A 144179-nucleotide genomic window follows, 5' to 3' on the forward strand; every position below is an offset into this window, starting at 1 on the left:
ATTTGTGCTCTTCTTTCTAGACTCAAATCAAGGCTTTGGAAATTCTCCTCCAACTAATAACTCCACTAATAACTACCATGAAAGTGAGCGAAGTGTTCCATTGTCTTCAGAATGTTCCCAGCCTAAAGGGGAATTCTTATTAGAAGGATGACCAATTGTCCCAGTTTGCCTGGGACTGGGTTGTAGGAAAAAGGTGTCAAGGGATGGGGGATTTTTTTTTTAAAGATTTTTATTATTCATTCAACAGAGAGATAGAGAGCACAAGTAGGCAGAGAGGCAGGCAGAGGGAGAGGGGGAAGCCGGCTCCCCACGGAGCAGAGAGCCTGATGCGAGGTTCGATCCCAGGGTCCTGGGATCGTGACCTGAGCCGAAGGCAGAGGCCCAACCCACTGAGCCACCCAGGCACCCTGGGATGTGGGATTTTTGATGCTAAAACCACAGAAGTCAAGGGAAAACAGGACAAGTTGGTAATCTCAGGACAGCAGCCACTTAAGAATAAAAAGGAGGAGTACCTGAGTGGCTCAGTCAGTTAAGCATCTGATTCTTGATTTTGGCTCAGGTCACAAGATTGAGCCTTGCATTGGCCTCCATGGTGGGCGTGGAGCCTGGTTAAGATTCTTTCTCTCCTTCTTCCTCTTCCTTTCCTCCGCAGCCACACCCCTTCCCTTGCCCAGCTCACTGGCACTCTCTCTCTCTTAAAAAAAAAAAAAAAGAAAAAGAATAAGAAGGAAAGAGAGCCAGTAGGAGTTGGGAGGAGGCAAGATGCAGGAGGTGAGGGAAACAGGGAAGTGGTGGAAGAGATCTTATGAATCCCTTCCTTTCAAACTTTAAAGCTTATCACACATTCCAGGCTTTGAAAAACAAGAAAGGAGAATGGAGACAATCAACTTTTGGTCTTTTGCCTTTAAAATGTATATGTGAAAAGTATCACCAAACCGTAAGAGACTCTTAAGCATAGACTCTTAAGCATAGACTCTCCAGCATAGGGTTGCTGGAAGGGAGAAGGGTGGTGGGATGGGGTCATTGGGTGATGGACATTAAGGAGGGCACGTGATATAGTGAGCACTGGGTGTTCTATAAGACCGATAAATCACTGAACTTCACCTCTGAAGCCAATTATACATTATACGTTAATTGGATTTAAGTAAAATAAATAAATTTTTTCCAATCAAGAAATGGGCAGAGGAAATGAACAGACATTTCTGCAAAGAAGACATCCAGATGGCCAACAGACACATGAAAAAGTGCTCCACATCACTCGGCATCAGGGAAATACAAATCAAAACCACAATGAGATACCATCTCACACCAGTCAGAATGACTAAAATTAACAAGTCAGGAAATGACAGATGCTGGTGAGGATGCGGAGAAAGGGGAACCCTCCTACACTGTTGGTGGGAATGCAAGCTGGTGCAACCACTCTGGAAAACAGCATGGAGGTTCCTCAAAATGTTGAAAATAGAGATACCGCCAGCAACTTCACTACTGGGTATTTACCCTAAAGATACGAATGTAGTGATCCGAAGGGGCACGTGCACCCGAATGTTTATAGCAGCAATGTCCACAATAGCCAAAATGTGGAAAGAACCTAGATGTCCATCAACAGATGAATGGATAAAGAAGATGTGGTGTGTATTTGTGTGTGTGTGTGTGTATATATATATATATATATATATATATATATATATGTAATGGAATACTATGCAACCATCAAAAGAAGTGAAATCTTGCCATTTGCAATGACGTGAGTAGAACTAGAGGGTATTATGATTAGTGAAATAAGTCAATCAGAGAAAGACAATTATCATATGATCTCCCTGATATGAGGACGTTGAGAGGCAATGTGGTGGGTTGGGGGGTAGGAAAGGAATAAATGAAACAAGATAGGATCGGGAAGGAGACAAACCATAAGAGATTCTTTTTTTTTTTTTTTTAAGATTTTTATTTATTTATTTGACAGACAGAGATGACAAGTAGGCAGAGAGGCAGGCAGAGAGAGAAGGAAGCAGGCTCCCCGCTGAGCAGAGAGCCCGATGTGGGGCTCGATCCCAGAACCCCGGGATCATGACCTGAGCCGAAGGCAGAGGCCTTAACCCACTGAGCCACCCAGGTGCCCCACCATAAGAGATTCTTAATGTCACAAAACAAACTGAGGGTGGCGGGGGTGATGGGGATAGGGAGAGGGTGGTTGAGTTATGGACATTGGGGAAGGTATGTGCTATGGTGAGTGCTGTGAAGTGTGTAAGCCTGGTGATTCACAGAACTGTACCCCCGGGGCTAATAATACATTATATATTAATAAAAAAATGAAAAAATATAAATTTTTAAAAAGTATCACTGTTAATAGAAGCAATGTCTACTGAATTGTCACTACCCCTTAGGCACCTTGGAGGCACTTGTTGAGAGCTCCATCTTGAAAACTGTCCTGGGAACTTAACCCCATTCATTCGTTCATCTATGCATTCCACAGATAATCCCCAAGATCCAGGAAGCACATGAGTGCCATCCATCAGGAGGAGCACTGGTGAGGACCCAGTGTCCCCCCAGAGCTCTATATCAATGCCTCCCCGCATGGCTTCGTGGTAATAGCTGAGGGCTCGACTGGGCAGGGCATCTTGGTAGACTTTCAGAGCAGCCTTTGGGATACAATAGCCAGCAGAACCTTGGTGTATACAAATATAGCTTGGGACCACAAGTAGTCTGAGATACCCGGGAATGAAAATAGCCAACTACAGCTCGTCCCCAGCCTGAAGGCCACTGTGAGATGGGAGAAGCAAACCGTTCTTCAGCTCAGCCCCACAGCTTCGTTTCTTGTCATTCCATCCACCGACCCCAGTGAACTACACGTGGCTCCTTGTTCTTGCCTGCTTGTCTTTGGCTTCTAGGCCCTTCCCCAGCTTGTTATGTCAGCTTGCGTCATCCTTCCCAGGGCAACCCCTGTGGCCACCCCCATTAAGCAGCATGTTGTAGACTTGCCCCAGGGCCTCATCTTCACCATCGCCTCCTCCTACAAACCTGCCCGAGCCCTTTCCTCTGAGTTTGTAGCATTTACTACACGGTATTGACATTATTTACTTAAGTTAGGTGTCTTCATCACTAGACTGTGAGCTTGCTGGAGGCAGGTCTGGGCCCTGCTCAGCACAGAGTAGGTGCTTAGTAAATATTTATTGAACGATTGAAAATGAGAATAAAATAACAGTTCACTAAAATTACAGTAAATGGATTTCATGACTTGTGTGGTCAGTTGACACGTTAGTTTGGTTCAGGAAGACGATATTCAAAATATTGATTACTCCTGAACTAGATCATCAGTGGGAATGGTTCTTACCCAGTGGTGTCGGATTAAGGTGCTGGGGCCTCCTGATGCTGTACCAGATGTTACCCCTTTAGTTGCTGACCCCCGGGGGAGGTGGGGGGAATCCCTCAGGAGGAGCCTGATGTCAGGGATGGGGTGTGATGGAAACATGGGTATTTACCAGTCAATACTGAAGTATTTCAAAATTCTAACAACTGCCGTGGTCATCCATGTGCATTCAGGCCACATTTCTGCCCTGGTCAGATTCATCTTCTCGTTAAGAGGGATGCTGGAGGATTTGCAGCAGGAAGAGAAAGGCTGCATTTTAAATTGCCCCAGATTCCTCTGGTGGGATGATCTGTGTAATCTTATCAGATGTATTTATGTGTGGGGAAGACTCTTTATGCAGTATCCATCACAGAGTAGAGAAATATTGATTTTATCTAGAACTCCCTCCACCGAATGCCAGGCCGAGGCGGAGTTCACTGGGGCCCACCTTGGGCCGCTGTCTCTGACGTTGCATTTAGTGAGCTGGTGCTTTGTGAGAAGGCAGGATAGGGTGGGGAGGGTGTGGTGGGGGTGGTGGGAGCTAGGCAGTCCTGGGGCGTGCTCTGCCCCTGGGAGCCTCCTAAAGGATGTTGATCCTCAAATCAGAGTTTTGTCGCAGATAAACAATCCCCAAACTGGTGTTTGCAGAGTCCGAGAGTGCCAAAATAAAGTGTGAAATCATGAAGAGATGAAGACACTTAGATATATTCGAAACCTTGGATATATTTGAAACCTCTTTGTGTTCCCAAAGACTTTAAAATTTGGCTTCCTTTAATTTAGCCATAGGGAGATGGCTGGTATAGATCTGCGGGCCCATTTTGTTCAAGCACTGAATATAGAAAGGTGTTTAACCACAACTGGGATGCTAATGAGTGCAAATTTCAGCAAGTCTGCCACATTCCCCAGTGAAACTCTGATCTGAAAGAATTATACAAAGCCATACTTCCTCTCTAAGCATAAGGGATTTCCCACAGAAAGAGATAAAGTTCAGAAAGTACAGGTTTGTGTTATAAAGGCTGTTTTCTACCTATTTTAATATATGCTTTGAAAACGCAGGGGTATTAAAAGAAGAGGAGAATGTAAGATCCAAGTTATGTACTGAAAGATCCTGGGGAATAGCTCGCAAGGTATAATAGGATGTAAGATGTTCAGAGATTACATCAGCTACCCGAGAGCACAGTTCCTGATTAAGAGCTCAAATCTAATGGCCAGGACACCTGAAACGGCTGAATGAAAATAGAATCCCCAGAAGAATCTTTGAAAATAAAATAGGACAGAAGCCCAGAGGCATATCCAGAAATTGCTAAAGGCACCAAGTAAAGAAAGGTCACCAAGAATAAAAGAACATGGAAGAGTGGAAAGAAGGGGGAGACCAAGAAGGGGTATCTCATTAAAATTTAGTGGGAAACACTGTCCTATTGCTCTTTCGTGTTACTTATCCAGAGGAAGTAATCTGCTGTGCAGGCGATGGTTTATGCTCAGAGATGTTCATCACAATGTTATTTATGATCCCTGAAAAGTGGAAACCATTTTAAAGGTCAGCAGGAGAAGAATGATTAAGCAAAGTGCAGCGTTCCTGTGTCATACGCGATCATGGGCAGCCCCCCAAATAATGGTCTTCAGGAGTTTTTGCTCAAGGAAAAATACCTGTGCCCTGCGTACAGCTTCATCTCATCCCTGTAAACAACAACAATTTTCTTGCCCTGCGTTAATTCATTGGAATAGCAATTTACGTTTTTTTTTTCCCTCTAGTCATTTTTCTCCCTCCAGATTTTTGTCACTCTCTGTCTCAGAGATCTGAGCAGCAAGCAGGGGCAGTCCCAAGTCAGCTACCTTTCAAAATATTACTCTAATAATCAGAAAACAACAAAAATGGCATTTAAAAAAGGCTATTAAAATTCCCACTTGAAACATCATGGAAAAAAAACTGGCAACACCAGTTGGCCAAACAGCGCAGCCGACTCCGAAGTAGCAATGTCTGTGGCTGCCACGGAGGGTCCCCTGGGTCCTCTTCCATGTTTGCAGAGGACAGGGAGGTTGGCCGAGGCTTCTGCACCCTGGAAAAACTATAAGGCTTCCTGTCCTTCCAGACCGGTCTCCAAGCAGCACCTCCATTTCCATTAAGAGCAATTTTGAGGGTTTGTTATGAGTACATATCAGGTATTGGGAGAGCCAAGAACGGTAAGTGCTGTTATCATCATTCCATTAAGCAGAACGCTTTACCGACCACCACTTCCATAATAAGATCTCATAGTACTTTCGGAATCATCCAGGTTGGCTCAGCACAGGTTTAGGGGGAAATACATTTTGTTGGAATTCAATTCTTTGAAAATTGGTAGTTCGGATAAGGTCGGATCACAACTTATTAACTAGAACACTGGTTTTTAAACTTTCTTTTCAACAGAGTGACAACCCAATCTTCAAACCCCAGCATGTATGGAGTTTCACAGGTCTGGTGAGTGGCAGTGGAGAGCCTCCAGCACCCAGCTCAGCCTCCGGGTTAGCTTCCCCTCCCCCAGAGGAGGACCCTTAGCCCCTCCCTACCCCCAACCATGGCTCTGTGACCACAAATAGAAAACTGCAGAACTTGAACATTTTCATGAGAACAAGTTCTGACCCGACACAGAAAAAAATAACTTCTACAGCGATGGATGGTCTGAGAACATTGCTATGGCTCTTGGGGAGGTGGAGGACAGAGAAAAAGGGTGCCGCTCCTAAAAGTGAGATGGATTTGGAGATTTTCAGGCCCTGGCCCTTCTGGACACTTCATCACTGTTACTTCTCTTTGGACTGTGATTTTGAGAATGAGATAATGCTGCTTAATGGGATACAGTATAAAATTAAATTACCCCCCCCCCATTTTACTATATTCCAGGGTCAACTGTATGTTGGCAATAGGAGGGACAAAAATGCTCTAACAATGCTACATCAGAAAGCTTTTGCGTTTCCAGGTTCATCGGGCATGAAAAATGTCTTCACTTTCTCTCTTTTTCCCAATTAAAATAAGATTTTCCAGCTTTCCTCCCAGCTTCTTTACCAAGTACTTGGTGGCTTCTGGGGAGGGCAGGCTAGGGCCCTGGTCAATTCATGACTTGGGTCTGGGGCTGGACAGAGTCTGAATCCTGCCCTATCATTTGTAGTCATGGCAGGGACGCTCTATGTGCTTCAGCTACTCTCTGCAGAGACGGATAGTAAAGGCCCTTCTGAGCATAGAATGAGATGATATACTTTAGTACCTAGCACAGTGCCAGCAACATTGTAAATGCCCAATATCTATTTATTATGATTATGAGCTTAGTTTGTGAACTTCAACAACAGTGATTTAAAAAAAATCATGGCTACCAATTAGAATCACCAGAAGTGCTTTAAAAACTATGAGTACCTAATAGCACAGACCAATTAAATAAAAGTTTTGGGCTGGGGCTCAGGTGCCGGTAATTCAAAAAAATGACCTCAGTAATTCTAATGGGTGGCCGGGTTGGTGGCCGTGGGACTGAATATAGGGCTGAGGGCGAGAAGGGACCATGGTGGGAGAGAGGGATGCAGCAGGTAGACCCCTGTCTTGCCGCTGGTCTGGGACACAGGAGCTCTTGCCTCCCCTGACTGAGCCTCCCGCAGCCCACTGCCCCCCCTTCCCCCGCCCAGTGAAGGAGCCAAGACCCATGGTGACAGTGAAGGAAGGAGGGACCTGATGTCAGAGAGACGTCTGGAGATAATGGGACCCATAATCAGCTTGACTGCACACGGCCCTTTACCATTTCCAAAGTGTTTCCCCATCCGGAGCAGACTCGCCCTTCTCAATAACCCTGGGATGCACAGCAGGCCCATGTTATGTCCCAGCAACGAAAGGGGAGCTAAGTCACGAGCATGTCAGGTCCTTTGCTTCCGGTCAAATAGTACCAGTTGGACAGGATCATGACAAAACCCACTCTGCTTTGTTCACGTGTCTTTCTGGGATACTGTCTATGTCTCTTGTTTGGCTGCTCTGTATGGTGGCTGTTCTGCACTCCCCCTTAACCAGTGAGGAGAAGTTCCAGAGAACCTCCTAGTTTACAACACACCAACCTGGGGATGTGTTTTTGCTTCTTCCGCAAATGGTGTGGACAGGGTAGGAGAAGGTTCTAGTGGAAATAAACATTGTAATGTGCCTCTCGGTTTTGCATTAGTGAGTGTCCCTCTCCAAACTTTGAAATAGGAGCAAGCTGGCACAGCGGGAGGGATTCAGCTCTCAATTTTGTGTCAACTGTGAGCCTTAGTGCTGCTTTTGGGTGTGAGCTCCCGGAAGTCAGATCAAGTTAGTGAGCATGATGGATTTCAAGCTGCTTGTGTTGAATATTCCAGGAAAAACTAACCTGAGAATACATGATGTCCTCAGTGTCCCATGTCACTTCTTAGAAGAATCTGTTCCAGAGTAAATTGTGGTCTGGGTAACAATAAAATGCTTATACACATTTGCGCCCACCCACTGTCCCTAGGACAATGACTAAGAATTGGATCCAGATCTTAGGTCCTCTGTGGCTCATGATTTCTTTGACACTCTGGCACTGTTCGGTTAATCCAGCATAAACTATCCGGTTTCCCTGACCCTGGGGATCTGCTGCAGCTTTAAATGCTGTAGGCAGCTGATGGGTTTACAGGAACTGCCTAACCAGCATTGCATCTTGATTTGTGGTCTTGCAGTTGGTTATGGAGTTGATCTGGATTCAAAGAAACAAATGACCAGAACATCAGGATGTGGGTTGGTCTTAAAAACAAGGGTGGTTGGTCATGCAGATACAGCTGTCTGGGAACAGCTAGTTTTGTACCATGGAAGAGGTTATCAAGGTGTTTTTCTTCCCTTCTTCCTCCTCCTCCTCCTCCTTCTTCTTTTTTTAAATGAGGCTTGGGTTAGTAATTTATTCTGAGATTTCACACTACATGTTAAATCCCCCAGGACCTGAAGGAGTGAAGGGAAAGCTATTTTTAATCATGTTTCAATGATAGCTATGGAGAGAAATATTGTCCAGTAAACTTTCCCTGTTCTATCTGGAAGGATTTTTTTTTTCTTTTTCCCATAAGGAACTCAGAAACATTCTTTTTCATGTCTTGCTCTCTGGATTCTGATCAAGGTAACAATCATCACAGTTTTGATAAGCTGTCATCAGAAAAGATCAGCACACAAGAATAAGCCGAGAGGAAGCAAGACTATGAGATAATCCATCACCCTGCCTTCTTTCTGTTCTTCCAGTGTGCAACCTTCCTTCCTATCCTCTCTTGCCTCACTTGTCTTCTCCTAGTTCACGCCTCACCATCTGTTATGGGTGAATTGTGTCCCCCCAAATAGCATGTTGATGTCCTGACCTCCAGTACTTCAGAAAGTGACCTTATTTGGAAACAGGGTCATTGTAGAGGTCATTAGTTGAGATGAGGACATATTGAAGTAGAGTGAGCCCTTAATCCAGTCTGACTGCTGTCCATTGAAGAAGGTCATGAGAGACACATGGGGAGAATGCCAGGTGACAACTGAGACAGCTGTTGGGGTGACCAGCTGCAAGTTAAGGGGCGCTGGGACCGATGGCCACCCAGAAGCTACAAAGAGACAAAGAAGGATTCTATTCAGAGTCTCAGAGGGAATACGGCTCTGTTGCCATTTTAATTTTGGACTTCTGGTCTCCACAATGGTGACAGAACTACTTGCCGTTGTTTCAAGCCACCCAGCCTGTGGAGTTTTGCTATGGTGCTCCCTGGAAACAAATACATCATCCTTCTGATCTGAGTTGAAATATCCCCTTTTGGGAAAGTCTTTCAAGTCCTTCCACAGCCTAGAGCACATCTTCCTGCTCTACAGCCGCCTACTACCTCTACTTTTCCTTCAGGACACTCATCATGCTGAGCAATTACCACTCAGTTTGTCTTTTTTATTAGACTATAAAGTCTCTGAGGGCAGAGATGCCGTTTCCAGGACTCAACACCTCATTCCCAGCAACTGGGGTTGTACCTACCATTAGCCTCCATTCTCTAAATGTTCATTGACCGAAGGAAAAATGAGGAAATTCTATTTAAAAAATTTATTTCTAGCTTTGCAGAATCATCTGGAGGTTAGCACTTTATGAATGGAAATATGCTCATTAAAACTCACTTTACCTGAGAGAAGGGATTTTTTTTTGGGAGCTTGAAATTCAGTCTTTTTATATTTCATCATAATAACTTTCCTCAAAGTATTGAAAAAACATTTAGGCTTTCTTTTATATAAATAGTTTTCAAGATGAAAACAGTGTGAAGAAACCCTGTGTAAATTGTTTGAAGTCTCCCTCTCCTCCTTCCTCCATAAACCGCAATATAGAATATATTTTGAATATCCTTTCCTTGATGGATTCACCACTTAAGGCAGTAGCAGTACCATTCACTGAATATGAAATAAGTCAACAGCTGTTGAGTCACCCCAGCCTTTCAGTCTGCCCAGCTGAGGCCCAGACACCACAGAGCAGAGATAAGCTGTTGCTGCTGTGTCCATTTATGGATTCACAATCCACAAAAATCTGTGAGCATAGCAAAATGGGTGTTGTTTTATGTCACCAAGACTGAGGTCGTATGCTGCGCCACAATAAAGCTGGAGCACCTATGAAGTCACTGCCAAGTGCAGTAATCAAGCCTTAGCCTCCAGAGATGTGCTCAGATTTCAGTCCCAGATTCATCCTTTACCCACTGATTATGGGCAAGTCCCCTAGATAATTATCAGGGACTCACAGGTTGATCATGAGGGATTTATGGAATTACACATATAAAGTACAGTGCCAGGTTGTACACTGCACTTAATTGAAATTACCTGGCTTTTTTTTTTTTGTCTCCTCCATTAGACCATAAGTCCTTTGCCACCAGAAGCTGTATCTTGCTCCTCTACTTGGCTTAGTGCCTAGCCCAGTTCCCTCAATAGATAATTTTAAATCTCAAATAATAGAATGCATCCTGAAGCATTTTGTTAAGTGGTAAACTGTTATGAAAGTGTACAGTATAATCATATCTAAATAACTCCATTCTAGATTCATATCCACAGCACTTAATATGTGGCCAAGCATATTCATACATATTGTCAAAAGTCATCTGCTTGGGCAACCTGGGTGGCTCAGTCGGTTAAGCATCTGTCTTCTGCTCAGGTCACAATTCCAGGGTCCTGGGTTTGAGCCCCACATCATCAGGCTCCCTGCTTAGCAGGGAGTCTGCTTCTCCCTCTGCCCCTCTCCCATGACCCCTCTCCTAGCTCATGATCTTGCTCTCTTAACCATTCACTCACTTTCCTTCTCTTTCAAACAAAAATTTTTTAAAGCCATCTTCTTTGTAACATTACAAATATTGTTTTCACTTTACAAATGAAGAAACTAAGACTCAAGAAAGTTAAGGACTAGCTCATCGTCACCAGTGGGAGCTCAAATTCAGTGATACCTGCCACGCACACCTGTAGCACTTCCCTCAGCACTGTGGCTGACATGGCTGGACTCGGTTGCCCTCTCTCAGGGCCTACCTTTCAAATTTCTCCATCATGGACAAATGGTCAAAAATCATATGGAGTTCACACAAGTCAATAAGTATTTTCTTACTTTCCCTCCAAGACCAGATATGACAACAAAGTAATAAAACTGATCTTCTTGCAAACTTAGGAACTCTTACAAAATAAGTTAGAATGATATTTTTAGCAATTTGGGGTTAAATACCTGAAGGTGAAGAGACACTTATTTCCATGTATTACTTTAGAGTCAAGCCTCATATTTTCATTCTTCTAAACTGTTCCCTGTAACTATCATACATGACCAAAATGGAATACAAAGCTTTGGAAAGATAGTTTACAACCTACGCCAGCAGCTTTGAAGGGAGGTAGAGAAGGCATTGAGGAAAAGGCAGGGGAAATATTTCAGTTGTCACCTGGCATTCTCCCCATGTGTCTCTCATGACCTTCAATGGACAGCAGTCAGACTGGATTAAGGGCTCACTCTACTTCAATATGTCCTCATCTCAACTAATGACCTCTACAATGATTAATGGTATGATTAAGGGTAACTTAATCACACACCCTGTGGTTGATGCTGGCTATCGCCTGGGATCTCAGCTGGGGCTGTTAGCCAAACACCTATACGTGGCCCCTCTCTGTGGCTGCTTGAATTCCCTCACAGCATGGTGTCTGGGTTTCAAGAGCAAACAACCCAAAGGGAACCAGCCTGTAGCTGCATAGCCTTTTATAACCTAGCTTTGGAAGTCACACCAGATCACTTAAAAGTCCCACTCCACTCCAGATTCAAAGAGAGGGAACATAAACACCATTCTCAAGGGGAGGAGTGTCAAAGTCATATTGTAAGAACACATGGGATTGTTAAATCCAGTCTGTCACAATAATTCACATTCCTCCCCCATGAAATATACTCGTCCCCTCCAAGTCTCATCCGCATAGGGCAACAGCTTGAAGTCCCAGTCTCCTCTGGGAGGAGTTTGATCCAGTGTGGATGCAGCTCCTTTTGTGTGGTTCCTCTGAAGACCAGTGAATTAAAGACACAAGTTATCCAACCCCCCTATTCAATATACATTTGTGGGACAAACATTAGATGACTGTTTTAGAACTTTATTCAAAAAGGATAAAAAAAGTGAGTAGCATGCAGCAGTTATTGGTCCATAACAATTTTGAAATTGATCTGGGCACATGTTACCTGTTCCTTAATTAAGGTTCAGTCCTACTGCTTGGGAGTTGTTCTCCTGAATCTTAGTTTCAACTTCTGAGCTAGCCTCCTTTTCTATAAGAAACCACAAGTGTTTGCCACTGAGTGGTTTTCTCAGCTGATTTCTTGTTCATAGAAGTTCAAAGGCCAAAAGCCTCTTTTCTCTGTCTTTTTAAGTCATATTAGATCTAATTTTTTTTAAAAGTTTTTATTTATTTATTTGACAGTCAGAGATCACAAGTAGGCAGAGACACAGGTGGAGAGAGAGAGAGGAGGAAGCAGGCTCCCTGCTGAGCAGAGAGCCCGACTCGGGGCTCGATCCCAGGGCCCTGGGATCATGACCCGAGCCGAAGGCAGAGGCTTTAACCCACTGAGCCACCCAGGCACCCCCAGATTTAATTTTTTAAAACACTTTTCAGGTTTCCTATGTATCTACTCTGCTGGACAGATGCCATCCCATGAAACGCTTTAAGATAAACTCTCTCTTGGGCTTCCTTTGGGACTATGGGACAATGTCCTTATAATTCTCAGAAGATATGTTCTTTAACAGAGAAAATCTGTGAAGCATACCTTTAAGATCCTTAGAAGGCCTGTTGCCTATTTGAAAGATTCTATGAGATTTTAACAAAGGATCTCAGAGTCCCTCCCTGGATTTGATCTTTGGTCTGAGGTTCTTAATTTAAGGATTGTTTGCTGACCCAAGACACTGGACATGAGAAGCAGTTTTGTATTTGAACCAGGAAGTCCTGGCTCCTTCATATTTAACATTTAATTCATTAATTTATTATTGGAAGCAAAAGGAATCTAGGGGCCACTTTCAATATTGTGACTAGAAATCTATTAACCCAGCTCATTGAGCTCATTACATATGTTCCCTATTTTCCACGTGACTATGACAGTATTGCTAAACTCTGTCTCTACATAACAAGGATTTCCTGTCTTCCGGCTTCCAAGACATTAAAAAAAAAGATTTTATTTATTTATTTATCAGAGAGAGAGCACAAGCAGGGGGAGTGGCAGGCAGAGGGAGAAGCAGGCTCCCTATTGAGCAAGGAGCTTGATGTGGCACTCGATCCCAGGACCCTGGGATCATGACTTGAGCTGAAGGCAGATACTTAACCACCCAGGGATCCCTTTGAAGACATTTTTAATAAGGTTCTTTTAACCTCTCACCAACAGCCTCCTCAAAGTCTTATAGGTTTCCATCAACCAACCACTCCCAAAGTCAATGCTACAATTTTTTTTTTTCAATGGCAGTACCTTGCTTCCAGGTATCAAAATCTATTTCAGATACTATAGCTGCACTACAAAACACCCTGAAAATTGTGGAATAAAACAGCAAACATTTTGTTATATGGGCTGGGAATTCTGGATAGACAGGGGTGTCCTGTTTCAGTTCCATCACATCCAGCACTGAATGATGAGTGTCAGCTGGGAAGACTTGAAGACGGAAGCTGAATTGATAGTTGAGGGCTAGAATCATCTGAAGGCTTGCTCACTTATATGTCTGGTAGTTGATGCTGGTTGATGTCTGATGTTTGGGACCTTAGCTGAGGTTGTCAGCCAGACCACCTCCACATGCCCTCTCCCTGTGGCTGCTTGGTCTTCACAGCTGGGCTCCAAGAGTGAATTCTAAAGAGGAGCAGGAAGAAATGGCAACATTTTAAAGATTTAGCTCTAGAGTCAATAACATTTCTTCTGCTCTTAGTCACAAGCCTGCTCAGATTCAGGGAGAGGGATTATAGAGACTCTTCAAATGGGAGAAATGTCAAAGTTGTTGAATGGGATTGGGATGTGGGTGAGAAATGTTGTTGCAACTATCTTTGGAAAATATAATCCACTGTGGTCAGAAGCTATGAGACTATAGGGAACAAACACCTGAAAGTTCAAGAAAGGCTGTCAAAGATCATCCTTGATCTGAGTCTTAAAGATGAACATGACAAGACTGTCATCATCTCCCTAAATGGTTATGGGTATAACCTCCTGAAGTTACTACTTTGAAATGAAAACATTCATACATACATATACATATATATGTACGTATGTTTATGTATAAATGTTTTTATATATAAATACTGTGTTAAAAGTGTTCACTTAATTTTTTAAAAGATTTTATTTAAGAGAAAGAGTAAATGAGAGAGAGAGAGAGAGAGAGCTGTGGGTGAGGGAGAAGCAGGTTCCCTGCAGGGAGCCCAAGATGGGACTCGATTCCAGGACCCTGAGATCATGACCTGAGCTGAAGGCAGACTGAGCCACGCAGGTTCCCCAACTTAATTTTATAGCCAAACTCCACACTAAATCGGTGTTTAATGATGATCTGTAAATGGCAAAAACAGTCACTGATTCAAGAGCTATATTTCAAATGAATTGGTAACAAGGAGCTATAAATAGGAGGAACTGATAAATGATCATAGTCCAATGAAGAACATTCAAGCAGGAGCATCTAGCAAAAATAATTCCATAGGAGGGAGAAAGAGGACTGAGAATCTGCCATAGTGCAATGCAAAGGGATTCAAGGCAGCAAATCAAGTGGCTCTACAATTTGGGGCTAAATATAGCCAGAACCAGTCAACATCTGCTAGTACAGAGGGAGGACATCAATTTTCCCTTTCATAACTCTAGGTCACTGTCTCTGGAGCACTGTTCTAGATGAGGTTGTTCTATGCAATACCTTTTCTTATTCAAATAACAGTCTGGTAGTGGACAGAGGGCCATTGGGGTCTCTATACGCCCCTCCAAATGGCTGCCCTTTTAATGGGGCTTTGTACATGTTACACAAAACTCCTCAAAGCTTTATCTCACTTCTGTCTCATCTCTAGCAATGAGTCTGGTCTAATATTTATCTTATTAATAGATGAGCCATGAAATTCTCTCTCCCATCTTTGTCTTCCTTCCACTTCCTCATAGGTAACCACCATCCTTCGTTTCCTGTGCATTGTTCTAGAGTTTGTGCATGCATAGATAAGAAAATACCAATACAGATTTTTATTGTCTTCCTTCTTATCTTCACCCCTTGCCTTTTTTAAACCTCAAGGATAGTGGATTGTGTAAAGTGTTTTGCAACTTCTTTCGTTCATTTAACTACATTTCTTGGAGACTTTTTCCCCCTTACTTCATTACATGGCGAGTTTGTATGTATCTGTATGTGTATGTATGTGTGTATGTATTACAGATGGTAAGAGAATTCTTAAACCTCATCTCATGGGAGGTATTGGATATAATATAGATAGTGGGATTAGAATGAATATAAGTTTGAAACTCACATTTTCCATTTAAAAACCGTGTAATATTGGGCAATTCCCATAATCTTTGAGAGAAAATTTCAGATTTGAAAGTGGTGATAACAACACCTTGAAGTTTTATAGGGAGGCCATCAATAAAAGACTACATGGAAATGACCTAGAACATAGAAGATGCTTCACAAAAATTGCCTATCATTATTATTTCATCATCTGAGTTTGGAATGACACTGATTGCTCTTCAGCGCTCCAACAATCATCCTGATTTGGTTCTGGAAAGGCCCAAGGCTTTCCTCCTAAATAGTCTCCATCTCTTTTCTGCTAGCACTTTATAAATCAAGTTCTATTGAACTTGAAGCCCTTACAATCTCTCATGAACATTAGCAGTGCTGCTAAAAATGTCAGTTGGGTAGATATTTCGTGGTACTTAAGGGAACAATGAAAAATACAGATCTTAGGCTGAAGCTCGTGTGTTGCTCATATGAGTTGGTCACTGTGATAGATTGCATTTTAGTCCCGATCCTTTACCCTTTCTTGGACCCAGGCCATTTGCCGTGTGATTTTGTAGTTTCCCCTAGTGAAAGGATAGAGTATATTTCCTTGACCCTTGACTTTAGGTTGGGCCATGGGATTTGCTTTGGTCATTAGAAAGAGGTGGAAATGATAGTGTGTTAGTTCCCCATTATTAAGACGCCTTGTGTGTTTCCATTTTTGTTTTTGTATTCTGCCATTGCTATGAGGAGGATATGTCTGAGTTAACCCTCAGGTCCTTGAAGGAGGACAAACGACATGTGGAGCTGAGCCAATCCGACTGAACCATCCTAGTCAAACCACCCTTGTGGGGCCCAGCCTTGATCAGCTGACTCCCATACAATCCAGAAGTGGATTGTTCAGTTAAAGAATGGTTGATGTTAAACACTGAGATATTATGGTTACTTGTTGCACAGCAATAGCGAGCCAACACAACTACCCCTCACCGAATAGTAAAAAACTGTTGAAAAATAATGGGAAATTTCAGACAGAACCACCACTGGCACACTGATTTATCATGTATATACACAGGCAGGATGGCTGGCAGAGAGAGTAAGAAATGAAATGGATAGATATGCATACACTGCAGCCAAACAGGAATGAAGAAGAAATGTATAAACTGTCCACAGGTATTTACAGTACAAATATCAGAGGTGGGGTAAATAAGATTTAGCCCTTAGATTGAACTCTAGGAGGAAATATCTAGAAAAAAAATGCATCAATGCTGAGCCAACAAAATCTTTTTAAGTTGGGGCAAGAAAAAGTCTTCCTGAGATCGCCATCATTCTTGCCCCCAAGGAAGCATTAGGGGATCCCTTGCTCTGATACTTTTAAATTTAACTGAATAAGGGAATAGAAACATATTGTGGAAATAACCTCTGGCCAACTGGATGGGGGCTAGAGTCAACAATCCAGCAAAGCGGAGCATCCAAATCTCATTAGACAGATGGGCATCTATCCTGTCCCCAGTGATCATCCTGCTGTCTACATCTGTTTGCAAATTTTAGGCAACTTAAAAGAAGAAATATTGGAAATGATCTCTTGACTCAGAAAACTCTCCTTTAAAATTAGACATAAGGCACAAACAGACCTGATAAAGAGTCTAGGTTAATGAGCTTTGGGTCAGAGAGGAATTGTAGTAAAGTCGGGTTGGTCTTTTTAAAGATGGCGCACAGTCTGAGACTACTGTCAGATCACTGATGGCCAATCTAGGCCAAGGCCTCATTGCTGTCATTGCTAAATGCTTGGGTAGGCTAGTAAATAGTGGGCTGAGAGTCTTTCTTTCTTTCTTTTTTAAGTGTAACAGCAAGACTGAACATTGTAGGGGAAAGTAATTCCAAGAAAAGTTCCTATTCCCTTGGATAAATACAGGCTTTCAATGCTCCAAACAGCTATTCCAATTTCTTCTTCAGGAAACACATTTTATTCTTAAAGACTCATTTCAAAGTCTTTCTTGCAATTTGGAGAGTCGAATAGTCCATTGGTTATATAGGAATGGGTTTTATGGGAGTGTTGTTGGGGTTCTCTTGATGGGAAGGAATTCACAAGGGAACTGGGGAACACAATGTACCTCCTTGCCATTAGCTGGGAAGGAAATGTTCTGTCTTCGGTTTTAACGAGAGTGGGGGGGGGGCTGCATGAATAGCTTCTCCTGATATTAGTAATAATCTTCCTCATAATGCTTTAAACATAATTTGGATTGGCTTTTGTTGGTTTCTTACAAATGAATTTCTTTCAGCGTCTGGAAATAGATACCTGGGAGACTTGCCACAGCCTTCTTCCTAAGACTGATTGAATTAAAACCATTGCTTTCTCCTGGCTATTTTCTGTGATCTTATTCTGCATCAATTGTCTGGACTTTTATGGGTTAATACAAAAACTAGAAACTTAAAAAATGGCTAAAGAATTGTCATTCCTAGAAGTTAAATACTTTAGTAATAGCAGGGTAAGTCTCGATACTAAGCCCAACTGGTAATGTTTCAGGAATGATTTACATACATGTGAAAGCCTTTCTATGTTGGTGATAGGACACTTGAATCTTCCATTCTCATTTCTAGTAAAAAAATGGAGACAACCTCAACATCTTAAAAATGACTAGTTCAAAGTCACATAGTAGGTGAGAGAATTGGAGAATCCTCTAGTTAGAAGAAAAGTTCTTATCACAAATGGGTTATGCTTTTGTGATAGAAATTTCAGAATCAGGTGACCAAAAAGAACAAAATTTCAGCCTATAATCTCCCTGGCCACGAGGAATGAAGAGCTCTAGGAATTCATTTGTGGCAGGTAAGAACTCCCCTCCCTGTGGTCTTCACCTCCACTGGCAAGGGGCAGGTGAGATCCCTGAGACTCTCCAGACACCCCTTCCTATCCCTCCCTGCAGCTCTCATGACAGTCTCTCCTCTTCCCTACCTTGAGATGGCAGGATGAAGCCTTCTGGAGCTACTTCTCTCCGTCTGCCTTGTCCTCCCTCTTGTCCTAGGATTCAAATGCCCTTAATGCTTTTTGCATCTCATTCTCTGACTCAATGTCCTTGCCCCTAAACCCCAAATAGTCAAATCTCTTATATACCTAGTCATCATCCTTGAATTTCCAGCCTTTCTGAAATTTCCCTTCAGCTTCTTGCTTTAGCAACCAAACCTTGGCCCTTTTCACACAGTGGCTGTTTTCGCTTCCACACCCTTCATACCACGAAGCACAGAGAGGGGTTGATGTCCTCCTTATTCATTCTGCATTGCCACTTCCAGATCCTTCTCCTTGTCTTTTCACTGAAAACCCTAGCTTTGAATCTCAGTCAGATTGTTACTTGTATTTTACCTATTTCAGACATCCTCCAACCCTAACTCCCCTGATTCCTCATTCCTTGAAGCATGGTCAATGTCATACTTTCCATTAGTACAATAACCACTCCTGCTATTAATCTTAGAGTCTTTCAGTATTCACATATCTATTCTAATACCTTGCCCTCTCACCTCCTTGGCTTCCTCTTCTCCAATGATCTTGCCCTCCACCCTTGTTCAGCCTCCTCTTCCTGGTCATGCCCTAGACCTCACCGTTACCAGTAGCCATGGCACAACTACAGATCACTTTGAAGCATTCCACTCTGATGTTCTCTCTTTGCATTTGACTCCCTCTAGTATCCCAATGACAAAACTTCTCCAGCACAGTCCACAAATCATTCCTCTTTGCAAAGGCTTTTGAACCCCCTCACATCCTCACCTCCCTCCTTAACATACTTAGAAGCTATGGTCCAAATTATATCACTCCCTTGCATATACTATTAATTTCCTTTCTTTTTCTCCCTTTATTGTATTCTCTTGGCAAAACCCTGTTGAAATACAACTCTCTGCTAATTCTGTGTTTGTTCAACTGACCACAGCTAGAGAAAAGCTCATGATCATGGCCATGAACCTCAAGAGGGCTTTTCCTGTTGCTTGAGGAATCTCATTACATTTTTCCAGGCTCATTTATGCTCCCGCTCCTCAAGTGAGCTATTTCACAGATTTTTCTCTCTTTTCAAGGCTCTTCCACTATCCTTACTCTCAGCTTGCTGCCTATCACTAAGAAAATAGATGCAATTAGAAGAGGACACTTCCAGATGTTTCCACTGCCATAGCTACATACCTAATTGCATCTGTGTCCCATAAGCTCTGCTTGGCCTCTTCTGTGGGTGAACGGCCTCTGCTCAGTCTATGAATAGCAAAAACACTTGAGCACATGTTCCCATGCTCTCACCTACTCAGGAGGTTGCAAAACATTTTTTTTGGAGGAAGCCTCCATCTATATAAAACTTTTCATTAAAAGAGGTATTACGTAATTCATGGGCCCATGTGAGGTATAGTGATTTGTTGATTTAAGATAAAGAGTAGAGAAGTTCTTACGTATTTATTTATTGTCCCATCAGCAGAAAAGAAGAGACTTCCTAGCACCTAAACATCCTTTCTCTTCCTGTTCAGATCCAGGAACCATCTCTTTGTATTTTTGATGGTCAGTGTGGTGCTTCTGGCTCATTTCACATCTCTCATCACAAGAGAAGGGAGCAAGGCTGTAATTACTTTCTTGTGGCTCTTCAGAATCTGCTTGTACGGAGGTAGTTCAATCTTTTAAATTTTTTATTCACATATAATGTATTATTAGCCCCAGATGTACAGGTCTGTGAATTGCCAGGCTTGCAAACTTCATAGCACTCACCATAGCACATACCTTCCCCAATGTCCATAACCCAACCACCCCTCCCTCCCCCCCTCCCCCCAGTAACCCTCAGTTTGTTTTGTGAGATTAAGAGTCTCTTATGGTTTGTCTCCCTCCTGATCCTATCTTGTTTCATTTTTTCCTTCCCTACCCCCAGACCCCCCACTTTGCCTCTCTACTTCCTCATAGTATTGATATTCTTGCCTCTGCATTTCCCTAATACTATTTATTTAGTGCTGGTTATCTTATTACTCATAGAACTGCATCATTCATTATGGTCCCTGTGAATGCTCTCTTCTGAGGGCTCTCTCAAAGGTTGTTCCATGCTTCACTGATGACCACCACAGATCCAAGTCTCACTCAGAACATGCAGGAAAATGTGAACAATACTTTGTTTTCTGGTCATGTAAAATTTACTGCTCAGAAGTCAATTGAATGAATGTAGAACACAGTCTTCTCTGGACAACTGTAGGTTGTACTTACTGCATTCCTAAGGCGTGATCTCTTTCAACATCGACCCCACTCCTGCCTGTACACATTGCCATGCAGGAGGAAGAATAGGAGAGGGGCCCAGGAGCAGAATGAGAAGAGTAGCATCATTCAGCCCAGACCCACAACTCTGCCCCGATCCAACATGACTTAAGATCTTAAGAGTGTATGACATTGCTACATTGATTGGACACTAGAAAGAACATCACTTGGAAATGCCCATTGGTACTATAGAGCAGCTGCCTCAAAAAGCCATTAGAAGGAATAGGCATGTCCCCTCTGAAGACTGTCTGGCACATGGAGCCCGCAAAGGGACATGATGACTCTGCTGGATGCCACAGGCAAGGGCCTACAGGGTAAAGGATGCTTGTCACCACTTCCCTGCTGTGAACTGGAGGTGGGGCTGCAGTCAGAACACAGACTGGCAAGAGTCTTCACACAGGCCCATATAGACCCAAGAGTTGGCAGGAAACCATTGATAGCCCAGACCCCTGAACTCATTGCTTGTCCTATGGGAGTCATCCAAAATCAGCACCATTCTAGTGGTTTAATCTTGTGTGATCCTGCAAAAAGATACGCTCTGGTGAGTGGAAGGAATCCATGAAACAGAGGCCTAGCCATGGGTCCCCAGAATTCCACCACAGGTATAGGTCCGGGAGCACTTTGGGGCAGCTGATTGATTCCACAGGTGGGGTAGGACAAAGGCAAATGCCTTGGAGGGAAAATATAGACCGGAATCTATGCTGGTCCTGTCCAGGCTCTGGCTTTCCATCCAGATGGTCCTGCTGGACCTGGCCAATGGCCCAGGCATTGAAGGGAGACAAAAAATGTCAAGGAAGGCACTTCTAGTGGTTACCAGGGTAGGAGGGTCAGACCTGGGGACCCTTTGCCCGGATAGCGCTAATGGCCCTGGTTGGACCCAAGCACAGGAAGGAGACTTAGATAAATTTGAGGAAAGCACTCCAAGGAATGGGGACCTCACAGGTATAGAGCCTGGGGTAGGTCTTCTACTTACTTGGGTCTAATGATAGAACTGCAGTGATCAATTCTCAGCCCTCCTCTTTTTTGACTTTTAAGAAGAACTTGTCTCAGTTGATTATTTCTTCTTTTTTTTTTTTTTAAAGATTTTATTTATTTATTTGACAGAGAGAGAGAGAGATCGCAAGTAGGCAGAGAGGCAGGCAGAGAGAGAGGGGGAAGCAGGCTCCCTGCTGAGCAGAGAGCCCCATGCAGGGCTCAATCCCAGGGCCCTGAGATCATGACCTGAGCCGAAGGCGGAGGCTTAACTCACTGAGCCACCCAGGTGCCCCTATTTCTTTTTTCTTGAAACATTTTCTTCACTTAACTTCTGGGACCCCACATCTCCTGGCTCTCCTTTTACTTTATTGGTCACTTCTTCTCAGCCTTTTCGGCTCATTCTACCTCATCTTTCTGGCTACTAAGTATTGGAGACCCCCAGAGTTTAGTGTTCAGATCTGTTCTCTATCAATACTCACTTTCTAAGTAATTGTATCTTAGGCCACCATGCATGGCTTCATTGTATATGAACTGCCTAGTTATAGGAGACACCATTCACAAAACCACTACATGATCAAAACTGGGCTTTGCAAAACCTGAACAATTGAATGTAATAGTTCTGATATGGTCTTGTGGCTTTCCATGTTTTTCATACCCGATGACGATGGACTCCTTTTCTGAACTTCAGACTCATATCTATTCAACAGCCTTTCAACATCTTCAACATCAATTTCTGATCTCCTCCCCTAAATCTGCTTCTCTTATGGTCTTACTTCAGTAAATGGTCACTCTGTCCTTCTAGTGGCCCAGTCCAAAAACCTGGGATTCATTCTTGACTTCTCTTTCCTTTTTATGCTATATCCCATCTGTTAGAAAATTCTGTTGGTTCTATCTTCAAGATCTATCTAGAATTGACTACTCTTCACTACTTTTACTATTCCTACCCTGGTCTAACCCATGATCATTTCTTTCCTGTATTATTATAGTATTTTTCTGATATCCATGCTTCTATACCTCCAATCTAGTTTGAACACGTTAGCCCTCATGAGCTAGTTACAATACATCAGATTGTGCCACTCTTCTGCTCAAAGCCATCCAGTGGCTTATTATTTCACTCAGAGTTAAATCCAAAGTTCTCACTGTGGCTCCCAAGGCCCTACGAGATCTGGTCTCTGCTTCTTCTCCCACTCCTTTCTCTCCCACCCTTTCTTCTACCCTTTGCCTTTTGCTCACACCACTTTATTCATAACAACTTGATTGCCGGTCCTTGAACATGGTGAGCCTACTCTAAGCTCCCATCGTTGGTACTCGCTTCCTTCGATCTGAATTGATCTTCTCTGTGAGGTCTTTATGACTCACTCCTTCACCAGCTTGGCACCACAAATCAGCTGTCATTTTATTAGTGAGAACTTTCCTGGACACTCTCATTGAAACACCAAATGCCTCCCTCCAACAACGGCCACTCCCCATCCTGCTCTTCCTTTGCTTGCTTTACATGTAGAACTTATTGTCTTCAGATGTGCTATATATTTATCTCACTTTTAAATTTTACTTATTGCTTGTTTCCACTGTTTACTTATTTTCTGTTTCTACTAGAAGGTAAGCTCCATGAGGGCTGTGATTTTTGTTTGTTTTGTTCACTTTTATATTTTTAGAACTGGCACAGGGTAGGTGCTGAATCTATTGAATGAATTACTGAAACACTGATTGTTGATTTTTTTGTTCTCTCTCTTAACACATGTATTTACATAGATAGTAGTATTTAAAACTGAAGACTGTGTTGCATGCGTTGTTTTCCAGCGGACTCTAGCACCATTTCATGAATATCCTGTTTCCATTCTTTACATAGTCTTCTGTAACATCATTTTAATAACTGCATATTTCATTGTAGAGATAAATACCATTTTATTTAGAAAGTTGCATTTCTCCATTGACTAACAACTCTACTGCACTAATGATTCAGCCATTTCTGTGATTAATTCTTTAAAACAGTAATTATCATAATTTATTAGGTATGTCCTTTGTGCTAGGCTCTGAGCTCAGAACCTTACATGCATTATCTCAATTAATCCTCCTAACAGGCCTATGAGGAAGGTATTTGAGGCAGGAATTAATAGAAACTGAGGGTAAGCAACTTGCTCATGGACACATAGGTAGAATGTAGCAGCGCTAGGTTTTAAAGCCAGATCTGACTCCACTGCCCACATTCTACAATGAGATGCTATACTACCTTTGCAGGATAATTTTCTAGAAATGGAATTTCTTCTCGATCCCCAATTCTTAAAAAAATCAGGCATTTTGGAGAGATTTGATTCATGAATTGTTAGCTTAGGAAAAAGTGCTAGTGACAGCAATTCCTGTCCTAGGGCCACAGAAAGAAGAAAACTTAAAAATATTTTTAAATATTATTCATGCTATAAAAATAGTACACACATATGATAAAATTTCAAGTCATATCAGGGCGTTTAGTGAAAAACGAATCTTCTTTCTATCTCACACCTTCCAATCCTACTAACTTGGAGGTGTTGCCATTAAAAGTTATTCATATTTTCCAGAAATTAGAGAAATTCTTAACTCATACATTTTTGATATGGTTTGCAATTTGAGAGAGTCCTCTACAGGTTATTTAAAGAAAATTAAAAATTGGAAAGAACTATGGAAACCTCAAAAATAAAAATTAAGAGTCCTAAGGAGATAAGCAGGTGTCGTATTTGAAGAAAGAGCAAGTAACTGTTCAATTTATCTCTTTCCCCTTAGGCCCTTACATTGCTCAAGGTAGAGAATGATGATTCCTGTCAATTTTTTCTTTTTAAAAGCTATTGTCATTATTCATTAGGACAGGAATCTTGTCTGTTTTAGCAGATATAACTTTTTATGTTTCTCCAATGCTTGGCACACAGTCAGTATTCAATACGTGTCTAATTGAATACATGAAGTCACGCTATGAACAATATTACTTGCTTAGATTCTGGATGCTCCATTCTGAGGGAACTGAGAAGCCCACTCCCAGTCCCATAGGGGAACATGAAGACACCTTGACTATCCTCTTTGAAGGCAGAGAAGAAGGTCTCCCTGACCTGGAACTTGCAGGTGTTGGAAAAGAGGAGGCTAGAGGAGGAGGCAGGGATGGGGCAGAGGAAGAGTGGTTAAGAGAGGAAAGACTTCTGGGAACCCATTTAAAGTGGATGCCAAAGGTCCCAAAAAGGTGACTCAGTGGGAACTGTCAAGGTATGTATTTTCTAATCCTCTAATGTCTAGGTGTGTATGTAACTGATTCCTGTCAATTTTGAAAAATCCTCCAAGAACCAGTTTTCACAACCATTCCCAGGAACTCATGGATGTAAATATGTCACCATTTGTTTATCCATACACTAACTGAAGGACATTATGTTTGCTTTTAATTTGAGGCTATTACAAAGACCATTACAAACATTTGCAAATAGGTTTTTGTGTAAACAAAAATTTTTCTTTGGTAAATATCTAGGAGTGGGATCCCTAGGTTCTATGGTAAGTGTGTACTCAACACTGCCACTGTTTTCCAAAATGATTACCCCTTTAATTTTTATTTATTTATTTATTAAATATTTTATTTATTTATTTGACTGACAGAGATCACAAGTAGGCAGAGAAGCAGGCAGAGAGAGAGGGTGGGGAGCAGTCTCCCCGCCAAGCAGAGAGCCTGATGTGGGGCTTGATCCTATGACCTTGAGACCATGACCCAAGCCAAAGACAGAGGCTTTAACCCACTGAGCCACTCAGGCGCCCCTATTTTTATTTTTTTAAGTAGGCTCCATGCCCAGCATGGAGCCCAGTGTGGGGCTTGATGGAGGGTTCAAACCCACGACCCTGAGATCAAGACTTCAGCTGAGACCAAGAGTCAGATGCTCAACTGACTGAGTCACCCAGGCATCCTTGATTACCATTGTGTGTTCCCACCAGCTAATGTATGAAAGGTCCATTTCCCCTCCATCCTCACTAGCACTTGGTGTTGTTAGTTTTTTTTTTTTTTTAATTTTAGCTACTCTAATAGGTGTGTATCTCATTGTGGTTTTAATTTGCATTTCTTTCATTGTGAATAATGTTGAACGTCTTTTCATGAGTTCGCTTTAGTGAGTGTTCAAATATTTTGTCCTTATTTTTCACTGGAGTCTGTTTTTTTAAAAACATTTTGTTTTGAAGATCTTATTAGATCCTATTAGAATTTCACTACTTTTCCTACTAATATCTTTTCTCTGAGATTGGATTCTGATTAGAATCCTACTGTACATTTTGTGGTTATTTCTTCCTCATCTCTTATAAACCATGACAGTTCCTCAGACTGCCCTTGTATTTCAGAACCTTGAGTCTTTGTCAGTCATCTTGTAGGCTGTTCCTTTGTTTGGCTTGCCTGATGATTTCTCACAATTAGAATTAGATTGTGGGGCACTTGGGTAGCTCAGCTGGTTGGGCGTCTTACTCTTGGTTTCAGCTCAGGTCATGATCTCGGGGTAGTGGGATCCAGCTCTGAGTCAGGCTCCACACCGTTCATGGACTCTGCTTCTCCCTCTTCCTTTACTCCTCCCCTTGCTCGTGCTCTCTCTTTCTTTCTCTCTGTCACATAAATAAATAAAATCTTTAAAAAAAGAAGAATGAGGTTATGAATTCTTGTCAAAACTTCCAAAAAATGATATTGTGTCCTCCGTGCTCCATATTAAGAGGTTTGTGACGTCAGTAAATCCTACAACTGGGGATGCTAACCATGACACTTTAAGGGGGTGTCTGATGAGCTTTTTCACTCTAAAACTGTCTTTCCCTTTGCAGTTCATAAACATCTTGGGTAGATATTTTGAGGCTATGAAAATATCCCTGTTCCCTTCAAAATTCACCTAGTAATTTTAGCATTTATAAAGGGATCGTGGATGCAGCAGATATATATATATATATATATATATATATATATATGTATATATGTAATTTTACTGAGTAGAGGTTTTTTTTTTTTCATTTCTCTCTTCTCAAATTTTATAGAATTCTATTTTATAGGGGAAGAGGTGTCCTTATTCCCATTTATTTATTTATTTATTTGATTATTTATTTAGATCAGTCTGGACACACAGATATTTATTTTATCCTACTGATTAAAATCTAATCCTGTCATTGTTTTGTTGCCCAAATTGTTCCTTCTTTAGCTATTAGGGGCTCCTTTAGGCTAGCTCTTTTGTTCTTTTGACAAGTTCCCATGGTTTTTTGAGCAATTCCCATTTTTCTCCCACCACAAGATACTGATCTTGTGTACTTTTCCTGACCAAGTCTGAGAACCACTTACGTTTCAAAAGAACCCTGGTTGAATGGTATCAGAGGTATTAGATATTAGTGGTATCAGAGGTATTAGATGCCATTATCAGGATGGTAATTCGAAATAAACATCCGGGCACTAGGTGAGCTCCTTGCTACTCAGTGTCATGATTTCTCTGCCCTCCCAGCTGACAGAGCCAGAAAACACAGGTGTGTATTGTAATGCACATATCTCCACACATTTCTATGTCTGTAACCAACTGTATGGACTTTAAAAACACCGAGATTATCCTAATACCTCTGATACGAATTCAACACCAGTGCATTCATTTTAGCCTTTCTCCTTGTAATTTCTTTCTGTCACAGTAAGAAATCTAGCTTTCCTGACCTTTGGTAGAGTCAGTTACTTCTAGCACACCCATAACGTGGTTCAGAACCGCTAACCCATACCTTTGTGAGAAATAAATTTGACAACCAGATCGCAGCATTTTGTGTCGTTGCTTTTCTCTTTTGCCTCATGGTGTCCAGTCAAGATACTGTTTTCCAAAGTGACAGGTTAGTTCTTTTCTTCCCTACCCCTTGCCGTGTGTTTATATTTGTTATTTATTTGCAATACAAGTGAGGTCCGTTTTTTACTTTTGTGTTCTATCTTGGATTCCCCCCACAGTAGTTTTAATTATTTTTTAAATGCAGTGTAGGTGAAACCTTACATGGTGTGTCTCTCTCTTCTGCCACCTGGTGGACATCTGCAGAGAGGCGCCTAACCGGTTGGGGGGGCACTCCCTTAGAGGTGGCAGCTTCCGGGGAGTCCATACACTCAATGAAACCCATTTGGCTGTTAGCAACTTATTAAAGATTTTACCACAATAAGTTAACATCCATCACCTCATGTAGTTAAAAAAAAAAAAAAACAACAAAAAACAAAAACCACACTTGCTTTTTTTTCCCCCTTGTGATGAGAACTTTTAGGATCAATTCTCTTAGCAGCTTTCAAATAATTACATATATTGTAATATATAATTATTATGATGTATATTTTTTATGATGTATACTTTAAACGTATGCAGTGGTGTGTGGCAATTATATCTCGATAAAACTGAAAGGAAGCAAAAACGATTTTAGCCTAATTCTTATCCGTTAGTATGGCGCCTGGCATCTCCCCTTCCCTGTGCTCAGGGGAGCCGGTGCTCACGTACCATCTCCTGGGACCGGCTGCCTTCCTTTAGATCTCATGCTACTTGGCTGCTCTGAGACCTCAGCTCTCCGATGGGCTCAAAAAATACTATGCTTTTTCAGTTTATCCAGATTGCTGGAAAGTGATGCTTTGTCCAGCTTTTTATGTCTTAGGCGCTGGCCAAACGTGTGAGGGGCACCTCTGGGCATATTGCTGTTTAAGGCCTTTTATGTGAATGATTGTTAGAGAGGTTTTCCCCCGTAGCTTATTAACTTGTGAATCTCTCCACATCTATTTAAGTCTGTCATAGACCTGCGGAGGGCCACTGAGGGAGAATTTGACTTCTCTTCTTTCTCTGAAAGTGCTAAGGGCAGTGGGTTGCTTATGCTATGGACTAAAAAGTTTCAGTTGTTCACATTCCAATTTAAACCTATTTCTTCTTCTTCTTCTTCCTTTTTTTTTTTTTAAGATTTTATTTATTTATTTGAGGGAGAGAGAGAGAGAGAGCACAAGCCAGGGGAAGGGACAGAGGGAGAGGGAGAAGCGGTCTCCCCACTGAACAGGGAGCCCGACCTGGGGCTCGATCCCAGAAGCTTGGGATCATGAGACAAAGGCAGACGCTTAACTGACTGAGCCACCCAGGAGCCTCTTATTCTATCTTTAATTAGCAAAACTGGGGAAAGCATGACTCACCCCTATACTGAGTTGAATAATGTCCTTCAAAAATTCATGTCCAATCAGAATCTGTGAATGTGACCTTATTTGGAAATAGGGTCTTTACAGGTATCATTGATTTAAGATGGGGTCATACAAGATTCGGGTCAGTCCTAAATCCAACATGACTGATGTCCTTATAAGAAGAGGGAAATTGGACACAGACACACAGACACATAGGGAAGAAGTCCGCATGAAGAGGGAGGCAGAGATTAGAGTGATGTTCCCACAAGCCCAGGGACATCAAGGATTTTCAGCAACCACCAGAAGCTAGAAGAGTCGAGGAAGAATTCTACTTCATGTCTCAAAGAGAGCGTGGCCCTGCTGACATCTTGATTTCAGACTTGTGGCCTCCAGCTCTGTGGGGTAATAAATTTCTTTTGTTTTATACCACCGGTTTGTGGTAATTTGTTATGGCAGTTCCAGGAGTGAAGACTCCCCCAATTCTTTACATCATGCAATTCTCTTTTGCCTCTGTGATACAAGGGTAAAACTCTTTACATTTTCTGAGCAATTCCTTCATCCTTTCTATCCTTTCTTTATAGCTTTTTTTTCCCCTCATAATTGTTCAGCCCAAGTATGAACATGCATTTTCTCTGGTCAGAAGGGCTCTTAGAAAAGCTTTAAAGGAAATCATTGCATCTACAATGTGGGAGAGCTGTGGCCTGCACAGGGAGAAATGTCTTAAGATTTCTGAACATCAGCTCACTCAGAGTCGGTGGTAGATGTGGTTTCTAACAGAATTAATGTGATGTCAAGCTATGCTTGATGTTCATCCACCAAGAGAGGTCCCTAAAATCCATGCCAACAGCTTTGGTCTCTACAAAGTCTCCCTGTGAAGAGCCATTTCAGTTTAGTGTGGTCTGGACCATTGGTCTTTAGGATGCATTTTTGTGGTGATGGACCAGTAACCAGTTTCCTTAGAAGAGAGATGGAAATGGCTCCCTAGAAACCTCCCAATACTGTCCATTCACCCAGTTGATTGGACAGCCTTACTGTTTAAATGCCTACCTGCTGGGACTGGAATTAGGAGGGCCTTTTAAAGTGGTCTGCTAAATAGGCAATAGTTTTTGTAGTCTAAAGAGTGGGCAGGAAATGTGTTAGAGAGTTGTCTCACTCCTTTCCCTGGTCTCATATCCCAACATATTTTCCCCCCTCACAAAAATAAGCTTTACCATAGGCTAATTTCTCTTTCTTTTTATGAATTCTTCCTTTTGATTTATTTCTTTGCTGTCCCTGCTCTTTGATTTCCTTTCTTTCCTCTTGCATTGCTTTCTTTTTTTTTTAAAGATTTTATTTATTTATTTGACAGAGATCACAAGTAGACAGAGAGGCAGGCAGAGAGAGAGAGAGAGAGAGACAGAGGAGGAAGCAGGCTCCCCGCCGAGCAGAGAGCCCGATGTGGGGCTCGATCCCAGGACCCTGGGATCATGACCCGAGCCGAAGGCAGAGGCTTTAACCCACTGAGCCACCCAGGTGCCCTTGCATTGCTTTCTGAATTGTCTTAGGCTTATGTCCACAGGGCCTGCTGGATTGACTTGCCCCATACATCTGTATTTGATCTTATAGGCTTGTGCTGGATAAGGAGGGTCTTTCTGTATGGGGACTATAATTCTCAGGTCACCAACTGCAGAGACCACGGCTCTGGATACTACTCCTCTTTGAGCTGTGTTGGGTCAGAGGGGCTGAATAGACCTGCCGAGTTGATCCAGAACTTTCAGGTTTGATCTGACCCAAACCTTCTGGACTTTCTGGCAGGAAACAGCCATGTAGCCTGGACTACATTCTCAGGTTTCTCGACCAAGAAATCTGAAGGATTCCAGGGGATGAAGAAATGAGATTAAAAGGACAAGATGAAATTTAGCAGAGGTATATGTGAAGGAGATCAGAATATTCCAACCCGGGGTATGCCACATGGGCATAAAGAATATTTAGAGCTGAAAACAATTAAGAAATATCAGGCTCAGGAGGAACTCTCTGCCCTTCTCTTTTCTATCTAAAAGCAGGGCAAACATTTCCCTTTTATAAAGGTAATATAAAGTTCTGTTTGTTTAAAAAAAAAAAGTCTCCCTCTCCTACACTAGGAACAGGAGAATTATTCTTTTTCTTTTCCAAAGATTTTTATCTATTTATTTGACAGACAGAGATCACAAGTAGGCAGAGAGGCAGGCAGAGAGAGAGATTGGAGGAAGCAGGCTCCCCGCTGAGCAGAGAGCCCAATGCGGGGCTCAATCCCAGAACCCTGGGATCATGACCCGAGCTGAAGGCAGAGGCTTTAACTCACTGAGCCACCCAGGCACCCCGAGGAGAATTATTCTTAATCACTCTAGAAAATTCTCAGTGGAGAGGGCACCAACTCAAGTCGGCATAACAAAATTTACTAAAAAACTCTTCCCTATCACTAGTTTCTCGTATATTTATTTACCATTCTACAATTTACCACTCCTAAGATCCCTTTGTCTAGTCACTTTTCTGCAATTTATCACCCTTTGTTAAAATTGTATATAAGCTTCTGAGTCCAATTACTTTTTTGGGATTTTCACTTTTTTTTCTGGGAATCCCCCCAAATACAGGTAAAATTTAAAAAATCAACATTAAAAAAATATGTTTTCTTTTTCTCCAATTAATAAACCTTTTGTTAATTTGCAGTCTCCAGCTACTGATTCTAAGAGGGTAGAGGAAAAAGTTTGTTTTTCCTCTCTTATATATGCAAGGGTCTAAACTAAGAGTCAAAAAACCTGCTGCATGAATTCAGGTGATTTAGCAGCACTAGGGACAAGGGACAAAGGAACTAGTCAATAGTAACATCAGTGTTAGTCAAAATTTCTCTTTGTGGTTTCACTGACGTATTAAAGTCCATCTTAGTCTAGACTAATCATACTCAGTACAAATAGTAGCAAGTTCCATATGATCTAGAGCTTATTGTGAAGGCCGGGGTAGAAAACTGCCCGTGTGACGGATTAATTACAAAAATGTTCCGAATCTCTTTCAACTTCTTCCCTGTTTCCATACATTTTGCAACTTGACCATGTGGCTTCTCCCATTGAGAGGTGAAGTCTATTTCTCCAAGCCTTGAATCAAGCTTTATGATTGGCTTTGGCCTGTATAGAACATGGCAGAAATACTGGTAAACTGGTCTAGACTTTGTGAGATCTTGGAAATTTTCACACTTTCTCTTAGAATCATGCCTCTGCCATGTGAACAAACTCAAGCTTCTCTGCTCAATGCTGAGAAACCCATGGTCTAGTGATGCCTATCATCCCAGGAAAGATGCAGCCAACTTGCCACACTGGAGAGGAGACTATTTTAGACCAGGAAGCTGCCAGCTAACCAGACATTCAGCTGCAGAAACATATATGAGCTCAACCGACATCAGCTAAGCCTGGGGCAGAGAAGTAGAGTGACCCAGCTGACCTGCAGACTTGTAAGCTAGAGTAAATGTCTGTTTCTTAAACCATTAGGTTTTAGTTTGTTACACAGCAATAGCTCACCGATACAGACTTGAAAGCACATCCTGTAAGAATTGTTAAAGCAACTGATGATATTGTCTTTGTAGAAGGGAAGCCTTGGTGGGGGGGCTTGGCAGCCCTGGAGACTGTGGGGTTTGGAGGCTGGTGCTGGACCTACAGAGAAAAACCTAAATGCCAGAAGACTCTGGTGGCCAACTGATCAGATGACAGAGCAAAGAGCAATGAAAAGTGCAGATGACAGAGCAAAGAAAAGTGGCAGCCTAGGGAGTGGCCTGCACTATCAGTTTGTAGAAGCAAAGGATGTGTGTTTCCAACAGATCCAGTGGAGACCATGGCCTGGAGAGATTTTAGAGACACTCTGCTTAAGAGGGTAACCTGGAGGGGTGTCAGCATCCTAGATGATAGGATCTTTGAAGTGGCCTGCTGAAAGGGGGTAGTAAGAGGCCGATTGGAGGGAGCATGGCGTGAATTAAGGAGATTGTGTGAGAGATCACCAGGGAGGTCTCTGGTGACCCACAAATATGCCATGGATAAACAAATCCAAAGTGCACCACATCTATTAGAACCCTGGCATTGACACATACCAGTTGGGCGGACTTCCTAATTACTCTGAGCGGCAGTAAACTGGCAAGCATAAATCCACCCTACAGGGTTATTGTGAGGATGAAATGAAATCTGTGCAAAGTTCCTGGGGAACTCTAGTATGCCCTTAGTAAGGACAACTCTTGGAAATAGATTAGTAGTGCTGGGTCACTGGGTTTAGGTTACCAGCAACTCAGCCAGGGCAGAGAGCAAGGAGAAAGAATGATAGAAGAGGAAGAAGGGAGGAAGAGGGACAGGTGGGAACGGATGGAAAAGAGGAAGTGGAAGGAATACACCCATAAAGGGAAAGGTTTTTTATGTTTGTTTTTTGCTTGCTTGTTTTTAATAGGAGAGGAATAGAGAAAGAGAAAAACAATATTTAGCTGGGGTCAAAATATAAAGTTTCATCTCCACTCCCCAAGTTGATCTCATGTTGCTAGGAGCAACAATTTCAGTTGATCTGGAAAAAAAAAAAAAGTTTGCCCAAATCTAGTAACTTGGTACTCTCCAGCATCAAATAGTCCTTTATGGGTAAACATGTAGTTGACTTAAAGTACAATCTTCCTAGAGGGTTTCTTTCGGCTTCTCAAGATGTTTCCCTCCTCTGTTCTCTTCTTAGGCTGTGACGTTTATTAAACATATTTTCAATTTACAATATTATCAACTTCCAGTGGGCTTATTGGGATATAACCATATTGCAAGTTGAGGAAGATCTGTATCTTGTCATATTCACTGTATTAGAAATTAAAATAGAAATTTAAAAATGTTATTAATCCATTTAAAAATAACAATAAACTAAACAAATTACAGATTAATACAAATACCTTTTAACAATGAAGCATAGGGGGCACCTGGGTGGCTCAGCGGGTTAAGCCTCTGCCTTCAGCTCAGGTCATGATCCCAGGGTCCTGTAATCGAGCCCCACATGGGGCTCTCTGCTCAGCAGGGAGACTGCTTCCCTCTCTCTCTCTGCCTGCCTCTCTGCCTACTTGTGATCTCTGTCAAGTAAATAAAATATTTAAAAAAATAAAAATGAAGGATAACCTTATTTTTCAAAAAAATTAGAAAAAAAGGTGGTTTTACATTTTTTTCCAAACTTCTTCCCTATCTGGCTTTGTGGAAGACATGTGTATGTAAGTATATATCTAATAGGAGGTATGTACCCTGGCATTCAAACTGTTGTGATTTTGTATGCTTTGTAGCCTCCGGAAAACACTGTACATTCATGACAGAGAAGGAAAAAGGCAGGCAGTGTCTCAGTAGGATTATGAAAAGAGTTTTTTAAAAAAATTAAAAAAGATTTATTTATTTATTTGAGAGAGAGAGGACATGAGAGAGATCATGAGCAAGGGGAGGAGTAGAGGGAGAAACAGACTCTCTGCTGAGCAGGAATCCTGATGCCAGCCTCCATCCCAGGACCCTGGGGTCATGACCTGAGCTGAAGGCAGACACTTAACTGACTGAGCACCTAGGTGTGACAAAATAGCTTTTTTAAAAAAAAAATTTATTTATTTGAGAGAGAGAGAGTGAGTGTGAACGAGGGGAGAGGAAAAGGGGAAGAGGGAGAAAGAGAATCTCAAGGAGACTCTTGCTGAGCATGGAGCCTGATGTAGGGCTTGATTTCATGACCCTGAGATCATGACCTGAGCTGAAACCAAGAAGACACTTAACCAACTGAGCCAACCAGGCAACCGCATGAAAATAGCTTTGATTTCACGGTCCCCTGGAAGGATTTGAGGACCCACAGGAAGGATCTTGAGGACCCCAGATCATTTTGAGAATTGCTGCTCTAGAACTTTCTCCCTGCACTACAAGGAAATCTTTCCACATTCCTTTCCTGTCTGATGGAACTGCTCCTGCGTCACATCCTCCTTCTTCCCTGCTGTCAGTCTCCTTGACCTTCTCTGGGCCAAGGACGGTGTCTGGGTTATAAGGAAAGACATAGAATTGTTTAGGAGTGGAAATACCTACAGGATTATTTCAAATGTGTTATCCCCACCACTAAGAGGGAGATGAACTGAAAGGAGAGGATGGTGGAAGGTGAAAAATGTTAGGGGCAGGGAGTAGCAGACTGTTACTGTGCCTGCTGGGTGGGGCGTTTGGAAGGTCTTCTGTGCCTAGCCTGCCAGGCAAATACTATGTTCTTTCAGCTATGTTTATCACCTGTCTCTTAAATTAATGAGACCAGCTCACTTCTCTGATGGTCAATTCACTAGTTTCTTTCTTTATCATTTTGCTTTGGGGACCAGAGTAGAAAAATAGCTGTGTTTCCTTTTGCATAGGCATGAACAGATATCATACACTATTAGTGTCTAATAACAGATCTATAAATTCGGCCCCGGGTGATAAAGCTGGATGGTTTTTCTCTCATTGTCTTTCATGTCAATCCTCCTCCACCACAACATCATCAATCAATCAAACTGCTCTGGAGTTCAGTTATGTTACCATGGCAACACCTTCCTGCACAGTTAAAAATAAAACTTCTGTGTTCCTGCTGCAATTTGGGGAGAGTAAGGACCTAATTGCTTGGCAGTCCTCATCACGGGGACATTGCTACCCGGGCAGAGGCGATCCAGCCGCTTTGTACCGAGGAGTGAAAGCAAACAGCATCGGGGAGCTCTGCATCTCTCTTCCCCTGGGCAGTCCCCACCAGACCGTGTGGCTGCCTCGTGCGGAACGGCGTAGCTGTTTTTCATCACCGACCCGCTAGAGGCTTCCCTGTTCTTAGGCTGGGGGTCCTTCACAGACATCTTCTGTGCAGTTTGGCAAATCCACGGGGAAGAAGGAAAAAACCAAAATCGATGCGGAAAGCGGGTTAACTGCTCTCTTGGACACTTTTTAGATTGCTTCGTAAGGAAGAGATTTCTGCAGGGATGCTGCGTCCATTTGGGTTCCCCTAAAGACAGACCTCGAGACAAGGATTCAAGGGCAAGCAGTTGATCTGGGAGGTGCAGGGGTACCTCAGTGGGAAAATGGGGAGGGGAGGTGGAAAGGTGATGCCAAGCAGACAAGCCAGCCAGTATCAGCAACAAGGATGGGCTATGAACTCAGACACCACTCTGGGCAACTGGGGCTTAATTCTGTAAGGAAACTGAGAAGTGGGAGAAAACACTGGCTTCAGAGTTATCCTAGCTGAGGAACGGGAACGCTGGGGCATTTTTCAAGGGGTTCTTGTTGAAGGCTGCTCCCAAGGGTGTTTCTTCCTGGCACTTCCGCTCTGCCACGTGGGGCAGGATGGCCCGTTGGCTCCACAGAATGCGTGCTGGCCTGGAGATGCAGGAACCTGTGGTCAGGAGTCAGGGGACAAGAGATTAGGGTGGGTCACTGAAGGGGTCAGCTCCGAGTGCTCCAACTGGGGACTTCATTTGGGAAGTTAAAGAAGTTCCACTGAGGGGCACCTGGGTGGCTCAGTGGGTTAAGCCTCTGCCTTCGGCTCAGGTCATGGTCTCAGAGTCCTGAGATCGAGCCCCGAATCGGGCTCTCTACTTAGCGGGGAGCCTGCTTCCATCTCTCTGCCTGCTTCTCTGCCTACATGTGATCCCTCTCTCTGTCAAATAAATAAATAAAATCTTAAAAAAAAAAAAGTTCCGTTGAAGCAAGTGACTAGCCCCAAGAGTAGTGACTATTAATAAAAGAAATTAACAAAAGAACAGTGAAATTACTAAAAGAAGGTTTTTTTTTAAGATTTTATTTATTTATTTGACAGACAGAGATCACAAGTAGGCAGAGCAGCAGGCAGAGAGAGAGGGGGAAGCAGACTCCCTGCCGAGCAGAGAGCCCGATGTGGGGCTTGATCGCAGGACCCTGGGATCATGACCCGAGCCGAAGGCAGAGGCTCAACCCACTGAGCCACCCAGGTGCCCCAGAAGGTGGTTTTAAAATGGTTTTGTTATTGTTTTCATTTATATTTTTAAAATAGGTATTTTCCTGCAGTAGTCAAGATGTTTGAACGGACATTTGAATCTTTACGATCATCAAATGGCTTTTCTTCTCTAGCCAACCTCTGGGAAATTTAGGGTTTCACAGCCATGCCTTTAATCCCCAAATAGCCTTATGTCACCGTGTCAATAGCATTAAGTATGTTTTTCTTTTTGATTCCACTCCTTTGACGTTTTCCCAAAGATGACACCTAAGTACAGTGTCTGAGAGTAAAGGGACCCCGGAGCATCAGAAACAAGGCTCCCGGAGGAGGGACAGTAAGAAGCCCCACACCTATGGAGCATCTATGTGCCAGGCACCATGCTGAGTGACCTCCACAGATCATTTCATTTAAAATTCATAACCACTTCTTGAGGAAGCGACTCTAATCACCCTGTTTGACAAACGAGGAAACAAAGGCAGGGTAACTTGGAAGTTCTACCATCTCGCAGAGTTGGGAGCCAGGATTCACACCCAGGCTGCCTGTTCCCAGCAAATATCTTTAATCACCTTTATCTTTTTCTTCTTATCTCTGTTAATTTTTCCAAATCACAATTGCTGTTTGGGGTTGACTGTTCGCAGTATTTAGATGGACTGCACTAGGAGATGTCTAGGACTAACCCATCTGCATTAACCATCCCAGTGGGCCCTGGCTAGGGAGCAACGCTGCTTGAAATCAGATTTGTATTCAGGGGAAATGTACCAGCATCCCCCTTCTTCCCTCCCAAGAAAGAACCCTGGTAATACTTGCTCTTAAATATTTCTCTCAGGTCAAAGTTGTTTATTTTGTACTTTGCTAAGAGCTCGGGGGCTGCAGCTGATTTCAATTTGTCCAGACCACTGGGAAGATGCTGCTTGAGGACCATTTGCCTCTGGCCCAGTGAATGCCCTTCACCATTCTGCTGCAGAGGTCTATGGTTCTTTCTGTAGATAAAGCAGTACACTTTAGTTTATCCCCTTGGGTGCAGAAAGAGTGACTTAGAATATTACCTCCAGTAATTCACCATTTATTTTACAAGGCTGCATGCACACAGGAAACCAAGAAAAACCAAAGGCCTGGATGGAAAAGACAGAGCCCTTTGACCAGAAATAGGTGGGATGGTCTGAATGCAAGAGCTTTGATATTGATGCCCCTTGGCTCCCTCTGCAGATTTGCTCCTTGAACCTCTGTCTGCTCAGTTTTCTCATCTTTCTTTCCATACACTTGCACTTCCCTTCCTCATACCTATGACTTCCTTGAGATTTCTCTCTTTTATCTTTGTTTTACACATAGAGCAACACGAATCCTGGCTTCTGTTCATGTTATGTGCTTTGAACTGCTGTTTCCACCATTAACTGCCCTAACCTCAGGATTTCTTGGCTTGAATGTTGAAGGGAGAGACCCAGAATGGACATGTTTATGTGTTCAAGGGGAGCCATATCATAAGTTTCTAATCAGTCTATGGCTTCTTGGCCTTTAAGTCAAGGGACTCCTCCAGGCCGGTTGGCTTTGGCTAGATACATGTGGTATAATACTAACCCCTTCAGCAAAGGTGCCCACAGTGGCTGTGGGCCGGGCAGGGACCATGACTGAGATCCACTGTACTGCTCTTTGAATTTCATAACAAATGGCATTTTGCTGCCTGCACTTGATTACTGAAAGCATCTGGTTCTGATTTCTGGCACCAGTAGAACTGTAGATACACTCAAGAGAGCTCAGTCCTGAGTTACCTCTCAAAAGCGTAGCCATGATATTTTATATTTGATAAAGGTGACTTAACAGAATTTCGAATCATCGAAGGTTCTAGGTTTTTCCAGACCCTATCTCTGCATCAAATGATAGCATGAGAAAATCATAGCTCATATACCTGGACTACATTAGTCTACTTCTCTGGAGACATGTCTGCCTAAAATTATGGTTTAATATTATATCCTTGAGGTTAAATATAAGAAACGTTCACATGAAGAATGTATTTCCATCTTGAAAATTGTTTGAAAAGTCCCTTATTATTATATGTGCTTTATATAAGCATTCATGTAATAATTTTCTCTAAGATTTTAGTGCCAAGGGGGAAAAAACCTTTATTTCTGCTTTAATGAGTGAGAATTATATAATTCACCAAATTTCCTATTTGCCACTAGAAAATTCAAGCAAAATTTAGGACTCAAATATAGCAACTTGCTTTAGCTTTGGTTTCTGGTATAATAATCTTCCTCCTCTCAAGGATTTTATCCTTATTTTAATGATTGGAAAGTATATATTATGACTGTTGTCTAAACCACTTTAAATACTTTTGGAAGTAACTAGAATGCAAGTAATACGTATGATTCAAAATGTATGATCAATGTTGCTGCTTAGTAGAGTACATGCTAATGAACTCAGGGAAATTTTTGGTGTTTTAGGGGGTCTCCATGCTACTGACTTTTTATGCTCAAACACATTGTAAATGAGATATTTGTTACCACTGAGCTTTTGCTACGAAGAAAATGTCTGTGGGGCCCCTGGAGCAATCTGATGATGTATTTATGTTGTAAAAAATTTAAATTTAAGAGATTTCACACAAAGATTTTTATTGAAAGGAATGGGCTGAGGTTGGTAATCACTGGCAAAGAATTATTCATTTTCCATAAAGGAATCAAAGAGAACTTGATTGGCCTTTTATAATGGATCTTTTAGGATGCTAGAGGCTTTTGTGAATTACTTTAGAATGTTTTCCCATTTCTTATGTATGTTGTGGAGTGGTGCCTTCTTTACAGATGCTTTAGCAACTAGCTGAAAATTAAGGGAATCAACAGTTTGTTTATATACACAATATCAGTAATGGATTGATAGATTTTTTCCCTCAACTAACATAATCAAACAGGCTAGTTGTTTTTTGCACTGGTAGACACAACTTCAGCAGACAATTTTAAATAAATGCATGGAAACATATGCTTTCCAGAAAGGAAGCTCTTTGGAAGGCAGCAAGCGGCCTACCATGGTTACCAACCTGGTTTCCACTAAGTGTTTTTTGGGCCTTGCATTAAAAGAATGAGAGTGAGCAGTAACACAAACAAAACTTGCATCTCTGTGGAGTGGTATTTTCCAGGTCACTGGGCATTCTCTGATATTGGATTTATTGGTATGTCATTGAATTCTGATTTTGGAAATTGCCAAGTCTTAAAACCAGCAGACGCTTGAGCTCCGGTCCAGCACTCCAGTGAGCTTGATTGGTCCTTGATCAAACTCTGCTTCACAGCAAGTCTGATTTGTTACCTTGGACCATTTTTCTGCGGTTCTTTGTTCTTTTGCTCTCACTTTGGAGGAGCCAATGCGGTTGCTTTTGGCACCTGAGTTTGTAACCTTTCCCGAATTTCTCCTTCACAACCTCTTGTCAGAGACCCAAATCCCAAAGGCACATGCTAACACAGCCCAGATGCCAGGAAGATCCATCCCCAGCTGGGACATATGACCCTAATGAGCAAGCAGCCATATGTACCGTTAATTAAACCTGAAGTCAAAATAATAAAATGAGCTTTCAGGGTGCACTTAGCAATGGCAAGGTTTCCTTTTGTAAAATCTGGCCACCGCTTGCACAGCCCCCAGGAAAAAGGGGCAAGCAAGCTACTTGTAAGAATTCCCTTTGCTGAGGGTATGTGCTATGGTGAGCGCTGTGAAGTGTGTAAACCTGGCGATTCACAGACCTGTACCCGTGGGGCAAATAATACATTATATGTTTATAAAAAAAAAAAAAAGAATTCCCTTTGCTCTAAAATCTCAGTTAATAGCTATAATGTATATATATGTCCTACACAGAAAAGCCCACTGAAAGACATTACAAGAAAGAGTAAAAAGAAAGCAGTCTGTGCTTACAGTCTAGTGGGGCATTGAAAATATTAAACCCTCTCCTTCAATGGCTGATGTCCTTGATTTTTCCTTTGTGTTTCCCTTGAGCTCCTGCAGGTAGCATTTATCTCTTACATTGCAGCCCCATTGTACTCAGCGACTGCCTGCATGTCCAAATGACTGACTTGTTTCCCGTGCTCAACCTTGAGGTCCAGTGGCTGTACTGGACCCACTAGGATCAAATGGGGAGAGCTGGCTTACGCGTTCCGTAGTATTGAGGACCAGTGGTGCACTGTAGGTAGTTTGCTATTGACTACAGTGACAGTATTTTTAGGTATCACAGAATTTGGCAAACGCTATAGAATCAGGACTATGAATTTTTGGAGTGTTGGGTACTTGGAATCCTTGAAGTCAGGATTGTGGGGTGTTTGTTTGTTTTGTTTTGTTTTGTTTTTGTCTTTTTTGATCTCCAGAGCCTGGTGTAGAAGGAGTATTCAACACATATTTGATGAATGAATGAAGGGATCCAGATAGAACAAAACCAACAAAACTGACCTTGTAAAAAACGAAATAAGCTGTTGCAATGATGTAGTGAGTTGAGAGACCCGATGAAAGGTGCCCACCTCTCCACCGGTCTGTGTCCCTCGATGCTTTGCTGCTGGAACGTGATTCCTGTGCTGACAGTGTTTTTCAGAGTAAAGTGCACATTCGGATTGGTTTTAGGGAGAAGTTCACCGTACAAAACAAGAGAAAGGGAAGCTGATAGAAAGCCAGATGGTGGGAGCAAACACATCAGCTGGAAAACACACTGAAATGAGGACTAGTTTACCCAGTTGTTACTCTCCTATGGTCCATGCCTGCTGGAGATGAGCAGGACTGTGAAATGGTGAGATTTATTCCTAATCCTTTCTACCTTTTCTTTCACTGTAAGCCAGGGCCGTCAGGACATCCTTTGCCAGAGGAAAACCTCTGTTTGTTTGTTTGTTTGTTTGTTTATTTATTTGACAGACAGAGATCACAAGTAGGCAGAGAGGCAGGCAGAGAGAGAGGAGGAAGCAGGCTACCTGCTGAGCAGAAAGCCCGATGCAGGGCTTGATCCCAGGACTCTGGAATCATGACCTGAGCTGAAGGCAGAGGCTTTAACCCACTGAGCCACCCAGGCACCCCTATATTATTTTTTAAACAGATTTATTTATTTGAGAGAGAGAGAGAGAGAGAGTGCGTGCACGAGTGAGGGGGAGGGGCGCAGAGAGACAGGATCTCAAGCAGACTTCCTGCTGAGAGGGGGAGGGAGCCTGACTCAGGGGCTTCACGGGGAGCTCACGCTCCTGACCCTTAGATCATGATCCTGAGAGGGTGTTAACCTAAATCAAGTGTCAGATGCTTAACAGACTGAGCCACCCAGGTGAACCTCTCTGTTCTTCTGAAAGGAAAGAATCCCTTATTCTAGACCTATTTCTCTCCCACTGCTTGTCTGTTACAACTTCCTTGTCTTTAGCCCCTTCTCTATGAGCCCAGCTGTTCCTGGTTATGACTTGAGATGTTATTCTAGGCAAAGTGCTATTGTTATTCAACAGGGGACTCATGGAAACAGTCAAGATTGAATCCAAAGAAGCAAAAACCCCAATGGCGTTGTATCAGGTACTGTGGGAGCTGTATGGGGAAAATCTTAGTGTGCAGAACAGAGAACATTCTAGGTGGTTTGCTTTAAAACATACCACACATGAAGTAATTGCCTCTACTGCCTTCGTATCATCTAGGTTCTGGCTGATTTTTGACAAAAGAGAGCAGGGGCCTGATGAGGTAGAAGTTGACAAGGGTAAGGTTTATTTTTTTAATTTATTTTTAAGTTTTTTTTTTAAATTTGACAGAGATCACAAGTAGGCAGAGAGGCAGGCAGAGAGAGCGGAAGCAGGCTCCCTGCTGAGCAGAGAGCCCGATGTGGGGCTCCATCCCAGGACCCTGAGATCATGACCTGAGCTGAAGGCAGAGGCTTAACCCACTGAACCACCCAGGCGCCCCAAGGTGAGGGTAAGTTTTGATAAAGGGAGGGAAGAGGCACTAGTCTAGGGTGGGGGAGATGTCCCCTACCAGGCATCCTGGGCATTTGGAAGGTGCTAGGAATATGGAGTGTAGGCATATACTGGAGGCTAAAGTGCCTGGGGGGAGGAGGCCCCTGCAAGGTGCTGGGGAGGGTGGGGGAAGAGCAGAGCATCTCAGAGGCAAATATGTCCTTGAGCCAGCCTTGACTGCCATCTGTGTTTGGTCCTTTTCTACTCAAAGTTTACTAGTTTTCTCATTGCTGAAAACTTGTAGTAGGCAGGCTTCTCAGACAAGATTTGAGGTTCTGTCCTCATGGCCTATGTTTATTAGATTCAGATTTCTTAGAGAATGATCTACTTTCCGGGACCCCTCCTTCTCCCCGCTCCCCTGAGACTTCAGGGAGAAGGCAGGGCCAAACCGAAAGGGAATCTCAAAGAAGGCTTGTTTACAGTCTGTTAGAGAATTCTGGAAAATAGTTTTGTTTATATCAGAATGCAAGAGGCAGAATCTTTTTTGTGAAAATTCTTTCATTTACCTACGTGTATGTCTTTATTCCTTAGACAAGCTGTGAGGGAGCTGGCAGGTGGGAAAAATCCAAATCCTCAGAAATGTTTTGCAGTGTATATGAGGTTTAAATAAAGATTTTATCAAGACTTCAGAAAATGGGGGCGCCTGGGTGGCTCAGTGGGTTAAAGCCTCTGTCTTCGGCTCAGGTCATGATTCCAGGATCCTGGGATCAAGACCTGCGTTGTCATCAGGCTCTCTGCTCAGCAGGGAGCCTGTTTCCCTTCCTCTCTCTCTGCCTGCCTCTCTGCCTACTTGTGATCTCTGTCTGTCAAATAAATAAAATCTTAAAAAAAAAAAAAGACTTCAGAAAATAGCATCTCTTCCCTTAACAACAGCTCTCCGTCAGGGAAAGAGCATGGGTTAAAGTACAGTTGGAGAAAGTGACTTTACTTCTTATCTCCATTGGGATTGGGACTAGTAAGTAGGATCTTTTAAAATCGTGTGACGGGGGAATGGTGCCAGTGCATGGGAGACTTGTAGCAAAGTGGGTGTGTCGGTGTGCTGGTTTGTAACCTATTGTACGAGGTTCACATGGAAGCTACTTTCTCCTGAAAGGTGTCAGCTAACAATAAGAAGGGGATAATAAAAATGCACACAAATGCATTGAGTACTCACTGTGCACTGGGTCCTGTGAGTTAAGTGCTTTCCAGCATTAGCCCACTTAGTCTTTCAATTAAGTATGGGGCAGTCACTATTATAATCATCCCAATTTTATAGGTGAGAAAACTGAGAAACAGAGCAGTTAAATGACTTGCCAATGGTTAGTAGCAGAGATGGGATTACGTATCCAGGCCTTGGCCCGGGCCTGTATCCGTGACACTACCTTGTCTCCTAGCAGTAGAAGGCAGGAAGGACACAAACTGTAATCGCAGCATTTATGGAGCGCCTACTATATGCCAGAACCTGCACTAAATCTCTTCCATGCTTTATTCACTTACTTTCTTGACAACATTATGAGGTTAGTTCTGTTCTATTCCCATTTTACAGAAGAGGAAATGGAGGCAGGGTCTCAGTTAGGGGAATGGAGCTGGGGTGGTGGTAGGGACAAAGCATCAGCTGAGTTTGAGCTGCTCTCAGTGACCATCAGAGGGACTAAAGGCACCAGCAAGGGACACGTGCCTGTTTTCATGAAGGCTAATCTAGGGTCTCGAATCACAGCTTATGAGCATGTTCATACCATGCAAAGATGTGCAGTTTCTCCCGCTCATGTGTCCCACTCTGGGGTAGGACCTGCACTGCTGACGCGCCTCCCACCACAACTAATTCCCAAGCCCTACCTGTCTCTGGCTGATCTGAGTCTCTCACTGCCCAAAGCCCAAGCCCTCTGGTGCTATGGAGTAGAAAGACTTTGGGGACCACCTGTGGGTAAAGGCGGGTGGGCCGATGGTGTCTTTGGTTTGTTTGATGGCGGTTGTAAAGAAACAAGACACAGAAGGAGGGAATTCCAGGTGCTTCTACATCACTTGGCTCCAGTTACCAATATTAGTCCCTAGCTTTTTCAGGTAAGAAAAGGAGGGATGAGAAACCGATGGCATATAAAAGTTGCTAAAAGCAGTGTGTCAAGACAACAGAGATGCTCATGTCTTGGCCCTGCACGGCGAGCTTCAGGGACAGAAGTTTGTTTATTTATTTATTTATTTATTTATTTATTTATTAAGGAGGGCTGATTTCTATCATTTATTCTTTATTGGACTTCACTTGAACTTACAGCGCTCCTCAAATGCTGCTCCCGATATTAAACTGATGGCTCCTTCCCCCAGTTTCTTTTATCCTTACACAATACTTAATATTTATGCAGATTGGCTATCTCAGTGGCTTAGGAAATGAGAGATGGCTTTGGCCAAAAGGTGTAAACATGCCATACTGTTTGAAGCCTTACTTTTTGCATTTGAGTTATTTTCCTGGTCACAGACATAGACTTGCAATGATTCATCATTTATTCATTGCCCTGAGCCCCCAGCCCCGAGAAGCAAAGGTAATCCCATTTTCCTGGAGCCTGCCAAGTTTACACAGCTAGGGGGACTCAAGTGCCCAGGCTCATGCCACCAGCTGTGCAATGAATGACTTCCATTTCCTTTCAGACTTCCGCCAAGTTATTGTTAGAAGCCGCCGGGTGAGGTCACGAGCAGTGTTTCCACTTGGGACCATCTTGCCAGCATCTGGTGTTTGAGGGCAGCCCCTCATTGCTTCCATTGTCCAATCTCCGATGCTCCCAAATCCTAAACCTTATAGTGACTGTGGCACCTGGCCCATCTGCATTTTGTCCTGCACCAAAACTACTGACACTCTGCAGAGGTGAGGCTATGCTCGGTGCGATGACACGTGCCCCTTCTCCCCTGCATGGGTCTCTGAGTCTCCTGGAGTCCGTTCTGCACACAGCATCTTTGACTTCACCTGCAGCCTTCTCCAGATGCTTCTCGGGGCTGGCCGTGGTCAGTATCCACTGTGGATGCTCTGCCAGCCTATCAGACACACCCAGACTGCAGTGAATCCTGGGAGTGGATACAAACGAGTGAGAAATAGGGACCCTGGCCCCTCACGGAATTTTGAGATGATTTTCCTACAGATCCAGCTCGAGGGTTCAAGTGAAGCAACGTTTACCTTCAGGCCTGGAACACACTGCTTTTAGCTCTGTATCCTGGCTACCAGAAGGGTGGTCCTGGACCCAAGGCATCTGCATCTCTGGGGAGCTGGTTGGCAATGCAGAGTCCCAGGCCCCAGCCCAGGTCTACTAGATGCAAATATGCATTTTAACTGGATTCCCCAGGTGATTTACATGCACATGAAAACCAGAGAAGCCCCACTGTGTATCATAACTGACAGATCAGACCATTCTGAGGAAGTGGTACTGATGTGATTTTTCCAGATTTGGGGAGCCCTGCAGCATAGACTGTTTCAAGTAAATCCAATGATTGCTTGCTATTAAATACCTATAGAGACTTTTTTTTTCTGTCTTTATGAACCTCTTTCATTTGAACTCAGATTTTATTTTGGGATTTTTGATATTCATGTTAGTCAATAATGGAGTTTGATATTGTGTATTGACTTGAATTCTCCCTCCCTTCCATTCTTCTCGGGTTAAGAACTCTGATAATGGAAGGGAACTATGGAGCTGACATTCAAGGAAAATCCAGAAAATGAATTCCTTTTTATCTTCAGGCAGAGTGGCTCCAATGAATAGAAAACTGTAATAAAGCCTTTTTATACGCCTGTCATAGAAAGACAAACCTTTTCCAAAGGAAATGGATTTGAGTATTTGCAAGGTATGATAAACAGCCTGACAAAAAAGGGCCTGAATTTCCCTTTTAAATGTTCGGTAGGGGGAGGTTTTAACTTCTCCTGTCAGGTAAAAAAAGAATTCATTATGAAAGCCATTCCAGCTGAAACTCAAAAATGAAAACTAGGCCCGATCAGAGTGGAAAGCAATGATTTAGAAATGTGTTAAAGGGAGTAGTTTAATGAATAAAGTGTCAACTTTCCATAGGAGCAAAAATAAATCACTCATAGGCTTAACCAGTTTTGTCGCTGTGAATGAGCTGGGTGTAGTTGGCACCAACACTCATTGTAAGGAAACATTAAAATCTAATTCTCACCAAGATCTGTGTACGGGAATTGTTGATAATGACGTTAATAATGGCATTGTATCCATTTTACGACTTTTCTATTCCAGCAAATGCGAAAAGAAGAAAGAAAATGAGGAGCATTTGAATGAAAATGGCCCTAATTTTCAGACTTTTTCCACTCAGCAGAAACCGTAGGGCCCTAGAATCTACCCATCAAGGAATGACCTGATGTCACATGGCAGAATAGTCTAGATGCTCGGTGTTGCTGTCCTTGGTCTTGGTCTCTAGGTACATTAGCTTCCGAGGACTGCCCTAAGCAAGGACCACAGACTGGGTGCCTTCAACAACAGAACGTTAATGCCTCACAGCTCTGGAGGCTGGAAGTCCAAGATCAAGGTGTGGGCAGTGTTGTTTCCTTCTGGGGGAGAATATGTTTCAGGCTTCTTGCCACTTCTCCTGGTTTGCCGTCAATCCTTGGGTGTTAGAGGCCCCATCTTGCTCTCTGCCTTCGTCCTCTCATGGTGTTCTCCTCCCTGTGTGCAGGTCTTTGTCCAAATTCCTTTTTAATAAAGACAGTAGTGACACTGGACTGGGACCCACCCTGATGACCTTCTCTTAACTAATTACACTTTCAAAGATTCTGTTGCTAAATAAGGTCATCTTCTGAGATGCTGGGGATTAGAACTCCATTGTATCTTTTTTGGGGGGGAAACACAATTCAACCCATAACACCACCAGAGGCTGCTTTGTAACAAGGTTGTTTGATTTATTAATAACCAAACTCCTGTTCATAGCACAATCCCTCAGCAGGGGATCAGAGTTCTGCAAATCATGGAATAAGTCAAGTAATTCCTCATACTTACAAAGCACCATTAGGTATCCTTGAGGCATGTGTTGTATAATACTTATTTTATTAGTGAGGTTGCCAGAATGTGCTTCTCCCATTCTACAGTTCTGGTTTGTTTTCTTGCTATTGTTTGTTGAACTAAAAATGAAGGTAAGAACCTTGATTATTCGGTTAATACTATGTTGATCCACTAAGCTTTGTGCTTGTGAGATGTTCAGATTTACATAATTACTTTTTAAAATTTTTTTATTATTAGCCCCAGGGGTGCAGGTCTGTGAATCGCCAGGTTTACACACTTCACAGCACTCACCATAGCACATACCCTCCCCAATGTCCATAACTCCACCACCCTCTCCCTACCCGCCTCCTCCCGCCACCCGCAGTTTGTTTTGTGACATTAAGAGTCTGTTATGGTTTGTCTCCCTCCCGATCCCATCTTGTTCCATTTATTCTTTTCCTACCCTCAACACCCCCCTTGCATCTCCACTTCCTCATATCAGGGAGATCATATGGTAGTTGTCTTTCTCCGATTGACTTATTTTGCTAAGCATAATACCCTCTAGTTCCATCCACGTCATTGCAAATGGCAAGATTTCCTTTCTCTTGATGACTGCATAGAATTCCATTGTATATATGTACCACATCTTCTTTATCCATTCATCTGTGGATGGACATCTAGGTTTTTTCCATAGTTTGGCTATTGTGGACATTTCTGCTATAAACATTCAGGTGCATGTGCCCCTTCGGATCACTATGTTTGTATCTTTAGGGTAAATACCCAGTAGTGCAATTGCTGGGTCGTAAGATAGCTCTATTTTCAACTTTTTTGAGGAACCTCCATGCTGTTTTCCAGAGATTTCAGAGTGGTTGTACCAGCTTGCATTTTCACCAACAGTATAGGAGGGTTTCCCTTTCTCCGCATCCTCGCCAGCATCTGTCATTTCCTGACTTGTTAATTTTAGCCATTCTGACTAGTGTGAGGTGGTATCTCATTGTGGTTTTGATTTGTATTTCCAGGTTTATGTAATTATTGCTGCCTTGTCATGTGCACTAGGAAGCAAGAGCACAGATAGAAGGAGAATACACATTTGTAAGAATAAGAGGATTGGAGCTTCAATGGAAAACACATCGGATCTGAGTTATCATGAGAAACCATCCAACCTGATGCTTACACACATCTCTGGGTCGCCTCAGCAATAGTAGAGGAAGACGGTCATTGTAGGCTCATTCTCCTTGCATGCCAAGGACAGAACCAAATCATACATGTGTACAGCAATGCTTACCTTTCCTTCCTCCTTCTCCTTTTCCTCTTGGATGTACTGAGTCCCTGCTGATACCAACTAACATGTTGTTGCTTGCGATTTGCTCTTTAGTAGTAAGGACAACCAAATGATTGCATTTTAGCTCATTTTTCCCCCTGTTGTTCCTCTCATGGTAATGTTAATGAGCAACATAATGGCTAAGGGAAGCAGGAACAGAAAAGAAGGGGGAAGAGCAGAGCCATGCATAGTTTCTGAATCTTATTCTTTAACAAAATCATTAAGAAAGGACTAGAAATTGATAGGAAGTTGTCTCTTAGGGGAGAGCAATTTTCTTTGGGTAAATTCATTTTTCCATAATCATCTTCATCACTGAATGGAAGTAGTGCAGAGAGGAAGTGGGCTTACAATTTGCTAGTTCAGCTCCCTCACTTTACAGGAGGACATTGAAACCCTGAAATGGTAAGATACTTGTCCAAGGTCACACAAATTAGTTTTTACCAGAGCTCACCCTGAATCCTATGCTTTCTCTGAGCCCGAGTCTATTATTTCCAGGCTGCTATATATTCCTTCTCAGAACTAAGAAGGTTTTTTTTTTCCTTTCCCCTCCCTCCCTCCTCTGTTCTTCTTTCTTTCTCCAACTCTGCCCTTATTTTCATTTTTAAATGATGCTGAGAGCTGTGTTCCTGTGGGAGAAACTGCTTACCTGATGCCTCACTCTGGACACTGGAATCGCGGCTGTGTGAGGCTGGCAGGGCAGGTCCTGGCTAACCATCTGTTTATATTAATCCCTGGAGGGCCATTGTGCTGTATTATACTATTTAAAGCTAACACAGGGGACAGGCAGGCAATGATGGAACCCCCCCCGTGGAATCAGAACACACGTAGATGACCCTAGGGGTAACCTACATTTCATCCTATACCATCATCATGAACACCACCTGTGGTGTTCTGAGGTTCATTTCCACTTCCTAACCTCCTAGTGAAACCCTTAGCAAAGTGTGACCAGGAGCCATCTCAGTCCTGAGCTGATGCAGTCCCCTTTCCTTACACATTTCCATCCTGCTGACCCTTTCTCAGGGGGCCTGTGCTGTTCTTGTCCTCAACTACTCCATGGGACTGCTTGATTGCTTATTTTGGCCTTTGTTAGAGAATTCTTTTCCCTTCAGCCCTTGCTGCAAATTCATTCTCAGATCTTGTCTACATTAATGGTGCTTAAAGGAGGCTGATACCCTTCAACGTACTCAGCAAAAACAGCAGCTTCCTGGGGACCACACCTGCAGAAGGTCTCTCTCTCCCATACTCTGGGACTTGCTCTCATCTCTGTTATAAGCAGCTGGGTTCTGTCCTGCTGCTTCTGAGTTCTACTCCTGTGTTTTCTGCTACACTATGACTTGGGGAAAGGGCTCCCCACTTGACTTAATTTGGTAAAAAGAATAATTCCCACATTGGAGCCAAGAAGAAGATGGATCTTCTTTGGCACAGAGGTCATTCAATTTCCCAGCGCGTGGGGCTCCACAAAGCATTCTTCTTGGCTGCTAAAGTTCTCCATTTTACTGTTCACATTTTCAGATATTTGCTCTCAGTATGGGCTAGGCAAGTGGACTGGAGGTATCTACTATCCCCCACCCCCCAAAATGCTGGTTACTTGGGGGGCAAGGAAATTGTCATATATGGTCATATAATATGATCCTGATGTGAGAATGCCTCCCAGACTCTGTGTTTTCTACTGAATAATAGCTTCAGAAATAGGGATTTGATCAGCAGGATTCTGCTTTTGGAAAACCACAAAACCAAAGCCAAAACCCAAAACAAAACTCTGGTCCCAAGAGGGCAGCGGTGAACCCAGGATGGAAAGGAAGATGGCAGGGAGTGGAGCTTGAATTCCCAGGTGGGCAATGGTGCTAAATGCAGTGGGAGGGCTGCATCACTTTTGACTTTGAAACTGTCATGGTTCTATTTTTGTCTCTCTTCTCCTAATCTTCACCCGGTTTCTCCTTTTCTCCTTCTACTTCGGCTTAGCCCCTCTCATATATATACTCACCATGCTATCAAGATGTGTCCTTTCCCTTCCCTGATGTGGGGATGTTGCGGGAGGTAGGCGGGAGGTAAACCAGGAAGGGATTGCATTTTCCAGCCCTCCTTGCCCACGTGTGTGGCTGTGTAGCAAGTTCCCAGGGATAGAGTATGGACAGAGACCTTGGAGAGAGTGTGCCTTCACCACCATCTCTTTCCCCTTCCACCTGCTCACCATGGCAGACTCCAGAGCTCTCATGAAGTGGTTTCAACCTTGTTGTTCAGTGGAATCATCTAGAAAGCTTTAAAAACTCCCGCTGCCCAGACCCTACCCCCAGAAACACTAATTAAATTGGTCTGGGGTGTGCTGGGAGCAGCAGAAGTTTTGAAAGGTGTTCTAGAAGCTAAGGGAGGCTGAGAGCTGATGCTCTGGAGGGGTGTAGAGCCATAGGAAGGAAATTGTCATGGGGAGGAAAGCTACCAACTCGCCAGAACACCCACGTTGGACTGTTACTTAAAAGAGAAAGCAACATTTATTCTATGAAGTCCCTGGGAATTTGAGGTTTATTTGTTATAACAGCTCAGTTATTCTAATTAAGGTATTTTTATAGTGAACACAGAGAGAATGAACGCCTCCTTAGCATGCCAAGATTTTCTCCCAACATTTCCCAGTTGCTTTGTTCTGTTGGATTCAATTGTCCTACAAGTGGGGCAACTGGAGTGTTGGTGGGGTGCAGAGTCAGCCCTCCTCTTGGGCATTCCCAGGTGCAACTCTGGTGATTGTGGGAACTTGGAATCAGGTACAATGCCCCTGTCAGAGATAAACTCACATGGAGATAATCATTGTTTTTTTCTGAAAGATGGTGATTTCCTCAGGTTTGCATTTGTCCCGTGATTCTATTAGTCTTTGTACTTCTGTTTACTGAGATCCGGGGATCAGGATAATGCCTTCTACTCTGTGGTTGGTGATATGATACCATATTTAATTTTCCCAAGTTTTCTGATACCACTCAGTGAGAAAAATAATTGTGAGTGTTCAATTGCAGAATGTTTCTCAAGTAATTGCCTCAAAACTGCAGGGTACATGCTTGATTTCTTTGATTGATCTGTTTCGTGTATATACTTTTCCAGCATCTTGAATAATTTAGGAGCAATCCTTGGTTTGTGGCTAATTTGATGTCCGGCATTTATGCACCCTTCTGAAGCAGCTAAAGAGGGAACTGCTTTATAACGACACTCATTGTTACATTGGACTTGGGCATAGCTTGTGACCATACAGGTTCCTGGAAACCTCGCGCTTATCTTCAGGTCAAGGTGTGTCCTAAAAGGCACGTGTTGGTCTGGTCATTAGTGTGACATTAGTATGGATAGGTTGGTAAGTTTTCTGTTTGCTTTAAGCTTTTTCCCTTGTGTCAGCTGACAGTAGTAGTGAAAGGGAAAATAATGCCTGTAGGAGTTCCTGAACCAAACTGGAGAAGTTAATCATAGAGAGGAAGTAGGCCTAGTTCTGGAGTGGAAGTGGGCTGTGGTAGGGCAGGATGCAGTCATTCAGATGCTCTAGGATTATTCTGGGACATGTAGAGAGCTTTCCAGGTGGCTGGTAGTCCACCCTCAAGCAGACAAAGGGACTCATATATACCAAACTGTGCACCTTGCTCTCTGGGGTTGCTTATAGCGAAGGAGACACACACCATGGGGAAGTATGCGGAAACTCGGTTGAAGGGTGCTATGAAGAATCTGTTGTAGGATTTTGGCTTGTGTCTGATGACTTTTAGGAAGGTTCAAGAAATAGGGATTGGATATTTCTAGGAAGTGGAGGTAATTCTATGCTTGGGTCTCTTAACCACTCTTCTTTAAAAGGTAAGATAAGTGAATCAAAGGAGGAGCTGTAATCAATAAAGAAAAGGGGTCACTTATTTGCAGGGGAGGGGGTATTGGGTTGTTTTTGAGCTTTGGACAATATTCATATATTTGTGTAGACTCAGACATGATTATGGGCTGGCCTAGTTTTCACTTTGATACGTGCCGATGGTCTCGTCTGATATCGGTGTTCTGTGAAATTGGTGATAATCAACAAGGCCTTGCTGTGTGCCCCAGTGCCAGCTCCTAGCAGCACCAAGACCCCACTGATTGAAGCAGGCCAGTTCCTCCATGTCCGGGGCTGCTTTTCTTGCTCTCGGGATGGTATACTCTTGTGTAGCCATTTTGACTTTTATTTATTTATTTATTTAAGATTTTATTTATTTATTTGACAGAGATCTCAAGTAGGCAGAGAGTCAGGCAGAGAGAAAGGAGGAAGCAGGCTCCCCGCTGACCAGAGAGCCCGATGCAGGGTTCGATCCCAGGACCCTGGGATCATGACCTGAGCTGAAGGCAGAGGCTTTAACCCACTGAGCCACCCAGGTGCCCCCCATTTTGACTTTTAAAAGATTGAAGGAGTTCTCATTGCTAATGTGATAGTAATTCACCATTGCCATGAGTCTTCAGAGAAGTACCTCACGACCCTTCCCCGTAACCCACTAGTTGGTAGCAAAGCAGGGAACCTTCTGGATCATGCTCCAGGTAGCAGGAAAGGGTGAAAAGACATGAAGAAAATGCTAAGTGAAATAAGTCAATCAGAGAAACACAATTAGTGTATGATTTCACTCATAGGTGGAACATAAGGAATAGTGCAGAGGACAATGGTGGTGGGGTGGGGGAAATGGATGGGAAGAAATCAGAAAGGGAGACAAACCATATGAGACTCTTGACTCTGGGAAACAAACATAGGGTTGTGGAAAGGGAGTTGGGTGGGGGATGGGATACCCGAGTGATGGGCATTCGAGGGGGCACGTGATATGAAGAAGACTGGGTGTTGTATGCAACGGAATCATTGAGCATTGTGTCAAATACTAATGATGGCTAATAACTTGGCTAACTGACTTTAAATAAAAAAATAAATGAATGAATAATAAATAATCAAAAGGAAAATGAAGCAGAAATGAGGCCCAAACAGTGACCTGAATGAAGGCTAAAAACTGGGAAGGGTTGAGACAGGAGGAGGAACAGAAGAATGGAATAGAGAACAAGATGAAAATTCTGGCCAAGGTACCTGCCCAGGGGCTTTGGTTATAGTGCCATTCTGTTGTATTGAATATGTCTCCAAATGAGTTTGCCACTGGCTGGAGCTCAGAAAACAACCTTTTTTTTTTCTTTTTTTACAGAGAAGTTTGAGTTGGAATTGGATCAACTTCGGCAGGGTCTAACCTGTAAAGAACAGAAGGAAACGGAGCTCTACGGCTTAGAGGCCACTCACTGGACAGAGTCTCATGGAAGCTGGTTAAGCTGCGATGCACAGATTGGCGTTCTCACTGCTTTTCTTGGTTTCATCCCATGATGCTCCTTTGAATCACAACCTGCACAGGCTCCTGCACAGGTATGAATAACCTCACCGTCTTTGAGTTAGAATGGAAAACAGCATGCATTTCCCTGCCAAGTCTTGGTGAGAAGGTAGTGTGAACAGATGGTGGAGGGAGCTGCACAGGAAAACCTTGATGAACCACACGGTGGTGTGTGCAGGGCACTGCGCAGGAAGGGCTTTCCTCCCCCTTGTGAAGAACTTCTGCAAATAACCAGCAGGAACACGGGACGAGGGTGGGGGCGCCTGAGATCTCATCCTTCTGAAGTTGGACTTCTTCAAATTGGCAGCATCAGCACTGTTCCTGGGAGCACACAGGGACATTGAAAGAATCCATGAAAGGGAAAGAAAAGGGGAGAGTGAAGCAGAGGAAACAGGGCATTGGCAGAAGGAGGCTGAGTCCCAGAAGCTGGAAGGGGCCCGGAAGGTCACTCCATCTCAGGTTCTCATTGCAGATCTGTTTGTCCTGGGACTCTGGCGCATCTCTGGTAGCCAGAGTCTTTCTGGACACTTCCTAGTGCCTGGCTCTGTGAAGCAGAAACAGACGATCGTGAAACAGACCAGGTTAAAGTAGATCAGGTACTCCCAGGATGACATTTCCATTAAATCACTCTTTATAGAGAGTTTTTACTAGATAAATGAGTGTCCAATTTGACAAACACATTCAGAAAAGCCCCTACCAGCCCTGGGTCTTCTTCATACGTGTGTGAGTGACTGGTGTGTGTTGTGTTCTGTCTTAGGAAGAAAATTGTTAGAGATGATGTTCTTTTGGGGAGCTTCCTTTGTCTGGGCACTGGAATAGGTCATTTGTCTCAATTTTTTTGTTTTGTATTTTTGGCTGGATGAATATTTCTGGAAAGTTGAATTTCCTTTCTGATCATGGAGGGGTAAGGTCATTTTTTTTTCAAAATTTTTATTTTTAAAATTTTTTTTCAGTGTACCAGATTTCATTGTTTATGCAACACACCCAGTGCTCCATGCAAAATGTGCCCTCCATAATACCCACCACCAGGCTCACCCAACTTCCCACCCCCTGCCCCTTCAAAACCCTCAGATTGTTTTTCAGAGTCCATAGTCTCTCATGGTTCGTGTCCCCCTCCAATTTCCCTCAACTCTCTTCTCCTCTCCATTTCCCCATGTCCTCCATGTTATTTCTTATGTTCCACAAATAAGTGAAACCATGTGATAATTGACTCTCCCTGCTTGACTTATTTCACTCAGCATAATCTCTTCCAGTCCCGTCCATGTTGATACAAAAGTTGGGTATTCATCCTTTCTGATGGAGACAAAAGGCTGATATCCAGGATTTATAAAGAACTTCTCAAACTCAACGCACACAAAACAGATAATCATATCAAAAAATGGGCAGAAGACATGAACAGACACTTCTCCATTGAAGACATACAAATGGCTATCAGACACATGAAAAAATGTTCATTATCAGTAGCCATCAGGGAGATTCAAATCAAAACCACATTGAGATACCACTTTACACCAGTTAGAATGGCCAAAATTAACAAGACAGGAAACAACGTGTGTTGGAGAGGATGTGGAGAAAGGGGAACCCTCTTCCACTGTTGGTGGGAATGCAAGTTGGTGCAGCCACTTTGGAGAACAGTGTGGAGATTCCTTAAGAAATTAAAAATAGAGCTTCCCCATGACCTTGCAATTGCATTACTGGGTATTTACCCCAGTAAATATTTACCCCAAAGATACAGATATAGTGAAAAGAAGGGCCATCTGTACCCCAATGTTCATAGCATCAATGGGTAAGGTAATTTTTATTACAGAGAGTTCCTTTGTGTGTTTTATATCTATCCCCATTGGAGATAAGAGTTTATTGGATGAAGACACGTATTATCCCCAGCATTCTCAACCCTGATCATACGCTTTTTTTCTAATCTCTTAAAGGAAACCCCATTGTCTCAGGATAAGAACCCTGATTCCTTGCTATAGTTGGACCTGAGTATCTGGTCCTTTCCTACTTCCTTTGTCTCACGTACCACTCCCCTACAGGCTGCCTTCATCCCCTTCCATGAGAATCCTGGGAATCTGTCTCAATATATCACACTCATTCTTGCTTTTCTGCCAATGGACACACTGTTCCATGAGAACACAGTCATGGAACATGTCATCTAGGTGAGCAGAAAGGACATGTCCCTGTTATGTTGGACTCACTCAGGTTGCAAGGAGTAGACTTGCTCAGAGTGTTTTGGGATTTCTTTTGAGGATGCTCAGGGAATGGAGAAAAGCAGAAAATTGTCTTAATCACTGCAGTGCCAAACTCACAAAAAACCTGGAATGATATTTGGGAGGTGGACCATGATTTGGGACAGAACACGGCTTTTCTCATTATTGGCTACCTCAGCTGGTGTCTCCAGTTGTAGTATTTCATCCATTTCTCCTAAGCTTTCACTATCTGGTGTTGCTCACTCACTCTGCCCTTTACCTCCTAGGTTTGGTTTATTCGTGGCTACATTGCCTTTTTTTTTTTTTTTCAAAGTGAGTTTTCCTGCTTCCCTTGCTCCTGTCTGTTTCCTCTCTGTGTGTTTGGCATTCAGACTTGGAAAGAGAAGGACTCCAGGCAGTTGGCATCCTGGATGGAATGCAACCACTGATCCCATCTTTGATTCCGGGCCCCTCCCTTGGCCAACCAAGAGATGATTGCCTTTAGTACAGATTGGTTCAATCAGCTGTAGCCAAGGTGGCAGAGTTACCTGGTAGAAAACATATCAACCTAGGACAAGAAGCATCAAAGAGGGATGGGTCAGCATAGTAAAGCTTCTCAGAAATGCTTGTGCGGGCTGCTTGGTACTTAGAAATGCTCTAAGGCAGCAGAAAGCTGTTGTATTAGAAAAATATGCAATGAGTGTGTGAGGCCAGGTGAAAAGGAGCTGAGACCATTATGGTCTGGGGTAGACATGCTTCTGCTTACAATCTTGATAATAAACTTCTCAGGATGACATAAGGTCCTTATGCTATTTGGCTCCTGCTTACCTTTCCAGCTTTATTTCCAGCTCACAGGCATCACATTCCAGCCATGGGATCTCCCTGCAGTCCCTGGATGATTGTACCATATTTATTCTGATGCCACAAAGAACATATACTTCTTTTGAGATGAAGCATCATTTCTTTGCTGAAAACTTGCCTTCCCTCCAATACCTAACACCTTTCCCCCAGGCCTCTGTACCTGCCTCTGTTCTAGCACTTGGAGCCCTGGGTTGTGATTCCTGGCTGACATACCACCTTACTTACTGGACTGTGGAGAAAGAGTCTGACTATTATTTATTCATTTCTGTATCCCAGCAACAAGCCCAGGGCTTGGTACCTAGTACATACTGCTAGGGCTGGCTCCTGTTTATTGAGTTATTACTTTGTTCCATACACTCTCCCAAGTGTTTTACATGTCTTAAGTAATTTAACTCTCTCAACAATCTTCTAAATAGAAGCCATAAGGATCCTCATTCTGTTTTGGGAAACTGGGCACAAACAGGTTGAGAAATTTGCCCAAGGTCATGTAGCTAATAATTGCTGGAGTCAGGATTCAAATCAGGTAACTTGTTCCAGTCTGTGCTTTGCTCACTCAGCTATAGTGTCTCTTGGCAGTAAATCTTATGGGGGAATTAGTAGGTATTCAATTAGTGTTGAGGAAATAAAGGAATCAATACAAGTGTTTTAAGGGAGAGGAAAAGGTCGGGGGCAGATACTATAGGAGAGGGAAATGAGGCACACTCAAACACACCACAAAACAGCAAGTAGCAGTCTTGAGACACAAGGCTGAACACGTTGGTTGGACCAGATGGCGAACACTATCAAGTGACAAGATAAGGGGTTGGGCTTTTGAGGAAGGGAGTGACATGATTAAAAGCAAGTTTTAAGATAAATCTGGCTTCAGAGTACAGGAGGTTTAAAATGGAAACGGAATAAGCACAGAGGGTCCAAGCAGGAAGCCCCGGAAATTGTCTTGGGAGGCAGTATAATGAGATCAGTGGACTGGGAGTGAGACAAATGTGGGGTTTGAGTCCTGAGTCTGCTGCTTGCCAGCTTGTGTGACCTCTCTTAGACTTTGAGCATCTAATCCTTCATATATAAGACAGGCATTATTACTCACCTCACAGTTTGTTATAAGGATTAAATGCATGTTTGCCAAGGGCTTAACACAAGAGCCTGACCTTGTTCTTCTTTTGTTTTGGGTCAAGGTCATGAGGGCTTGTGCCCCTGTCATAGCACCAGTGAGAGAAAGAACAAGAAAATGAGACTCAGTAGAACTTGCTGACTGAAGGGTGCTGGGAAGTTGGAGTGAGACAGGGTCAGTGAGTGGTCAGTGTGGGTGGTAATGTCAAGAAGCCTGGGTTCTGGGTCTGCTTTTGTCACTAACTATCACTCATGCACATGGCTAGATCTCTGTGCCTTTCCCAGAATGTAAAAATGTTGGATTAACGATTGTCCTTTTTTCTTCCAGCTCTGGATGTTCTATCCATACTGTCAGGAGGTCTGGCTTTTGGACAATGGGGAGAAAAAAAAACATGCTCAAGCTTTGCCTTTCCCTTTAAAGAGATTCTTCCATCTCCTCTAGTTTTATTAATCCCATCCTTCTTTCTTCTCTGAAATGGAAATATTGTTTTCCTTTGTTTTGGGCAAACAACTCCAAAATCTCAGCCATTGATGGAAGATTTTATGACCAGAACAGAAGGCAAATCAGAGATTAGTTTTTTCCTGGAGTCCTCTGGTTTCTTCTTCTGACCTGAGCCTCCCCTTTTCTCTGAGAGGCAGAAGCAGGTGGTTTCTCAAATAATTTAGTTTTTTCCCCACTCCCTGCAGGCATGGCCCATGTTCTCCTTGGTCAGCCTTCACAGCTGGTTTGTAGTGATGGTCCTCAGATGTCTTTCTCCCTGGACACTCCAGCTGGGCATCCTCAAAGAGAAAGAATGTGGGGCCTGTCCCTGGCAAGATGCTCATGCAGTCCCCTGTTAATAAACGTTTTTATATTGTGAACACTGCTTTGCCTGGATTCTGTTTTGCTGTGGGGGAAAGGAAATGTCTGAGCAGTTGCGGAAGTCTCTAGTGAGTAGGTTTCCATGGCAGCTCTCAGAGGGTTGAATCCCTCTCCCAAAAAGAGTAGTTGAGTTTTAATTTGCAAAGGACAAAAAGGTCTTTACTGTGATTTTTGCTTATGGAAACTTCAGATAAATCTCCCGAGCCTTCCAGGTGCCATATGGAGCCGGGAGGAGGGTTGTTGACTTCTGTAACCATATAACACCCCAGACACAAGATGTTGGTGATATGGGGCAACAAAAGAATGCTGGCTCTTCATCAAAAAGGGGAAAAATGATCAAATTGACCTAGTAGGCATTCATCGAACACCTACAGATAATTCCACCTGCCAGAGATGGCAAATTTCCACTCTTTCAGCATTCTGGGTTGAACATCAAGACTGCTTGTCTACTTAATAGGAAAATGAACTGCAGCTTTCTTTGAGCTGCTGAGCAAAGATATGGGTGCAATCAACCACCACATTAAACATTTCAAGAATCACAGCTTCTATGAGGAAGTGAAGGTAATAATTATCCAATAGGCTTTGTAAAGAACAGCCCGACCGGTGGAAATCTGCCATAACACAATCAAAACAATAGGAAATGATTTTGCCCTAAAATCCTAGAAAATGAGATTCTACTTGACCTAGAAAGATGTCCAAAATTTCTTTCAGTTCACTAATTTTCTTTTCAGATGTGTCCAATATGCAGTCAAATACAACTGTTGAGTTATTCTATTTTTCATTCCTGTACTTCTTTTATTTTGGAAGTTCATTTCTGTTCCAAATGTGCTATATCACTTTGTATGGTATCCTATTCCATTCATATATTTTCATGGTTGTCAGTTTTTTAAACACAAATTTGGGTCTGATAATTCCATTACCTAAAATCCATGGGGGTCTGTTTCTGGAGTCTGTGATTTTTGATGGTTCCTGTTTATGTTGAGGTTGTCTTGTTTTCTTGTGTGCCTGGCAAGCTTTGACGGTTTGGTGGTCACTGGTCTTATAAAATTATCGCTGAGGGTTCTCTGAGGCCTAGGATGGATGTGCTCCCTCCTAAGATGAGCTATCAGTCAAAACTCCTCAGAACAAGTTCAGGTTTTGATAGATAATAGCTAACAATCCAGACCCTATAGGATGAGATGTACATTTGTAAGAGGTTGGATACTGGCCACGAATACCCAAGAATAGATGTTTTTTCCCTCTTCTTCTTCTTTTTTTCTCTCCCCCTTTGTTTATTACCAAAACAGCCCAGAGCTTCTGGGGTGAGGGGCAGGATGAGATATGATTGCTTTCCCATCGAGAGTATGGTCATTTGGGCCTTAGCTCCACGTGGGAAATGTCTCCCAAGATCCCTTCACATCAGTGGGCTTGAGGTGAACTCCTGCTGGTGACCTCAGTGTAGACATTTGTCTTACTGGCAGAGGCCCTCAAATCACAAGTGGTTTTGTAGGTCTCATTTTAGGCCTAACCTTCTAGTTACAGGATTTCATCCAAAAATTTGCTAGGAAGTTCCTCATGTCTTTTCAGGTCTTCAGTGCTTTTAAGTTGTTTGTATTTTTTACATTTTATCCATCATTTTTCTCTGATTTCAGCTGGCAAGTTGATCTGAGTAAACTAGATTACTTTTTCTAGATACTGGAAGATGGTTTTTTAAAATGCAAGTCTATGCAAGTTCTTTTTTTCACTTGTTATGGTCATACTCAAAATAGCTTGGTAGTTAAAAATTATTCACTTCTAGTTGGGCCCTTGGCTGCACTTCGGGAAACTTTCAGTATAGAGTTCAAGCTGCTTGGCATGGAACACAAAACTGCTCCCTACCTCCCTAGACCTACTTCCTTCTACTCCCTTCTTCACACCACTGAGCCTTTGCACGCATACTTCCTGTTGGATAGTGTACCCTTTCCCCTTTGTCCCTGAGGCAAATGCTTATCCATCCTTCAAAAGCCAGCTCAGAGGTCCCCTCTTTTATGAAATTCTCTTGGACTGCCCTCTCTCCACATGTTAAAATTGACCCTCCCTTTGATGGTATACATTGTACAGCCTATGAATAGTTATCATACAATTATAATTTCCTTTTATACTAGATTTCAGGCTCCTTGAAGACAGGGATTGCAATTAATTCATCTATGTTTTACTCAGCCCCCAATTCAGTGCCTGGCATGTAGCTGATGCTCAAGATACTTTTGCTAATTGGTTGAATGAAGGTAGCACAAGATCAGGTAATTCAGATTCCAGGCCAGGCAGGAAGAATACTACTGTGACTTCTGATACTAACTACCCCCAAATCTAAACTTTATAGGTTGAAGGCACAGTCCTCCACAAGATTGCCCTCACTTTAGGTACCAGGTACAAGTCTGGGGATCCAAACACCACACTCACTTCTGATCAATTGGCAACAAATTTAGGGGGTCAGGATCCCTTCAAGTTTGATAGTTTGCTTGAACTACTTAGAGAACTTAGAGAATACACTTATGACTATGGTTTTATTATAGCAAAAAGGATACAAACTAGAGCAAGCCCAAAGAAGAAATACACAGGGTGAGATCTGGGGAAGAGTGACATAGGAGCAGAAGGGCCCCAAAGCAAAGCTTCCAAATCCTGTTCCCGTGGAGTCAGAATGTGTTGCCCTCCCAATAAGTACATCAATGTAAGAAATGCACAGAACATCATCTGCGAAACTTATCTGAGATTTGGTGTCTGGAGTTTTTATCAAGGTTTCATCATGTAGATGTAATTGATTGAATCATTGGCCACATGACTGAACTCAACTTTTTGCTGTCTTCCTTCTCTAGAGGCCAGGCTGATACCATGCAGCTCAAAGCATCAAACCTCTAATCATACTGTTGGTCCTTTTGGGATGGCTGGCCCCAGTCCAGAGTCATTCTGTTAGAGCAAGGTATTTAGGGGCCCACCATGAGTCACCTTGATAACATAAACTGTTACAGTTCACCATGAATAACAAAGACACCCTTATCACTTAGGACTTTTTTTTTTTTTTTAAGATTTTATTTATTTATTTGACAGAGAGAGACCAAGCAGGCAGAGAGGCAGGCAGAGAGAGAGAGGAGGAAGCAGGCTCCCCGCCAAGCAGAGAGCCCAATGCGGGACTCGATCCCAGGACCCTGAGATCATGACCTGAGCCGAAGGCAGAGGCTTAACCCACTGAGCCACCCAGGCACCCACACTTAGGACTTTTTAAGATTTAGAGGCTACCTTCCAGGAACTGGGAACAAAGGCCAGTTAAATCCTTTGTTGCGCAAGAGATGCCTTCAGCCCTAATTTGGATGCAGTTGGTGCCTGGGAATTCAATATGGTGAACAGGACCCATAGCAGGAAGTCCAAAGGGATACTGGATATCTGAGATACAGATGAGTTGTATATAATAACTGATGTTTTGCAATAAGTGCTCTTAAATTATAGGTGAGAATCACCCAATGCTTGACATATGGTAGGAATTTAATAAATACTTATTAAATGAGTGAGATGAAGTGAGTATGAATTGGACTTTGATGAATGGGGAAGCCTGGACAGAGGAAGAAGAGGTAAAGAGGGCATTCCCCGTATAAACTTCTCAAGGGCAGAGCAATGATACATGTGCCAGGTTCAGGAGAGTGTCTGTAGGTTCACATAGGGTTAGACAGGGAAACAGGATGACTATGAGTAAAATTCAGAGATCCTTATATACTGGTATTGGTACATTGGTCACTTTAAGAAACCAAGGTAGAAGATTTACTTCTAAATCTTGTAAATGTCTAAGCTGGTAGGTGGCCCAGAGGAGTGATCCACTCTACTCCACAAAGTCCTCTGAGGACCCAGTTTCCTTCCATCTTGTTATGCTGCTGTCCCCTGAGATATTGTCTGCTGGGTTGAATCTGGTTTACCTCCACCATGTCTATGTTCTGGTGCATGGGAAGGAAGAAAGAAGAGGTGAAGAGTAAACCAGTTTTCTTTGAAGGAAGTGATCCAGATGCTGCCCACATTGCACTTCCTCATATCCCACTGGCTAGAAAGTAGCCTTATGGAAAGTTGGGAAATATAGTCATTAGCTGAGCAGTCTTACACCCAGTTAAAACTCAGTTGAGGGGGGTGAAGTTTGCATAAAAAAAGTAAGAAGGAGAAAATGAATATTGGGGAAAATAAGCAGATTATGTCATACCAGCCTGAAGTGTTTAGACTTCATCTCACAGGACATTGAGACCTGGTGAGAGTTGGAGGAATAAATGATCAAGCTCAGTTCTAAATGCCTTCTAGTGCCTCCCAAGCAGTTTCTGAGATTGAAGATCTACTCCTTCTTGATTTATGACAATAATGAGATGATGTCAAAGGAGCATTAGTCTCAACACAGGAGGAGGCAACAGTCCAAAACTTCCACTAACATCTCCTCCACTGATGCTTACAATTCTGCCTTTCCTGTCATTCTCTTGGGAAGGAGATTGGGAATCAACTTTGTTGAGCCCCTTCACTCTTCATGGTTCCTTCTATGTGCAGGGACACCCTACTTCTTCTGCTCCTATGTTACTCTTCCCCAGAAGAGGAGGTTCACGATTGATGGATGAGCCTTTAAATAGGGATGGTGTTTCATTTGTTCCTGGTTATGAGGAAAGACTTAAAGGGTTGGACTCCAAGGAGAAGTCTGTCATTTCCCTTCTGCACCTGATGCTGGTGTAAGGTGATATCTCAATGTGGTTTTAATTTGAATCTCCCTGATGGCTAGTGATGATGAACATTTTTTCATGTGTCTGATAGCCATTTGTACGTCTTCTTTGGAGAAGTGTCTGTTCATATCTTCTGCCCATTTTTTGATATGATTATCTGTTTTGTGTGTGTTGAGTTTGAGGAGCTCTTTATAGATCCTGGATATCAATCTTTTGTCTGTACTGTCATTTGCAAATATCTTCTCCCATTCCGTGGGTTGCCTCTTTGTTTTCTTGACTGTTTCCTTTGCTGTGCAGAAGCTTTTGATTTTGATGAAGTCCCAAAAGTTTATTTTGGCTTTTGTTTCCTTTGCCTTTGGAGACATATCTTGAAAGAAGTTGCTGCGGCTGATATCGAAGAGATTACTGCCTATGTTCTCCCCTAGGATTCTGATGGATTCCTGTCTCACGTTGAGGTCTTTTATCCATTTTGAGTTTATCTTTGTGTACGGTGTAAGAGAATGGTCGAGTTTCATTCTTCTACATATAGCTGCCCAGTTTTCCCAGCACCATTTATTGAAGAGACTGTCTTTTTTCCACTGTATATTTTTCCTGTTCTGTCGAAGATTAACTGACCATAGAGTTGAGGGTCCATATCTGGGCTCTCTACTCTGTTCCACTGGTCTATGTGTCTGTTTTTATGCCAGTACCATGCTGTCTTGGTGATCACAGCTTTGTAGTAAAGCTTGAAATCAGGTAATGTGATGCCCCCAGTTTTATTTTTGTTTTTGAACATTTCCTTAGCGATTCAGGGTCTCTTCTGGTTCCATACAAATGGAATTTTTTTGGATTATTTGCTCTAGCTCTTTGAAGAACACTGGTGGAACTTTGATTGGAATGGCATTAAAAGTATAGATTGCTCTAGGCAGTATAGACATTTTAACAATGTTTATTCTTCCGATCCAAGAGCATGGAATGGTCTTCCATCTTTTTGTGTCTTCTTCAATTTCTTTCCTGAGTGTTCTGTAGTTCCTTGAGTACAGATCCTTTACCTCTTTGGTTAGGTTTATTCCCAGGTATCTTACGGTTCTCCCTTCTGCACCTGTTGCTGCTGGGTGACAGTGCCAGCAGACCCAAGGCATGTCCTCCACTAGAGCTTTTCATTTGTGTTGAAGGTGATATTTCCATCCTCATCAGCCAGATTCCAGTGTTTAACTCTGAGCTGTTTCAGAACTCCAATGGGGAGTAGAGATGCTATTTATCAGTCCCCCATAAGCCAACAGGTGTGCACGAAGTTGCTTCTAGTAGTTGAAGGAGCTCTGCCCATCCCTCCTGTCACTGAGCAGCAGAGAGTCTGACACAACAGGAGAGAATGCCATTGGCTCATCAGCAAACACTTCAGGAACTCATCAAGTGCATAAACCAAGGCTCTCCTGAAAAAAATTGAACTGATACGAGTAAGCAGGAAAGAAGGAAAAGGAAAGCAGGAGAAAACAAGGACTCAGAAAAAAGGGAGTTGAATTAGTGACCCAGTTTATTAGAATAGCTGGGCATATGGCGCAGGTTTGATATTTTTCCTTTCCTTAATGATTTTTCCTTGCTTCCAGCCTGACAAACCCCAATTTTATATTTTCCCTGTCCGGGACACGCAGAATTTTCCACAACATATGGGTCAATTTCATAAACTTTAAAAAGAAGGGGTAACCTATGAGTGTAATTTTCCATTCTGCTTTCCAGGGCACTTGGCTCCCCTAGGAGGCGTGGTAGGCTGTGGAGGTGTCCAGCTGCAGGGAGTCCCTCATCTCTGATGGCTAGTGATGATTCACTTCCTTCCACTGGCCTTGAGGAGCTTCTGAATCCACTTCTGGGTCAGGCTCCTGCTCCACAGCCCTTTTCTCTGAATTCTGAAAGCAAGAAGTTATCTGCTGCTGACCCAGAATTCAATCCCAGCTGTTAGATGGAGAGCCTGGATTTCCAATTCTGCAGCAGTGGGAGACTTTCTGGGTAATCATCCAACACCAATGACTTGGAGGAGGAATGAGAACAAGGCTACGTGTGAGAGAGGCAGGAATGTACAGGCAGGGCAAGGACCCCAAGGGCTTGTGTTGCTCTGAGAACATCAGGACTTGGAATAATGAATGTTCAGGAATCAAGAATAAATTAGTTTTCTATGGCCCTCAGGCAAGACTGATTATAACTGAATTGACACAACAAGATGCTTCCTAATCCTGGATGCATATAGTAGAAATCTCCACTTGGAGGTCTACTAGGTACACCCAAATGAAAACAGTCAAATTAGAACTTCTGGTCTACTCCCCTCCCACTAGATTTGCTCCTTCCCAACCTCCCTCCCTGATGGACAACATTTACTGCTTATGCAGCCTCAGTTATCATCTTCAGAGCACACCATGCCCATGAATGACCCTTTATCAAACCTGTGAATTCTCCCTGTGGAATCCCCAATTCCACCACTCCTTACCATCTCCGTGGCTTCTACTGGGACAAGTCACCTCCATCCATCACTTGTTTTAGCATGGTACTTCCTAAACTAGCTTCTTGCTTCTACTCCTGTACTATTAAGGATAAATCATGTCAAATATTTCCTCTCATTACAAAGCTCACTCCCATTGGCTTAATAGCAGTCAGAATAGAACTCCAAACTTCCACAGGTGGCCTGTGAGACCCTAAACACACTGGCCCTTATCTCCAGCCATACCCTTCTGTTTCTTACAATTCCAAACTCATCCCACGTTGGGAATGATGTCCTCTCTGCTTGGAAGTCTTCCCTAGATCTTTGCATGGCCAGCTCACTCACATCATTCTGGAGTCAGCAAAAATATCACCTCCTTAGGGAGACCTACCTTGACGAGCATCCTTCCAACCTTCTGGTATTCTCTGTCCCATTTAACTTAATCTAGTTTCCTCATTGCTCTATTTGAAATTGTGTTTATTTGTTATGTGCTTATTTTATGTTTCTTCTCACTATAATGAAGAACAAAGATTTTATTTCCCATCTTTACCACACAGTGCCTAGAACAGTAGACCGGAGTAGGTGCTCATGAAATTGTGATTGCATGGAGAAGTGAATAGTAGCTTCTGTTTAACAAACTCCTATTGTGTCTCCAGCATTGAACTAGTAATGCATCTTGTTTGTTCTCTCAGCTTTGGCCAAGGATTTGGGAATCCAGACCCATCTAATGGTCTTCCCAGATAACAGGTTCTCTGTGTGAACAAGATGTTTGAATTCACTGTGAGGTCAGTGTCAATTTGGAGGTACTTGGGAAAAAAAGAAATTTTAGTTCCTAAAATTGTAACACAGCCTCCTCAACTGTTGATGATACCTTATTGTTGACAGAATAAAAGTACACTCCTCCCCGAGGTTGACATCAGCAGACTAGCATGATCTCACCCTCAATCACTCCTTCCATGCCCCTGCCCACAGTCTTGCCACACAGGACTACCCTTTCCTCCACTTATGCTATACCCCTGGCTTCAAGTCCTTTTCCATTTCTTTACCTCATGAGATCACATTCATCCTTTAAGTGCTAGCTCAAATGCCACCTCCTTTATAAAGCCTCTTTTGCTTTCTTCCCTCCCTCATAAGAAGGAACCAATTCTTATTCAGCCCTACTCTGACACCTTGCTCATCCTGCTATTATAACATGACATTGTATGACAACAAATTGTATCTTTTCTTTGCATCTCTTATTTTATATCACCCCAGATGCCTAGCAGAGAACTTAGCACAGAGGATGTATTTGTCTGCTAGGGCTGCAATAACCAAGTACCGCAAACTGGACCCTTAACAGAAATGCCTGTCTTACGGTTCTGGAGGCTCTCAGTCCAAGATCAAGGTATTGACAGGGCTGGTTCCTTCTGGGGGCTGAGAGAGAGAATCTGCTCCATGAGCCTCTTCAACTTCTACTGGTTTGCTGCCAATCTTTGGCACTCCTTAGTTTTTAGAAGCATCACCCCAACCTCAGCCTTCATCTTCACCTGGCCTTCTCTCTATGTATCCTCTTATGCCCAAATTTCTCCCTTTTTTTAAGGACACCAGTCACATTGGATTAGGGCTCACCCAATGACCTCAGTTTAACTTGATTATATCTTATTACACACTCTCTCTCCAAATAAGGTCGTATTCTGAGGTACTGGGGGTTACGCCTCCAACATATCTTTTTTTGGGGGACATAATTCAACCTATTAACAACTATTTAACCCCAAAATATTCATTAATGTGTGGACATGGACTGAAGTCCTTTTGTGAAAAAAAGTACCCACCTATCTTCCATTTTCTTCCCTAGGTTGAGTTTTCTGATGGTAAGGCCTGTGTCTGATTTATTTTTCTATCCCTAGTACTAGCTCTGGGTGTGACACTCTGTAATTGTTCAATGAGTAAATGATCAACCATAAATACTTATTCAGGTACCACTTCCCTCCAGAGACATTTGGTATCTCAGGAAACTCCAACGCCTTGCAAAGGATGGAATTGCACAGAGTGGTAAGTGGGTTCGTGCAAATCAGCCTAATATTTAGTGTAGCATTTTTTCAGTCTAGCAGCAATAAGATAAATAATATTTTGTACCCAATGCAAAACCTACATAAGTCAGGTATTGAGACCAGGCTAAGATAACTAATCTATTTTCTTTCATCTAGCACTCACAATGGTCCTCTGAGGTAGGTACAGGTATTGGTCCCATTTTGCAGATAAAGAAACAAGATAGACATCAGGTGGTCCAGGGTCTTGCAGCTGGTCTATGGTGGAGCCAGAATTCCACACCAGTTCTGAGACTAAAGCCAGTGTTGTTAGCCACCATGATACTCTGACTCACTGTTTCTATTTTGAGCTATGTCTTATGAGACATAGATAGGTTCATGAGTTGGATGAGACTTTGAAGATCATCACTTCAGTCAACACCTTCCTCAAAGCAGAAGCCCATGCTCCAATCTCCAGAACAGTGGTGTGATTATAGTATTTCCAGGCTGAAGTTCTGTTTTCTGAAAAATGAAGAAGTTGGACTTTATAGTCCCTACCAGCTCAACAATTCTGTGATCATTTGAATATACTCAGAACGCTTTATTCTGAGGGGTGTGACTTCAAGTTGAAACTAAAAAGAAAATCTAAAACGAATCGACTTCTAACCCCTGCAGCTCTCTCCTCTTTTCCTTGTCTGGCCCTTCTGAAGCAACAGAAAATAATCTATTTCTTCTTCCACATGGCAGCTCCTTACAAGTAGCCTTTCTTCTTTTGACCCCACCTTCAAGGACTTTACCACATTGCTTCTCCTCTTCCTGGTGAGTACCATGTGGTCAGAGAAATCTATTTTAAAATGCATGAACTGGAACGTCTGAGGAAATTGAGTAGCTTAGGGGCTGTACATGCAAAACTGTTTCTTCAAAGCACCAGGCTCAACTCTGTTGCCCTTTTGGATGCCATTGCTTATGAAGAACACCTCAGAGGGAAAGGAGGCTGGCCAATTGCTCTGGACCTTTGACAAGAATGTGAGGCAGCCATGGGTGGACTGGGCATACTGAGGCTCTGTTACTTCTCAGGGGCTTGCTGGAACCCACTAGAACCCTTCCTAACTCTTCCATTTCCTGCATTGACTCAGGCTGTTCTTAGGTCCACTTTTATCTTATCAGGAATCTAGTCAAGTCTCAATTATTGTATTTCTTTAGAATATTTCCTGGGGGAGATAATTTACCTTCTCATCTTTATTGTCAGTTCTCTTGACAAATTGGTACCTGGATCTCCACTGCGGGCTCCAACCGTTCCTAGTCTCACCTATCCAATTTATTGTTGCCAGAGTGACTCTCTCCTACAAACCAGCCTCATCCTGGAACTCCTTAACCACTTGCCACATCCCTTCTCTGCCTGTTAGTCTGTGTCCAGCAGCCCGTATCTGACTCACCCTCGTTTCCATCATCCTCCATATGTGAAGGCCCCATCCAAGTGTCTGTCAGCGTGAGAATGAGGCCTCTTAGTTTACATGCAGAGAACAGAGCACACAGGATTTACCCCCAAATGCTTCTTAATAAATCGATATGAACTGGAGTCCTTTGTGAAACACAAGCCCCCATCTGTTTTCTGAAAATGAAGAAAGGACTTATTTCCGTTCTTCTCAGGGAATCAAAAGGACCAAGTCCGTCTGAAGCAGTTTGATTTGGAACACAATTCCCTTGCTCATTACAAATTCTGAGATGTTTGATTCTGTAATTAAAGCAAACAGCTCTCCCCAAATTAATTTCTTTCTCTCTCTCTCTCTCTTTTTTTTTTTTTAGTTTGACAGAGATCACAAGTAGAGAGGCAGGCAGGGAGAGAGAGGAGGAAGCAGGTTCCCTGCTAAGCAGAGAGCGATGCGGGGCTCAATCCCAGAAATCTGGATCATGACCTGAGCCAAAGGCAGAGGCTTTAACCCACTGAGCGCCCACTTTAACCCACTCAGGCGCCCCCCCCCCCCCCCGCCAAATTAATTTCAATCCCAAAGAAATTCATCCAATTTCAGCAACTCGGAGGAGGGTATTAAAGATCCTAACATTACTCAGGTGCCAATTCCAGATGGTGAGGATGAAAGATCATTAAAAATAAAAAGCCTGATCACGAAGTGGGCAAGTGCAGGAGAGGATGGCTTTGGGTTTCCGTGTGAGACCTCTGTGGGAGTGGAAGGAGCAGCTCCAGCTGCGGGGTAGCGCGAGGCATCCCCAGGCACGACACCGGCAGTTCCCACTTATCTGCAGGTCAGTTCTGTGAGAAGGATGTTAGATTGACTTCTCTTTCCAACAGCAGATGCGTTTTAAAAATGTCTTCGGGACCAGTTCCTTCCTTCCTCACTGAAAGCTCAGTCCCACATTGATATCTAAGTCTCCAGGGAGCTTCGGCAATCGGGACGCCCCAAAGCCAACTCCTTACATTACTTCCTGCCCCTGCAAACCATTCCCGAGACACAGGCTTTAGGCCCCTTTCTCCCCGCCCAGTTCAGGAGAATGAGGGCTTACAGTTGGGGACCACGAACAATTTAGTCCGCAGAGTCGTGGATTTGAGGGAAGTGAGGGTGTTGGTTTGTTCTTCTCGGCACATCATCTGGCACGGTCTCCTTATCCCTTTTGCAAGGCATGTTTCCATGCCTTGCAAAAACTCTGGCCAGCCTTTGGGGTGGGGGGAAGATTAGTGTGGATGGATGACATATGGAAGCCGCTACAGGAAGCACATGCTACCTAATCGGAATGGTATTTGGGGCTTGAACAAAATATAATTGTTAAGCCTTTTAATTACCCAAACAAATTCTTAAATAGAGAGGCTGAGTAAGTGAGATCATAGCAACGTGCCAGGGTTATTACCGTATGTGATTTCAGTGGAATATTTGTAACTCCTTGATTCATTTGATAAACATTTATTAGGACGTGTTTGTGCTAAGTACGTAGCTTAACTGCTGGAAATATATCTAGTGAGTGGGAGGAAGGATTGAATTGCTCACACACATGCACGCGCACACACACTTTCACGTTCCCATAATCTCATTTTGACACCTGGGATCTATTGGCTGGAAGCACCAGCTGTAGTTGCTTGTTTTGGCTTCCGCTACCTGATTTCCTTATTTACTACGCCCCCCCCATTTAATTTGATGTTGCCACTCTGTAAGAGAGGCTTAGCTGTTGTGAGAGAGGTGGAATGAGAAATGTCTATTAAGTGTAAGACATTTGTGTGCACATCTGAGCTGTTGATTTAATGAGATGATATCCGGGGCTGCAAACTGAATGAGAAGGAAGAGAGAAGGGATTTACAAGCTGGCCGGGTAACTACAGATTTGTTTAACTGTCACTAAGATTTCATTTCATGGTTTTGTTTTTATAATCAAAATTATTTCACCATTGGGTTAAAAACCCTATATCTTACGTGTCACCCAGAAGCATATCTTTGTGATTGAGTTGTTCTAGAAAGCCTTTGAAACACAAGTCTTCCCAAGGAAATAATAAAATACAAGCATAATAAATACAGAGGGGCAAAGTCAAGGTGGTTGATTAACGTGTAAAGATTACTGAGGTGTGCAGTGAAATATGGGGTAATCTAGTAGACATGGTTTATTGGTGGAAATTTTAAAACACAGGGTGTTTTAAAATAAATAAAACCCAACTTTGATTAGTGTGTGTACTTTCGGTAACAGAAGACATAATCTTGGAAAAATACTGGTGTCCCCTTTGAGGTACAGTGGTTTAGCACAGATTTTTCATTTGAAATTAGTGTTTACTCTCAGCCAGAGAAAAATCCCAGATGTTTTTTCCATTAGGCTGTGTATTTAACTAGAAGCCATAATTACAGAGCACTTTGTAATGTGTGATGTGCTATTGCTCATATATGAAGTTTGTACTAATATTAATAACTACCATTCATTAAGGGTTTATCTTGTGCCCCGCCCTGTGTTAAGCACCTCACAAACTCATTTAATTCCGAGGAAAACTCTGTGGATATTATTATGTCCATTTTATAAATTAGGAGCTGGTTACCCAGTGAAGTTAATAAGTACCCTGCCCCAAGTTATGGAGCGACAGAGCTGGGGTCCTGTTCCCCTCTGTCTGACTCCAGTGCCTATAATCTCAATCACTGCGCCTCCCCTAGGTCCTGAGTGGGCAGACGTGTGTACAAGGGATCCATCAGCTGTGCCATCCACCTTAACAAGATGCAGTGTGGTTGGAAAAAAAACATGGTCCTTCCTCCTCATTAGAAACCTGCACCTCAGTCTCCTGCTCTGTGAAATGGGAATCATAATTCCTATTCCTCCCAGGGTTCTTATGAGTCTTGAGTGAGACAGGGTGTAAAAAAAAGTCTCATAAATTGTAAGGGGTCATATAACCGTAAATATCAATTCTATTAATTTCATAGTGATAATAATAGTAATCTGTCAATCCTCACAAAATCTGTGCACACAGTTAATATTCCTCTTTCCCAAGGAGGCAGGGTGATTGGCTGGCTCTTTAAAGTTAAAAAAACAGAAAGCAGTAAGATCCTTTGCCTCTTCTCCCTGCTTCTCGCTGCAGCTCCAATCCGAAGGACCATGCGTCCCTGCAGAGGGAGAGTTTTGTTTCACTGAAAAATGACTTGGCATCTGGAAAGCATTTTTTCTTATCCTTACCATTTGAAAGCTCTACTGTCATTGAAAGAACTTTCTTTCAGTGTCAACCATTGAACTCCACCTGCCTGGTTTTTTTTTTCTTTTTTTTTCTTCCCCAAGAACCCTAAGGATTTTTAAAGGGGACTTTAGGTTTTGTTTTTTTTTTCCTTTCTTTCTTTTTTTTTTTTAATTTTATTTTTTATAAACATATATTTTTTTTCCCCAGGGGTACAGGTCTGTGAATCGCCAGGTTTACACACTTCCCCGCACTCATCATAGCACATACCCTCTTTTCCTTTCTTTCTTAAGAGGGATATTTACTTTATTCTGAAATGTCAAATGACTCACTGAGGCTGGAAGAGAGTCATTTGGGATATTAGACCGCTATTTAAATAAATAAATAAATAAATAAATAAATAAATAAATAAATGGTAGGTGACAGGTCTAGAGTGATTTCTCTTATCATGTTAGGCCTAAGAAAAGTCTCCATTCAAAGAATCTGAGTTGTGAAGGCTCTCATGGCTCAGAGAAGCAGGGGATAAAAAGTATGAAGTATTTTCTCTTGGGACCAATACACTAAATAAAAGCACCATCTGAAGAAGTTTCTGGAAATTCATACCTATTCAGTAAATATTTGCTCAGGGTGAATCACCTGGGAAGTACCATGTTAGGGACCACAAAGGTGAAGGAGACATGGAGCTTTTTTACAAGATGCCATGACGGTATTAGGAGGACGAGTCTGGAATACAAGTATGAAATAAGGTAGACAACAACATGTGTTGTAGTGAAGATAACTTGTGTGGGGTGAAAAGGAGACCTAGATCTCACTCTACTGGGAGAAATGAAGAAGTTGGGCTACAGGGAACAAAGAGTGGTCCAGCGCAACTAGAATGTTGAGTTACAGCAGGGAAGGAGTAAGAAACCAGATGGAAAGGTCAATCATTGAGGTGACATTTTTTTTTAAAGATTTTTTTTTTAATTTATTTGACCGAGAGAGAGAGATTACAAGTAGGCATAGCAGCAGGCAGAGAGAGAGAGAGAGAGAGGAAAGCAGGCTTCTTGCTTAGTAGAGAGCCCGATGTGGGGCTCGATCCCAGGACCTTGAGATCATGACCTGAGCTGAAGGCAGACACTTAACTGACTGAGTCACCCAGGCACCCCTGAGGTGACATTTTAGGCAGTGGTCTTCAATATTACACCCAGGAGAAAGACTCACAGGGAAGCTGGTCTCTGGGATCATCTCATTTATCCATGTCCTTTTCAAGTCCTCAAGTAGACTTACATGAAACCCACATCTTTTGTGGGGTGCTTTGAGTGGATTCCTATGTAAAAAGAGCATGACCCAAACCAATATTCTTTTGTTATTTTTCCCCCTCCATTTAATATATCTACCCCTTCCCCAGAGCTCAACATCAGGGCCATGGCCATGAGATAATTGGCTATAACTATTGAAGGCAGAGGCGCTCCTGGCTGGGTCCATTTGAAGTCACTTCATCTTGGTTACACAATCCTGTAATGAATGGAACAGATCAGGGTTCAATTCAAAACACAGGGAGGACATTCCTTAGATCATGGGTTCTCAACCCTGACTACACATTAGAGTCACTCTGGCAGCTTAAAAAATTCCCATCCTTTGGCCCCATCTCAGGATAGTGGAATTAGAATCCTTGGGGTTGGTACAAAATGTTGGGATTTTAGAAACTTCCTCTGGTGATAACAGTGTACAGAGAGAGTTAGGAATCACTGTTTTAGATAATTTGTGGCAGGAGACACAAATCCAGCAGTCAAGAAACCTAATATTTCTTTTTGGTTATTTTTTTCCTGAATTCAGGGGGAAATTCAGAAGTGTAATCACTGAATGTCCTCATCTTGGTATTGTCTAGAAGTAACAGCCAGCTGCCTTACCACAGGGAATGACAGAGATAGCTCATTGGCCCAGCATAGGGAACCTGGCAGGCTAACGTCAGGATTGTGACTTTTGACAAATTGACCCCTGCCTTTTGTTCCTAGATGTTGTGTTACCACACAGTGTCTTCAGAATCCACAAGGTAACCAATACTCCCTTTTCCCAACACAAAATGTTGATCAGGCAATCGGGGGAGCTGCGCCCAGCTTCTTAAAATAGATTTCTCGGCCCAAAGAGACACTTCTATTTAGCACTTCTCAACATGTCAGACTCCTCACACAGGGATGGTCCTTCTGGTTCAAGCTCCCCTTCCCCGCCCCCTGCCCAAAGCAAGAGGTCTCCTTTCCAAGACTTGATATTTTTTGCCTTGAATTATCTGGGTAGTTACTTCATGCACTCCAGTCTATATATGTACTTTTCTTTGGATTAAAAAAAAAATCCAGATCCAAAAATATGGGGCATCAGATTTTATGCCCATGCTGCTCCCTGGAGGTATAGAACGAAGGGAGCAACTCTTCCCGAACACCAGCCCAGGGAAGAAATGGTCTAAAGTCACAAATTGTTTTGGCTTCATAGTCAGCACGCAGGAAGGGATGTTGATGTAATGATAGCCTTCCAGTATGTTTTCAGGCAAGCCATCCCAGATGAAAGACTGAAAGACCTCTTCTCAGGTCTTCTCCCCTGCTGCCCGGTATAGCCACATTCCTAAGTTCTGGGCCATGAGAGATAAGCAACAGTGATATAGGACACTTCCAGATCATAAGGCTCAGATGGAAGGAGTGTCCTCTCTCTCTCCCTCTTCCTGCTGGCTGGGATGAGGACTTCATGTTGTTGCTGGGGGATAGTGCTTGAGAGCAATTCTGGTGTGAGAGAGAAATATATTTCTATCTTGTTTCAACTGGCATTATTCTGGGTCTCTACCACATACAACTGAACACCTATCCTAACTAATACATAGTTCCCCAGAGTCTTAAGTACCATCACAAAAACGTTTCATAGGTTCTTGGCTCCAGGAAGGAAGAGTGAGCAGAAAACTTGACTTGCAATGTAATGATTTAAGAGCGCACTTTTTTATTAGAAGTCATCCGATTTGAGTAGCCAAGAAGAAATCGAGTGCAAGGAAACTGAATGGTTCCGAGAGGTCACTGGACCATAGGTGTACTAGGTGAGCCCCACCCTTGGTCATGCTGGAAACCTCAACAAAGTGTGAGACATCAATGTATCAGAAGCAAACTCTGTCCTCCCGGGAATGACATAACAGCCACACTCCGCGTAATGCAGGATTCTAAAGTGGAAGCAATCCCCATGCTTCAGGCACAATTCACTGGGAATAATTTATTTAAAATAAGACATTAGTTATATCTACATGTTCAAAGTGTCTCCCGGGGAGAGAAGTTGGATTTCTGACTTACGTGCATCAGTTGCTTTGCTAGTGTCATAAATTCAAAGGAAAGAGAAATGTGGAAGGCGTTGAAATCCAGAAATCCAGGGAGAACTTCTAGCCCAAACCGTGAGTCCCAGACCCTTTCTTCCCGAGTTTGGCCACCATTTGTCTCTGTATGAGCTCCCTGAGCAATAATCCTTCTGGATCTCTGTAGAGAGGTGGGGCTCAACCCTATATTTCATAAGGTTTGCTTTATTTTCCTTTGGCCCCAGAAAAGGCAGCCTAGCGCATTGCATGTTTGGGAGAGAAAGTAATGAGCTGTCAGGGAAGGGGATTAGAAGCAATTTACTGACTATCAGGAACCTTAGCTGTGTTCTTGTCAGGTAGGCGAGCTTTCATGCCTCTCAGTTCCTCTTAGGAATTGTGTATTACTCTCAGGGTAAAATCACGCATCTAGTCGAATTCCTTGCGTCATCCAACCTGCTCATGTTGGCTCTGGTTTACTAGACATGTACCCATGGCAGACATATTTGATGAATGGACACATTTCCCCCTCCTGAGCCACCTTGCTTGCCTTGATTCCAGCGTGAACGCAGACATTTCAAGAGCACGGGGTTTAACAAAACATATGATACTGAGTCACATGAGATGTGGTGTTTAATTCCACCCAGGACTGTATTTGGTGATATAGTGTGAAGTTTTAAAATAATATTTTAGCACAAAAAATGTAAATGTTCTTGCAAATGTCACATCTTTCCCAAGTGCTTTGGGTGATTCATTGTTAAATGAAAAGCCTTAATTATATTTCTGCTACTCATTAACAGCTACAGTGTGGGGATATTCAGTCTCAGAGTTTTCTGAGTGCTGATTTGATGAGATAGCTCGCAGATCATGGTAGTGTGGGGGAACATGTCCCACGAGGAGATGGGGTGACGGACTCACTGATTTATTTGGCTTTGCACTGTAACCGATCTTCAGGGAGGGATGTGGAAGTTTTAGGAAACAAATTGCCAACCTCAAATTGTCCCATTTTTCTAAGTCCCTGAGGTATTCTCAAATCTTCAAGGACTCCTCTCACAGGGTCTGTCTGGATACCAGGCTCTCCCCAGACTGCCAACCTTCATCCAGGAGGTACCGTTATGGCTCTTTCCTCTGCACCTCCCAAAGAAAGAGTGGGGTACAGGTTCTAAGAGAGAAAATGGGAACTAGTTGGCTATAAAGGCAAGGAGGTCAAGGTCTGGGGTAGGGTACAAAGGAAGAATGAATTAAGAGAAGAGGCAATTTAATGTATAGATACACACATGGGGTCCGATAGATGTATAGCTCAACAGCTAGGCAATACACACTAAGCCGATTGTGGATACCAGGATCTACCAGAGGAGGCTCCTATGGGGCAGGGACAAAAAATTGAGCTTTGTCCATCTAGCTCATGGAGTCCTCCTGGGATGGCCTGCTTAACAATGGATAGAGAGAAGTGGTCCAAAAAGCAAATGCAGATGGGGTTTATACTAACTTCTCTAACTTGCCTCATTTAATCCTCACAAATTTTTTCAAGGTGGTGATTATCCTCTCTACTTTTCCGAGGGAAACTGGGTAGTTAAGTATCTTGACTGAAGTTAATTGGTCTGAAAGTGGTAGATGTGGGTTAATTTCTTGATTTCATTCATTCATTCATTCATTCACTCACTCATCCTGTAGCCGGGATCTACAATTTTAGAAGTGATTACTTATATGTATAGAGAAATGTATAGGTTCTTTGTTTGCAGTGTGGGGCTTCTCACAGGGGTTCTGTTTGGAGGAGTGATTTCCAGGGGCACCTGGATATTGAAACCATCCACACTCGGGGCAGTAGGGCAGGACGGGAGTTCCCTAGCCAGGAGCCCTGTGTGCTTTCCTCAATGTTCCACACCAGCATTACCATTTTCTGTGTGTGCCCTGATGTGAAAAAGATTGGGAAGTCCTGCTGCAAATTGGTCTTGCTCTTGAGACCACGCTGCCTAGTGAAGTGGGTATGAGGGTGAGGCAGGGGTGCTTGGGCCTCCCCATTTGTGACGTGATGATATATCAGTCTTTTCCAGTGTAACCTGCCTCTTTAAGCTAGCTCAGTGTCTTCCATGTACGTGCTTGGGTTGTCAGCTCTTTGTTTCTTTCCGCCTTTACTCCAAGATGGCTCCCGGCATATGGGTGTGCTGTTTGGTGGCTCACATTTTTGAGATCTTTGCTGGCTTTGGTTGAAGCATCTTGGATGGCTTGTCTCTATGTATCAGCTTCTGTCTTCACTGAACCCACTGCTGGGGACACTGGTCCTGCCTGTCTTTAGGTCACATCCTGGCATCCACACTCAGCTTTTGACTCCAGTCTCAAGCTCCCTGCCTTTGGGAATCTCATCAGTCCTTACTTCTCTTCACCTCTCTGCCACCCAACCAGGACACAGGGGAACTTCTGGAATGCCTGCACATTATGCACCAGCCATGGAAATCCACCAGTTCTGTGTCAGGTCATCTATCCAGACTCCTCCCAGTATTGTCCAAAACCCCAGCCCCGGGCCCTGCACTTTGGAGAGCATTATTCTGGCTACACTCTTCACCAGCAAGGAGTCCATGGATCTAGGAAGATGTACTCTGTCTACACTATACTTTGAGTACCCAAGACCCTGAAATTCCTTGTGCAAATTTCTAGGGCTGCTTCCAGGTCCTGCGTGCCTTTTCCCAGATCCCCAGTGTGTACAGACCTTGACCCAAGGATGGCCTCAAAAGTTTGCTTTTGATATCTAAAGGAAGTTGTGTGGAATCTTGCTTTCTCTGAAACAGCCCATGAAGCAGTGCTACGTTAACAATTTAACATTGCTACAACATCCAAGTGTATGATCGGTGGATTTGTTTCATAGACCGTACACTAGTATAGACTAGTTTGGTTGTCCTCAAATTCATGTGTTCAGTTGCCCATAGATCCTCATTGTAGGGACCACCTATGGATCTGGAATGATAAAAAAATATAATAAATAAAACCACTGGTTTTCCCCATAGATAGTTTGAGGAGAACACTGATCTAAAGGTTGCCAGACTTGGAGTCAGAAAGCTTTTCAAACACCTCCATTTTCTAGCTGATATCTATCATCCACTTGGAGGGGGAGATGCATTGCTGTCCCAAGGCCAATGAATTCATAGGATGTGGAAGTATTTTCATGTGTCAATTAATTCAACAACTGTTATTGTGCACATACTGTGTTCCAGTTACTTCTGGGTACTTGAACTTGGACCCATGTTATTCGAAAGGCCATACTCATTCCCCTCAAGTGTATCCCCTCTGCATGTCAGGTTGCTCCTGTGTCTACCTTTTCTCTAAAACTTCATGCTGTAAAGTGATCTCCGTCTAATTATCCCCTCTTCACATTTTCTGATCTATTTCTCTATGGACTGCTTATTTGTTCTTGATCTGACCACTGGCTTATTCTCAGGTTCCGCCATAGCTTATCTTAGGACCAGGGCCCCCTGGACCTAAGAAGGCCCAACACACCCGGGAGTTGTTTACTGGTCTCATCATAGTGCAACCATCACTGGACTGTGGCCTTTCTTAAAGGCCAGTAAACCATGAGTTCACATATTCCAAGTGATTCTGATGAGCAGTGACTACTAAGCCTGCAATTTTACCCTGGCCCATTCACCAGAGCACCAGATTCAGAGGCCCATCAAGGCTGGCTAATCCCTACCTACCCATTAGGACCTTGCACAGGCTATGTTGTTTAGGAAATATTCCTTAGTCTCTGTCAAAATATCCCAAGTGGGGTCAGATGATCTGCTCCAGTGGTGTTCCATGCCTGCCCACACCACAGTAGGGAGGTCGTTCTGACTGGGGTTCTCAGATCAACATCATCACCATCACCTGGAAACTGGTAAGAAATGCAGATTCTCAGGCCCCAGTCTGGCTGAATCCTAAAAGATGATGTTGGGGCCAACAATCTGGGTTTTAAGAAGCACTCCAGGGGTCTTTGATTCTTGCTCAAGTTAGAGGCCCCCCCCCCACCAAGAGAAATAATCTTACCTGGTAGACTATAAAGTCCTCAAAGGCAGAGCTGAACCCTCCTTCATCTTTGTGCTCACAGAGTTCAGGCAAGGTTGCACGTGCCTGACCCATGGTGGGCAATGCTGTGCATTTGCTGCTTTTTTGGATGATTTTGTGACTGGGACCCAGAAATGCCTGCTTCTGGCCTCTAGTAGCAGCCCCTGTCCCAGACACCCATAGAGTTTCTGAGAGACCAAGAGATACATGACCATAAGGAGCTGCTTTTATTCATAAGTATGCCAGCTGAAATGTAAGAGGAAGCTTGGTAAAGTCTGGGTGATGTTGTGCTGTTTGGATTTGGGACCTCTGTGCTATTTTGTATTTACTCCCACATTCTAATCTTGGCTGCTGCACGGGGAAGGGCGTTTAGGAGAGAGAAGGGCCATGAGCGGCCTGAGCTTAGGCCCTGGTTTCCCTGTCACCAGCTGCAGCACAGGTGAGCCAGGAGAGGGAGAGGAGGCTGCTCCGAGGGGCCCTGAGCCATCTTTCCCACCCAGCCACAGGACTCAAGAGGCTCGTGAGTGCTGCTAATGCTGACAGGAGCTAACATTTATGGAACACCTACAGTGTGCTGGCCGCTGCTCCAAATGAGGCAAAGACAGTGATTCAAGGGTCAGTTTGGCAGATGAGGAAACTGAGGCACAGAGATTGTTTGTCAAGGTTGTGAAAGGGGTAAGTGGCAGAACCAGGCAGCCCAGGCCCAAACCCTATGTTGTAAATATTCTGTTAAACTGCTTCTCCACGGACAGACAGAAAGCTGCTGTTTGGGGGCAAGTAGCAGGGAGATTGAGAGAGATGGAGGAGAAGGGGAGTGTGGGACACACACACACACACACACACACGCACACATGATATACACAACACACACAAACACACACAAGCACACATACACACATAATATACACAACACATGTGCATACACATACACATATATGCACACACACACACACACACACACACACATACACAATGAGAGAATGATTCCAGGGTCTCCTTATCCACCCAGTCTCCTGGCCTGGAAGAGAGGGAGGATGGCTGGTGTGCTCTGAGGGGCCAGGCTGTGCTCAGGCCTTGGGCACCCTGTGGCCGGAGGTGGGGCCCATGGGAGAGGGAACAAAAGAAAGGGCTCTTGGAAGGTACAGCAAATATTCCCCACCTCCTGGTCCCCCTCTAGGAAACATGGCCCAGGGGATGGCTCTGGTCAGACTACTCAGATGGGAAGTTCTCTTCGAGGTCTTGGGCCCGGGGAGGGCTGCCGGGTGGAGGCAGGCAGAGGCAGGCCTAGCCTGCAGGAGCCGTGCTGCACAGCTGTCTGTCCTTCCTGAACCGCAGAGGGCTGGGGAAGGAGGAGGGAGCAGGGCTCTCCAGAAGAGGGCCCTCTCAGCTGTGGGGCATGGTAGCAGGGAGGCCAATGGCTGAGTAAAGTGGGAAGAAGGTGACCTGGTGGAGAAATGGTGCTTTACCCAATGCACATTTGGGCAGTTTTAGAACTTCCCTTAACGAGGGATGCGACCATGAATGCCGTACAGATTTTCAGTCAACAGACAAGAAAGTTGATGCCTTTGTCACTATTCTCCTGCAAAGGCATTTTGCTGTCGTGAAAATATTTTTTCTTCTTTTCAGTAGAACTGCCAGTGTGGGTATTTCCCTTTGCATTAAAAGGTGCGTTATATTTCCTCAGAGTTATTAGATTGAAAGAAACTTAATTTAGGTCACTCAGCGAGGCCCCGTATGAAATGCGGTGGTTCGTGGACAACAGAGTTGGCATAGGATATGTATCTTTTTTTCCAAGCGTCTCAAAGCACAGGTTCGGGAGATCGACCAAGGTTTTTCTTCCCATGTTACAAATGAGGACACAGACCCAAGGAGGCTCGGGCCAGCTGCCCACGGGTGATCAGTCAGAGGCAGGAGGAGCTGGTTTCCTTTCTCTTCTCGTTCTGGCCAGCATTCTGGCTTCTGGGGATTCATGCAGCAGTCTCTGCCTGTGTTTCTGAGGCAAGTGACCTATTTCAAAGCAGGCTTATCACAGAGAGGCCCTCCATGGATTTTCCTCCCTTTGAAAGAGAGGAGCTCATTTCTCCCTCTGCCAAGGTGCACACAGGATGGACGAAATGATTTTCTTTTCAGCTTCATTCTCTCTCTTTTCAGGTTGGACTGAAGGGTTTTAGCTGCCCCTGCTTCCTTGCAGGGGTGAAGACCTCGCCCTCTGCCCCAGAGGGGGCTCAGTCAAGCCAGCAGGTGGCCTTCTGTAGTGGCCACTTAGCATTTCCTGCAGCTCTGGGACCCTGGGCTGCACACCCGTAGAAAGGCCACTTAGGTGGGACAACTCCCTCGGGTCAGGCAGCTCGGTTTTTCTCATCACCTCTATCCTCATGCCCTGTAGGAAGCGCGAGCAAGCCCATTTTGGATTTCAGATGGAATGATGGTCAGGACAAGGTAATTCCAGATTGATTAGAATTTATCTGAAGGGAGAGTGGGGGTGAGAGTTTTCATTCACTAGTGGAAGGGAAGGAAGAGAAATAAGTAATAGTCCTCGTGTTAGATGAACGGAACTTGGACAGGGGCAGGGCTGGATTTAGGAGGTATTGTCCAGGAAGCTACCAGGGTGTGAGTCTGTAAAGGAGAACATTCTGGAAACACGGGGAAGGGTAAGTCTGGTTTCCACATGATGCCTTCCATAACTGGCCAAAGTGAACTGATTTTGCTCCCACGGAAAGAGGCAAGCTATAGAGTAGAAACCAAAGACCCAGGCCTCACCATCAGCCGTGAGTATCTTTGCAATGTGCACCCGTCAGTTGCGTCTACATGGTCACCCTTGAGGCTAGCTGCCCTTGACAGTGGTGGAAAGTTGCCATTTGTAGCGACTGGGTATTTTCAAGCTCAGTAACACATGATATGGTACTTTTTATTGGGAATAATTAATTTATTTCAGAGTGATCTCTTTATTGCCTACACCTTTGCATGGTTCACTTTGCTTCTGAAGAGTTTTCTGGTTCCAATGATCATAGTGCCTCATCTCTGTATTTTTTTTAATAATTAAAAAAATTTTTAATAAACATATAATGTATTATTAGCCCCAGGGGTACAGGTCTGTGAATCGCCAGGTTCACACACTTCACAACACTCACCATAGCACATACACTCCCCAATGTCCATAGCCCTACCACCCTCTCGCTACCCCCTTCCCCTGGCCCCCCTCAGTTTGTTTTGTGACATTGAGTCTGTTATGGTTTGTCTCCCTCCCGATCCCATCTTGCTTCATTTATTCTTTTCCTACCCCCCAATCCCCCCACATTGCATCTCCGCTTCCTCATATCAGGGAGATCATATGATAGTTAACTTTCTCTGATTGACTTATTTTGCTAAGCATAATACCCTCTAGTTCCATCTACGTCATCACATATGGCAAGATTTCCTTTCTTTTGATGGCTGCATAGTATTCCATTGTATATATATACCACCTCTTCTTTATCCATTCATCTGTGAATGGACATCTAGGTTTTTTCCATAGTTTGGCTATTGTGGACATTGCTGCTATAAACATTTGGGTGCATTAAGTTTGTATCTTTAGGGTAAATACCCAGTAGTGTGACTGCTGGGTTGTAGGGTAGCTCTATTTTCAACTTTTTGAGGAACCTCCATGCTGTTTTCCAGAGTGGTTGCACCAGCTTGCGTTCCCACCAACAGCGTAGGAGGGTTCCCCTTTCTCCGCATCCTTGCCAGTATCTGTCATTTCCTGACTTGTTAATTTTAGCTATTCTGACTGGTGTGAGGTGGTATCTCATTCTGGTTTTGATTTATATTTCCCTGATGCCGAGTGATGTGGAGCAGTTTTTCATGTGTCTGTTGGCCATCTGGATGTCTTCTTTGCAGAAATGTCTGTTCATATCCTCTGCCCATTTCTTTTTTTTTTTTTATAATTTTTTAAAATTTATTTTCAGCACAACAGTATTCATTGTTTTTGTACCACACCCAGTGCTCCATGCAATCTGTGCCCTCTCTAATACCCACCACCTGGTTCCCCCAACCTCCCACCCCCCCCTACCTCTTCAAACCCTTCAGATTGTTTTTCAGAGTCTATAGTCTCTCATTGTTCACCTCCCCTTCCAATTTCCCCCAACTCCCTTCCCCTAACTCCCCATGTCCTCCATGCTATTTGTTATGCTCCACAAATAAGTGAAACCATATGATAATTGACTCTCTCTGTTTGACTTATTTCACTCAGCATAATCTCTTCCAGTCCTGTCCATGTTGCTACAAAAGTTGGGTATTCATCCTTTCTGATGGAGGCATAATACTCCATAGTGTATATGGACCACATCTTCCTTATCCATTCGTCCGTTGCAGGGCATCTTGGTTCTTTCCACAGTTTGGCAACCGTGGCCATTGCTGCTATAAACATTGAGGTACAGATGGCCCTTCTTTTCACTACATCTGTATCTTTGGGGTAAATACCCAGTAGTGCAATTGCAGGGACATAGGGAAGTTCTATTTTTAATTTCTTGAGGAATCTCCACACTGTTCTCCAAAGAGGCTGCACCAACTTGCATTCCCACCAACAGTGTAAGAGCATTCCCCTTTCTCCACATCTCTTCCACTTTCTTATACACTAACAATGAAAATACAGAAAGGGAAATTAGAGAATCGATTCAATTTACTATAGCACCAAGAACCATAAGATACCTAGGAATAAACCTAACCAAAGAGGTAAAGGATCTATACTTGAGGAACTACAGAACACTCATGAAAGAAATTGAAGAAGACACAAAAAGATGGAAGACCATTCCATGCTCTTGGATCGGAAGAATAAACGTTGTTAAAATGTCTATACTGCCTAGAGCAATCTATACTTTTAATGCCATTCCAATCAAAGTTCTACTGGTATTCTTCAAAGAGCTGGAGCAAATAATCTAAAAATTTGTATGGAACCAGAAGAGACCCCGAATCGCGAAGGAACTGTTGAAAAACAAAAATAAAACTGGGGGCATCACGTTACCTGATTTCAAGCTTTACTACAAAGCTGTGATCACCAAGACAGCATGGTACTGGCATAAAAACAGACACATAGACCAGTGGAACAGAGTAGAGAGCCCAGATATGGACCCTCTGACCATTTCTTGATTGGATTATTTGTTCTTTGGGTGTTGAGTTTGATAAGTTCTTTAGAGATTTTGGATACTAGCCCTTTATCTGATATGTCGTTTGCAAATATCTTCTCCCATTCTGTCAGTTGTCTTTTGGTTTTGTTAACTATTTCCTTTGCTGTGCAAAAGTTTTTGATCTTGATAAAGTCCCAATAATTCATTTTTGTCCTTGCTTCCCTTGCCTTGGCATTGTTCCTAGGAAGAAGTTGCTGCGGCTGAGGTCGAAGAGGTTGCTGCCTGTGTTCTCCTCAAGGATTTTGATGGATTCCTTTCTCACATTGAGGTCCTTCATCCATTTTGAGTCTATTTTTGTGTGTTGTGTAAGGAAATGGTCCCGTTTCATTTTTCTGCATGTGGCTGTCCAATTTTCCCAACAACATTTTTTGAAGAGGCTGTCTTTTTTTCCACTGGACATTCTTTCCTGCTTTGTCAAAGATTAATTGACCATAGAATTGAGGGTCTAATTCTGGGCTCTCTATTCTGTTCCATTGATCTATGTGTCTGTTTTTGTGCCAGTATGATACTGTCTTGATGATGAAAGCTATGTAATAGAGCTTAAAGTCTGGAATTGCGATGCCACCAACTCTCCATATTCCTCTGGCTATTTGAGGTCTTTTCTGGTTCCATATAAATTTTAGGATTATTTGTTCCATTTCTTTGAAAAAAATGGATGGGATTTTGATAGGGATTGCATTAAATGTGTAGATTGCTTTAGGTAGCATAGACATTTTCACAATATTTGTTCTTCCAATCCATGAGCATGGAACATTTTTCCATTTCTTTGTGTCTTCCTCAATTTCTTTCATGAGTTCTTTATAGTTTTCTGAGTATAGATTCTTTGCCTCTTTGGTTAGGTTTATTCCTAGGTATCTTATGGTTTTGGGTGCAATTGTAAATGGGATTGACTTCTTAATTTCTCTTTCTTCTGTCTTGTTGTTGGTGTAAAGAAATGCAACTGATTTCTGTGCATTGATTTTTATATCCTGACACTTTACTGAATTCCTGCACAAGTTCTAGAAGATTTGGAGTGGAGTCTTTTGGGTTTTCCACATATAGTATCATAATATCAAAGAGTGATAGTTTGACTTCTTCTTTGCCAATTTGGATGCCTTTAATTTCTTTTTGTTGTCTGATTGCTGAGGCTAGGACTTCCAGTACTATGTTGAATAGCAGTGGTGATAGTGGACATTCCTGCAGTGTTCCTGACCTAAGCAGAAAAGCTCTCAGTTTCTCTCCATTGAGAATGATATTTGGGGTGGGTTTTTCATAGATGGCTTTGATGATATTGAGGTATGCACCCTCTATCCCTACACTTTGAAGAGTTTTGATCAGGAAGGGATGCTGTACTTTGTCAAATGCTTTTTTAGCATCTATTGAGAGTATCATATAGTTCTTGTTCTTTCTTTTATTAATGCACTGTATCACATTGATTGATTTGCAGATGTTGAACCAACCTTGCAGCCCTGGAATAAATCCCACTTGGTCGTGGTGAATAATCCTTTTAATGTATTGTTGGATCCTATTGGGTAGTATTTTGGTGAGAATTTTCGCACCTGTGTTCATCAAGGATATTGGTCTGTAATTCAGTTTTTTGATGGGATCCTTTTCTGGTTTTGGGATCAAGGTGATGCTGGCCTCATAAAATGAATTTGGAAGTTTTCCTTCCATTGCTATTTTTTGGAACAGTTTCAGGAAACTAGGAATTAATTCTTCTTTAAATGTTTGGTAGAATTCCCCTAGGAAGCTGTCTAGCCCTGGGCTCTTGTTTGTTTGGAGATTTTTGATGACTGTTTCAATCTCCTTACTGGTTATAGGTCTGTTCAGGTTTTCTATTTCTTTCTGATTCAGTTGTGGTAGTTTATATGTCTCTAGGAATGCATCCATTTCTTCCAGATTGTCAAATTTGCTGGCATAGAGTTGCTCATAATATGTTCTTATAATTGTTTGTATTTCTTTGGTGTTGGTTGTGATCTCTACTCTTTCATTCATGATTTTATTTATTTGGGTCCTTTCTCTTTTCTTTTTGATAAGTCTGGCCGGGGTTTATCAATGTTATTAATTCTTTCAAAGAACCAGCTCCTAGTTTTGTTGACTTGTTCTATTGTTTTTTTTTTTTTTTTTTTTTTTTGGTTTCTATTTCATTGATTTCTGCTCTGATCTTTATCATTTCTCTTCTCCTGCTGGGTTTAGGCTTTCTTTGTTGTTCTTTCTCCAGCTCCTTTAGGTGTAGGGTTAGGTTGTGTATTTGAGACCTTTCTTGTTTCTTGAGAAAGGCTTGTATTGCTATATATTTTCCTCTCAGGACTGCCTTTGCTGTGTCCCACAGATTTTGACCCATTGTGTTTTCATTATCATTTGTTTCCATGAATTTTTTCAATTCTTCTTTAATTTCCTGGTTGACCCATTCATTCTTTAGAAGGATGCTTTTTAGTCTCTATGTATTTGGGTTCTTTCCAAATTTTCTCTTGTGATTGAGTTACAGCTTCAGAGCTTTGTGGTCTGAAAATATGCAGGGAATCATCCCAATCTTTTGATACTGGTTGAGACCTGATTTATGGCCCAGGATGTGATCTATTTTGGAGAATGTTCCATGTGCACTAGAGAAGAATGTGTATTCCGGGGCACCTGGGTGGCTCAGTGGGATAAAGCCTCTGCCTTCGGCTCAGGTCATGATCCCAGGGTCCTGGGATCAAGCCCCGCATCGGGCTCTCTGCTCAGCAGGGAGCCTGCTTCCTCCTCTTTCTCTCTGCCTGCCTCTCTGCCTACTTGTGATCTCTGTCTGTCAAATAAATAAATAAAATCTTAAAAAAAAAAAAGAAGAAGAATGTGTATTCTGTTGCTTTGGGTTGGAATGTTCTGAATATATCTGTGATGTCCATCTGGTCCAGTGTGTCATTTAAGGCCTTTATTTCCTTGTTGATCTTTTGCTTGGATGATCTGTCCATTTCAGTGAGGGGCACGTTAAAGTCTCCTACTATTATTGTATTATTGTTGATGTGTTTCTTTGATTTTGTTATTAATTGGTTTGTTAACAGCAGCTAACTTGGCTGCTCCCATGTTAGGTGCATAGATATTTAAAATTGTTAGATCTTCTTGTTGGACAGACCCTTTGAGTATGATATAGTGTCCTTCCTCATTTCTTATTATAGTCTTTGGCTTAAAATCTAATTGGTCTCATATAAGGATTGCCACCCCAGCTTTCTTTGATGTCCATTAGCATGGTAAATTGTTTTCCACCCCCTCAATTTAATCTGGAGGTGTCTTTGGGTCTAAAATGAATTTCTTGTAGACAGCATATTGATGGGTTTTGTTTTTTATCCATTTTGATACTCTGTGTCTTTTGATTGGGACATTTAGCCCATTTACATTAAGGGTTACTATTGAGAGATATGAATTTAGTGCCATTGTATTGCCTGTAAGGTGACTATTACTGTATATTGTCTCTGTTCCTTTCTGGTCTACTACTTTTAGGCTCTCTCTTTGCTTAGAGGACCCCTTTCAATATTTCCTGGAGAGCTGGTTTGGTGTTTACAAATTATTTTAGTTTTTGTTTGTCCTGGAAGTTTTTATATCTCTCCTTCTATTTTCAATGATAGCCTAGCTGGATATAGTATTCTTGGCTGCATGTTTTTCTCGTTTAGTGCTCTGAATATATCATGCCAGTTCTTTCTGGCCTGCCAGGTCTCTGTGGATAAGTCTGCTGCCAATCTAATATTTTTACCATTGTATGTTACAGTCTTCTTGTCCCAGGCTGCTTTCAGGATTTTCTCTTTGTCGCTAAGACTTGTAAATTTTACTATTAGATGATGGGGTGTGGACCTATTCTTATTGATTTTGAGAGGGGTTCTCTGTACCTCCTGGATTTTGATGCTTGTTCCCTTTGCCATATTAGGGAAATTCTCTACAATTATACTCTCCAATATATCTTCTGCTCCCCTCTCTCTTTCTTCTTCTTCTGGAATCCCAATTATTCTAATGTTGTTTTCTCTTATGGTATCACTTCGCTCTTGAATTCTCCCCTCGTGGTCCAGTAGTTGTTTGTCTCTCTTTTGCTCAGCTTCTTTATTCTCTGTCATTTGGTCTTCTATATCACTAATTCTTTCTTCTGCCTCATTTATCCTAGCAGTAAGAGCCTCCCTTTTTAATTGCACCTCATTAATAGCTTTTTTAAATTTCAACTTGGTTAGATTTTAGTTCTTTTATTTCTCCAGAAAGGGCTTTTATTTCTCCAGGCAGGGTTTCTCTAATATCTTCCATGCCTTTTTCAAGCCTGGCTAGCACCTTGAGAATCATCATTCTGAACTCTAGATCTGACATATTACCAATGTCCGTATTGATTATGTCCCTAGCCTTCAGTACTGTCTCTTGTTCTTTTATTTGTGGTGAGTTTTTCCTGCCTTGTCATTTTATCCAGATAAGAATATATGAAGGAGTGAATAAAATAGTAAAAGGGTGGCAAAGACTCCAGGAAAATGTGCTTTAACCAAATCAGAAGAGACCCCAAATCATGGGGGGAAGCAAGGGGTAAAAAGAAGTTTAGAAAAAAAAATTAAAAAAAGAAAACAAATAAAGAAAAAATATAAAAAAGAAAACTATATATCTATATCTATCTATCTATCTATCTATCTATATATATTAGACTGGTGAATAGAACAAGGTCACCCACTTAATTTTGGGAGTATTTTGGTCTCTTAGAAGAAACTACTTCCCAAAATTTTAAAGAATGAAAAACATATATAAGGGTAAACACAATGAAGGGATGGAATATGACTATAAAGATGAAAAATTTTTTTAATTTCTAAAAAAGGAGTTGATAAGATATGTTGGTTGGGAGAATAAAGAAAAAGAAAGTGGAGAGAATTTGTTCAGGCTGGAGACTAGAACAAAGCCCTGTGGTAGATTTAGGGTGTATTTTGATTTATTAGAAGAAGTTGTACCCCATATTTGTTTAGAAGAAAAAAACCTATGTGTATACAAAAAATAAAGTTAGATACAATGAAGGGTAATGTATGACTATAATAATGAAAGTTCAAAAAAGATTTTTTTTTTTTATGAAAGGTATTGTTAAGATAAACTAGTTAAAAAACGTGAAAAGAGGAAAGGGTAAAAGTTAAAAAAAATTTAGCAGAAGAAAAAAATAAAATTAAAAAAACATTAATTAACTTTGCAAGACTAAAGAATCATGGGGAGAAAGTCATGAATTCCATGCTTTGCTTTCTCCTCCTCTCTCCTCCTCTGGAATTCCGCTGTTCTCCTGGGTAAGTGAACTTGGTCTTGACTGGATGTTCTTGTTGATCTTCTGGGGGAGGGGCCTGTTGTAGTGATTCTCAAGTGTCTTTGCCCGAGGCAGAATTGCACCACCCTTACCAGGGGCCAGGCTAAGTAATCTGCTTGGGTTCACTTTCGGGAGCTTTTGTTCCCTGAATGCTTTTCATAGAGTTCCAGAGGATGGGAATGAAAATGGCAGCCTCCCAATCTCCAGCCCGGAGGAGCCAAGAGCTCAGTGCATCCTCAGAGAAAAGCGCTCAATCACTCCTGTCTCCCTGGCCTCTAGCCGCACTGCAAGCTCACCCAGCCCGTAACCAAGTGTCTCTGTCTCTGGCACACAGCCCTGCCTGGAGTCTCTGAACCCTGAAGATCCCTGAGCTCTTCCAGGGGGGTCTCCCCAGATCTTGTGGGGTCCCTGCTCATAGAGCAGTGGCCTGTGCCATGGACCACAATAAGGTAACCCCAAGTTGAGAGCTCATTCCTCGGCTCCGTTTCTGTAGCCGGCTTCCCCGCTCTAATACCTGTGAACTCTGCAACACTCAGACACCCCCGATCCTTCTGTGACCCCGTGAGACCGGAGGCCATGCTGTCCCCGTGTGGGCTTCACCCCGGCTTAGCCTCTGGAGCAATGTCCCTCAGTGGAGCAAACTTTTAAAAGTTCTGATTTTGTGCTCCTTTGCTCCACCGCTTGCCAGGAGCCGGCCCCTCTCCCCACAGTCTATCTTCCCATCACTTTGGATTCACTTCTCCACCTGGTTCTACCTTTCAGAAAGTTGTCGATTTTCTGTTTCTGGAATTGCGGCTCTTCTTCTCTTTGATCTCCTGTTGGATTTGTAGGTGTTCGGAATGGTTTGATAAGCTATCTAGCTGATCTCCTGCTACCTGATGTCATCTCAGCCTGCTACTTCTCTGCCATCTTGACTCCTCCCCCCTCATCTCTATATTTTTGAACATAGAAAAGTATACACAATTTTTATTAATGGAAAATGAGTTTCTCTTTACTTCCATTAAATAAATGTCCAACAAATACTTCAAGAATATTGGTTGGAAGGATCATCAAATTATTGATTTCTCAGGCCTCCCACATGTCCAGGTTGGTACAGGTCTACCTACCTTCCTGACTGGAGGTAGAGCTGCATTTGGAAGCCAGGACAGATTTTTGCCATGTCACAGAGAAAGCAATGACAAAAGTTGGTGACCAATCAAACTAGGGAAGACAATGCAAAGTCCTATTATATTGATTTGCATTTGGCTGAACTGGATTGCCTGAGAGATGCGGCCTTTTAGGGTTAGTGGGGAAACTCGATGCTTTGGGGGATCTCATTACTCCCAGGATGCTCCAGGGTTCAGAGTCAGACCCAACAATGGCATCGTTGGATTGTTGGCAGTTTCGAAGTGAGTGTCTGAACTCAATCAGAGATCATTCTGGAGTTTTCTCTGACAGTAATGAGAACCGCTACACATTTGCTACACAAAAGAAAGACTCAATTTAGAGAAAGCTGATAAAGAAATGTCATCTTTGCCATATTTGGCTGAAACGGGGACCTAACAGGAGGTGTCAGAAAAATAGGAAAAGAGAAGAGTGAGTGAAGCGTCAGGAGGGGGAGATGTATGAGTGGCAGAGAAATCTCCCCTCCTGCCCCATGTTTGTTTAAGAGCTAACTTAGGGAGTGATTGTTTATTCAAAGGTGATTCTGTATGTTGCTGTAGAATCATGCAGCCTCCTTAGAGAAAGAGCCCAGATAAACACAAAGCCTAATGATTACCGATACGTCGTTATTTTCCCATGTTGAACATGGGAATTATTATTTGTAGTAGATTTTGGCCTTTTTCTTTTGCCCTTTACAGATCATTAGATACATTTTCAAATCAAGAAAACTCTCGAAGGCCTTCACAAGCTAGGATTGTTTATAGAGCCAAAACGCAGCTCCCAACAAATATTTGCAACTTAATGATACGTTTGTCTAAAGCCCAGAATTTTGTATAAAACAGGAGTCAGCTCAGTGTATGTTTCACTGCTCGGTTAAGCACCTACCTTTCCCTTGAAATTACTCCCCATCTTATATGGCACGAATACATTGAACTGGTCATTTATTTTAAATTAACTCAGTGCTGGGCTGGAAAACACAGTTCCCAGATGATGGCAAAATTATTCCAATGAGGTTGCCTGTGGGACTGCTAACCATAAAGTGATCTTTATAGGTCAGTGTTTTTCATTCCAAGCTGCCGTGACTACATGAAAGGTAAATGTCTGGCACCGGGCAAAGGGGTTGTTTGACCAACAGGGCTTTATGGCCCGTCCTTCTTAAAATCTCATTTTCTTTTTTCCTTTTCCCTTTACACACTGTTGGGACATGTGGAAAACAGACGCTTCGAGCAGAGGAGACATTCAAAGGTCTCCCTGTTCCAGGGGCAAAATATAAACAAGCATGCCCGTCACTGGTTTCCAGATTTTTGCCTTGAATGATTTCAGCACCACTGCCTGTTCTCACTACAGGAATTGGTTCTCTCTCCCGCTTGGGGACCCTGGTGAGCAAAGGGAGCAAGTTGGAAGAGCAGAGTTCTCTCTCTCTCTCTTTCTCTTTTGAAGGATTTCTGACCCTGCTGGATCCAAAGATTGCTTTCTCTGGGGCTCAGTCCCCAGACACTCTAACCCAGTACCTTAGCTTCTTGCCAGAACATCCCAAGGAAGATTGGAAAGGTGTTGCCTCTGACCTGCTGTGTAGGCTTTTGTAACTTTTAACACACTGTTGCTCGGTTTGTTTATCATTCTTTCTCCCAGAGTTCCCTACGTCCTGGTTCCTAATTCTGAGTTCGGCTAGAGAGGGGCATGGATAGCCCAGGACAAGGTGATAAAGAACATATCCTTGTTGGCGTTGCCAGCCCGCCTCCCCCCTCCCAACCCCACTGCTCCCTGTCCAGTTCCCCTTACCCCCCTCCACTCCTGCCCCTTCCTTGTAAGGATGATGTTTTCCTGAGTGCTTGATGTTGGGTGCACCTAGAGCCACTCACTAGCGGGGACTTTAAAACTCCTAATGCCCAGGCTGCCCTCGAGACCAATTACATCTGAATCTCTAGTGCAGGACCTAAGCATCGATATTTTGTAAAGTTTCTCAGGTTATTCTTAAGTGAAGCCAGAGTTGAGAACTACTGTCTTAAGCATATCTGAGTGATTTTGACACTTTCTCAGTGTACCCTAGGGAGAGGCTATTGACTGGTTCTGTTTTCATTGCCTTAAAATAAATCAAACCTGGAAAAGACTGGGTCTGAAGTTACCACCTGAGGTGTCTCTGAAACTTGGACTTTCTGAATCTCTGCTTTTGAAACTTCTGCCATAGAAGGGCTGCAGTCTTTTAAAATGAGGAAGCCAACTGTTTCTCATCCCTCAACTAAGGATGTAAAGCCATAGTTCTAAGTTATGGGGAGTTATGGGGTATTGCTTAGAAATGCCTTCAGAAAGTACTACTTATTAATTAATTTGCATATATGCAATTGTACTGTTTTTTATAATTTGTTGTTATCGGCATACCTTCTTCATATGTGATACCATGGGAATACCGAAAGACAAAGTATCATGCTGAAACAGAAGCTAAAACCTTCTCTTTATTCATGTGTCTAGCTACGAGATCATTTACAGTCCATACCCCTCCTCCCCAAAAGCAAAATAAACAAAGCAAAAAGAAAACCTTAAGAAATGATATTTCAAGCTTAGAATGTTCTATTACATTAGGTAACTTCCAATACGCTTTGATGTAGCTACGTAATTATTTCTTTCTATTGTCTTGAGATTAGATGTTCTGCCACTCAAATAGCCAGTTTCTGCATCATCACCTCTTAGAGGCTCACGATGGAGTTGGCCTATTAAGACAATCACAGGGAATATCTGAGCCCTCAATCCCAGAAGGCAGCACACAACTTATCATCCAGGTGTCTGCATACGCACAGGCTGCTTAACCCAATGTGAGTTAATTCAGCAGTATTATCACTACAGTCAGTGTGGGCCTCGGGCAGGAAACAGGAACCAGCTCTGGGTCATATAGTTAACCTGTGAACTCATGCTCATTTTCCATCTCCCGTACTAGAGGGAGTCTCCGAATCATAGAAATTTAGAGATGGGACCTAAGACGCATCCGATATTGAAGGGCAGAAAGATCTCATCCCTTATGCCAACTTTGGACTCTTGGGGATGGTTGTGTGGATGTTGTGCTGAGAGACTGAGATGTCTGGACTCAGCAGAAGGAGCGCCCCTGTCAACAGTGATGTCCGTGGTGGGTGGCAGGAGGAGGGCAGTGGCTGAAGATGGTCAAAATTTGTTGGGGTTTATCCAGTCCAACCCTTTCCTTTTGCAACAGTGATTCTCAACATCACTGCATCTTCCAATCAGTTAAGGGATTAAAAGACCTCCCTATATCTATGACACACCCAGACAGACGGATTCAGAACATCTGGCTGGAGGACCATGGTGAGTCCCATGTGCCTCTCATGTTGAGAATCACTTTCCTGTAGACAAAGGACACAAGGGCCTGGAGAGATAATATGACTGACCCCATGCCATATGGACGTAGGTAGAGGATGTTTACCAGGCCTCATAATTCCCATCCATGATTCTCTTCACCGTACCATATTGTTTTCATCACAAATCTTTAGAGAAACACACAAATAATGGCACATCGATCATTTTATCTGCTTACTTTAAGAATAGTCATTCTCCACCTATGAGCAGCAAGCGTTGACTTTTAGACTAAATGGCTGATAAGTCATCATATTTTAAAATTACTGTTCTGAAAATAGATGAATAATTCATTTTATTGAGTAAAATATGAATTTACTGGGAAGCATTGCCGAACTCAGGGGAGCTTTGGGACTTGTGTGTTCTCTCAATGGGTAATAACCCTCTCGGTTCCTGCCATGCTGGGGTCAGGCACCACGGGCTGGGACCCGAGACGGGCATGAGAGACCAGCTGTGAAGACCCCTGACTTCCACCAGGACTGATTAAAGTCCCCATGATTCTCTGCAGCCCGACTCTAACCTCAGCTTTGCTGGTCTGCTGTCATGGATGTACGTCAGAATGAGAAAACTCTTTTTTCGGTCCACGTGTGGCTCCACATTATCTGACTCTTGAGTACAAGCGAATGACATCCTTGACGAGAATCAGTGAGAATGCCAGCGATGCCTCAGCCTGGAGGTATTGGGACACGGGCCGCAGCCACGCCATAGCAGAATGTGGTGGAGTTCATGATCACGTGGTTTGTCATCCTGTCTCTTGTGTTCGTATGACTGTTCGTTCACGCAATTCCACGTCATTCTAGCTGGAAAAACTGCTGTAAATCACTCTTCCTCCCAATGATCTAGTTTTCTAATTTCTCAAAAGGAGGGATTAGTGTCCCTTCCAGTTTTAAGAAACTGTCTCCTAAGGACCCGTGGCTGGATGGTTATTATTCTACAGATGATGGTCTTATAGCCTAAAGGTATGTGGTCTCTTTATTCAAAATCTATTTTCTTTCTACTAGCAAGGCTACATAACAGTGGGGTCATACTGAAAATTTTAAGGCCCTCTTGTAATTTATCCCATCCTTCCTTATTCTCTGCTCTGGCACTTCTGCAGAGGGGGTGGTTCTGAAGACAGCTGAGCCCAGAGGCCTGCACGCGATTGGCCATTCCTGTCAGCAGTGGGGCTGTGGGACTCGGTAAGGGGTCCATCTGAAAGACAGATGGTTTCTTTCCTAGGGGTCAGCCCTGGCACAGGAGCTGTGGAATGAGACATTTAATTCTGTAAAACATTTATTTATTGAACTCCTACTTACTGTGTACGTGGAACATCAGAGATGCATGAGTGTGATGGCATTTCTGCCTTTGCCTTGTTTGTGAGGGAGACTGACACATGCACAGTGACTAACAAGACAGACTGATAATTGAGGTGGTTGTGGCAGGGGTGACTGATACTCGGTTTTGCACCTGTTTGCAGACCCCTTGCCCGTACTGCCATAGAGAAAACTGAAGAGTTGCTTTTCTAGTCTCCTGTGGAAGGAAGGTAGTTACATTAATAGTCTTGCCAATGAGCTCAATGACACACATCCTATAAGATGTCAACTATCCTATGAAGGAGAGAGGCATGAGCTTGGGGTGGGAGTGGGAAGGCAGGAAAGACTTTCCTGAGGACATCATGCTCCAGCTGAGAGTTGAGGGATGGCAGGAGTTAACTGGACCACAAGGGCCACAAAGCACCTTCCAGCAGAAGAACATGATGTTCAAAGGGCGTGTGGTGGAAGGGAGGTGTGTGTGAGGACCTGAAGGGAGGCAACCTGGCAGTGTGGGGTCTGTGGCAGGCAGGCTCAGCGCCTTGGGGGCTTAGAGGACGGACACAGAGCAGCACACGGATTCTGGTCACATCTTGCAAGCTGCTTTCATCATGAACACAGGTGCTGTTATGGTCTCCGTCTGCTTACTCCTTTGTCCTGTCTCTTTATTGTCCAGAACATGGTTGGGAAAGAGGATTGCTATTTATGGGGCCTTCAAAGATGCCGAAAGACATGGGCTGCAAATGTAGAGATGATGGGAGTTCAAACCATGCAGTGTTCATTAAAAGGTGTGGCTTTCATCTCATGGGCAGTAAAGGTCTTTGAAGGGGTTCACGAGCAGGAAAGGGACCCGACCAGAGGGGCATTTTGAGAAGTTCCTTCTGGCTGCTCCACAGAGAGCAGAATGGGCAATTCTTAATCCTAGATGGACCTCTTCCCCTGGGTTTTGATGCGAGAGATAGTCAGAAAGAGCTCCTTCTCCCTACCCTCTGCTCTGGCTGAAGGGGGCAGCTGTGGCTCTCTCTGACCCATCCTGCCAACCTCTGCAGTAAGCTAGAAACATGCTCAAAACACAGTGCTTGCTTTGAACAGTGAGTGACAGATGACTTGATTTTTTTTTTTTTTTAAGTTGATCAGATTGAAAAAAGAATAGTTAAAACACAATTTCAGGTTAAAACAAATGCAGTTTGGGTGACGGAAGATAGATTGACAATACTTCTTTTAATATCTAGCTGGTGTCTAGCTCTGGGCTCACTGGTGAGCCAGGAGAAGTGTCTGCAGGAGCTGGGGGGGTGGTCAGGGGACAAGCTACAGCTCAGCTGTGAGCTCATGGGGAGGGGGCAACATGTGGGTCCGGCCAGTTGTGATTGGAGCTTGGAGGAAACAGCGAACTAAGAAGGAATAACAGGGAGGATGTACTCTGACTATATACTCTCTGAAGGAGTGATTTATAAGCAGAAACCTGAAGGATAAGAAGACGTGAGCCCTAGGGAAAGGCGGGAAGGAGTGGGGAGCACTGAAGGATTAGGTCAGGATGGAAGGAGCTGGACAAGTGCCAGAAGAGCTGGAGACCCAGAGGGCCATTTATATCAAACCACAAAGTCACATGGGGAAGCATGAAAGAGGAAGTGACTGGATCGAGGAGTGAGAGACTGACCCTAGGAGGGCTTTTAGGAGGAGGAGGCATTTGAACTAGGTCTCAAAGACTGAAGAGGAATTTTCAGGCAACGAAGGCAAAGAAATACATTTCAGGGAGCAGAATAGCTTGGTGAAGGCAGAGAGATGTGAAAACAAATGATCTGGGAGGTCCGATTTTTCTGTGATTCTTCAAGGGGAGAAAAAAAAAAGATGATTAATGCGATGGCTTCTAGCTTCGGTTGTATTTCCCTATTTCATGTTTTCCTTCCCATGTGTTTCTCTACCTGCAGAAGGACATCTCAGTGTTTTCACTGAAAATAAATCTCAGGTATTTTATTTACTGCTCAGACTGTGGAAAGCCCTTAGTGTTGGGCAAGATTAGGCAGAATGCTACCAGAGCTGTCCCCAGTATGTTTATTTCCACAGCCTGTTTATTCTAGGGGGACTGGAAGGTGTGCATTTCACTGCAGAGATGAGCTCAAGTTTGAAGGTTGGTCCGAGAAGGAGAATGTTCACACTGGCTTAATTAGGCCAGGGAGTCAGGACCCTGTCAGCAAAGAGAAATTGAGAATAAGGAAATCTCCTGAATAATTCAGGTCAGAAGCGAAACGCTTTGGCTTCAACCTATGCTTCTGGAGAGATCCTTGCTTCCTTTCCCTCAATGCTCCCCAGCTCGGCACTCGGAGGCCAGTTCTTAAAGATGCAACAATTACAGATAATCGTCCGTTAGGACTGCATCCCTCATGACTTCCCCACAGCCTGGCCTGTTTACCTCAGAAGCCACGAGAAGCTCAGCGTTCTCGAGCATTCTGCCTCCCTCTTCCTCTGCTCTCCTCTACAGCCCCTTGTCTGACTCAAGCTTGGAGCCCCAGCAACCCCCCTCCAAGTCCTTCCACTATGCCTTCTGGACTCACGGTCTGTCATCAGCAAAATCCCTAGAGCCTTAAATAATTTTTTTTTTGGACATTTTCTTTTTCCTGGAGTCCCAGGTGAAATCCCCTGTAGCTCTGTCAGGAGTTTCTGTCTTTTTCCTCTCCTAACTTCTCGTGCCCTGGGTGTGGAGGCTGGCGAGGTCTCCCCCTTGCTTCTCACTGCGGCTTCCAGACTGCTGCTCTTCTTGCTCTCTCAAGTATCCAGCGCATTTGAGACACTCCCTGGGGCCCTACGTTTTCCTGTTCTCCTTTCGTGCCCACTACCTTCCTGCTCCCGCCCCTTCATTCATTGGCAATTTTAGCTGCTGGATTCCTGCCTTTCTGCCATGGCTTTTTCATTACTTTCAGTAGGTGACTCACCAACACCTAGCCTCTTGCTTGCCAGGGTCTGGCCCTGTGTGCCCCGTCGGTTTCCTGGCCCCATGGCCACATCCTTGACTTTGCTTTAGCCATTCCCTCACCACAGGCCTCAACGTCGCTGCAGTGCTTCCCAACCACCATCGCCTTCTATTCTAGCCCGTTTCTCCCAGTAGCCCAACTCCAGGAATCCTTTGGCCTCTCTTAGACCTCCGACCCACCTTCTGCCTTTGCTATGCTGTCTCTTCCCTTCTCACTCAGTGGAGAGCTCACGGACCGTCTTGCACACCATTTCTCGCAGGCCACTCAGTTCCTTCCTTTGTCTCTCCCTTCTCTGCGCTTGCTGGCAACATGCAAGCCTGCAAGTCCCACTCGGACTATCCTGAGCCTGGACCAAGCCGCCGAATGCCACTTGCAAAGACCACAGGGCCTGCTGGTGAGCTGTGTTTTAAACTCATGACCATGGACCTGAGCAGACTCCCTGCCCTGCCTGGCAGCTTCGTTTACCTCATCAATTCCTCCCTCATCCTTCCAGGGAGGGACCTCACTGCTCTCCTCTCTGTCCCTCAGACCACCAGGGCTCTCCTCCCCCTACTCAGGGACTCACTGACTTCACTGAGAAAATGAAAGCCAGGGAAAGAGAACTGCAGTGGGCTCACCCCCCAGAACTCTGATTCCAGCAGCCTCTGTGCTGTGGGCTCTCCCTCCCTCTGTAACCAGAGCAAGAGTCCTCACTCCTGCCTAAGGCTGGTTCTCGCCTGTGCATTGGACCTCCCCCTTCACTCCCTGCTCCAGGACACTGGTCCTGCCATTGCCTGGTCCCTTTGCCTCCCCTGGTCTTCCGCGGAGCTTTGAAACCTACCGCAGCACCTTGTATCCTAACGCCAGGTCCCACTCAGGCTGTAGCTTCCTTTTGTTCTCCCCTCTAGAGCAAAACTCCCTTGAAGAGCTGTCTGTTTGCTATCTCCTCCCCTTCAGTTGTTCTCTCTTTAATCGGCTCCCACCAGGTTTGGTTCCTCATCACGCCACCACACTCCTGTGTCTACACTGACTGATCCAGTGGAAACTTCACATTCTTCATCTCAACTCATGGGCCTCATTGGACTGTGGCTTCTTCCTTCTTGAGGCACCCTTCACTTGACTTAGCAATGCTGCCCCGTCCTGGGTTCCCTCCCGCATCGTGGTCTATCCTTTCCCAGTTGCACTTGCTGGATCCTTCTTGATAAGTGTTCTCTTTAATCCCCATCCCTATTTCTCCCCCACTTTACTATTTTTTTTAAAGATTTTATTTATTTATTTGACAGAGAGATTGAGAGAGAGCACAAGTAGGCAGAGCAGAAGGCAGAGGGAGAGGGAGAAGCAGACCCTCCGCTGAGCAGGGAGCCGGATGTGGGGCTCGATCCCAGGATCCTGGGATCAGGACCCAAGCCGAAGGCAGCTGCTTAACCGACTGAGCCACCCAGGTGCCCCCCCACTTTACTATTTTTAATGGCACTTCTCTCTCTTTTGTATTGTATTATAAATATATTTTCTTACCTGTTTTTCTGCCTTCTCCACTACTCTTTGAAATCCGTCAGGGCAGGGACCTTGTCTTGTTCACTGTTGAATTCCTGGAATCTAGAACAGGGTCTGACACGGAACAGGTGCTCAGTAAATAAATATTTGTTAAATAAGGAATAAGTGAATGAATGAATGGGTAGCATGGCTGTACTTCTTCACGTCACTAGTTTATATCTTAGTATTCCACAGTGGGTACCATGGACTGAATGTTTATGTGCCCCCAAATTCACATATTGAAGCCCCAACTTCCAGTGTGATGGTATTTGTTGGTATTTGGGGGATGCATCAGGTTTAGATGAGGTCAGAAGAATAGGGCCTCCAGATAGCTTTTTTCCTCTCTCTCCATCATGTGAAGACATAGCAAGAAGAAGACAGTCTCCAGGCCAGGAAGAGAGTCTTTACCAGGAACTGAATTTGCTGGCACCCTGACCTTGGGTTTCCTGGACTCCAGATTGTGATAAATATATGCCCATTGTTTAAGCCATCAGGTCTACAGTATTCTGTTACAACAGCCTGAGCTGCCTCAGAGGGTCACCCCTTTAATGAGGGGTGCTCATTAAATGGGAATGATAAGAACACTAAACTCCTGAGGATGTCACAAGTCTGGAATCAGGTAATGGATGTACATGTGAGCTGTCTACAAAAACTCTTACTGTTGCTTTTATTGCTAAGAAATTAACTGGTAGAGATAGGAATTTGAATATCATGTATCCATTTATTGCACAATCATTTCGCAGTTCTTCATAGGTGCTACATTCAGGATTCAAGGTTGTGGGGATACAATAGGGAATAAACAAAATCCTTATCTTCCTGGAACTCAAGAGTTCTAAGAAGATTAGATTTCTTTCTGTTTTCGGCTTTGCTCCAGTTTCCCTTGGGTGTGGTCTTGGTGGAAGGCACAATGTTCAACACAGCAGAAAGGTGGTGTAAGGAAGGAGCATGGGGTAGGTGAAGGCAGTGATCGTTTCCAATCCAGGGGTAGCAAGGAAAGCTGCCTGGATGGAAAGTTGCTTTGTCTCCATAAACCTCATTGGTCTCTCCAGTAAAACCCTGGAACTAATCCAATCTACCTTGCTGGGCTGTTGTGAGGATAATTTATGTAAAGCTCTTGGCCTCCAGTGAGAGGGAAGTGTCCCATAAGCGTGACTTGTGGAGCCTTTTTTTAGGGGAAGTCAAGGAGGGAACAGCTCTCGAGGGAGAGAGTTTCAGGTCTTGGTGGAAGAAGGAAGACTTCTCACAGTGGTTCTGGCTGTAGGCAGATTCGTTTATAAGAGACTGATGATTATGAAGAGACATTGTAGTAAGTAAGGCCTGGTGGGAAAGCAGAGAGAGAAACCAAGGCTGCGAGGAAAAAGATGAGCCAAGCAGACCTGAGGATAAGAAAAAGTGGACCTAAGGAGATTTGTCTGAGGATCATTTCTGAATCCCAGGGATGAAGGAAGGTGGGACAGACTGATGGGTTCAGAGCCTGAGAATGTAAAGGAGCAGAGATCTGCTAGAGGGAAGTGGGCCTGTGTTTACTTAACTGAGAACGTGAGTGGTTTTGAAGTCGGTAGGGTGTTAAGGGAGCTGAGGAGAGCTGGAGATGGAGTTTACTGGAATGAAATGCGTGTGGCTTTTCTGGGTGCACTTGGGGAGGTAGGTTGAGGGAATGGTGAGGAGAAGGGATAGCAAAGGGAGGAGAGCAGCCAGCACATGGTAGGGGACCAGGGTGTCTGGAATGACTTAAGAACAAGGATGAATAAATTGCAATTTCAAGCTGATGACTACACGTTGTGGCCATGGAAACCTTCCCCATGCTGACCCTCCCCTTCTCTCCCCTGCCTGTTTTGATGTTGGCGACATTCTTGTTAAAAGCAATCTTTCTTGTTAAAGTAATCTTTCTGGTAGGCATTTTCAATCAACCTACTACTACTACTACTACTACTACTACTACTACACATACATACACACACACACAGACACAGACGTATGTTATTCCGTGAAGCAAGACTTATCCTTATTTTGTGTGATAAAGTAAAAACATACAGTTAAATACAAAATATGGTATTACAAATTATTGAATGCAACAGAAACAATTTTTAATAATAAAAAGTTATAATTTCAAATACAGATGATATGATGAGATAGCTGTGCATGATTGCCCAGAATCATACTCATCCCAGGATACACGTGGATGAGACTCCAAGCATATCTGGTGGACTGTTGATCCCAAGAGTTCTGTTTTTGATGTGGTCAAGGTTGAAAATTTAGTTTTACCCAGATGGGTTATTGGGAGTGATAATATTAGCAATATGCTTTTTATATTTAACTCAAGAAATTCTTATTCAATTTTAATCCAAAATGATGAACATAAACACTGAGTTTTCTAATCATTCTTCAATGTGAATGAGTAAGCTGTAATAATTTATTCTCTGGACAACACCAAGTTAAACTCAATTATTGAATCAGGGTTTGGAAAAGAAAATGGATTTGTAATCCAAGTATTCTTCTTTAATGTTCCAATTTCCCTTTTAGGAAGTTAAAAATGAAAAGTTTGAGGCAGAAGGGAGTTGTAATAGTATCTCTAAATCCATTTCATTCGGCTGTTTTCACGAGTAGTGTTCTCCTTGATATGTTGTAACAATAGTGGGAATATTTACTGGATAGGGCAAATGCTTATGTTTTACCTCTAGGGCAAATAAGATCTTTTGAAACCCCAGGGTATGTGGGGTGTCTTGTTGATTTTCCTCTATGGTTTAAATGTAGCTTGTTAAGGATACTGAAAGTATCGGCGAAATATGCCATTTTTTTAAACAAATATCATCTTTGAAAAAGTTGCCAAATTATACTTTTTAAAAAAAACATATAATGTATTATTTGCCCCAGGGGTACAGGTCTGTGAATCACCAGGTTTACACACTTCACAGCACTCACCATAGCACAGACCCTCCCCAATGTCCATAACCCAGCCATGCTATCCTTACCTCCCCACCCCCCAGGAACCCTCAGTTTATTTTGTGAGATTAAGAATCTCTTATGGTTTGGGGAGGGTATGTGCTATGGTGAGTGCTGTGAAGTGTGTAAACCTGGTGATTCACAGACCTCTACCCCTGGGGCTAATAATACATTATATGTTAATTAAAAAATTTTAAAAAATCTCTTGTGGTTTGCAAATGATACTCCTTCTTAATCGGAATGCTATAAATCTCATTCTGGAGTTCATACACCCTGCTTAACACTTTCCTTTCTAACAACCAATACCCTCTGGATGACTCAGTAAGTGGATATGATTAGCTCTAATCTCTGAATAAAACATTCTAAAAAGTCAGCTAATCAGTGAAATTCCTTTCTTAGCCTGCATTTTTCAACTTGTCCACAATATTTGGTAAAATATCTTTGAGATGCCCTAGCCCCAAGACATATAAAACAGATTTCAAACAGCACTGTTATTAGTAGCTTCCAAACATTTTCTAGTAACTGCACTGTGTTTTCTAGTTGTATCTACTGACCTGTGCCTTTTAATCTCTTGATAATGCTTTAGTATAATTCACATTGATCGGTAATGTCTATTTCTAATTTTGTGGCCATATTTTATCGTTACGTGATATTCAATTGAAACCTATATAACAAGTTCTCCATGAATTATCTCACACACATACCTGACATACACGAAGCAGATTGCTTCTCTTCCAATAACAGTGCCTCTTGCTGGGGCTCAGAATCTCTCCTAGTTGCTGTGTTCTGCACAATGATACTGTGTTTTCATTAAGAGGAAGAGATGTCATTCTATTTGCCGATTGATTATTAAAAGTTACAGATAACATATCCACATGTGCTGAAAGAATAATATTTTTAGGAGCTGCAAATTTCATTTTCTCTTTTGCCACTCAACATGATGTTATCTATATATCTATATAATTATTAAATATACATTTATTTATAAAATATATTTATAAATTTATATATATTTATATTTATTTTCTACATATATTTATATATATAAAACCCTTGTTTTATATATATAGATATACAACCTTCATTTTATATATATTATATATATTTTTCTTGTTAACTGTTGCAGAATGACTAAGAATACCAAAAGCAAACATTGTTACATAGTACCCCCCGTTTGTAGGCTCTTTTCTACAGGCCTTACATGTATCATCTTTACAATACCACCATGGACCATTCACTGTTATTATTTTTATTTTACAGATAAGGGAATGAGGACACAGACAGACAGACTGACTTGCCCTGAGTATCATAACTGGTAAGAGGAGGAGCTGGAATTCAAAACCAGGCAACTAACTCTGGAATTTAGTTCATAACCAATACATTGAACTACCTCTCAAATTGGAAGTTGTGTCAATAATTTATGTCCTTTCCCCCCCTTACTTGAAAAGACTTGATGAACTTATTGAAAACATGGCATTACAAAACAATACACTGGGTTCTCTCATTTTCAAAGAATTTGGTATATTAGATAAAACCCACATTTTAAATAATCTTCATTGTAAAATCTCACAGTTGCTCTTTACTTTTTAGAATGAGGTTCAAATTAAGCCCCAGTTTATTGATTAGAGTCAGCATTTTGCTCAATATTTTTGGTTTTTAACTTCCAAATTCAGGACTTGAACTTGTGCACATGCCTCTGGATTTTTTTTCTCTCCTCATTCTTTTATCTTTATCCATTTTAAGGACAATTAATTCTATTTCAGCAAAAAGGCAATCATTGTTGAGAAACTAAAAAAAAAAAATCTGATAGCATCCTTTCTGAAAAAGACCTTCCAAATTTGTAACCAGTTGTGACTTTGTTAAATGAAATCTTACGAGGCAGAGATCCCGGGTGTCCAATGGTGAGCCACAGTTTAGTTTAACAAAAGACCACAAGGGAATTGAAATAGAGAAGTTTATGACTCACAAGTCCTGAAGGAGTTACATGGTACACCTGGAGGGCCCACACTGGGAGGTCAAGGCAGGGTACAGGCAGAGAGAATGGCAGGACCTCGGACATGTGCCTCGATTAGGGTTCATGGGTGGAATGCTTTAGGGTTTCTGGATTAAGGCTGGATAGGTAAGTCAAATGAAAAAGAGCAAGGTTTTGGTAGGCTCTGCGAGGGTTTTCTCTAAGGCATACACATGGGGAAGGCCCTGGGAGGCAGGAGAGACTGTTCCTCCAAAGTGCTGCTGGGAGGGGCATATGAGAACTTACATTTCCTCGTCTCTCTGTGGACTGTTACCTAGGGCCTGCACTCGTTGGAGGGGCTGGTGTCAGTTTAGTCCCCAGCAGGCCACTTGGACACACAAAATGGCTGCTGAGCCAGCAATATTATGGAGTCATTTAACTAATGTCTCAACAAACCAACACTTGGTTGAATGGCTACAGTTTTGCTGACAGGAGAAATACAAATTATCATAATCTAAAATAAAAGGGCACCAAATTAACCCTCCCATTACGGTAATGGTCAAATGGACCATCATAAGCTGAGAAGTAGAATGAGACATCAACGAGCAAAAGAGCAAATGATCCATTCCTCAGCACTGTGTGCATTCATCACATGTCCACCAGGAAGTCTTGCAAATGGCGGGAGCCGTTGAGCACAGTATTTGTGGCGGCATCTGCATAGCGATGATTCCTCCTACGAACTCTGGCATTTTCTAGTTAATTAAAAAAAAGTGCAGGTTGTGACCTACTGCATTGACCTGATGATCCTCCAGTGGGCGGGACCTGCCATTTGAAAACAGAGTTAATGAAAGCCTGAGTTTGTTTTTGGTTCATTGTCAGAGTGGAGAGAAATGAGTCTCATGAGACCGGGAGTCAAGAATGGGGAATTAGGGCAAGTTTAGTAGAGCAGTGCAATTAGTGCCAGAGGGGACCATGAGATCTTCGACCCCTTGCGAAGTCTCGGGAACTTGGGGAAGGCATTGGAATTCCCCTAGGGTTTGGATGGAAGTTTGAGCTGATCTTAGCTTAAGGTGGCCCCTGATGCCATTTGCTTGACCATAGCACCTACGAAATGAAGTGGTCAAGTGTACAAGCTTTGGGGCTTGGGTGCTGAGTCTGAATCTTGGTTCTGCCACTTACCAGCTGTATGCAGATTACTTAACCTTTTTGTGGCTCCATTTTCTTATTTGTAAAATGGAGATAATAATAGTATTATGTTCAAAGGATTATGATGGGGGTTAAATTAGTTGCTATATACCATACTCGTAAAATATTACAACAGTGGTTGGAGTGTGAGATGCAGTCATGGAAAATTAGTTTTTTTTCTTCTTTTCTTTCCTTTTATTTATTTATCTTTTTTTTTTTTTTTTATCATTAAGGGGAGTCATGTTCAGGCAAACCGTAGGAATTGAAGAAGCTTCTCAAGGTGCTACAAAGCTCTAGCTGAAGGGGTCCTCTCTGGGTGAATGGTTCTTCCTGACATTTACTGAGTTTGAAACGCTGTAATTCCCTGTCAGACATACCCTGGGAGTCTGTCCCCTGTCATATGACTGTGTTCAGAGATTGCACATCTATGTCCAATATCTGGGGTCATACCATTTCATCAAGGGCCCTAGGTCAAACCAGACGATGTCAGATGACCCTCCTCCATGAGCAGCATGAGGGTGGTGAAGATGTGAGTGGAGAGGCAGCTCTGGGTGGGTCAGGTGTGCTCATGGAGTGGATATGTGGAAATGGAGCAGAGGTGGAGGCCGTTGATGTTGATGTAATTCAGAAATGTGAGGTGTGGGTCTCAGATGGGTCACCACAGGCGGCTGAGACCATGGGGAAAGATGGGTAGGCTGTGAATGTAGAGTAGATGGTCACCTGAGGTCTGAGTAAGTGACTGGGAGGGTCATGGGAAGTGATAGTGACAGGGAAGGGCAGGGAGTGCTGTGAGCTTCAGGAGATCGTTTTCTGGCGTGTGGGAAATGGAACCAAAGATACCCAGAGACATCTGGGGCTCCTGATGCTGCCTCCTGGCCTCAGTGTCCTGGGGCAAGGGGAGAGGAGTGGCCCAATTTGAGATGACAAATAGGTCAATAATGTCCTTTGGAGAGGGGTCATGGCTGAGGGCATTCTGAAGGGATTGGTCTGTTGAGGGCAGCCAGCAGGTTCTGAAGGAGGGGAAGTGGTGGAGAGCTGCATGGGATAGTGAGATGATGAGGGCTGTGGTCTAGGAGGTGGCCAGAACACAGAACCTGGGGACATGAGCTGATGTGACCTGGGGAAGCCAACTCTGCGGGGTTGGGGTCGGGGGTGCAGGCCCAGCACAGTCTCTACTGCTGTGTAGGCTTTAAACAAACCTTCTTCCTTTCCTCCTTCCCTCCTTTCCTTTCACTCAGCTTCATTCCTACCCTGCGAACTGAGAAAGGTGGCTGATGTTTGTACCCTACTCATAAAGACAGAAATGGGCAGGTGACTTCATGGCATTCTTTTCCTCAGTGGCCTCACCCTTCAAGGTCCCTCATTTGTGATCTCCTGGAGATGCACCCCAAATGGTCTTTAATTCCAGGCATTGGAACCTGTTGAATTCAGTGGGTGGGGGTGGCTTTACCTCCCCTGGCTTTACCTCCAGCCCAGGCGCTGGGGCTTTGGCTTACGTGCCACCGTGGTTCCTCCAGGGCTGAGCCCACCTCTGGTTCCTCCAGGAGGCCCCTGGCCACACAGTGATGGGTGGACATGGCCTCTGCCCGGGAGCTGCTTCCTGGAAGGGTTGGGATGATCTACAGCCACTCTATTGGCTGATTATGGGCTCTGACGCTTCTGAACACAGACTTCCCTCTCTGAAAGCAATTCCTATATCGCATGCCAGGTCTAGTCCACTTGTCTCTGGCCACAGAACCCCTCAAGGTCTTGACCCCACCATGCCAGTCCCTATCCCAGCCTTGGTAACCTTCACATTCACCCTGGTGATCTCCCGGGGAGGGGAGGTTTCTCCCTCCCCATTCATTACTTTCTCTTCTTTATTATAACATCGATTTATGTCTATGTTCCCTTCCACTGAGGATTTCTCTTTTGGTTCTAATTTGGAAATAAACAGTCAGAGTATTAACTGTTTTCTTTTCTGTATCTCTGTAGTTCAAGGACCATTAGATGTCTATGCTGCATAGGGGATGCGGCTTCTCTAACCTTTGTTATGGTACAGACTTGAAGTTCTGTTCCACTCGGGTCCTTCTGTTCCCTTCCAGGTCCACAAGTGAGGGAAGAAAGAAAAAGCCCCAAGATGACGATTTTGGGATCCTATCTCAGTATATGTGCTATTGTTCAGGAACCGAGCTGGAAGGTCTGTGCCAGGACAGGCTCTCTGTCACGGACCCTCTATGTGAAGGGACCTTCTCATAGGTCATCAGGATTCTTCTGGTGGTGACAGTCAAGAATATTTTGTAATTGGATACCCAGGTGTCTGTCTGTACTCAGCTGCCTCAGACAGCTCTTGGCCTACACACCTGGAAGATTATTTTTGTTGTGTGTCTTCCTTTGTTCATGGAGCCTGATTTCTTTGCTCCTCTGGCCACTTGGTAGAACATGGCCTCCCGAAGGCTCTCAGGCTTATGGGATACAGGGTTGGCCACTTAGATGCTGCTCTCTACTGTCCTTTTCCAAGCTCAGGGTCACAGGATGGGACATCTGATGTCTTCTCCTGCATCAGGCATTTCCCCCTATTCTGATCATCTGAGGCAGGGGTAAGGGCAGGAAGGGCTGAGAAAGGGCTCTGACAATAGACAAAGGATATATTTCTGGGGACTTCCTTTGACAGCAGCCTGTGCTGCCCCTGGCTCATCTGGCATCCTGTATTACTGGAATTGCCCAGTCCCCATCAGAAACCATCCCCTACAATCCCTCCCTTTTATTCAGTGCCATAGATGTGCTAATGTCCCTAAAACAGAAGGTGGGCTGAGCCCTGGAGGAACCACAGTGGCATGTAAGCCAAAGCCCCAGCACCTGGGTAAAGCCAGTGGGGAGCCCCACCTCTACCCACAGAATTCAACAGGTTCCAATGCCTGGAATTAAACACCATTTGGCCCGTGACAGAGAGTGTCCCACACAGCCCTCTGAGGTGGGTTCTGGAACAATAGTGTGAGTGCCACCTCTGAGAGTAGAGAGGCAGGGGCAGACCACCCTTGAAGACGAAGGACCAGTGTGTGTACAGCATGTTTCTGGACCTCATTCAGCTGCCCTTCTGGTGCTCAGGCCCTCCAGGACCACACCTCACCACATGCTGGTCCAGCCTGTGAGAGCCCCTCCAATGAAAGGCAATCCCCTTCCCTCCTGAGTTCACCAGAGCTGACAGACTGCCAACCTAGAGGCTATCTCCCTGTAACTTCCACCTTCTGGTGTTAAATCCAACCCCTGAGGCCATTAGAAATAAATCCATTTCCCTTCCTGCTAACAAGCCCTTCTGGTCTTTGAAGAATTTGAAGAAATATCTCCTTCAGGGAACGACGGCCAACTCCTTAAACTCCCTCATGGGATGTGGTTCGGGCTCCTTTGCCATCCTGACTACTTCTCTCTCAATGAGCTCCTGGCTTGATCGTCTTTGCTTTAAACCGTGGCCTTCTGGAAAGGAGGCAGCCCTACTCCGCGGGTGGCCTGGTGTGGGATGTGCTTCCCACCAGGAAAGCACTTAGCATAATGCTGGTATCAGTTCATATTCCAAACAAGTTAGCTAATAGTACCGTAATTATTTGTATTATTCCAAGTACCAGTGTTGTGATATTCTTCTGGTCACCCAGATTCTCCCAGGTAATGTTTCATACTCCTCGGTAGGGCTCTGTCCTTGGGAATTCCCATCTTGTTAGGTTCTACCCTGATTCTAGGCCTCTGCTGCTAATCTTGGTCTCTGGCTCAGTACTCTCTCTTCTCTAGGTCTCTCCCAGATTCATGCCTTGGCCAGAATATAAGAGATCTCAATACCACTGGGAGGGTAGCGTTAGTTTTCCCCTCACCTCTCCAGAGAGTAGGGATGTGCATGGATCCATGTGAAACTCAACGAACTCAGAAGTATAGAGTGGCGGCTCCGCAGGATAGGACTGGGGTCAGCATCCCTGGGCTCCAGCCACTGCTTCCTGCGGATGCAATGTAGCCCAGGCTAAGGGAACACTCTAAGACTTGGTTTCCTCATCTATAACATGTGAATACTGTGGGACCTCCTTCCTGGGGTTGTGGTGAGGATTCTGTGAGCAAACCCTGTCGGGCATGCACGTGGTAGGTGCTCAGTAAACACAAACTGCTCTCTTTGCCAAGTTGTGGCAGTCCTCAGTGGTTCTGGGTAGGAAAAGCAGGAGTCTGGAAGAGGCACTGGTGTCTGGGGTACCACCAAAGTCACCCTCCAGAGGGAAGAGAAGTTTAGCCCTTCTTTCCACCCCAGTGGGGATCCGAGGATCTGATGGCCAGAGGAACAACCTAAGAGTAAGAGCAGCAACCACCCTGTCCCGCTCTCATAAGCGACCTTTTGTTCAGGCCCCTCCTGGCATCTTCTCCTCCAAAACTGAGGCTCTTATAACACAGGCCTCCTGAATAGCACACAGCGTCCCTGGCTGCCAAGGTCAGGCGTCTGGAGCCAACCTTCCCCAGCTGTGGTCTGGCCACCTCCCAGCTCATGTGGCTCAGTGCTCCACAGAGGGCGGGCTAGAGGGCCGGCTGTGGGGAATTAGGGAGGTTGGATCTTGGTATGGCTGCCGAAGAAATGTGAAAAAGGCACTTATTTTTAAAAGGTCCTGCCTTAAAGCTTAGAGTCGGGGTCCCCAAAGATAGTGGTCGTAAAATGATGGGTGGTAAATTACAAAGCGAGGGGCCATTCGGGCTCCTGGAAAGTATTTTTGCTTGATGGAAGTTAATAGCTTTTATGCATATTGAAAATTAATCAAATGATTCAGATCTCTGTGTAATTAAAGTCCTTTATAAGGATCAAAGACACTTCTTCTGGAGAGGCTTTGAAGACACAAAGCGGAGGCTCCTGGCACGCACATTCTAGAGATGGTGGAGATACCGAAATGAGGCTCATTTTGTCCCGACTTAACAACAATGAAACTAAAGAAAAATCAGAGAGAATCAGACGAGGTTATTCGTGTCTGTCTGGTCCCAGAGTGTCCCAGTGTGGCCGGATGGTGTGTGGCTGGATACCTCCAGGGAGAACTTCCCTCGGCCCTCCCCCTTGCTCTGATGTGGCTCTGGGGCGGTGAGTGATGAACCCCCAAAACCGACTGGGCCTCAGATTCGTCCTGCTGCTTCAGGACCTGCCCAGGTGTTCTGCCCAGAGAGCAGGGGCCTGCCAGACCAACCGACATCTCAGGGATAGGTGGGAAGTCCTGTACTAAATGGACACAGAACCATTTGTTTCTGTTTAATAAAGAAAAAAAGAAAAGTGGGTCACTCGGGCTCTGCTCCTGGGCTCCGGGGTGGCTTTGCAAAGTCCCTGAGGTTTCACTGTGCTCTCTGGTGACATCCTTTTTGCAGGCTGTTCCAGAAACCGGGTTTCTCCCTGGTTGCTGGTTCCTGGCGCTGCCTCTGGCTCCTGGGTGGCCAGGCTGCACCTGGATGGGATTTCTAGTAGTCTGGTCTTTGACAAATCCTTCAATATATGTATCTTTTTCTTTCTTTTCTTTTCTTTCTTTCTTTTTTTTCCCCAAAGCGTTCTCCATATTTTTTTCTGAGTATTTCCTGTTACTTTTCCCTTAAATATTTTATTTGCTGCTATAGTGAATGGAATCCCCTTTTAATGAAATTTTCTAATTAATTAATTCTGGAAAAGGATTGATTTGTGTGCAAATTGACATTGAACTCATCTGAACCAGGGTACCTGGGTGGCTCAGTCAGTTAAGCATCTGCCTTCTGCTAGGGTCATGATCCCAGAGTCCTTGGATTGAGCCCCACATCAGGCTCTCTGTTCAGCAGGGAGCCTGCTTCTCCCTTTGCCTGCCCCTCCCCCTGCTCTCTCTCTCTCTCTCTCTCTCTGACAAATAAATAAATAAAGTCTTAAAAAAAGAAACCCAATTCATCTGAGCCTAGCATCGTTTTCAGGATAAAACTGAAAATTTAAAAACAGTATTAACTGGTTATGGTTCCACTAAGTTTTTCCTATCTCTTCTTGAGTCATAGATATTCATAGGGAAACATGGAATTTGTGTAAAGTTTAAAATTTTTGGTATAAAGTTGTATGGAATATCTCTCGTTTTAAAATAATCTTTTCTATGTCTGTTGTTCTAGTCTCTTTTGAATTTCTAACATTGATTGTCTTTTGTCTTTTTTCCTTAACACTTGCCAAAGTTTATTTTATTGATTTTTCTAAAGAACCAACTTTTTGCGTTTGCCTTTTGGTTATTAGTTATTTCTCTTTCTTTGGGTTTATTCTTCTGTTTTTTAAATTGAGATTCTAGAAGTGAACACTACTTTTACTTTTAATTATTTTTCCTAATGAATACCCATGAGGTTATTCATCTTTCCTTTTACTACTTCTGTGGTCAAATCTTTTGGCCTCCAATATATAGTATACACATTCCTTTCTAGTTTGTAATTACTCTTTTAATTAGTTATTTTGAATACATTTAAATTTCCAAGTAAGTCTATGCGTGTGTGTACCAGAGAGAGAGAGAGGGAGAGAGAGAGAGAGAGAGAGAGAGAGGTGGCTTTAGTTTTCTATTGATGCTGTAATGGATTACCACGAATTTAGTGACTTAAAACAACACATTTTTTTTCTCCCCACAGTTCTGGAGGTCAGGAGTATGGAATCAGTTTCACTGGGCTAAAGTCAAGGTGTTGGTTCCTTCCAGAGGCTCTGAGGGGAGAATCTCATTGTTGTTGTTGTTGGTTTTGCTTGTTTGTTGCCTTTTTCACCTTCTGGTGGCTGCTTGTTTTCCTTGGTTTTCCTTCCTCTTCAAAGCACATAGGTTCCAATCTGCTTTTGTCATCAGATTGCCTCTCTTTCTAGCAGGATTTGCCTGCTTTCCTCTTATAAGGATGCTTGTGATCACATCACTGGGCTTCCCTGGATATTCCAGAATAATCTCCCCATCTCAGGATTATTCACTTAATCACATTTGCAAAGTCCTTTTAGCCACATAAAGTAAAATATTTACGGATCCTGAGGATTAAGAAGTGACTAATCTAGGGGACTATTATTCTCCCTATCTCAGAGACTTTTTTTCTGATTGTGAATTTCTAGTAGGTTTTATTTCTGTGTTAGTGAATTTGTTGTTTTGTGGAAAATTAAGATTTTTTTTTAAGTTTTGAAGAATATTTTCATTTAAACACCTGATGATACTATATAGTAAGAAGGTGTTAAAACTGGTATGAATATTTTATATGAAAGAGATGAGAAACACTGGCATCTTGGAAAAAAAGAATCAGGAAATCCCTACATAAAATCAGAAGACTTTGAAATTGTCACAAGACAAGACAAGACAGTGAGAGTTAAATTGGAACATCAGCATGAGTTGACACTTTCAGGAAAGCTCCTACGGTTTGTCACTAAGGTAGCTTATAGCCTTTGTTGTAACTGTGCCTACAGCCAATAATAAAACAAATCCTGGACTAGACAGAGGATGCTAAATGTGACCCTTGGTTTTCAGCAGTATAGAACAGCCCTATCTTGAAGTATCTTTGGAAAGGGAGAAAAAAAATATTTGCAAGGACCAGCTTGAAGCCTTTTGTTTGGGACTCCTGATGGCTTGCTCTTTTGTTCTGTAGATCTTTTGTTAGGTTATATCAGAAGAAGGTTGTAAGGGATTTAGCCATGGCCAGAGTGCATCATGGATTTCCCCATGGGTGGTGGTTTTAAGTAAATTTCACCATAGCTTGCTGGAACTGTAACCTGGAAACTCCCTACAGGGCTTGGCATCAGGCTCTTCCTAACATTCTCCACCCTTGTGCACTGTGCAAGCAATCCCAGATCTGGGTTCTGGCACTGTTTGCAAAACTAGTATTTCCATTGTTTGAGCAAAGGGCTGAAATCAATGTGGACAGGATTTAAATATCATCTGAGCATTACGTATGATAGTAAATAAAGCCTTCGGCCAGCCTGTCTCTTGGTGTTCTGAAACGTATCTCATGATTCAAAGACTCAAAGTGTAATTTATCCCAGAGATAGCAACGTTTTGAAATTTGGTCAACTGTACAATGTGTGACAATTTATTTATATGTAACTACAAGTTCTCCTGGTTTTTTTGCTTATCAGTTGTGGCAGAATGAACTATTTTGCTCTGCTTGGATCAGATCAGTCAGAAGCAACTTGACTTTCTAGAGTTATGGGAGGCCAATCAAAATAATGGCTCAGTTTATATCACAGACAGTTCATTGAGAGAAGGGGAAATCTCTATGTATGTATACCTGAAAAATATCTTCATTTTGCCTTCTCACATTAAGTTAGTGTGGCTGAGTATACAATTGTAAATTTAAAATGATTTTCCATTAAAATTTCAATATATTTCTCCTTTGTCTTTAGGCATCCAACGTTACCAAGAAATTTTATTAGGATGTGCTTGGGTGTGGGTCTTTTTCTTTTTCCTTTTTAAAAAGATTTTATTTATGTATTTGAGGCAAAGACAGAGAAAACACAAGCAGGGGGAGGGTCTGCAGTACTTATTTTTAGCATAATATCCTCTAGGTTCATCCTAAGTTATGGCAAGTGATAGGATTTCTTTCTTTTCATGGCTGAATAGCATTTCATTGTAGGTATATACCACATTTTCTTTACCCATACATATGGTAATGGACATTCCCTCCTGCCCAAAAGTCATAGGTGATATTGGACCTCATGAACTGGTCCTTCCTGTCTCTGATTTTTTTCCCTTGCCTTTTTTTATTTCTTTATCTTTTACCCTACTTATGATTTCCTTGACCCCATCCTTCAGAATGACAACCCAGTCACCAGTCCTACCCATTTTTATTATATTCTGCCCACAGATAAGAGTTTTTATCTCAGGAGTGATCTTTTGAGTGCAGCCAGGAGAAGGAGCAAGGGAGTACAGACCACCACAGATGAGGAGGCAGGAGAGGGACTCTTGTAGCCCTGTGCATGAGAGATGATGAGGACTTATACTGAGAAAGGGGGACAAGGAGATGGATTAGGGAAAATGAGCAGGTGGAATAGATAAGACCGGGGGCTTGGATTTAGCATTGAAAAAGAGGGAGGAGCTGAGGATGAGGATAAGGTTTAGACTTTGGTAGCTAGATGATCTTGACACCATTCCTTGTAGGGCTCTCAGAAGGAGAAGCAGGTGTACAGGGATAAAATGAGCTTGTATGTGGACATGTTGGTTTCAGATGTCTCTGAGACATAAGAATGGAGATATCTTGCAGATAGCTGGATCTATGGGTTTGGAACCCTGCAAAGATATCTGGTAATGAGCTATGGTTTAAGGATTTAGTAGAATATGGATAGACATTGAAGCCTTGGAACAATAATATTACTCAGGGAGAATGAGAATGGGAATCAATGTTTAAGAGATAGCCACAAAGGGGCAGAGAAGGAGGAATTCGAGAGTATATTAGTTTTCTATCACTGCTGTACAAATTGTCACAAATTTATTGTCTTAAAAAAACCCCCATTTATTATCTCACGGTTTCTGTGGGTCAGGAGTCTGGGCTCAGCATGGCTTTGCTTCGAGTATCACAAATCCAAGCTCTAGTTCCTTTGCTGGAAGCTCTAGGGGAGAATCTATTTCCAGGATCATTTAGGTTGTTGGAAGATTCCTTGCTGGCTGGGAGTCCATCTCAGATTCTAGAGGTTACTCATATTCTTGGGTTTGTGGACTGCTTCAAGGCCAGCAATAGGGAGGCCTACATCCTCTGGAATCCCTCTGACCTTCCTTTTTGCCCCAGCTCTCTGACTCTTCTGTTTTTAGGGGCAGAAGTGATTGTAGTGGTTCCACTTGGGAAATCCAGGCTACACTCTGTATTTTAAAGTCAGCTGATCACCTGCCTGAATTCTATCTGCAGTCTCTTCACAGCAGTACTTGCATTAGTGTTTGATTGAATGATGGGGACGTAGGGATTTTGAAGGGGACATCTTTAGAATTCTGCCGATTGCAGAGAGACAGAAGAAAGACCAAAAGAAAGGAATTTGGGCCCTGGAAGCTAAATCCCAGGAGGCATGGGGATGAGAATGAAGAGGAGGATGGTATCCATAAGAACTTATATTTAATGATAATAACAAGCAAGAGGTCATGATGGGGTCAGCTAGATGAGAAGACTCACGAAGAATTTTTTTTGTTGGACCTGGGTGAGTGATGGGGATGTGGTCATCTTAGAAATACTCATCTTCTGGGGCAGCTGGGTGGCTCAGTCAGTTAAGCATCGAATTCTTGATTTTGGTTCAGGTCATGATCTTAGGGTGGGGAGGTCAAGCCCCATGTCAGGCTCTGAGCTGGAGCGTGAAGATTCTCTTTCCCTCTGCCCCTCCCTACTCCTCTCCCTAAAAACAAAAACAAAAAACAATCAAAAAACTCATTTTCCATCTGGGAGAATGGAGCTTTCTAAGAAGTGTGAGTTTCCTATGGGTTTCTAGTGGTGAAGAGATGCTGATTTTCCTGGAAAGTGGCCACCAACGTCTTGGGCACACTTAAGGCTGGAGAGGACCTGGGTGCTGAGCCCACGCTTTCTCACTTTATTTCTATAGCTAGCTCCTGTCTCCGGCCCAAAGTCCAAGACCAAAATGGGTGTTTTCATTTCCTGGGGCTGCTATAAAAAATCACCACAAACTGGGTAGCTTAAAACAACAGAAATGTATTCTCTCATAGTCTTGGAGGCCAGGAGTCTGCAATCGGTATCCCTGGGCTGAAATCAAGGCATATACATGGCTGTGTTTCCTCTAGAGGCTCTCTGGGAGAATATGTTCCTTGTCTCTTCCATTTGGTGGCTGCTGGTGGGGTGTGTGCCAATGTGGAGGAGAGTTGGGTTTTAAGGGGGAGAGCCTTAGCAGGGAGGAGGCTAGGGAGATGGGCTGGGCTGGACCAGTGGACTTACCTGAGGTGCCAAGAAATGGTCCAGAGATGACCTAACTAGTTCTTTACTGTATGATGGTGGCCACCAAAGAGGAGAATGGAGGTCTCCAAAGATGGTATAATGGGGCATGCAAAGAAAACAGTAGAACTTCCAGAGAACTTCTGTCTGTATTCACTGATCTTCTCCCTCCCAATGTCTATTTTAAGGAAAGTTTTGCATTGCTTTTGTAAAACATTAGTATAGTAATTGATATATATAATCTATAGGAATTGATACAGACAATCTAGTACAGTCAATGATACACATAATATGATATATATAATACGATATATTATAGATATGTAAAATAATTATATATATGTAAAACATTTTCCTGAGTGGGTGCAAGACCCCACAATATTATAAAACACAGCAGCACAGTCCAACACAGTAGGCCCTTGGCTGGATCCAGGAATGATGTCCCATCAGGTGGCCCGATTTGGTCTATGGCCCTTGCATACCGGGCTTGATTCTGGAAGCTTCCTTCAGAACAGATGGGGAAATAATTATTCAAGATGTTATAGTTGAGACCCGCTGACCCTATATTAAATATCTTCCTACATCTAGCTAACCTGTCCTGACAACCCTCTACTGCAAGTCAATGAATTTAGTTATGGTTTATGTTGGAGGGTTTGCCGGGAAGTAACATTGCTTAAAGTTAAATGCTTTAGATCTACTATAATTGGTGTATTAATTGATGTTTTTTAAACGACTATGCCTGGAGTTTGGTAAAAGCTGATTAATTTTTTTGTAGGCTTAAATGATCATGGCCATGCTCTGTGGAGGAAGGTTTTAGGGGCTCCATCACCCACATCGGCCGGATGCAACCAGTCATTTTCTGAGGGAATCTGAGCTCTGCTCGGAGGGTTCTCCCAAGTCTGGCTCTGTGTTGAGGTGGGGGTGGGGCACACCTACCAGGTTCCCATCCCTGAAGTTCTTCTAAAGTTCTTCTTGTTCTTCAGAGAAGTCTGTACACAAACACCCAGTGGAAGGACATAGGTCTACTTTGGCTGGTGCCATGGAGTGGCAGCATCTGTCCTGTTAGAAAATGTGTTTATGGAACTCTGCCTCCTGGGAGTCCTCCGGGCCATCGGAAAGCTGTAAAATCTGGATTTGGCCCTTTTCACTAGAGCTTTGATGTGGAGCCATTTCGCTGGGCTGAAATGTGTCATAAATGCATCCAGGACACGGCCTCGCAGAACTGTGGCCAGATTTGCAGCAGGGACACTGTTGAGGGTGACAGTCTATCATTACATCACACGGCTCTTTTTAAGAGCCTCAAGTGAGGCCTTTTCTGTAACTCTCAGTACTGGGATAGAGGGTCCCCCCCCCCAACCCCCCGAGCACCTAGTTCGCTTTTCATTTTATGAACACAGTAAAGCATGTAAATGAACACATTTCCCTCTTGGCCTGAGAAACATCGAGATACATTTGCTGCTTTCTTCTCTAAAGTACACAGGGCTCTGTGGGTATCCATTTTGTGTACTAATTCCAACTTTATCTTATTTGTTTCTACCTTAAATTTCCACTTTATGTCTTTACTTTGCTGATGTGTTATCGTATGTACTGAATGTGTTTTCCTAAGTCACCTCAGATATTTCAAAATTGAAGGGAATGGAGGTGTGTGCAGGGGTTAACAAAAATGTGAGTTCTGATGATAGAATGACCTGAGGTTGAATTTCCAACCAGCCACTCAGGACATGTGTGACTGCCGATAACTTGCCTGACTTTGTTTGATCTCAGCATCCTCATCTGTGAAATGGGGTACCAAGAGTACCAATTTTTATTTTTAAGGCTGCTGTGGGCAGTCAATAGACAGTATTTAATAGAATGCCTGGCTTATATTAAGTACTAAATCAGTGTTATATAATTATTGTTACTGTTAGTATTAAAACTAGTGAGAGAATAAGTAAATACATGAATAAATTAGTTTATCTCCTGGAGGAGAACAAAGTTAGTCTCCTCCTGCTGGGGCATTTCCTCTGCTCCTATGGGTTGAAGCCATCTGGAGAATTAAGAGAACAAATTCCAATGATGATGGCTTAAAATCCTGTAGAAGCTCACATACCCTGAAGCCTCTGAGAAAGATTTTTATTTTTTATGTTTTAACTAGGAGGGAATGGCGAAAGGGTCATAAAATGTTAAAGTATATTACTGAGTATATTATTGGCTTATATTACTTTTTAACAGCAACTCCAAAAATTATTCCATCTCAAAAACGATTCCAAACAATAATGTTGTGGCTTTTGTGTATGCTGTCATTAATTTGGAGGGGGAGTGCTGCCTACTAACCACATTTATCCTGCAACTTAAGACAAGAAAATGAAATGGAACAGTAGATGATGATAATGTTCTAGAATAGGCTAGTCATGTTATAGTGACTGAAGACCAGATGTATTTGAGGAAGGATAGAAATACCAAGGTGGCATCTTTATTGAGGTGCTTTATAAACATGGGCCAATTATTCCCCCAAGGAACTCTCTGAAATAGCAGAAGCTCTAGACATCAGACCAAGAATTCATTTTAGTCTGCACTTTTATGTGCTTAACTAATTTTTGATTCTGATCCAGCATTTGGTACATGCCTGGCACAGATATTTCTTAATTGAATAAGTGAATGAATAGGTTGCCCCAAGCCATGAGAAGCCCACCAAGCCCTGGACAATGTCCCAGAAGGCAGTAGGACCAAAGGAAGGTCGGTGACCAGTGGGTTGATGAATAAGCCACTGGAAGACTTTAAGGCCGGGAACATGGGGGCAGGGGTTGGATTCGTTCACTCACTCATTCAAGAAAGTTTTTGTTTTTAGTCACTGTTAGGGTCCTGATGCTATGCCAACCTCAGTGGATCCAGAAGACAAGGCATCTGTTCTCTGGCACTGATCACACAGTAACAACACATGTGACAGGCACAAGGCACTCTATGGGACGACAAAGGAGGATACCCAGTCCACACTTGGAAATATTCAGGGAAGGCTTTCATGAAGAATGGGCATAGGAAGGTTGAGAGGGAAGTCTTGACCAGCTAAGGGGGGGGCAGGCAGGAATAGTCAGAAAAGAAGAGAGTGCATGACACCCCAGAACATCCCGCCATACTGAGTCAGCGTGGCTGGAGCAGAAAGAGTGCAGAAGACTACTGACACTCAGGCTGACAAAGACAGGCAAGGGGCCTACTCAGCATGGCCTTGCCTTCTAGGATAGGGTTATCACTTTATGTGGAAAGCAATGGATATTCATTGACAGTTTGAAGCAGGAGAGTTTTAAGATCAGATCTGAGTTTAGAAAGCTCACCTTGGATGTCATGAAGAATGGATTTCAGGGTGGAGACTAAAGACAGGGAAACCACTGAGGGAGAAGGCTGGCATGTTGACCAGGCAACAGAGGGCAGATCTGAAAGATAGCTGGACGTTCTTAGTGAACAGATGTGACTGGGAACCGAAGAGGAAGAGCCAAAGCTATCTGCAAAGGAATGAAAGGAAGATCAAGGTTCCCTCCAAGTACTGGGTGGACATTTTCCACTTCTCTTTTCAAAGCCACCTTGTGACCCGTGGGCAGGAGTGTGAGATGTACATCCATCATGTGGTGGTGGGGTGCATCCCAAAGTTGTCAGAGCTCCTCTTCTCACCTCCCTTTCAATCTCACCATCATGGTCTCGTTTCATGGTGGCTTTCTTGCTGCAATCAGGGAAGCCATGGGAGCCCGAGAACCCTGCTGAAGGGATTTCGGAGGCTGGAAGGCCTTTGGACACTGCCTCACATGGAAGAATGGGAGTCAAGACCTGCCTATGAGGGCTTCATAGAAATAGGAAACAGCGAATCAGAAAATGGTGGCATTGGGCTTCTTGGGATTTGGAAGCCAAAAACCTATGTCCAGGCTCCGTTTAGGGTGAGCTGGGGAAAATCATTAAGCTCCAACACTAAAATATCACTAAACATCAACAGTAAAAGCTAAAGTGACTTACACAAATCCACGAGTCATTTACACTCAATGAATTTCAATTTTCTTTTTCTTCTTTATGAAATAGGAATTAAAGTATCTTCCTATCCATATCTTGAGTGCAATGAACCACGTGTGTACTAATGCTTTGAACCCAGTAATATGATTAACCATGCACATGTTGGAAACCTGGGAGGCTGTGCCACGTGTTGTGTTGAGCATGGATTTTATGAGTTCAACAGATAGGGATTTGTGTCCTGGATATACTGCAAATCAGCTGTTGGCAAGTAGGAGAGACTGATCCCCAAATAGCCTCCAGGGATCCCCACCTCCTGATATTTACTCCCTTGTTCAACCCCCACTTCTTTGCGTGTGTGGATTGGACCTTGTGACTCAACTGAGTAGAATTTGCAAAATTCATGGGATGTCCCTTTGGAGATGAGGTTCTAAAAGGTTGTGATTTCTGTTTTGCTCGCTATCTCTCTGACTCTGGTGAAGCAAGCTGCCATGAAGAGACTCATGGGACTGAAGGCAATCTCTAGCCAACGAGTGTGGAACAGGGCCTTCAGCCCCACAGCCCGTGAGGAACTGAGTCCTCCAGCTCCCATGTGAGTGAGCTTGAAAGCAGATTCTTTCCCATCAGAGCCTTGACATGACTGTGGTTCCTGCTAATACCTCAGCTGCAGTCCCATGAGAGACCCTAAGCCAGAGGACCAAGCTGAGCCACACTGTGATTTCTGACTCACAGAAACTGAGATAATCAAGGTTGTCAGAAGCCACTAAGTGTTGGGGGAGGATTTTTTTACGAGATAATACATAACAAATATCAAGCTACTCTATCGCTCTGAGCTCTGGTGTCCTCCTCTATGAAATGGGATCTGAACCCCTGCATGCAGAAGTGATAGCAAGAATTCACTGAGAGAATGGGTCTAAGCCAAATACAGTGCCTGGCACATAGTAGGCATTTAGCAAATAGTTGTTAATAGTATCTAAAAGGCAGCAAACCCCAGGGACAGTTGAATGGGACACATAACAGGGCACTGAGTTAGACTCGTGCCTCCCTGGGCTGCCCCGTTATAACAAACCACAGTCTGTCATTAATGTCAGTAGAGTTGCGTGTCTTCTCCAGTTGACTTTGCATTGGATGAGAATGAGGGTATGTATGTCGTGTCCCCACTCTGTTCCCCATGCCTGGTAAAACTCAGTGAAGGTTTGTTAAATGAGTGAAGAAATAATTGAATTAATGAGAAGGCTGAGAGATGGCTTGCCCCTTTGGGACATCTGGGACTTCAAGCAGCTGGCCCTTGGCCCAGGAGAGAGCATGGGGGAGTGGGAAGGACATTGGAGCTGGAATGTCAGGGCCAATTCTGAAGCTCATTAGCAGATCCACACCCCCACCCCAGCCCCACTGTGTTTGCTGCACACGGGCAACACATTACTGCATCACTGAGTGATTTGAGCCTCAGGTTCCTCCTGCGTCAAATGGGAGTCACAGCTGTCCTCACCTCCTAATAGGATCCTTGTAAGGATTAAGCGAAGCCACCGACGTAAAAGCATTTTGCAAACAGCAAACATGATCCCAATATCAGCAATCAGAAATGCTTTTCACGTGGCTGTTATTCAATCAGTCCTATTTTGACACAACTCAGGTTTGGTTTTTGGACAAAATTCATGGACTAATTTAATATAAAGAGCAGTATGCTGATAAAGTTTTACTTTTTTTAAAAAAAGATTTTATTTATTTATTTGTCAGAGAGAGAGAGCACAAGCAGGGGGAGTGACAGGCAAAGCAGGCAGAAGGAGAAGCAGGCTCCCCGCTGAGCAAGGAGCCCCATGCGGAACTCGATCCCAGAGCCCTGGGATCATGACCTGAGCCGAAGGCAGCAGCTTAACGGACTGAGGCTCCCGGGCGTCCCAAAGTTTTACTTCTTTTATTATCTGGAACGTGTACTCTTTTTTTTCAAAGGAATAGAATGTCTTGTTTTTCCTTTCAACTATTTTCACTCACCTTTGTGATGGGCATGTTTGGATTTGCAAATGGGGAGTGTGTCTTTTCCAGATGCATCCTTTAATGGCAGGGACAAGGTAGTTCAGCCCTTCCAATGTGTTGTTGATAAATTTTGGCTCCAGACATTTGTTTAGTGTCCATCAGCATGGGGGAAAGCGCTCTTACCAGCTAAGGAAAACAAAGGCCTTTGAGAAGTGTCCCTCATTTGTTGTCACGCCCTAACCAGACAACTCCTTCTGCTTCAGAGAAATCGCAAAGTAGCCAAGAAGCCTAAGTCAGTTTCCTTGAGCAAGTAACATCCAGGCCCCTTCCCATTGGAGACTGTCCCAAATACAACTTCTTCTACCTAAAAGATGTCTTTCCACAGCATTTTACAATTGAAGTTCAGAGAGAGGTTCACCAGTTTGCAATAAATGAAGGCACTGTGGGACATGGACACGAGTTAGGGAAATGGCATACTATAAATCCCTCTTGGAAAATCACAACGCCCCTGTTGGCGACCAACTTTCACATGACTTAGGTCAAAGGAAACACCATGGAGTGAGAGTCAGTTGCTTTCTCCATTATTTCTTCTATTTCTTTAATAACAGTGGTGTGGGAGGCCTCAATAAGGCTTGAGACGAGGACCAAACCAGGACCTGACTTGTGCCTCCTTTAAAGTCCAAATAACCTAACAAAAGGTTTAGGACAGGAAAAGTTGAGCAGCACTGAAAAAGGGTCTGTGCTATGTGTTGCGCGCGCGCCTACGTGACTTCCCACACGCTTGCTAAACAAATGAGAACAATTCGGTTGGGGTCATAAGTTCGTAGCTGGTCCTTGCTGCCCTAGTACAGCCCATAAATTACTTTCAGGTTTTCTGTATCAATACAGAACACTTGTACTGGCATCAGCCATTTGGTGTCACGAGGTCTGCTTATAGTTAATTGTGAAACTTATTATGGGAACTTGTGGTTGTTTAACTAGACACAGGTGTATTGCTTCTCCTATTGTAATATCACTATATATATGGCCTTAACGCTTTGAATAAACTTAGCACTGTTGGACATCCTCCTCAGTGCTCCTCCTGCCCCCATCTCTCTGCTTCTCGAGTTCTTTTCTTCATCCTCTTACCCTCACGTACCTGGTTGATTTGTGGCGCCGGCCGCGACACAGTGGTAACCTTCTTTCTGGCCCTTTAGTTATTTGTCCACTTGCCTATCTCCCTGGTTGCTCTGTCATCTCTGTGAGGATAGACTAGCTCCTTCATTCTGCATTTCTGCTGGGCCAGGCGCCATACTGGAAATGGCACAGGTACTCAACGAATGTCTTTGGAACAAGCAGACAGACTAATAAATGTTGAATCAGCTAAAGTGGGCCAAATAAGCAGACCTTAAAGAAAAGGGCATAGACAGGCAAAATGGGTCATGTTTTTCATGGGCCAGAATCAAACAGTTACGGGGTGAAAATCGCACTTCCTTCAGCTGCTTCAGGCAGTGTCTGACATCAGTGGGTTCTAGTAAGTCATTGTTCCCAACATGTTTGGTCCCTTTGAATTATTTACTTGGGGTCGTATAAGCATGGTCTGTCTGAACTTTCCTGTCCAGGAACAGTCACACATTCTTTCACACAAATCCTCTTTAATTTTTTTCCCCTATGGAGACAAGGTTGTTTACCAGGAGAAAGTAATTTGGAAACTGCTCATCTTGATGTGGAGTTAATGAAAGCAAACACATGGCCAACCGTACATTACCAATGGACGACCAGCCTGCAGTAACAGTCATAGTCTTTGCCCGGAGGCCAGTTTTGAACACGCTTTTAATATCCCTGTCACCAACCCCCTTTTCTCGTGCTATGGGTAGAAAGTAATCCGTGGAGGCTCTGACTATATGCTCACGTTCTCTATTACTTGTTGGGTTTCCTTTCACCTGATGGACAAACACAAACAAGTGGAAAAAGAGACTTTGACTCAGGCTGGCCCAGGAGTTGGAATAAAGTGTATGGGTTCCAGGTGCTAATTCTCTTCTGTAACTTTTGTTAATGAAGATTCTCTACCTTTCCGTTAGCTCAGCTACATGCTTCTGGGGGCCTGAGCGTGGGAGAAAGAGAGGGTTTTTCAGACCATAATATAATGATGGCTCCATAAACATGGCAACCACCCAAGGAGGAGGAAGCAGGACCGTGCTAAGTTGTTTCATGGTTAGCGAGACAAACGTCAGTGAACTCCAGCAAAGGTCTGTATCGTGTAGTGCTGACCCCAGTGGAAACGGTGGGGGAACCCTTCACAGTTTGGCCATGACACCAGCAGCTTCGAAACACACATGGGTCTGTTTTATAGAGACCCAAGTGTCATTCATTCCTGTAAGTGGGGTAAAAAAGCCGAGCAGATAGGACAAGAGGCATGGAGCCATCTTGCACGTACTTAGTGAGAACCATTCAGGGAACCCAGCTAGGGGAAGCAGAATTGGTGAAGGTGATCTTTAGTAAAAACGACACCTGTTAAATTGCTAGTTATTGACTGGGATCCACAAAGCATGCCAAGGACGGAATTAGACTTTCTTTTTTATTATTACCAGTCTTTTTTTGCTCCAGGAGCAGGGGGTGGCACGTAGTACAGGGACATGGACAGTGCTGGAGGCCAGAAAAGAAGGCTCAGTGATTCGAAGGGTCAGAAAAGAAGAGAGGGAAACGAGGAAAAACAAAGAGAGGTCTCAGAGAGCCACAGAGATAAACGGGCAGGGAATTCCTTCTGCAAACAAGTGAAACATGAACCATTTAATGCTGAAATTGTGGTTGGGGTTCCTGAAAAGAATCTAGGAGGCGAGGTGGAAAATCATTAGCAGAAATTAATCATCTGCTGCTTTCAACACTAAAAATGATACTGACCTCTGTCAACCAAAAAGACCATAGAGGAAGCCAGAGGGACTGCTCTGGGGCCTGAGGGTTCTCCAGGGGAGCTGCTGTCCTGTTGGGCAGAAGAGAGTGGCAACAGGCAACCGGGACAGGGCTCGATCTGGGATGCTCTGGAGGAAATAATACTATCACAGATCTCCATGCAGTTGGGAGGGGGGGGGTTCATGCAGATAAACAGGAAGGGAAGTTCAGCACTGACTGGGGCCCAGCACCCCTTTGTGAAGACCATAACTGTGATGAGCTCAGCTCCGGGCAGAGAGACCTGTTTGGTTTGGACCGGGAGTCCCCCTGCAGAATCCTATGGGCATGCACTGTGCTTTGTCTGGGGGGCATGCTGACAGTGCCAGAGGGCACCTTAACCCCAGTAGCTAGACAAGAGATGACAACTCTGTCTCCACTGTTTGGAGCCCGAGGCTGACTTGCTTCCTCCGGTGCCTACCACCCAGGTTTCTGGACCATAACTTTCCCTATGGGTGTCTAGGGAGCACAGTGCCACATCCCAAGGAACTGTCTGATAGGCTCTTTGTCTCTTCCAGTCACTGGGGAGGGTGGGTGGGGGCTGCTTGGGCTCCTGGCTTCCTGGGCATGGTGATATTGGGATCATGGTGTGAGTGAGGTCCCCAGAGTGCAAACATAAGGAGGCACTCACTCCCAAGGCCATCAGGAAAGTGCATGGTCAACACCCCTGTGTATTTTGCACCTTGCTTCTCCCACCTTAGTGCCAGCTCTGTTGGACCCAAGTATTTTTGCTCTACGTAGTCTGGTATCTGGAGAGGCTGTGGCCAAATTTGGAATGTATCCGGATATGCGGGGCATATTTTAGTCTCTGCAGCTGCTAGACTCCCAGGGGCTGTCTAGGACCCACTGCAGTGGATGCTTGCGACCTGTACAGCCATTCCATCTCTGGGCAGGGAGAAGTGGAAACAGAAGGAGAGTGTCCACCAGTGTGACCTAAAGGGAACCCCAAAAGGACATTGATAAGCTTTGAGAATTAACTTCTCTATTCTTGTCTGATGAGAAAAATAAATACCTGTTCATTTTAGATGGAGTTAAAAAGGGAAAAGCACCTGTAAGTCCAATCCCCAGAGTGATCCACTACTCCCATGGTTAGTCCTTTATAGAGTTTCATCTTTCGTCACAAGGCCCTAGGGGTGACGATGATAAAGATGAGAACAACGACCATCACGACAAACGTGTATTATTTTTTACATGCGTTTTCCAACATGATCTATTACTCAGAACAACCCCCCTGGGCCCCCTCTTGAGGTAAAGTGACAGAGCTTAGAGATGTGAAGTGACCTGCCAGAGTGACACAGTTAGGAAGGGGCTGAACCAGATTCAAACCCAAGTGTACCCAACCCTATAGTCTGAGGGCAAGAGGGTGCATTAGGTAGGGTCTCCTTCTTCCCCTCTCTGATTTGTTTCCTCTCTATTCACAAAGAAGGCACAGAGTGAAGATCAAATGACAGATCCTGTTTTGGAAGGTTTTTTTACCCCTTGGGTGCGGCGACACGAGGCTCCTGCAAACAAGAAGTGCATGTCAGTCCCTCCCATCCTTCCCACTTCAGATTCTGTACAGTGTTTCTAGAGCTTGCTCATATCATATAATTTACAAATCTGCAAGAAAAACTTCTTGTTTCCTTTCTGTGTTTGCATTTTGGTTTTCTAGATTGTTTTGATTCTTTCTGGTGCTGCATGAAGTTTCAAGCAATGGAAGATGGGTTTCCACCGGAAAGAACTGTGCACCCCTCAGATCCAACACCTGCTCACATCAGACTTTCCCCAGGGGTTTTTGAAGTCAGACACAGTGGGTTCCACTCCACTGTCATAAGAAGAAATTGTGTTTGTGTCCCCATGTGCTTTAGAATGACGTAAAACAGAAAATGCATGTAGATTCAAGGTGGTCACAAATTCTCTGACAGTTCTTCTCTTTGAGGGGAGGTCTGTTTCTCCTCCTCTTGAATATGAGGGTGACTTGTGACTGCTGGACCACTCGAGGATGATGCTGTGTCAGTTCTGGTTTTAGCTTTTCTGGGAACTGACAGTTCCTACTCGGTCTCTTAAAATACTCTGTCTTGGAATCCTGAGCAGTATAAGGGTGTTTCAATGAGCCCCAAATCACCGTGCTGGGAGCAAGTCCAGGCTAGCAACATGGAGAGAGTCCGTGAGGGGGGAGGAGAGAAGGACAAGGTTCTCTCTCGCATGTGCCTGCCCCAGCCATTCAAGTCCCCCCAGTTGAGACTGAGACAATGTGAGGCAGACAGGAGCTGTCCTTCTCTGTCCTTTCAGTAGAATCTTGAGATAAAATCCTAAATTATTGTTTTATGTTACTAAGTTTTTGTTTGTTATGCAGCAGCAGATAACTGCGACAGAACTGCTTGTAAAATTCTACAAAACCACTGAAGATATTTTGATTCAGAGAAGCCCAGGAAAGTAAAGGGGTCCTGTCCTCATTTCCTAGGTTTGTTGTAATAAAGGCCCACAAACTTGGTGGCTTAAAAAACAATTTATTGTCTCATAGTTCTGGAGCCTAGAAGTCTACACCCAGGTGTCAGGAGGGCCATGATCCCTCTGAGACTCTGGGTAGACTCCTTCCTCGCCTCTCCTGCCTCTTGGCATTGGCATGTCGACGATCCTCAGTGTCTCTTGCCTTGAAGCCACAGCCCTTCCCTATCTTTTTCTGTTGTCATGTGGCCTTCACCCTGTGTGTGTGTGTGTGTGTGTGTGTGTGTGTGTCTTCTTTGTATAAAGATACAAATTGTACTGGATTCATGACCAGCCTTACACCCGTGTGACGTCATCTCAATTTAACTAGTTATATTTATGACGACTCTATTTCCAAACCAGGCCACATTCTCAGGCACTAGGGGTCAGGTTTTCTAAATGCTTTGGGAAGGGGGACAAAATTCAAGCCCTAACAGCAACTTTGGACAAGTAACTGGTCAGCCAGCAGCCAAATGGCTGTTCTCTTGGAGACCACATGTCCCTCTGGTAGAGGTAAATACTTTGCCATGTTCCAGTCTCAGTGTTTACTCAGGTTTGTAATTCAAGCATTCAACATTCTGGTGAGACATTTATTTACAACTCTAACTGGAAATGTTTCATGCACAGCCTTTAGGCGTATTTATATTGGTAAGGTTAGGGGGAAAAACCAGCCTATTGCTATTACCTGTTACAGCAGCTGATCTTATAAAAAAGTGAGTGACTGGATGAGAACATGGGCATTCCCTCCAATTTTCTCTTTCTCTCTTTCCCAATCTATCATGTACACACACTCCCTTAGTCATAAAGCTCAGAGAGAAGTAAGAAAGAGAAATGAGAAATAGAGGGCAATCACAAGACTTTTGCTCCTAACCATTGGCGTCCAACCACCTGGGTTTGAACCCCACCTTGGCCTCTTACTTGCTTTGTTAGTTTGTATCACAATAAAACACTACACACTGAGTGGCTTAAATGATGAAAATTAATTTTCTTACAGTTTGGCCTCTTTTTGTGTCCAAATTTCCTCTTATAAAGACATCCGTCAGATCACATTAGGACCCATCCTAACAGCCTCATTTTAACTTAATGATCTCTTTAAAGATACTATCTCCAAAACAGTCACATTCTGAGGTACTGGGAGTTAGGACTTCTATCTATAAATTGTCGGGGTGTGGGGGGCACAATTCAGCCATAACACCTGCTGTCCAGTATTGGTAGATTACCTTCTCTCTCCAAGACTTAGCTTCTGTACAACTGGGAAGCTGTTAGGAACTAATATGTATCAAATGTTTTCTATGTTTTAAATACTTTATTATCTCACTTAATCCTTACAATAGCCATAAAGTTGGTATTATTATAATACCCAATAAAAATACAGGATACCCAGTTAAATCAGATTAAAAAAAAAGGAATACTTTTTTTGTAGTGTAAATATGTCTCAGGCAGTATCTGAGACATACTAACAAAAAATGATTATTTATTTGAAATTCAAATTTACTCAAGTGTCCTGCAATTCATGTAGCAACCTTATCTCCTGGAGCCAGAATAGTAAGAAAGGACTATTTTAGTAAGGTCAGGTCTGTTGCCTTGGAAGAAGGCCTGAGTGTCTCCTTCTCTCCTCCTGCATTTGGAAGCTGTCTTCTTACTGGGAAGGCATTTCCTGATTTTGGAAGGGATTTGCTTTCTCCCTCTTTCTTTACTTTTTTTTTCTCTGTCACTGGCTGGTGTGGCTTGAATAGCCTTTTTCTTGCAGTATAATAAAATAAAAAAAGATTCAGATAGGAGCTTGGGGAGAAATGGCCAAGTGCCTATTTTGTTGGTTTGATGCTACTGAGACCTACCTAGCACAGAGAGAGGGGAAAAAAAAAAAAAAAGACTTCCCCCTGTGACCCAGCTGTGTTCATCAAAGCCCTTCACTCTGTTTTGAACTCAAATCTTCAGGTAAGAGCCAAGTGGTATTTGCCTTATTTTGCTTTTCTTCATCTGGAGGTGTCGCTCTCTTGGGGACTCTGAGTGGAGGCTTGAGAAAAATTATTCAAACCTCAGCAGTAAGCAAAAGGGTTATTTTGTGACCTTTTAATGTCATCTAAAGCTGTGGTAATTAAAATGTGGTTTGTTGACTAGCAATGTCACTTGGGAACTTGCTAATATGCAAATTCTCAGGCCAAGCCCAAGATCTATTGAATCAGAATTTCTAAGGGCGGGACCCAGAAATCTGTATTTTTATATAATCTGAGAAGCATTGATCCAGAAAAGCTTGCCTAAGGGTCCTCTCACTCTTTGTGGGAACACTACATAGCTTGTGCCATTGATTTAGGCTCAGACCTTGTACAATACTGGTAAGACGGTGATGATTTTATTTTCTATCCAGGTAGAAAGGACAACCCTAAATATTATGGTTTTTCTGCCTTCTTGGATATAAACAAGTTTTGTATCTGAATTTACCATCTTCCTTCAGCTATCCTTGCTTCCTCCACTGACTACAGAAGTCCTGTTTTCTGGGCATCTGGATGGCTCAGTTCGTTAAATGACTGTCCTTGGCTCAGGTCATGATCCTGAGGTCCTGGGATCGAGTCCTATGATGGACTTTCTGTTCGGTGGGGAGACTGATTCTCTCTCTGCCTGCTGCTCCCCTCCTGCTTTTGCTCTCTCGCTCAAATAAATAAATGAAATCTTAAAAAAAAAAAAAGAAAAGAAAAGGAAAAAGCATTAAAAAAAAAAAAGGAAGTCCTATTTTTTCATATTCTCTTCTGGTCCAGCATTGTCATTCTCCTGGTTCCCTCATTAATGAACTAAATAAAACTTTGACATGTGCTTACTTATCTATATGAAAATCAGGTTTTTAATATTTGGGGAATTATACTTTGACGGAAGGATAACTGAGAGAAGACAGGACTCATGTCTTCTTCAGACTCCTGGCTGAATCCTGTCATAACACTCTGTCTCCATTGGGGGCTACTTATTACAAACAACAGAAGCCCATCCAAATTAGCATCAGTAAGAAGGAATTCATTAGCAGCCTGGACAGGTCCCATGGAACTCAGCTATAGGAAAGATAGCCAGGACTCCAAGGGAGGGGAACACTGTCAGTCCCTCACATTCTCTTACTCCAAATGCTCTCTGGTTTCTGATTTTCTACAGATAGGAGCACTACTCTCTCAGATTGGTTTCCCTGTTTACTTACCAGCATGAGTTTAGCGAAACACGGATCTTTGATCTCCCAGCCCTAGAATCTGATTTGTCCTTTATAAACCAATAAATCAACTAGATTTGGGTACCATGCCCACCCAGCTGGGGGTGGGGAAGGTGGGTCAGCTGCCCATCACCAGGAGCTGAGGGTAGGGTAGATATTCTAAGAAGCACCCATGAGCCAGGGTGGCAGATTTATCTGTGATACCCTGCCCTCAAGAAGGCCGTTTTAGGGATTCAGGACTGAGAGGTGATGAAAGAGACATTCTTTCCAGGATTTCCTGCCTGAGACCTGAGAGTGTTCTTAGGACCATTTGATTCAAACTATCCCTGAGACCCAGCACATAGAAGACCTTCAGCTTCTGAAAAGGACCAAGTGAAGGCTGCAGAAAGGGAGGATGATTTTTATGAAACTCTTTGAAATGGAACCTAATAAAACATCAGTTAACACTTGGTTAATTGATCATCGAGAAAATTATGTCATATTGGCATTCATTTTCAGCTAAAATACTTAGAGTAACACTAGCTACCGTAACAAATAAATCTCTGAATTTCATTGCTTTAGTACAAGACAAGTTTATTTTCTACGCACAACAGTATAGGCATAAAGCAGATGTCCCAGATCAGTGGGTAATAATCATTTACCTTTAAAAATGTTTGTCAGTAATGCTTTGTGCATGTTTTGTTAAATTTATAGACATTGGATGATTTTGATACAAGTTCAAGAGTTATCTTTTTAAAAAGGATATATTTTCTGATCATTTATTGCAAGTATTTGGAAATACAGTCCTTAGACTGATCTTGGCATATTTAACTAGCACTGTGGCTAAGTCCGCTTAGTCATTTTAATAGTTTATAGGTACATTCTTTTATATTTTCTACATATATGATCATATTGTCAGAATACCTTTATTTCTAATTCTTATGCCTTTATCGTCTGGAGGACAGTCAGATGAGAATTATGGTAGAACATTAATGAACTATGTACTCTTAAGAAGTTAGAAAAGAGCAGTGAAATAAACTCAAAGAAAGTAGAAGACAACAAGGCAGAAAACGAATACATAATAAAGAAGATCCACAAAGCCAAAGTTTTTTCTTAAAAGGCCAGTAAAATAGACACATTCTGCAAAATTAATGAGAGAGAGAGGAGGCACAACTTAATAACAGTAATTGACTTTCTAATGTAAATGTAAAAATCGTGTAATGTAAAAATGTAAAAAACATGACTACATATGTTAAAAAGAAAATATGGTCTTTTGAACAACTTAATGCCAACATATTGAAAAAAATTAGATAAAATTAAGAAATTCTAGAAAAATATAGAACACCAAAACCGATTTAAGAGGAAATGGAAAATATGAATAGTTCTATAATCAATAAAAACATTCAATCACTAACAAGAAATATCCCTACAAAAAATAATCCAGCTCCAGGCAATTTTACTAAGTGATCTCAAACATTCAAGGAACAAACAATGTCAGTTTTATAAAAATTATTCCAGAACGTATGAGTGCAGCCTAATCTTAATACCAAACTTGGCAAGTATGGTACAAGAAATGTAAATTAATCCGATGTCATTTATGAACATAGGTACATTCTACACAAAAATATTAGCAAACTGAATTCAGCAACATATGAAATTTAATAATATATCATCTGTAAGTTGGAATTATCCCCAAAATGTAGAGTTAGTTTAACATAAGAAAGTTAATTACTATGATTCACTACATTAATAAATTAAAAGGGAGAAATATACAATTATCTCAATAGTTACAGAAAAATGGATTGCTAAAACTCAGTATGTGTTCAGCTAGAAACTCCTAGCAACCAGGAAGAATTCTCAAAAGAAAATAACTTCATTAACTTCAGGAAATCTACAAAAGCACTCCAAATAACCAACAACATAAGTAATAGAGAAGAATTGAAAATATTCCCTTTAGTATCAAGAATAAGACTAAGAGGGCTTATCATCTTACTTCAATTTCATGTTGTAGTAGTATTCTGACGAGTTCAGTAAGGGGAAGAAATAAGATCAGAATGAAAGGATCCTAAAAGTCATAACAGAATTTAAAATCGTCTCCATAGAGAATCCAAAAGAAACTACAGATAATTATTAGACTCAATAAAAAAAGTTTAGCCAAGTGGCTGGATAAACAGCTAAAAAAATTAAGAAGAAGAACAAAACAATTGAATTTATACCTCCCAGAAATACATTAAAAAAATGAAATTAAAAAAAAATCTATCTAAGATCATCCAAAAGTTAGAAGTAACAAGTAATAATGTCTCCCCCCCCTCAGTATACAAAACTTTCATGGGAAATAGAATAAAGATGTATTGAAGACAGTTAGAAGCCCTAAAAACGGATGTGGATGTGGATATGAAGACGCAGACACACATGCACTGGCTTGGGCCTGGTTTCATCCTGGCAATGGCAGGGCGTACAGAATACACAGGTAAGGCCACCGCATAGGTTACGAGTTTGCAAATAATGCTGAAACCTGGCGGGAAGTCCCAGCAAGTCTCTTGATGTTTTTCCAGGAAGAGACCTGGACAGCAGAGAGACTCGATGACCTTTGCGGGAGAGCCTTAAGAAGTTAAACACCTCGGGGCGCCTGGGTGGCTCAGTGGGTTAAGCCTCTGCCTTCGGCTCAGGTCATGATCTCAGGGTCCTGGGATCGAGTCCCGCATCGGGCTCTCTGCTCAGCAGATAACCTGCTTCCTCCTCTATCTCTCTCTCTGCCTGCCTCTCTGCCTACTTGTGATCTCACTCTGTGAAATAAATAAATAAAATCTTAAAAAAAAAAAAAAAGAAGTTAAACACCTCATTTCAACTGTGTTGTTTCAGGCTCCCAACTGTGCAAATCCCAAGATCTTCAGGCAGCATCCAGGCTTTACATTTGGCTGGAGGAAAGTGACTCTCTTCTTTCTAATAGAGAAAGAATTGCAAAATCTTGGAAAAATACGAAATAATTTTGCAAGAGTCATGTTCATGGTAATAACATACCCCTTAGCTTTACATCTTGTCATAACAAGGCTGAATTACTCATAGCAAGATTCAAAAGTTGAAGACATCGTCTTTATCTTTAATTACTGTCAGGTGAGGCTGCATCAGGCTTCCACTGCTTTCCTTCAAGCCATCCACTGAAAAGAAATCATACTGCAAATGGAAAGGGGGCTAGCACAAGTACTAACTTAGGGAAACGTGGCCACTGTCACGGGCAAACACCAGTCTCGTTAAGGTGGGAGTGAAAGTCCTCTTGTGTCCTTGTGTCCCTTTCCTGTGTAGAATTTATCAGCTTGTTCTTACTGCCCATTGAAAATCAATTGGAAAGAAGCCAGGAGCCCAACGTCCATCCAGACGAATCGTCTCAGTGTGTTTAATCACAGGACTGTCAGCCTTGTTGTCGTCACAGCCAGCATAGGTAGTCAATGGCATTTCAAAATGTTACTGTCAAGTCCTGTGTTTCCTCAGCCTCTGTGGCTTTCTTCCATCCACCTTTGAGATGATTTAACCCCCACCAGCATGTGTAGCCCCAAGTGGTTTCTAGGAAAAGGATTGCAGATATGCCTGCCACTACTTACTTCCTCCCCCAAGATAGACATCATCAATGGATCACCACCTTCTTTTCTGCTAAACCCAGATAGCCGCAGCCTTAGAATCCTTTTCAACTCAGGGCTTCTAACAGCTATCTCCAATGGCCTAGGACTGGTATGCAGGCAGGAATGTATTTGGCTTCTCTACCCTTGGACCAACTGGATATAGAAGACCCGAAAGATAGCCAGCCTAGGACTGGCTCCATATGGAGTCGTCCATGCTGCTTAGTCTGTCCTTGACTTTGTGTTCCTTTCCTTATAACTGGCTTTCCTGCATCCACCCATCCACTTATATACCCATCGACCCACCCATCCATCCAACAAATATTGACTGAGCACCTCCTATAAATCAGATGCTCTGCTAAGCCCCAAAGATACAGTACTTACGTTTATAATGGAACTTTTATCCTAGTGGTGGAGACAGTTTATAAACAAATAAATGAAACAGTAATAAATGCCAAGAAGAAGATTAAAGCAGGACGAGCATATCTACATATGTCAAAATGATTAAATCCACAGTGTGAATATGTGCAGCTTACTCTATTTCAATTATGGCTCAATAAACTTGAGGTGGGAGGTAAATTTAGAAGAAAAACAATGGTGGGTGACATGAAAAGGAGCAATATTTCAGACATTATGGCCTTGACACTCCCTCTCAAGCAGCAGTACGTGAGCAGAGTCTGCGTGAAGTAAAGGAATGGCACAGGAAGTTATCCAGGAAGGAACATTCCAGGCTGTGAGGGACTGGTAGGAAATAAGGGATTGATAGGAAATCATTTGGTTAATATTCCTCTCATTTTTAGGGTCAATTTTAGAGAGGTTATATAACTTGTCTAAGTAACGGATAAACCCCCAAATGTCAGGGTTCTAACATGACAAGAGATGCATGTATCGTGCACTGGAAAACCAAAGCAGGAGTTTCTGACTGGCCAGAACTTTCCTCCTAGCAGGGATCCAGAAGCCAAGCGCTGGCCTCTTAGACTTATGACCTCTCCATACCAAGGTCAGTTCAAAGGTACGGCAGAAAGGGTGGGGGTGGGAGGTGGGGAATGTTAATCTACCAGCTGGGCTCCCCTTCCGCTCGCGCTCAGGGTGCATTAGCAGGAATACTGTCCTGCGACACATAATTGCGAAGGTGTGGAAGAAGAGAATTGGGGTGGAATCAGCCAGCAGTTTCCTCTACGGCTACTTAGTGGCCAGATCAGGATTCGAACCCACGTCTCCAGGCCTCCATAGTCCACACTCCTTATCACTGCCCTCTTCTGTCTCCCCATGTGAGCTGTTCCTTTGCCATCCTCTGAAGGCCTGGCTCCTGCCCCCGGCAGCTTAGCCTGGCCTCTGTCTGCCATACCTCTTGTCTGTTTCCGAGTGTTCTCTGCTCCCAGCCTTCTTTTCCCTGTGTTTGGGTCAGATATGCCTGCCACTACTTCAAGTAGTGTGCTGCTTCCCCCATCGTCTGGGCTCAGTCCTCCACATGAGGCGGTCTGCCTGCTACATGGGGCCTGAGCGCAGAGTCCCTCTGTCCAGCATCGGCTGCACCCCACTGGGCAGGCTTCTCCTAATAGAGCTTGGCTTTGTGGCAATTAAAGGGCTATTTTCAGTGTTAAATGCAGACACTACGGCTGGAAAACCAATGGTTTTAGCATACATAACAAGTTGACTATTTCAGTTAAAGGAAAGATGCTTTAACTACTTTTTAGAGAATAAAAAAAAGACAACCTGGACACTGAAAAAAACTGAAAGTCACCGGAACCACCACGTGTGGAGACTCAGGCCTCCATGAGTGAATGGAGTTTCAGAACACGAGCACACGTGCATCTAGGGCCACAAGAGGCCTGGGGTGTGGGGTGAAGGGCTTAGATCCCCAGGCCATGCCCAGAAAGCTGCTCCAGGTACATCTATCATCAATGGGAGGCTGAGAATCCCATCTTTTGTATAAAAGAGAAAACACATTAACACATAATAACACATTTATAGAGGGTTTAGAAGTTCATTGCCTTTTCTGTTCACATTTTATATCTAGTTATTTTATCTTCATAATCTTAGCAGAGCACATTTCTTAATACACATTTGTTAAATGAAGAATGACTTACGGATGAAGGAATAGGACAGAAAACCAGGTCTCCCCATTCTTAGCACGTGTGAGTAGATGAATCTATGAACAACAAATAAGAAGATAATATATCATCACGATATAACAAACCTTATAATGGGGTTGATTTGCTTTGCTATGTATAGGTAGGACTAGGTGATTAATAAGGTATAAATGTTAGGCAATTCCAGAGATGGAGTCCAGGGACGCAGCCCCCACCCCCATGTCCTCTCTGCCTTATTGGGTCTGGGGACTCTGACCTTTTACACTCAGACTAGTTTCTGGGAAGACACTCCCATCCCTTCACACAAGATCTTTTAGAGAATGTCCCAGAAAGGAATGGACCTGAGAAAAGAAAGAGAAAGAGAAGAAAAGAAAGGTAAAGAAAGAAAAAGAAAAGAGAAACAAAAACACAAGGAAAACCGAGAGAAAAAACGAGTCTTGAAAAAGAAAAAAAAAAGTGATTTCATTTTGGCTCATACAAACAAAAACAAAACCCCCCAAAACAAGTCTTTATTCTTTTAACTCTGGTTCACATGTGCACACGTGCACACACACGCAAGCGGACCTATTTCCAAGGCACTAGACTCCTTCCTGTCCTCATCCTCCCTCTTTGGAACATCCTCTTTCCCTGGCAGAGCTCTGGAATGATCTAGTTGCAGTTTATGACGATGTGAGGACTCCAGAAAGAGAGGCCAAATGGAGATGAGAACAAACCTCTCCTTCTCCAAGGTGATGCTCAGGTGGTCCTGTGCGTTTGCGACTCCGCCAGGTGTTTGGGTCGCAGGAGACCGCTGGACCTGAGGCTGCAGGGACGATGACCCCGCGGTGACAAACGTGCAAATAAGACCCAGAGAGGCAGTGGACTCCTCCCGTCTCTCACACTCCACACCGACACGGGCATCTAGTTTGAAGGCCGTTGGGAGTCTGTCCTGTCTCACCGTGCTGCTTTCTGCCTCAAATCAGGCTCGTGTGGCCTCTTCCTGGGGCGGTGGCCATGGCGGGTGTCCCCTGAGCTAGCCTTCCTGGCCCGTGGCCCGTGAGCGGTGGCCGCTCCTCCCAACCGGGCTCTAGTTCCCACAGCTCGCACTTGCATCCGGGGCCACTGCTGAGTCCAGTGAAGAAGACACGAACGGGTGTAGCTCTGGGGGGGGGGGGGGGTCTCAGCGAGAGCATCCCGCTTTCCTTCTCTGTCCAGCCTGCCCTCCGCACTGTCGCCAAAGCCGTCCTCCTGAAATGCAAACCCAGTCGAGCTATTCTCCTCCTCGTGCCCGGCCTGCCCCCCTCTACACGGTAAAGACCAGACTCCTATCGTGGTGTATAAGGTCTGCGGGACCTAGATCCCCCTACCTCCCTGGTCTAATCTGCCATTCTGTCAGATACGGCTTTGCTTCCAAGCACTCAAAATTACACAGAACTCTCCCTGAAAGCCTTGCTTTCCGCGAACCCAGGCCTGGTGATGCACTGTGCCTCCTGCCTGGAACTTTTTTCCTTCTCTTGTCCATTTGGTGTCCATCTAGCCATTCTTGAAGACTCTGTTCAAACAGGCCGCATTGGCGCTCGCAAGCTGTGTCCTTAGGAAGCCCATCTGAGCGTGTGCATGGGTCTTCCGTAAAGCAAGGGCCGCCCTGCGTTTCGTTAGCTCCCTTTGTCTCTCTCCCGGGGCTGGGAGCTCTAAGAGTCCTGCCTTCTCCTCCTCCTCCAGATCCCCCCAGCACATGCGCAGTGCCGCTGATTGCAGCCGAGTAAGTTTCGGTGGTTTAATTACACCATGCAGGGTTAATGCGTAGTGAGGACAGTATCGCTTCCTTTCTCTTACAGTCTGATTGTGTTACCCAAAGAAGAGATATTGAAGTCCTGATTGCCAGGACTTCGGAATGTAATTTTATTTGGAAAGAAGATTGTTGCAGGGGTAATGAATTAAGATGGGCCCCTAATCCCATATGACTGGTGTCCTTTAAAAGGAGCAAAGACACAGAGACGGACGCACACAGGACTGTTCAGCACTGGGGGCAGAGACTGCGGCGATGCATTGGCAGACCAAGCACACCGAGGACTCCCGGGAGCCAGCAGATGCTGGAAGAGGCGAGAAAGGAACTCTCCCTAAAGCTACTGGGGAGAACACGGTCTTGTTGACACCCTGATTTCAGATTTCTAGCCTCAGAACTGTGAGTCAATGAATTTCTGTTCTTTTAAGACACTTAATGTGTGATACTCTTAAGGGAGCCCGGCAAAACAAGTACACTTTCCATCAGACCAGATGATCGGTCCCGTCCTTTGAAAGATGACTGCTGATTGTCTCCTTGTCTCTGCACACGATGGTACAAAGGTCACCATGCAGAGGCACAAGGACCACAAAACTCATAAGTCTTCAAGGGCCCCTCACTTATGAGGCTCATTCCAAGGGCATGGGAGGGTCGCCAGCTCTGCGTTCCCATGACTGTAAGTTTTTGTTAAATTTTTTTGCATGGTATTGTAGCCACAGTAAATGAAGAGTGCTGTCTTTTTCCTCTGCTCTTGAGGCAGGCGACTTTGCCGTGGCTGGAAACTTTTTGGTATCCTGCTAAGAGGATATAAATTACCCAGGAGATACGTGAGCTTGGTTTAGTGGGATAGATTGATGTGGTTTCCAGTCCCCTGAATGGAGAGGTAAGTTAGCATTAGCTCGCCCACCATAAAGGACTTTCTGCAGTTCTCCTCTCCCTCATTGTGTCGACTCAGCGAAGTCACATAGGGTGCAAGGCCAGAGCCTGTGTCCTGCTATGCCTGTGTCCTTCCGCACCCACTCTGAAATTAGGGGGAAGTGAAAAGACACAGGTTCCAAGTGGATCCAAATGCGAGTCTGTGAAGCATTCTTTAAATCACCAGACGTATAAAACCATAATTGGAGAAATTCTGTGCTCATCTTCGTCAGAACGAAGTTCTCTTCTGTCAGCAATATACTTGAGTAATGTAGCCTGTACCTAGAAAACACGCCTTACATTCTTTTGTATTATGATGGAAAGTCCCACAAAATAGAATTTAGTCTGAATTCTTGTGTTTTAGGACACAGAGCTCTCCTATAGACAGGTCTATAGGGCTGAGCCCATTCTAAATGTGAAGTTGTATGTTTTCTGCATGCATAACAGGTCATGTTTTTGTGACTCTAATATATCTAGTTCTGATGAAGTCTGATGCTCAGTGCAGATGAACCTGCATCCGACCCACAGCCTGATGAGACAAAAGACAAGACTTTTGTCTTGAAAAGACAAGACTTTTCCCTGAACAAAAGTCCTACACATATTCATTTTTGAATCATTGTGTAGCATAAGAGTAATGTATTGTACAAATTAAGTAGCTCAATACAATAACTTATGAAGCAGAAAGTAACTTTTCTAAACCATTTAAATAACGTGAAATTTAAAGAAAAACTTTTTTACTAAAAGAAAGACTGAATTTTGTTTTTTAGAAAAGATTATACAATTGTAACTGTATGAAGAGTTAATCAGAGCATATGGAGCCCAAAACTGTGTGGGAAGAATGTATTATAGAGATGTGCCAGGCAATTATTTAATAAGAACATGTTATTTACGGACTTTGTGATACTGGTGGTGTTAGTCATCTTTGTTATTATTTAAAATGTGTTTACTTTCTTCTCTCAGTCTAAAGAAATATTCGTTTTTGTGCCAAATTTTATATTCCTCATTTTGTATTCTTTTTCTTAAATAAGGCCTTCCCCCAAATTATATGTGTTAAGCCCTATGTAATCTGAAACTGGCCTTGTCAATCATAATGATGATTGACACGATTTTTCATCAAGTTTTACTGAAAGCCAACATCAGGCAGGGCGTTCAGGTAGGGGCTTTATGGTATAAAGTAGGAAGAGCCATCGGTTGGAGTTAAGGGTCTGGGGGTCCCAGAGAAAGAGAGAGAGTCATAGGAGATTAGTCAAGACCATACCCCTCTTTAAAACTTGACTTCTTCTTTAGTGAAATGAGGAGTTTGGGTTAAATAAATTCTAAAGCTCACCTTCGCTTGATTTTGTGAATATGCATTTCAGAGTCAGCCCAAACTTGAGTATTATTTATAAATAATATTGTCACTACTTAGCTGTTTATGCTTTCTGGGAATTTATGACCCAGTGAGCTAGGATGGGCCTTTGGTTTGCTGTGACAGGGCAATGTTTGCTGGGAGTTCTGTTCCTTTGTTTCAGAGGTTGATTTATATCTTGAGCCAAATGGGCCCCATTTCTGACAGCTAAAGTTTTGAAGTTTTGCCTGAGCATGTTCTCATGAGGGTGGATACTCTTTCTATTCCAGCAGGAATTACTATGTCTAATAGCTAAGTTAACCATCTCAGTCTCATTGATCCTCTGACAAATCCTGCTTGGGGGACCTGGGACAGGACGCACTCCTGCCTGGCAGTCTGGAGCATGATGCCATGACTTTGCTTTTATGGACCCTGACATCTAATAGAACATCCTCTCTGATGTTTTGATTGCTCTGAGGAGATCCACTAGGATACTGGCCATGATTTCTGTCACAGGGATAATGCTTATTGTCACAGGGGATATTGACATGACAGTGCTCTATAGTTCTTTTTGCTAAGGAGCCATTGTCCATGTAAATGTCAAAAAACAAAATTTTCATTCCAACTAATGTTCATTCTATATTAGAAAAATAGCAATGCGTGCTTCAGCTGACACTTCTTTTTTATTTCCATGCCTAAGTTAACCAATGGCTATTTTTATTCATTATTCACTTATTGATTTGACTTACATCCCTTCTTTTTCCAACTTAAGGGTTTTAATTAGATTTCTAAATTCAAAAGGGAATTCTGGCCATATCAAAATGGCAGTTTTTGAACCTGGCAAGATCATAATTGTATTTGGGTTTGATTTCGATTTCCCCAGATAACTTAAGGAGATGTCAACAGCCCTTAATAAGGTCAGTTACATAAGCAGGTAATTAGTTTGAGAACAGAATGTCAACATTGATAAAAGCTGCTAATTTGGTTATTTTTAAAGATGTTTGAGCTGAGGCAGATACCTTTTAAAAAAGAGCTCTTGTCTGCTATGGCTGTTTTTGAAGATTACATGCTAGTCAGTTAAATGATTCATCCAATAATTCCCTCAATAAATATTTGCAAAGGCACTGGATGAGAAGCTGTTGACCACTTCGCAGAGAGTTCTACAGACTGAGGGTTAGTGTGAAGAAGACGGAAGTTACAGGTCAACTTGACCCAGAAAAGGAAACCCCGCCTTTGAACTTCCACTCCAAAGATAGGACACGGATAGATAGCGTTGATCTATGCTGGCTTGGCAGACACTAATGGAGCAACAGGAAAAAATAAAAGGGCTCAACACCAGTATGGTCCTTTGGGGAACCAGAGACATTGACTCTGTTTAATGAAGAAAGTGGTCATTCGGTTGCTGCTGCGGAGGATAACCAACCATAGGACTGTCACAAGAGCAATAAAAAAAAAAAAAGAAATTGAATGGAACAAATAGCACAAACAAATAGCACAAACAAATAGTGTGGTCATATATGAATCTCTTTAGATGGGTAACTATCACTATATAGATGGGTCAAATTATTAACATTAATGCAGCCACAGTTCTAGACTATGTGGAAAGTGTCCTGAACATTTCACTAATTAATTCAATCATTCCATCAGTCAAATGATAGTTTCTGTTGAGACTACGCACGAGGCCTCAAAGATGAAGAAACTGTATGGAGGCCAGAGTAAGGAGACAAATAAACCAGCAGTACAAGATAGCTTGAAAAGCACAATGACAGAGTACTCGAAAGGCACCACATTCACTGGTAAGGGAGTGGTGAGCGGGGGACACTAGGAGAGAAAGCATGGCTAAAGCCATTGATAGCCTACCCACCCACCATTTCCCCCATTCCTCCTCTCCAATGGAACCTTTTGTTTTATATGAGGCAGAACACATTCAGAGAAGAGGGGTTTTCCCCCTAGTCACAGGTACGCCATAGCGGTCCTTCTTCCTTTGCCAAAGATTGCTCTAGGGTAAGCCAGTAACCTAGACCTGCCTAATGGGACCAGTGGGAAAATCTGCTGGGAAACATTTTCTTCTCCGAGAAAGAAAATGTCGCGGGGG

The sequence above is a fragment of the Lontra canadensis genome, unplaced genomic scaffold (assembly GCF_010015895.1).
Source record: "Lontra canadensis isolate GAN:19392208 unplaced genomic scaffold, GSC_riverotter_1.0 scaffold15, whole genome shotgun sequence".
In the NCBI taxonomy this organism is placed as follows: Eukaryota; Metazoa; Chordata; class Mammalia; order Carnivora; family Mustelidae; genus Lontra; species Lontra canadensis.